At 42.8% G+C, this 121896-nt stretch overlaps 2 protein-coding genes across 9 annotated transcripts; both read right to left on the reverse strand.

The window, feature by feature from the left end:
• Positions 1-2413: 2413 nt before the first annotated feature.
• Positions 2414-96844, reverse strand: USP54 (ubiquitin specific peptidase 54). Of its 8 annotated transcripts, none has more exons than XM_062000906.1 (23): positions 96786-96844; positions 50060-50908; positions 47441-47533; positions 38109-38243; positions 36371-36484; positions 36125-36207; positions 34020-34125; positions 31689-31835; positions 30472-30621; positions 29082-29250; positions 26049-26219; positions 22043-22174; positions 21373-21753; positions 19767-20001; positions 18853-18992; positions 17646-17819; positions 14710-14829; positions 13384-13561; positions 9505-10955; positions 7137-7255; positions 6162-6302; positions 4513-4699; positions 2414-3809 (listed from the first exon to the last, which is right to left on the reverse strand). In XM_062000906.1, exons 2-23 carry the CDS (start codon positions 50204-50206, stop codon positions 3160-3162), a joined length of 5223 nt encoding a protein of 1740 aa, XP_061856890.1. In that variant the 5' UTR covers positions 50207-50908; positions 96786-96844; the 3' UTR covers positions 2414-3159. The 8 variants fall into 8 exon arrangements, with proteins under 8 accessions (XP_061856890.1, XP_061856889.1, XP_061856893.1 ...); XM_062000905.1 differs by lacking the exon at positions 96786-96844 and adding an exon at positions 96160-96736; XM_062000909.1 differs by lacking the exon at positions 96786-96844 and adding an exon at positions 72765-72850.
• Positions 96845-104161: 7317 nt separating this feature from the next.
• MYOZ1 (myozenin 1) lies at positions 104162-115466 on the reverse strand. The gene is made up of 5 exons (XM_010205874.2): positions 115391-115466; positions 114370-114551; positions 107521-107749; positions 105204-105363; positions 104162-104393 (listed from the first exon to the last, which is right to left on the reverse strand). Exons 1-5 carry the CDS (start codon positions 115464-115466, stop codon positions 104162-104164), a joined length of 879 nt encoding a protein of 292 aa, XP_010204176.1.
• Between the last annotated feature and the right edge of the window lie 6430 nt (positions 115467-121896).

Below are 121896 nucleotides of genomic sequence, written 5' to 3' on the forward strand. Positions count from 1 at the left end.
CAATTCCCGTGTGTCCTTTGGAAAGATGACACATGCGAGTAGAGATGTAATGCACATTTTCTTTCACTTTGTTGCCTTCATCCTTCCATCTGTCTGTTCCTTCCTACTTCAATCCACCCTCTTGTTCTTGCTTTCTGCTTTCCCCTCTGCTTCTCCCCACCCCACCACCCTGGTCCTCTCCCTAAATGACATTAGATGAAAACCCTCCATGACCACCAGTTATCTGGAATCCTGCCTACACTGTGTAAGTCCTACCCAACCATCACAGCTCCAGCTGTGTTAGCAATTGTGGAAGAGACCAGTAAGACAATTTCTGTTGCCAAATTTCTCCCATTTGAACGTGGGTGCAGCAGCCTTTGATCAGGAAGGACCAGGCACTTACCTGGCACTTGTGTAGCACACTCGAAGAAGAAAAACTCTTCCAGAACAGCTGCTGGATTCCTCATGGAAGCTCCATCCTCACCATTCTTACAGGCAGTGAACTTTAACGAGCTATTAAATCAATACATAACTGATTTTTTTCTTGGGTTTATATGATCAGGGACTTACAAGTTCACAGTTACTCGAATGACAAGGTAACCATTAGCTTACCAACTTCAACAGGACTTGCAGGCACAAGCTACAGATGAAGTAAAGGTGTTTTTCCAGCTTCACATTTTCTCACATGTCAAATACACTGAACATACTTCAGCTTGCTTCTATTCTGATACACCAACATACTGCTTTAGTACAGAGACACTTCAGAGGTTCTGTACCGACTTCTCAGGCCTCCAGTTGAGTTCATCTCTCAGTAACTGATATACACAGGCCATTTACAAAAACAGTTTTGAAACCTGGTAGCTAGAACTATGATGATGGAATAAAGGCATCAGATCCCTTTAAAAGAAAAGCAGGATACCACTAGTGATTGAGTTGCACCAGCTGAGGACTGCTCTGCAGAGCCTCCTGGCAGTGTACCTCCCCCTTCCCAGTAGCTAGGAATTAAACCAACCTAAACATTCCCTGTGTTTGCAAATGTTTGACACTCCAGATCGATTCTTGACCAGGGCAGTTTGTGCTTCATTTTGGCAGGTGGGTTTGGTTTTTTTAGATAACTGAGTTCAAGACTACTTAAGCCTCACTCTGCAACCTGAATGTTTTACAACTGTAGTCAAAAGCAAATGGTCAAACACTTACCCACGTCCTCATCTGCAACCTGGGGCTACTGGAACCTTCTCAATGGCTGAAAACAAACAGGGTCTGCTTCTGTCCAGATTCCTTTTACTCCAATAGCATTGTTCTAACAAGTCAGAGACCTGCAACAGGAATGCTTCTATCCAAATATCCACCTCTGCACTACAGCCACTTCCTAAAACTGTAGTTTGCTAGTCCATGTGTAGCCAGAGAGTACCAATTCTGCACCTATGGGGAAACCTTAATCACATGATTGTTCCAAGTAAAAGAGTTTGGTTTGTACTTAAACCCATCTTCCATTACAGTCCATATACTTGTTCTATATAAAGCAACATCCCTTGGTTTACATGTAGGAAATAAGTAAAAGAAAAATCACACAGTTGCAAATGTCATTACATGGCAAAACCTTTCCCTGAAAGAGTCACAAGTCATTTTTGTCTGTGGAATGGAAGGGTGGAAGCAGACAGCACCTGGTTCTGATAACCACTGCTACCAGAGGCAGTTCAGTACAACAAAATCCCAAAGGCAAAGCACAATTGAGCAGGAGGTAGTTATGTGCTGGTGTAACCATAACAGGGGCGAGAGCAATTCTTTAGGAAGCTGAGAAATGACCTTTACTCAGATGAACGAGACTCAACTCTCAGACTAAACAGCAAAAGCTGATGAAATTCCACCGAGCACTGAGGTGGCAAACATGAAAGGAAGATGAAGCCCCTCACCTCCAGGGGCAGAGGGAGCCACGGAGAACCAGCAGTAGAGGGCAGTCCAGTCCTTCCACTGGCACAGACACCTCACAGGAGCCACCACTTCCACACAGCTCCTCACCACTCCAACCCCAGACATCTGCAGGAGTGCAACCCACATTAAAATGACACTTCTCACTCTGCCAAGCACCTCCAATGACTTCTAGGAACCCCATCTGCACACGCTACCCTCTCGTGTGGATTCTTGAGTTCCCCTTCAACTAAGACATCTCAAAATACCTTTCCAAGGACACTGTTACTTACTGTCCATTATGAGGGAAAGTTAAGCACAGAGTAGTGATGAAAGACATCAAATCCAGGGTCAAAATCAGACGTGTCCTCCAGTCTAACTGAACCTTTGCTACCTAAGCTTTGGCAATGAACCAGAACATACGTTTTACTCATGTTTGTCAGTGTGTAAGAAGAATAAACCAGCAGTTTCAGGCCAACTGATGAGTAAAGCCAAAGAGCAAAGAAAGCTCACACACACACACAGGTAAATAGAACTATTTTCATAGATTTATTTGAAAAATACTTACAAAAGCAAGTATGTTTGACACTAAAATAGTTCAACTCGCTCTGTGTTTACATTGGTGTGGTTAAGCGTGCGGCATTAACAGTCTGTTCTGCTTGGAGCATTGTTAGTTTGCCTTCAGGAAGTGGGGAAATTCTGATGTACTGATGAATGGTGTCTCCCAGTGACTACAGCTGGGAGCTCTCCCAAGGATCTCAGCGCACTGAACGCTGGGTTTGCTTTACCAACTGCCAGCCTGCCAAGTGCAGATTCACTGCAACCCGCCAGGTGGGTCAGGTTTTGTTTCCCCCCTAGGAAGGAACAGGAGAGAGGAACAGGAGAAGGAAACGAAAGGTCCTGGGCTTTTATGTGAAGGATTTACCAAAGCTACATTTCATGAAAAAAGAGTCTTTAAAAACATCCTCTTGTTAGTGGCTGTCTTCCCTCGAGACACTGCACGCTCCTGAACTTACCCGTAAGCCGGCGCCCCTGGAGCATCACCGGCCCTGGAGCACTTCTTTGCTCGGAGGGGCCAGGACCAGAGAGCTAAGATTCCCCATCCAGACAGCAGTTCAGTAGTGTCAGAAACGAAATACAGTGCAATTAGTTTCCACGTACTGTAGAGCTACATTTTAAGACAGAAGTGGCACAGAAGCCGATGGAAAGAGTTTGCTGCCTGCACGTCAGCTGTGCTCCAGCAGAGATCCAGTGTGCACACGGAGCAGGATCTCACCAGCCACTGTTGTGCACGCTGCCCGCAGCCGCTCGAGCCAGCGGGTTTCTGTGTGCCTCCGAGGCAGCAGGACAGGTCCCGTCCGTCACGTGCACCGGCAGCATCGGCCTCCTGCCAGGCTGAGGGGTGTAGCTGCTCTGTCGCCAGTCTTCCTCCGGGGGCATGTCGACCCTCCTGGGGCCCGGGGCCTTCGCGCAAGAAGGGGGCACAGGACAACCCTGCGAGGCCCCGGGACCCCACGAAGGCTCCCGTGGTGTGGGTAAAGTGCTGTAGGCTGCGCCGGCTGGCGGCCTGCCCCCCAGGGAGGAAGACCCACGCGCTGCACGGGAAGGCTGCTGGAGGAAGCTTTCCTGGGGGAGGCCCTCCCGGGAGCTCTGGCCGGCGTGCTTCCCCCAGAGCGCCGGGCGCTGCTCTGGCAGCGTGGCTGTCGGCCTGGCAGGGCAGCTGGTCTGCAGCCAGCGCCCACAGGCACCCGGTGCTCCAGAATGAGGAGGAACGGGAGGCTTCTGCCCCTGGGGGAGGGTGCCTTTGGGTGCACAAGGGAGACTCCCGTAGCTCAGTGCCACACCTGGGTAGTCTTCACCTTGGAAAGCTTCACCCCCGTCAGGCACAACCAGAAGTTTCTGGATGCTGTTCTTCTGATCTCCTGCAGGGGGAAAAAACCCAAAGGGTTTGCTTAGTTGTTTGGTTTTTTAAATTGCATCACCTCAGAACTTTCAGCTGTGGCCAACAGGTAACAGAAGAGAAATGAAATCACTGGTACCTCCAGCTACTGGTTGACATGTAACTCTGAATGGAATTATTCCCTCTCCTCACTGCATTTCCTCCTCATCCTACCACAGCTGCTGTCCCAGACTTCACACTTCCTTAACAGCCCTCGTGTCATCATGGAGGACACAACAAAACACTCCAAGGCTGCTAGATCCAATTGATTTTGATAGCTGTCACAGGGAAAAGAGTTCCCATACAGGCTGTGAGAACAGTTGCACGTGAGACTTGCTGGAATGAGCAGCTCGTGGAAGTACTCTCATACCCAACAACAAGATGGTGGAGTCTTGCTGCTGCTTTTACACTACAGCAAATACCTCACAGAAACGTGAGTATGATTTTATATAAACCCACCATCATGTTTCCATAAAGATTACTCCCTTTTGTTATGCCCACTTAGCACAGAACCACAGAACAATCCAAAATGGGCAGAGAAGAAGAAAAAGAACGTGCTTTGTCCTTCCAGGTTTCTGGAGGAGCTCAGGCAGGTAGTGAAATACCGTTATGAAAGACAAGATCTGACGAGCTGTATGACAGCAATACTGCTGATGGGGAAGGAGGGTGAAAAGTCCCGTGATTACCTGAGGGTTTACGTGCCTTGCCCACCATGCTGGGCATCAGTACATCACGGGGGACGTGCTGCACCTGGCTGGGGTTGTGCTGGGGATCAAAGGGAAACACAGGAGGATCATGGGGGAAAGGAAGGGAAGTGGAGCTGGAAGAACGGTGGCTGGTGTCCACTGGCATTTTCCTTGTATTTGGTGCTTCCTTTTACAAAATGAGAAAGCAGAAGAAAAGAACATAAAATGATGAGTAAACACAGAGTTGGGCTGAATCAAGCAAAGATGTTGCTGATCCAAGGAAAGGGATGAGTCACTGGAACAAAAACATGCATCTGTATGGAAAAACGGCATCAATCCACTAAGGCTCTGATGGGGGATCATTGACTGGAAACGTACCAAGGGGCAAAAAGGCACTACAAACGCAAACCAGTCGTGAAGGTTTGGTTCACAAACTGAATCCAGAGAACGATGGCAGCCCAGTGAGCATCAGAACTGCCATGCTACATGGAACAGCCATGAAATGAAGAAGAGTCTTGCTACTCTTTCCTTCCTGTTTACTAGCAGGCTTTACTGAAAGCTCTCATTCCAGACTATCAACAGATTTACCTGTTGCAGCTGAAGTGTTTACTCGTGCTGTACCATTTCCCTCTCTGAGGGGGTCCCTATCCCAAAGGAGGGATGGCTGAATGGCACGAGAACTCACCGCAGACCTGAGCCTGGTGAGAGATCACAGCCATCCCATTGGGCTGCTTCTGCTGTGGAGGTAAAACCCTCCAGCAGAGAGGGAGGGCTTCTGGACAGCTGGAGGTTTTTAATTGCTTCTGCCAGCACCTCCGGGTTTGCATTAAAGCCCTCAACTGAAGCACACTGAGGAGTAAACAGTCAGGAGCTGACATATTCTTATCTTAGGGTACACAGCAGACAGAATCAGGCCAAGCAGCCTAAGTAAGCGATTTCACAACTGAGACTTTCCCACACTTAGGCAGTTGGTTTCAAATCACATCTTAAGCACAGCCTGCAGAGAGCTCAGTCCAAGACAAACCCTGACATTGTATCTATGTTGCTAAACACCTATGACAATCTGTTTGTGTTTTCCTCACTAGCAGTTTTAACTTGCACCTAAAACTACTTACCAGAGACAACCAAGGGAGAAAACCCACCCAAACAATCTCCCTGTTTTCAGTCACTTCCTGGATGTGACCCTCTGTATGTTATGCACCAAGTCTTGATCTGCCTCCCCTTTTACTCTCCAAAAACGCTGCTTGCTGAGTACACCCACAAGAGAGCAAAAGCCTTCCCATGGCTGTGGTTTCTTTTTCTAATTACAGGTGCACCAGCAGCTTTCCTCAAAGCACTCCTGAAAAGTCAACCGAAATAAAAACGTTTCTACTGGATGTCTTTGTACACTGGCAAGTCACACACTCACGTGCCTACCAGCTGCAGCAGGTACTACTCTGCAATGACTCCTGAAGAAGATGGCTTTGTTACTGAAAAGCTCATTCTTCTTCCAAAAACAGACCAAAAAAGTCACAAAGAGAAGCTTCCACTGTGGCTTATTATCCAGTTGTCTCCTGCCTTGTTGGTTAGTTACTACATGCAGATGGAGAAAACAGCAAGCCTACACACAGATGATGGCTCTTGGGAAAGCTGCACATCATTCTACTCACAAAACTGTGAGAAGAGACCAAGGTCTCTTCTCTGTTTGAGATGACTGTCCCACTGAGGCTGCGAGCAATGCGACGGAAGTTCTCTGCACTGTACATTTCCTCCTCTTCTGGCTCCCTGCTACGTCCTCTGGTATATGTGACCTGCAGACAATACCACACGTCTCAGAAAAGGCTCTCCAATTGTGGGTAGTAATTCTAGGAAAGAGATGAATATCAGACCACCACAATTCAATGAAACCCCATCACCTCTTCTTTTTTGAAACCCTTCACTCAGTGCTACCTTGAAAAATTAAAGCAAATGGGTCTGGTTGGAGCTGGTGATGAAAAACACTGCTCCTTCTAGTCTTTCTTTAGTAAATACACACTGACTGGTTTGTCTAAGTGAGACTCATTCTGAATTTCATAAACATCTAAGGCCAGGACAAAAAGCCTCTTCTGGGATGAATGTACCCAAAGGGCACACTGTTGCTACAGGCATGGCTGTCCCTGCAGAGACAACCGTGGCTGCAGCCGACAGCCGTCCTATAACCACAGTTACACTACAGTGTTCTCACCACTGAAAAGCCCACTCGGATTATTTGGTGAGTGCTGGGAGCTCATTAATCTTATTCCTTCTTTCTTTTCCTTCTCTTCAAGCTCCCTTTAGCGAGCATGAAACTAGTGGTAATCACAAGCAGCAGCTGTTTCAAGTTGCGACGCAAGGCATGTGTCCAAAGAGACTAGACCTTTGTGTTGTCTGTGTGTGTTCCTCTAAGGCAGGACGCAGACAATCGGACAGCACACAAGCTGCACGTAACACGAGACACTCATTTCTCTGCTACCTAATCCTGAGCCAGACCACACTTAAAATCCTCTCGAACATCGACGACTCTGGTACCTTTTTCATAACACATTGCACTTCTTGCATTGTGAATCCTTCCCCGTGCACAGGCCCAACCCTCCCCCTCTGGCACATCTTAGGAAGGAACACGTCACCTTGCAGACAGAAGAGGCAGCGGATCCACACAGACTGCGCTCGATCTCGGCCGTCGGGGTCCTGGAGCCGCCCGTGCCAGCCGTGCCAGGCAGCTTCCTCGCGCTCGGCTCCGCAGAGGCTGGGGGAAAAGGCTACAGTGAAACTCAACGCTTGAGTGCACGTTACAGCACGTGTCTGACTCCAGCAAACACACATAGGCCAGACACTCAGACCCAGAATTCATCAGAGACCCTTTGGACATTAACCCATAAGCTAACTCCCGTCATTTCAGGGGGAGACGGTCTACTGGGACACTCACACCTGCCTCACTTGCCCTCTGGCAGGCTTCTGGGGAGCAGGAACTGAACTGTTTGAGTTCAATGATTTAACTGCACACCAGCACTGGTTTGATATGGAGGTGTGGCAGTTTAAGGGGCCTAAAGGGACAGAAAATCAGGTACTGAGAGCAAGTTTCCTGAAGTTACTTAGGATAAACAAAACTCATCAGCATCAAGTTCCCCAAACATTCACCTGCTTCTTCCCACTCGGTTTGTCAGCCATTTGTTGTGCTGGTTAAATAACTGAAGGTGTTACATTTAACTAGGATTACTACAGGTACTTCAGTCCCCACCCAGCAGTTACAACCCTTTTTCACGGACTAGACAGGAAGATCAATGGCCTAATAACAACTGTCCCAGGGAATATGCCTCTGAAGGAAGAAAGGTGATGTGCTGGGAACCACACATTTTCTGCACTGAGGTGGCATTTGGAGTATCTGGTTTTTGCTGGTGGTGTAAAGATCCTGAGCACAAAGGTCTGATAAAACCAGTTGATAAGGGGCAGAAAGCTTAAACAGCATTTGCAAAGGAATAGGTAATGAGCCCTCTCAGACCCACTCAGGTGGCTTCCATTCAGCTCAACACAGCAGGTGCACTGGTTCAAACTTTTTGCTTTCATACAGAATTTGCAGAACTTAGGAAGAACATCTGAAAAAATCAATCACAGCACACCAGAAGTAAAGATCTCAAACACACACTTCACTTTAGAAGGACAGCTGTACCTCACTGCCCTCACCTGTGTGACGGGGAAACAGGCCAGAAGAGCCTTGGCCCAAGAAAGGGGGCATTTGATGACAGAACTCTGAAGCTCCAGCTGACACTAAAGCAACTGGGCACTGTCCTGGGAAGACTTCCAAAGAGAGCTTCCAAAAAAATCAGTAAGCAGGAACACGTAAGACCTGATTCAAGCCCATGCAAGAGAGTGTCTGCAAGGTTGTGTGGTCAGACCTTGCCTAACCCTGAAAGAAAACCAGAAGGGCAACAAATGGGACATGTCCACCTGTGGATGTGTCACCTGCTTTGCCACTGGACTGCAAGACAAGATTGTTTCACAGAAAGCTTCAGCTGTTGAACGAACACCTGTAGTTTACTGCAGTATTCACTCTGGCCACAGCCAGGTTTGATGTGTCAGGAACAATGGAGGCCTCACCTCCACAGGTGCAGGGCAGGGGAAAACCTTTCTCTTGTATGTATTATCATATATATCACATCTAGATAGACATCTGTCTGTACCAGACACGTGTATCTATCACCTCCATACATCTCACTTCGGTACCCGCCAAGTTTCAGGCTGTTGTGCATTTAACCAGAAAATTTGCAGCTCTAATGCTCTGACATAGGTTATAAAGAAACTGGCTTCACTTGTGCTAAGCAGAGAACCCAGGTTGCCCTGTCTCAGGCAGGAGACTAGACCAGCTGAAGTGCAACCTGAGTGCTGTCATCAGACTGTAACTGAACGTTCATCTCCAGCAACATTCTCACCAACAGCAACAGAACTGGTTCATTTCCTCTCAGCACCAACTAACCCACAAGGCCTCGAGGCTCTGGGTGCAGCCTGTACACCCCCAGTGCTGCTTTCACGTGGCATTTCCCAGGACCCAAACCAAGTACTCCTTAGCAAAACAGCAGTTCAACTGTCATAGATCTGGAAGCACTTTTAGAGGTTATTCCCCTAACCCAGGTACAGACTAAGTGCTCAAATACAAGACAAGCAGTTAAAAATAGAGTTTAACAAATTCAAGGCTGCCACAGGACTCTACACCAGCAACATTCAGCAGCCTGACCTGAGCAGTTAGCTCCCTACTTGGAAAGAGCATCGGTCATTTCTCTGTTACTCTGGACAGATGTTGCTCTGTTTGCCAAGATCCACACCTCCTCTGCAGCCTCCCCAGGCAGTGCCTCTCTGTGTAGTTACAAGGTTTTCACAGAGTCCACAACCTGAATCCTTGTGCATCTGTGCACAAATTCACGCTCATTTAACTCAACTGACTTCACCTACATTGGAGTACACAGGGAGGTCAACCAAGGAAAACAGCTGTGTCATTCTTACCTGGTTGGTCAAATGGATACCTAGCACTGTCCTGTCTTCCCAAGAAAGGCCTAGTGGCCCAAGATGCCTGCAGACTAGTCTGATAGAGGGATTCCAGTTCTGAGAGCTCCTGCTCTGTGTCTTGATTCCACTGTGGATGCAGATGTACTGGGATCCTGCTCAAGTCATCTCCAACTGCTCTCTGATCAGAAAGGGATGGACTCCTCCCAGGTACAGGCAGCCAGTCAGTATTGTTATTAGCCTTCTGAGAACTGTAATACCTAGTAACATTGTCCACCCAACAGTCCACAGGCACAGAGGCAACCACGCTACCAGCAGCTCCATCATCCACCTGTTTCATTCCTCCATCATGACAGTGCCTCTCCAGGTAGAATGCAGGGTCTGCTACATTCTGTCCACCTCTTCTACACAGCTCTTCACTGTGAGAACAAACACTCTTAGAAGCAACGTGTTGGGCACTAAAACCCTCCAAAGAAACTACCCCGTCCCTAATATCCACAGTTGAGGGGAATTTTTCAGAAGATTGGTTTTTGTTCTCCTGGTTTTGATGGATTGGCTGTCTGTAACCAGAGCATGAAGGGTTGTTGGAAGATTTTTGTGTTAACTTTGGAGACTTCTCATCCTGACACACTGCAGCAATCCAGCCTTTTTCATGGGTACCTTTCCTCTGGGAGACTGCATGCATTTGCTGAAACTGCTCTGCCAAAGAGCGAACGTGGCCCTTTGTACTAAGCCCCTCAGGTTTGCAACCTTCTGCTGTGCCACATTCATCCTGTGAGGGTAATAAAAGCCCATGGCTGTTTGCTCTGTAGTACTTATCTGTTTTCTGCAAAGGATCCAAGGAGCACTGCCGGGTAGGGGATGAGGCTGCAGGGCTCACTGCATGATAGGCCCCTAAATGATCAATGCTGGGCCGCGCCGGAGAGCTTGCAAGTTTGGAACAAGGACTGTGCTGGCTGTCCTTTTCAGGAGATGCTGCTTGTGGTGGATGTGGACAGGGAAATAGTGTAGGCAAAGACCCAGAGTTTATTGTGTTAGCCTTGGATTTGCACTGAGATGTGAGAACAGGCGCTGTGTTATGAACCTCTTCTAACCTGCTGCCGCTGCAGCATTCCCTATAGTCTTTTGACCCTGTGGCATCAGCAAATTCCACACTATGGTGGGCATCATTCTCAGTTCTTGAAGACCTCTCTGCCAACCCCTGCCTATAGGGAAAAGAGGGAACCCGGTCATGAAAATCAGCAGAAGCAGACTGGAAGTTTGGAGAGATCCTGTTGGATGGATTGCTTTCAGAAGGGGGCAAGGAGGAAGACTCTGGATATAATGATGAGTGCAATTCATGGCTGGAAGCAGGTGGGTGGAAGAAAGAACTGGACCCAAATTCCACTTCTTTGTTGGGTTCCAGTGGTACCTCCTGGCTCAGCAGTACTTGGAGCGGGCCAGTCTGTTCACTAAAACACACAGAAGGGTAAATGATTAGCAGTAGTCATTGCTCACCTTTATCCCTAGGGTACAGAGCTTGCACAAGGTGACATCCACCTCCACACGCTTTCCCTTGCTGACTGCATTCTCATGACTTTGCATTAAATCAGTAGATATATACATGGCAGTCCTTGGCTTCTAACCCTCGTTTCCTACTCCTACTGACTTACTGAATCCATTTCATACTTTTAAGAGTGTTTTGCTCCAGTTAAGCTCTAGACAAAGAATCCTTGCAGAGCACCCTGGGCACGTGAACCACGGGCCAGAGCGTGTGGGGAGGGGCAAAAGGAAGAACAGCAAAAGCAGCATTTATGCAAAATAAACCAACTGCTCCCAACATCAACATCTTTGCTATTTTAAACATACTTCAGGCATGTTCATGGCCTGAGCATGAATTGACACTATTTCCATAAGGTCCCTTCTCTCCAGGCAACTCCATGAAGAATGACTTGACAAATGGAAGGAACAGGTTGAAATTTCTCTCGTGTCACCTTTGCCATCTTGACCTTTGAGATATTTATCCAACACATTAAAGCTAAAGCTAATGACACAGCTAATTTTTCTGGTAATAACCTGTATTCTAGGTATAGTTCTAAAACATTAATCTGTATTCTCTCCTGCACCGATGCAAGACAATTCTATCTGTGGGTCACCCGTATCCTTGGCGTTTTTCTGTCATTAGTTAGCACTTTCATTTGCAGGCAGAAAAACTGGCACCAAGTCCACGTGTCTGCGAGAAAATGACAGGCTACAACAAGCTCCAACAGAGAACTTAAGGGAGCTGCTAAGCCATTGCTTTGTTTCCTCCTTGAGATGCACATAATGAAAGTCATCGTGAAGGCCTAGCTGATTATGTGTAGCAGAACGACCCTGTCTGAGTGATGGCCAACTCTGACCTGCCTACAATGTTATTTACATCACAGCACAAGTGCAGAGCTCTGCCTATGAACACTCTCTTCACTGGCTGCAATACCAACATCTGGTCTTGTAAAAGTAATGTTCTTTTCACAGAGCAGCAGTGAGCAAGTTCAGCATTGACAAAACCAGTTTAGAAAGTTCCTTTCTTTCCTTTTCTCAGGAGCTGACAAAATGCATTATTGGAATTCTGCATTTCTCCTGTAAAGAGGATATAATGGACCCCTGATTGACAAAAAGATCAGCCCTCGTTACATAGAATTCAGCTACTGCAGGAAAAGAAAAGAAAACATTCTGAAGCACAGCCTGGGAGGTGTGCAAAGTCACTGGGCTTCAGTGCAGAGCTGCACGTGGCACTTAGAAAAGGAAAAGAAAGGATTCTCATCTGAGATCTCATCTAAGCTTCTGATCATCCAACATCTAAGAAAATGAGGGGTGGGAGGGAAGAAAAAGTAACAGTTGAAAAAACAGCCTAGAAATTGGGCAGGAATGGTCTAATGCTAGGAGGAAATGGCATGGGAAGAAAGAAGGATCAAGCTGCATGCTAAGGAGGGTAGGAAGAAAGGATCAGTTAGAGCAGAGAGTTAATTATGCTATAGTTAAAGTCAGTATGGAAGAAGAGAGTCATGAAGAGACAAGGAGGAAGCTGTTAAGCCGAGCTAAAGGATGCTGGGAAGCACAGAAAGGAAATGAAGAATGATGTGGTGCCAGGGAGAGCAGTCAAGGTGAGGGCTGGGGATCTGGGTCCAGGAGTTGTACCAGGGCACCACCAGAAGTGGCCTAGAAAGAAGAGATCCAGGTACTCAGCCCTTTCAAACTACAGAGCAGTAAAACACAGTGGTTGCTTATAAAAGCAGTTATAGTCAGATTTTTACTCCAGTATGCTCTTTCCTCCAGTCCTGAAACTGCTCCTGATTATAAACAACTGCACATTTCATGCTAACACCAGCCCCCCCTCCGGTTTTAGCCTGGTTACTGTCTGTTGTATTCTTCCCTTTGGTGCATAATCCATCAATGCTGCCAGGCACCGCCTGCTACCGTTGTCTGTCATGGATCCTACTCTGAACACGTGCACCTGGGACTGTTCACAGAACCTTATGGGTTGGAAGGGATGTGGAAAGCTCATCCAGTCCAAATCTCTGCCAGAGCAGCACCATCTAGAGCAGGGCACACAGGGACTCACCCAGCTGGGTTGGAATGTCCCCAGAGAAGGAGCCTCCAGAGTCCACCTGGGCAGCCCCTGCCAGTGCTCCCTCACCTCGACAGGGAACAAGTTTTTCCTTGTGTTTCTTTGGAACCTCTCATGTTCCAGTTCGTATTCCACAGAGATGAGGGGTAAAGAGAAAAAAGGGGCAGCTGACCATCTTATAACGGGAATTAGCCCAACGGGGAAAGAACAGGGAGTAGCAGAGCAGGATGTGGAGCCTGCAGGGCCGTGTGTGTTCCGTCCCTGGGGCTGCTGTGCGCAGGGGCTGTGACTACCTTGCGGAGCGGGCGCCGGAGCCGGCCTGCGCCGGGCGTGCGTGCGGCGGCGGCTGCTGGTGCTGCGCGCGGTCCTGGAGGCTCCGGGCCTTGCGGATACTGATCTGCAACTTCTTATCGACTAGGGCTCTGCTGTGAGTGCTAGCGCTGGCGTCATGCATGGCAAGTCTTAGTTTAGCTAAAATGCAAAAGAAAACATAGCAGGAAAAAAAAAAACCACACCCACACAAACAGAAAAAAAGGAAAAGGAAACCAAACAACACACGATGCAGCAGGAACGTAAAACATGGACCATGCAAGTACTGCCACGGGGGGTCACAAGGGCGCTACTGTTTCCATCGATGCACATTCAGCTTAGCCAGGTGTCCAAACACCTTAATCCAAACTAAACCAAAGTAAAAGAAGAATTACCCATGTTTTAGCCCAACTCCTCATCCCCTACACACAGCTCTTTCCGACCCTACCACACGAGGATGCTTCATTCTCCCATCCACCCTGCTCCTCCTGTGTTCCCCATACCTGGGACTCCCTTGATGTGCAGGAACACCCAGCTGGGATTTGAGTTTCAGCACAGCCCTTGCTGAAATGGAAGCCAATAGAGCTACCACAACAGCTCCATGCTGAACCTTTTACTCTGCAGTCCATGGGAGCCAGATTCTAAATGCAAATGCTAGGAGCCACCCCACTCTGTCTGCAGCCATTCTATACAGACAGAGGGGAGCATGGGGTGAGACAGCCAGCCAGTCAGAATGCAAAAAGAAAATGAAACCACATAGCATACATTCTCAGAGGGCACAAGGCATTCAAGCACTTCCATGGCCTAATGCTTTTTTTTTTTCTTCAGGAAAGCCATGTTTTCAACACAGGTCATCTCTGTTAGTCCAGAGGGCTCAAAGAGTGGGCTACTGTTTTCTTCCTGTGCTACACTTCATGAGAAACAGAGGAGCTTAATGCCCTCTGTGATTCAGGCTTAGCAGGGGGGAAAAAAATGGAGGACCAAGTGGCAGGGGACATTAACTACTAGGTGCTCGCTGAAACGCACCATTTGGCACCAGGAAGGGCAGAGCAGCACCCCAGTGCTGTTCCTGCCACACAGCTGGGGAAAACAACAAAAAGGGATGCAACCACGAAAAAAGAAACCACCAGAGATGAAGAGCAATAGGATTAACACCCCCAAAAAGGAATGCTTGTAAAGAGGAAAGGCTCCACCTCCCTGCACACTCCTACCGCCCAGCTGGATCCCCGCCTCGGCACCGGCCCCGACTGTGCTGTGTGGTGTTAGTGCAGTGTCAGAGCGCCATAGCCCAGGCAGTTAGAGTTACTTACAGATAGCTTCGTTACAGAGAGCCAAAGCTGCAGCACAATCTCCCTTCTGCTCCTGATTCAGCGACTCTTCAAAGATCGAGTCTGCCTCCTGCATCGACTTCTCAAAGCCATCACTCCTCCCTGCAACGGGCAGCACCCTTCATTTTGGTTTCATTCATTGCAGACCCCTCACTTACCCTCATCCCACTCGTCACTGCCACATCCTTCCACACGTGGCATTTCACGGGGGCTGCACGTGTCCCAGACTGCACCACCTCACCTCCCCTAAGCACGAGCGCGACCTCAGCACCCTGCTGTGCTTGCCAGCCACACGCTCAAACACTCTCACCCATATTTGCTTTGCACTCAAAGTTTGGATGCTTGAGAAAGCTGTACTGGCTTACATCATTTTCAGGGGTCTAAACCAGTACAAGAGATGGTGTAGACACATCAAAGAGTCGGTTCAGTGGCAGTTAATCTACATTTTAAATCTAAACCAAAAACACATCAGCAAAATAAACACAGCAGGTCAGGCTTGCCCTGTGGGTTCAGTCACCTGCCAAAAGTCATTTGTCTGTTCTTCAGATACTCAATTACTTCCACACAAAATGGAAGAAGCCCTGAAACACCTGAGATGTCTGGGGAACAACACTCAGTCTCGAGCGTGAGGGTAAATGCCTGCACGAGACACCTCTGCAGACACGTGTTCAGTGCAGACACTCCACTGCTGAGACACACGAGATAGGAAATCCCAACAGCCTCACAGCTTCAAGAGGAAAAACACAGGTGTAGGAAGTCGAGAAGAAAGAGACAATTGTCAAGAACAGGAACTCTTTTTGCAACGGTTTATAAACCAGTGTTGGAGAATGGAAGGAAAAATCACCCTTGGACACAAAAAGGAAAGATGAAACCTTATGCTCTGGTATCAGAACATCCAGTTCTGAGAGGAAATGTCCAAACAACCTGGTGCCACCTGTTAGGCAAATGCACCAAAACATACACGTTCAGCTGAGGCAGGGGAAACTGAAAATACAACTTAACTCCTTGTTCCTTTTAGGGGTGGGTTTTTGAAGAACAGAATGTGTCTGTCATGGTGGTAGAGAACAAACACCAGTATCCTCATCAGCCAACAACAGGTTTTCTTAACCTGCACAACATATGCTGTAGGCTGGTGTGCTCCCTGACACCCTCATGCACGCATGCAAACACAAACCCTTTATACCACAAGCCCCAGAGAACTCACATGGAAAGCAAGTACTGCAGAGAGAAGTGAGAGCTGTTAGAGCAGCGAGTTAATCAAGCAGCACATTCAGTTTCAAAATCAAGGCTTGTAATCAAGGCCAGTGTACTAAAGTTAGCTTTCTTTGCATGGATTTAGCAGCTTACTTGAGGGGAAAGCGAGTCACAAGTGCTCTGGAGTTGTGTGTACGAGCAAGCCTTCCAGGCAGTCAGGCAGTCTGTTCAGCTGTTACATCTCTGACTGGGGAGGGGAAAGGCTTAAAAGGGATAAACAAAAGCTCTCCCACATCCCAAGTCAGTATCTGTCAACTCCTCAAACTTTCTACTGACGTCTTTTTTCGTTAAGCTTACTTTCTTTTTAACAATGACAAAGGTAAATCCCAGGTTTGCCTTTACCACCTAACATGGCAGGACATAACATCTTGGGACAGCATGCTGTTATTTTCTGTTGGGCAGCTGAAGCTGAGAAGACAACATCCTCACACCCAACGAGAGAGATTTACCTTTCAAGTTTTACATCATTGGCATTTATGTTACAAAACTGAACAGTAACACCAACAAGAAAGGATTTTTCTCGCCTGGGGTGCATCAGAATTTTTCAGCTGGTCGCTGGCAGGTCACAGAAGGACTGCAAAGGGTAACTAAGTGGCTCACTGATGGTGGGCAAACACTGTAAAAACATTCCCCCAGTCAGACACCCTCAGAGAGACCCTATTTTTCAGCTGTTGGCACGGTGACACTCTGGCTGGTGAGCAGTGGGCATGGCTGTAGGCAGCAGAGCACTGGCTGTGTTGTGGCTGGAGCTGTGGGGTGTCACTCTCCTTCCTCTCTGCCCTGCAGCAGCAAATGAGCACCTCAGCTCTTACCTAGAGCAGGTCTGAGCAAGCAGCAGAGGGATGCCAGGAGGCCTGGCAGCACAGGAGGCACAGTGGCTTAGCCCCAGTCACACGTGCCATTTGTGGGAGCCAAGCCCAGGCGGTCACTATATCTTCCTTTGCTCTGCTGACCCACCAACAATCCTCCAGTTAAAAGCCCTACCAGGCTTCACTCTCAAGTGGGTCAGTGCACTTCATCCCACTCCTCTCTCTGACTCCCCTTACTGGCTGATGGAGGCTTCAGGCTGAAATAAAGGCACTACATAGGAAACTTGCCACCAAGTTTCCTCTGCTGCAGCTCCAGCCTCTCAATGTAACCTCTTCTGCTGTCATCTCCTGCCAGAAAAATGAGGGGGCACAGAAAAGACAAGCAAACTTAGTGGTTGTCTTTTTGGGGTTGTTTTTTCCCCATAATGATTTTGCCTTAGAAAAGATACATGAGCTAAACCCAGCTCAGCCTTGTAATCAGATCCAGCTTAAGCCTGCCACAGTACTTGTTCCCACGTCTGTGCTGTGGCTGCACAGCTGGACAAGGAGATGGGTGTAAAGGTAGGAACAAACAGAACTGTTTAAGGCAGTAGTGCCATCAGACACAAAACAATAGCCTAAATAAAGAAGCTATGCAAATGTATTATAAACACCTCTGCATTACTGTGTTGTCTCATTTAAGAAAACATTTGGTCCAAGGAGCAAACAGCATTTTGCACCCCAGGAGTTTGGAATCCAAGGTACGGAATTGTAACGGAGGGGAAGAGAAAAGAGAGAGAGACTTACAATAAGAAATGAAGCTCAAAAGACTTCAGCACTACAGTCTTGCAAAATATAGTACATTCGAAAAGTTACCCTGATTCTGCAGTTCATCTAGATCCATGAACCTGCTGGGACGGGGGTTAAAGCCCATTGCTGCCTCCATTTCCTTCTCCCTTTTTCTGCGTAGCTCTTGCTCACGTGCTCTCCTGGCCACCTCCTCTTGCAATTCATCCAGCTCACTCTTCAAAGGGACAAACATCTCCCCACCTTCGATTAAGAAAATCATTTTAAAATCCAACCAACCAAAGAACTCCTTTTTTGGCAGTAAAATCTCTTAAACTATTCCTTACAAGACAGAGAACCATTGCTGGCCCACAGCACTTCAGATCACAAATCCTGCTTGGTAGAATTCTACCTTCAAATCCCTGGGCAAACTGTTTGGTTTCCAGCTGCTTTCTCTGTGTCAGTGGCTGGCAGAAATGCTGCAGTATTGCTTCAAGCTCCCCTGCAGCACAACTCATCCCTGGTTTCACTGACCCAAGAGACACAAAATGGCATAGAGGGAAGAGATAATCCTAAGCTGATGCTGATATCTCAATGCTTCTTATTGCACTTCTAATTTGTAAATAATGCTGTGGCAAATGAGACAGATCATGGAAAATGGTTTCCAACCGAGGTGCTTTTCATCTAACTGCATAAGCAGACGAAAACGGGAGGAAAATAAAGCACATCAGTATCCTGTTCAACACAGCAGAAATCAATCAGGCATCAATTCCCACTTCAACTAGGACCTGTAATCAAAAAGCATCTCCCCTCCTCCCTTTCTCTTCCTCAGACGTTCTCTGGAATAAAGTATTTGCTCAGAACGGTACATCATCAGAATGCAGAAGGTCAGCCCTAGCCCAAACCCCTTGCATGTGTCCACTCTCACTTCTCATGACTTGGAATGGCATTTTGAGCTTGTTCTCCAGACTCATCAATCCTACTAAGTTACCAGGAGTTATGCTTGGGAAGGTCTTTTCCACTGGTGGCTGAACACTGAGTTATAGAAAAGAACAGGAAAAATATCTTGATGAGGTAAGTCAATACTGAAACAAAAACATCAGCTCACAGGAACACTCTGAGGCTGTTTGCAGCTCCCTTCGTTACACCCTACGGCTTGTGAAACTCCCTTGTGTTCCTCAACGTTTCTTCTCCCTTTCCTCAGAACTTTGCTGGCAAGATTAAACACTCAGAAAGCAGTGGCCAACCAACAGAACTCACCTTGCAGAACCAGTGCTAGTGAGGAAGTGCAGCTTACCGTTTCCAATGGCGTGTGGGCTGTTTGCCCAGCTCCCAAATGATGAAGCAGACTCCACTTCCAAGATGCTGCTACTGTGAGACTTTGGGATGTTACGCCAGGCAGGAACCAATCCACCTGCTCGCTTCAGATGGGCATCCCTCCAAGAAAAGGTAATTACAGCTTACCATTTTACTCATCTCTCCAGGCAAAATGACATCTACTGGCTTTTTTAACCATCACAGCCATTTACTTCCATTTTAGTTTCATTAAAAACAAGGAAAGAGAAGGACAATAATTCTCTACTCTTCCTAAGAGGATGCAATGCACATTAAAGTCGTGCTCTGATAGCTGTTCTCAACAGGTTCTTACAGCTGAAAATCTACTCTTCTGGTCATAAACACTCTCATTTTGTGATTGCCTGAGGCTTCCTAAGCCAAGAAGAGAAACACATTGTGCTGCCTATTTATTTTTCTATCTAAACGTTGCAAGTGTCTCACGACTTCAATGGATGTCTCAAACAGAAAATGCCAACGGTTTCTACTGGTTTCTCATTTTGTACAAGGTTTCTGTCAAGCAGTGGTGAACTGTAACAGATCCATGAGCTGTTCAGAGCACAAAGGCTGATATCTCAGCTGAGTTTTGAAATCCTAGACTAAGGGAATGGTTATTTCAGATGCATCATTTTAGGCAACAATTCCCGTCTGACTGAACCTCGTTTCTCTTCCCTCTCACTAGCAGTGAGCTATCAATATACTGACAGGACAAGGAACCAAACTCACCCAGATTGCTACTTCCCTGCCAGCTCTCCCCTGCCCCAATAAACCTGTATGACAAGCTGGGAGTGCTGCTTTTACAGCAAGTGTTCTACATCATTATGTGACTACCAAACCAGGATTTCAATCACTCTGACAGTTCAGTTAGTTGAACTCTACCTGTGGGTGCCTGAGCTTTCAGACAAGGGCATGTCCAGACTGACTGGGCTGTTGCTGTTGCGTTCGCTGCTCTCGTAGCCGGATTCCATCCTCTGTATTAGCTGAGGGTGCTGATCCACCACGTGATGCTGGGTGCCCCTGCCCAGCACACCACGTTTGTACTTGACATTTGCCTGGCTTGACCTAGTTTCTTGAACAGCATGTTCCTTCACCTCATTCTCAATGAGCTCTTTACCTGTCACGACAGAGGAATATAGCTTGGCAGAAGATCCAAGCTTCAACACCAGCGAATCATTTATGCCTATGTGAGCTGCTCAACCAAGCTCAAAGCCAGAAGCATTGCCTTTAATTTAGTGTAAAGCCAACAACACTAAGCAGAAAAAACCCCAATGCTGTCAAGGCATTCCTAGTAATACTAACCAGTAAACTATTCAGCAAATCTAATTTTTAATGTCTCCCCTTTAGTGCAATTCACCACATTCCCCCCTCCCCACAACAAGCGAGTCTAGAAAGGTAATTCCCCTCCTCCCCACAACAATTTGTGTTTGTACAAGATCATTTTACCCAACTGTATTTCCAGCTTCTTTTTCTTATTGTACTGTCTTATCTACTTCAGATGCTGCACTTCTAGTTCACAAGCACAACAAAACTTCCTTCATTTTTATTCTTCCATACTGATTTCACTGTGTCTTCCCACTTGACTTGGCTGCTCCCCCACTTCCTTCTCTGAAGCTGTGTTCCTTACTTTATGCTTACCAAGTCTTTTCAGCCTTTATCTCCTAACTGGTATCATCTGTCCCTCTCTCTCACCAGGCCCCTGAATTTCTGCCACAGCATCCTCACTAACCACAACTCTGCTGCTAGTTGCACAAATCTCTTCCTTCTTACCCACGTGCTGTCCTTCAAGCACTGTGACATGGGACTGCAGCAGCTCCAGAAACATAGCAGCATAAAAACCAGGAACTGGCAAACATCTACTCTCCACACCCTCTACAGTTTCAGGAATTATCCTCCTGAGCAAAACAACTGTTACATTCATTTTCAGACTGGAGAAAGGGAAGTGGAGGGCTTGTGTAACACAGGAGATACCTGAAACTGTCTAACAGATTTTATTACCTTCCAAACCAGCAAAGCTGGTACAAGTTGCACAGCTGGTACGGTGTAAAATGGTCCCACACAAATCATCACTGCCTGCCAGGCTCTCATGCTCACCACAAAACCTCAGCACTGATACACAAGGCACTCACACCACAGTCTGAGCCACCTTTCAAAAATACCTTGTGAGCCAGAGAAAGAAACAGAGCAATACAAAAGGCCATTCCAGGGAAAGAACTTCCAGATGCCTTTGCAGTTGAGCCCCAAGTCCATTTTAAGCAACACAGATGGCAATGTTTCCCCTATTTCCTTACACGTGGAATTCAGTACACAAAAGGCAAACAGAAGCATCATACATGGAACATGAATACTAACAGAAGTAACTGTCCTTCCAGGACACAACTCACCTACACACCATGTTCAAAACTGCACTTTCCTACCTAAACAAAACCAAACTTAGTGCTGCACTAAGTTCCACGCTTTCCAGAATAAACAGCTTTCACACTCTTACCTGCTTCTTCAGAGAAGGGGCTAAGCTGAGTGTAGCCACAGTGCTTCCTCTTGTCTTTACTGAAGATGCTGTCTATATTCAGAGACTCTCTTTTGGGTCTCCAGGTTGGCCGGTACCTGCTGGACGAGCTGGACTTGGACTCGCTGCTGGTACTCTCCGCTTCCCAGTCTCGAGAGTGCGCAGACAGGCTTTTTGAGGGTCGTGTTTCTGCCTGATCCACACTGCTCCCTCCCCGAGGGGAATTCTGGATGGTCTGAGAAAGCTGCTGTGGTCTGCTGTGGATCATATTGCTCACTGTCTCTTTAAATTCCCTCAGCCTGCTGGTGCTGCTGGATGGTTTCGGGGCAGTTCTCGGGGCTTGTTTCTCCTTCAAGGTTTCTCCTGCAGTTTATGGAGACAGCAAAAGCCACAAAACCAACTTCAGATTCAACTAGGAGCACCTTCTTGCAACATCTTCATGCAGACCTTGAAAAGTAGGAACAAAAGCCCCCAACAAAAAAACAAAACCCCACCCCAAGTCAACCAACATCACTCAAACCAAAAAAAGAGCAAAGACAGGACAAAATACAGACAAAGGTGTAGGAAACAGGGCAAATGCAGGTGTACACTGAGGATCTTAAAAACATGCAGGAGGAGGTATCGCTCCCTGCAGTGAAGTAACAGGCCTTGCCTTCACTGTGGTAGCCTGAGCACTGAGCCTCCTCTCCTTTCCGCCGCGACCGGCTACAACTCCTCTTGCGGTCTGCCAGAGAAGCCTTTTTGGAAACGTGCTTCTGATTGCACTCACTGTCAGTCAGGTGCCCTGGAAGGACAGAAAAACACAGCAGAGATGACAAGAGCCTTTGGACTGGGTGTTCTGTGTGCTAAGAGCAGAGGGCCTCCCCTGCTCCTCGGCAGCTGCAGAGGCTCCAATGCTAACCGGCACGTTTGGGTAAGTTTTTTGTACCCAAAAGCTTTTGGTTTTGGCTTGGGGCCAGAAGGGTGCTCTGCTTATAAGGTCATAAGTGTAATACAGCCCCTCTGAGGACACTGGTGAATGAGAGCTCATCCACAGAGGAAGGCAAAAGCTGACTCTGCCTTGTATTCTGCTAGTCTAAGGACACCACTTTCTTTCTGAATCCTTTTTCAGTTTTAAGGGCCACCAATATGAAACTCCTGGGGGTGCTCTGCCTGGCATTACTCTGTTGAATGAAGACTCAAACACATGAATGAGTTACCATGTATTAACAACTCACTGCACATCATCAGCTGTTCTGCACTAACTACCCCTCTGCACTTTCCTTGCCTGTAGCAAACCCTAAGTAATGTGAGTTAGCTTAGTCTACAGCGAAGAAGCCTCTCAAGGGCTAGGCCAGCTAATTCACATCTGCCACAAGCTAAGAGCGTACACACAAGCCACCAACATGGATCAGCTGACGCATGACAACCTTCCCTTACTACGGCTCATGTGCCTGAGTGCTCATATTTTGTCTTGTACACAATTTGCTCTCCATTTCCTCCCATCAGATGTCAATTAAGAATACCACAAGTTTCCTGTAGTGCCTTATCCTGGCCTCACAGTTCTCACACCCCCCAGTCCTAAACTTGCAAGCACAAGCACAGGCGTGGCTTTACCCACCTGAGTTGTCCCAGGTAGAGATGCAGGATAAAAGGGAATTTATGAATAAGCTAAAAGACTTTCCTCTAACCCTCAAACCACCAAGTTCCACATTGCACAGGATGATAGGAAACAAAAACACCTCCTACCCCATAGTGGGTGAACAGTCCCCACGCTACACACTTGGCTGTTAGGAGCCTCCCCCCTCCTCTAGAAACTAACACAGAAATCAGCAATGGAAGCAGATTTTATGCATAAAACTGTACCTTCAGCAGCTGGAACAAATCATTCACTTCAGCTACAACTGCTACAGAGATACTACAATAAATGAGTGCAAAGGGATCCAAACAACAAATAGCAAGCTACACACAACTGGCATTTCTATTTGTTAGCAAAGTGCAGAGGAGTTGTGTAGAGGAATCCTTTAGAAGCAGATTACAGAGCTGAAAATAGGTAAGGAAGTAAAAGAGAAACGCTGGCAGTGAAGACAGGAGATGTGCAGCATTCAAGTGACTGAGCAGGAATCAGTGCTTTGGGAGAATGGTTTTTTCTCCTTCACAGCACGGTCTGTCACACATCTTTTAGGGACTGAAATAACAGTACTGTGCCTTACAGTGGATCTCTTCAAGACAGAAGAGGTTTATGTTTCACTTCAGGATGTGCAACTTTGCTAGTTAAACATATTCCCCAGAGCTCTTTCACCCTCCTGAGGAGTACTTGGTTAGCATCCTTCAAGTCGTGTGAAGGAATCTAAAGTTATTTAGTGGTACTGGACCTAGCTTAGGGTCTGCATAAACTAATTAGAGCCCACCTTTGCCCTGCAGAATGAAGGCTGCTTCCTTTGCATAAACACTTTCTCCCCCTTTCATAAATTGCAAATTTTGTCCTATTGTCACTGGAAATTCAACAGTCATGGAGGAGCTGCCAAGAATCAAAAGGCTGCAGGACACAGCCTTTGCTGTCGGTACTTGGAGTCTCTGGAGCAAAGACTGAACCCAGTATAATGCATGAATGTAAGAATTACAACCCCAACAATAGTAACTCTTTACACTCTTTTCTTTTTGTTAAGAATTCACTAAAACAACAAGCCAGGATTTCTCAGTGCCCAATCCTATGTGTAAAAGGTGTTCCAGGCTGAACACATCACTTCAATACCTCATCCTCCAGAGCTGGGATGGCTTCATAAGCAAACAGTGACATTCAAGGGGAAAGTCTGGGTTTTGCAGGGGTTCTTAAGTGTATTTAAGAACATATTAGAGAAGAGAATGAAACAGGTTAAGACAGAACATCCCCTACTCCCTCCCACTGAAATCCCTGTGGTATGAGTAAGGCAGGCAGAATACACACATTTTTCTCAGCAGCACAGGTTGGTAGGAGGGAGAGGGGACTTATGCAGCCCCTCTTCATGCCCCCATTCTGAAGTACCTGGATGCCTGAGGTCATACGACCCAATGGTGGTCCTTCCCTGGAGGACGAGGTGCGATAGGGTCCGTGACTTTCTGGGCTGGAGTAGTGGGTAAATGAACATTAAATGGAGAGTCCTGCTCTTGCCCAGAACGATTCAGCTGGCAGGTCAGTGTGGATGGCTTCTTTATAGCCCCACGGGTCAGCGTTTGGTGACTGAGCAGTTGTGTAAGTTGGCAGATGGACATTTTGGAAAGGCTTTGGGTAGGGTAACAGAAGGGGAAGTGCCAGGCAGGTGGCTAGCTAAGGGGACAGACTGACTATAGCTAAGGCTGAATCAGCTAACATGAGGACAACTGAATTTAGGTGGAGAGATGAGCTAAGCTCAAGGGAATAACACAGGATAGAATCAGTAGGAAAAAGAAAGAAAAAGAAAAGGATACAAATCACTGAAAAATGACAGAACAAAAGGTTACATGCTGAACTCCATGCTTACATGTTTGCCACCATCCCCCTACCCTCCCTTTTCTGCTGACACGTTTGCATGGCAGGTTTTGCAGGGAGGAAGCTAATCCAGTGAACTGTGACACTTGTGCAGACTGTATAAACAGTATTCAACCAGCACTTTCAATTTTGTCTCCTCTGTACTCTGAAGATCAACATACATTTTGTTTCCTCATCGTTCAAATTCTGCCCCAGCTTTCCCTCCTTCTCACACTTCCCCAGGACTGTGACTGCAGCCTACAGCACTAACCTCAGAAGTACTGTTGGGCTATCTAAACCCGTGTATTACAGTTACTTGGGCCTCTGATGAAGAAATAAGGGATACTGAAGAAAAACAACTTGAAATATCATTTTCTGGATGTTGATGTGAGAAGTATTTGTACCAGAGGTGGTTTCAAATGAACCACTCACACGTGTATCATCACAGTACACAACAGCAACTATTTGCAACTGCAAGGACAAAGTGGCACGATGGCTGCTGACACTCTGCTGCAACAAACAGTTGCTGATTCAGCTCCTCTGTCCTCTTCAGAGGTCTATTTGAGGCACAATAAAGTAACTTTTCAAACAGACTTAGCAGATGGTATTTCTGATGCTCGAGAACTTTGACCTTAACTCATACACTGCTCTTCCAGAGGCACTCTTAGTGTATGCAGTAACAGGCTGACTAGGTTACCTGGGCACGAGTAATAACAGAGAGCTAAGCCTTCAGACCTACAGTTAAGTTCTTTTTGGCTAGAGAGTGTTCAGGCAGGCTGTTCAGCTGCCTGAAGAAACATGCATACAGTCTGTCTTGTCACTGCAGATTCTCACTTCACTTGCTTCCATAGCACAGGCAGGAAACCTTACGCTCCTCCCTGGTGCAGTAAATACCACCAACACCCGCTTACATGGCAAGTCCCTAGTGCCCAAGTATCATTGATTCTGTTGATGAGAGCACCTTTCCCAGACAGCTGCAACTCCTAAAATGAGCTGCCCAGTGAGGAATAAACCAGCATACACAACACTGCCCAAACCACACAATGGCACTCTACAGCCCCCAACTCCCAGAATTTACAACCAAGAGAGCAGATGGGATTGTGGACAACAGAAAACACGTCCCTAAGTGTCTTTCACTGGAATCCACTGCAGTCATCATACTTAATCACACAGATATCATGGTATCTTCTACCTGTGTCCCTGCTGCTTTGTGAAGCTGCATCGTTCTCCACATTGTAGATGACTGTTCCCTGTGAGTCAGAGGAGAAGTGACTGACCACAGACTCGTGGTGTGCCTGTTTGTAAGGAAAGCTGTCCGTGGAGGAATCCGTCCTGGTATCACTGGAGATGGAAGGTTCTCTCCCTAGGGGAGGAAGCAATGTCAAATTTTAATCTCTTGGAGACTATTATAAAAGTCAGGAGAGACTAAAAATAGAGAAGAGAGGAAGCTACACAGAAGTTAATCAAACATACAAACTCGGATTCAAGGATGGCAGAGCTTATGGGAAAGGGCCTCTCCTTTGGAAGGGGGGACAGAATGTCATTCTTTCTACAAACACTTCTTCCCCTCTTTGATATCTTCCAATCTATTAAATCCTTTTCTTATGCAGAATTAAACCACATCAATTGGAAAGCACACACTAGCACCAGACTGAAGTTTCATTAGTCTTTGACACTGTCAAGTGTAATTAAAACATGAAATACACTGCTTCAGGGGCAGTAAGAATCAAAAACTTAGTCAAGTACGAAACATTAATAAGAGTAAGAGGAACATCACAAGTTAACTAACACATTTCACCTGGTATGAATCAAAAGCTTATCTAGTATAACTTCCTACCAAAACTGTATTGTTTACAGCACAGTAACCTGCTCCTTCCCAAGAAACTAGCATTGACCCCTGCCACAAGCGGGATACTGAAAAGGATGAAGCAACACAATTCATCTTCAGCACAGTAATTCCTAAACTCATTGAAAGAGGAGAAAGACACAACCTCCTCCCACCACCTTCAGTACATAGAAGTAAAAATCTGAACAGTCTGAAGTCTGTTGGTCACTTTACAATTCACATATATACACTCCTGAATGTACAGGACACTCATTTCACATGTTTCTTAGTGGAGAAATCAAAGGAGGAAGTAATCCTTATCTTTCATTGCAAACACTCAGCCTGAGGGCACTTCATGTTTTCAGTGAAAGCAAGCCCTGTAGTTGATGTCCTATTTAAAGATGCCTAACAACTCCCGAAGTCAGAACTTCCCCCACTTCCTTACTGGTGAAAAACCTTATTGGTCTAAAGAGATTGAGACCACAGCTGCTCAGAGAGATGCCAGGCACAGGAAAAGGTGAATGTAGCCAACAGGGATCACTGCTGTGGAACTGAATACTAGGAAACAATTTACAAACTTAAGTTTCATTTGACAGAAAATCAAACCCAATTGATTTGTGTGCACTCAGCTTCACAAGATTTCACTCCAGCATCTTTAACAATCTTTCCTCCAAAGCCTTTATTACCAGACTTTGATGTGATTAGATGCATTTATCAGATTTGCACTGACAAATGTTCAGGTACAATACTGGGATATAAACAACTGAAGAACAAGCAATCTCCCTTAATTTCTGAATGATGGGCTGTGGATATCTGGTAACACTGAGGAATCCAGAAGAAGCCCTAGTTACACTTAAGGCACAAAAAGGCCATTCAGAAAAAAGGGGTATCAAGGCTAGAAAAGGATTCATTTCTACGTGTCAGGAAGATTTCTATGGTATGGCTTCTCCTGGCACGTCAACCTACAGCATCTCTCGTTCCCTCAAGTGCTTGATATCAACATGGGACACTGCAGAACACAGGACTAAGCCTTAAGGACTCACCAAGTGGCTTTGAAACACAAAAGCAGGTTGCTCACTACAGCCTTCTGAATTTTATCTGAAAGGAAGCACTTCTCAATATTTCTTTTCATAATTCAGCTTCCTGAAGTCACTTCAGAACACAATGCTACCAGATACTGCAGAGACAAGGAGCAGGAGGGCTATCTCTGCAAATTTACAGAGCAGAGCTTGTAGAGGTGCTCACAACTGATACACAGCACTGGAGGCCCTCCTCTCCTCCCCCACATCTCCCCCTTTTTTTGGAACAGGAGGACAAGTTCCCAGACTGCTCAGTGTTCTGTCAGGTGAGAAGAGGTGCTCATCTTAGCAGGGGCTTTATTTGCATTCATTTTTAACAAGAGATGGAGATTTATTTTATTACTGGTAGATTGTCAACAAATAAAGAAAGGAGACAGCTGATGTTCTCTACAGGTTCACTGAGCAGGAAACGTAAAGTTAGCTACTGGCCAGGAAAGCCATAAAACAATCTTGGCCTTAGAGTCACAGAAATAGCCCAACATCCTGGAAGAAAGGTTGTATTTCTGCTTTTAGTCTCATCTCGCTATTCTTGGCAACTCAAACCCATCTCTAATTCGGGATATTCTTTGCTAACATCCAGAAATAGAAACAATCTTCTCTTGCAAAGCTGTTGCAATATAAACTTGGACCTAGTTTTGATTTTCACCCTGTCTGTACTGCAGCTGTGTATCCTTCTCAGAATCCATCCCTGTTCAAACGAGCCCTTGATCCCCAACAGGGTGACTAAATGAAAAATGAGGAAGTGAACATCACCTCTTGGCATAAGCCTTTGCCAATCCCTTCTCCTTCAGTTCCCACAAATGAGTTGACACCTTTTACACTCCTTTACCTGAGCAAAAGAAGCCAAAGGCTGAAGATAAGCTGCACTGATTCTGGCTCCCTCTTGTTTTCTTTCTAGTAGAACTCTATTTCTTCCCCTTCCCCCACATCCCCTCACCATGTCAGCAGAGGACTCACCTGGGATGCTTCTTAATATTTTCTCCCTAACTTCTCTCTTAATTCTGTGGCTGCCTTTAATTTTCATGTGCTTGTACATCTCTGGTCTTGCTTCTTTCCTGTTAAAACCACTGACGGATTTAACAACTCAGGCACTGAAGCCATCTCTCATCACAATGGGTCCTTCACTCCTTTTTTCACCCCCAGTTTTCAAAGAGACTACTATCCAAACAATCAGAGTCATGGACTGAGAGACCTCTTAGGAATTCTACATCAGTTTTGGCAAGCAACAAGGACCTAACAAAAGCGCACCCAAACAGAAGGAAAACTCGTCCCATGCAGCACGGCAGCATAAAGGTACCAGGCTGTAGTGCAGGCTGCTTACCTGAGTCTTCGCTATCGTAGCAAGTCCTGCTATACGGCTGTAAATCCACTTGAGGGGGCAAGTCTTGTGTCGACACTGGAGTCCCTCTTGGATCTGCATACAGCAGCAGCAAAGGCTGATAGTGACCCTTAATGCACTTTGTCACAACATCTTTCCACTTTGGACCAATCTGAATTAACGACAACAATTTTAAAAACGCACAAGAAGGGTTGCTGTCACGTCCTACAAGCACCTCTCTTTCCTTTCCTCCCTCTTGTACTTCTTTCAGAGTTTGACTTTCCACTGACATACTTTAACTCGTTCCATACCCAGCTTGGAAATGGACTTACCAAGAAAGATCAGGAACGAACCCAATTAAACCCAAGGTGTTCACCATCTGTTGGCTGCACAAATCACATTTCCTGATGAAAATACCACTGCAAAAGTAATCTCTCCCTTCCATTTTTTTTTCCATGAGAAGCTCATCACCCTCTGAAATGTTCTAATTTAGCATCAGTCAAACAAGAAAGAATTTGTTGCCATTTCTTCATCCATGCACCACCAAAGCCAGCCACTGGTGTGTGTGAATATTCTGCTGTTACAGAACCTCTGCAAGCACTCTGAAAGGCCAGACAACAATTCCTGTAGTTGTGTGCCTCTCAAAAACCTTCTCCATGTACTAATACAAGCCTCACACAATACACTGAACGTCTATTCCAACACATTTGCTCCACACATGAGTATTCTACTAAAGCACTGCAGTACCCATCCTTGGCAAAGTTCTGCTGCAGAGAAACGTGACTGTGAACAAAGGCAAGGATTAGAGATTTCCCTTGGAGACTGACTACAGCAGAAACATTTCCTCTCATCTTTACGCTTCCATGACTGGAAGGAACAAAAGGAGAGTGGTGTGAAACACCACCAAATAAACTAATGGGATGCAGTAACACTGTGCCAAGATCCCAGCACTCACATCTTTAACGTCACGGGCCTCACACTTGGTGAAAAGGCAAAATAAAAGCACTGACAACAGCAGGGAACTTGCTGTTGGCAGCAATCACTGGGGGAGACAGGTATGCAGACACTGCAACAGAGAACCCCAAAAGCAGGTACACAATAGCTACACTGCTTGTCAGCAAGGGAGAGAGATGTATGCTAGCTGTGTGCACAAACTGTAGGTTTTCAAACAGCAGCATAAAAGCAGGACTAGCAGGCAACAGAAGAGGAATAAGAACAAGGCTTCTGAGATTTCTGGTATGCTTTTTTGAGCATGACTTGATTTGCTCAGAAAAGGAGCAACAACAGTTATGGATCTTGAGTGGAAAAACAGCCAAAACGTCTCAAAATCTGTATATGTATGGCTCTAAACAGCAGCAGCTAACAGTTTCCTAACAGATGATCGTTTCCTCACCTCTTTGACATGAGCATCGTCGAAGTACATCCACTTGCGGATCTTAGTTTGGAAGAAGAAGGTAGAATAGTGCTTTCCATAGTAACAGATCATTCCCACCAAATACAGCTCTGACTGTTTTGCTCTGTCATCAGTTACCCTGAAGAACAGCTTCAAGAAGAAAGAAAAGGAGAAATTAATAAAATGCCCAGTTTCACATACTGCCTTATATGTTTGAAGACTTTAAAGTACCACAGAGAGCTGTCAGTTTTACTTGGAAAGACAAAGAAAACAAGGCAATAAGTACTTAATTAAGCAATGTTTAAGCAAACCCAGTGACACAGCTCGGGAACATACTCCCATGAACTCATGGGATGCTCAAGAATCAAGGCAGTCTTGGAGTGTGGCTGTACTTTAAGAGAGGCACTTACAGCAATACTATCACATCTGCTCAGAATCCGAGTTGCCTTTCTACACTGAAAGTTGTGTTCTCTGTGTCATGCTTGCTGACTGTACCAAACCCCATTTCAAACATTCCTTTCTCTCTGCTTTGTAGCAACAAAGGAGTTCTGACAGTGAACAGCTGGCATTTGTTCTCACTTAAGCAGAGACAAATTTATGACAACATCACAAAGATGAATGAAGATATCAGTAGGTCAGATGAATTTAGCCTACAGAAAAATATTTTCTATTTAATTGACCACATTTTGTTTGCATCTGCAGAGAACTCATTCTTCAGTGCATTACTGCTTTCCTATGCAAGGACCATCCCGTTTCATTAGCTCACACTGATTTTGGTTCAGTGCCCAATGCATTTTCTTTGCATTTGTGTGGATATATATGTGTATTTTCATTATTTGAACATAATACCTCAATGCTACAGTAAGACACAGATACAATCTGGTACACTGATAATTCAGCTCTAAAGCATCAGCTAATGTAGAATAAGTGAATCCTATAGAGGAGAAACCTCTGGATTCAGGCAAGTTTCGTTTTCCAGAGTAATTCTTAATTCTCAGACATTTCAGAAGTTTGAGAATGTGTGATGACACTGGAACTTTCTCAGGTTTTGTGAAGCATCCAGAAACAGGTCAGATCCTTGGAGCTGCCCTCCATTCCTCTATTTAGGGGCACCAAAAAGCTAAAAGGGATGACTATTTCTTTTTCTCAATCTGCTATTAGAGACTACTGTGAGAAGCACTGTGCTTGTAGGCAGCACCAAAACATAAAACACTCACATCTCCCAGTTTAAGGCAAGTGCCCAGACTGTGAATCACATCCTCAGCCAGGTCAGAGTGGTCCGAATCCCAGACCAAGCCGATGGTGATGATCTGTGGGGAGTTCATCAGCACACGACGAATACGGATCTTTTCCCCACAGTTACTCTGAGGAGTTAAAGGAAACAGAGCATTGAACATAATCCTTAGGGCAAGGCACTAACAAGTCTAAGTTTCAAAAATAACAGCTTCTGCGAGGTGGTGGTGAAACACAGCACATGTACCACGCTCAGTGTCAAGCTATAAGCTTCTGATGTCACAAATGAGGAGCGTTCTCAAGACTATCTGGCATTCACAAGCTTAAAGTGAACACTGCTGATTCTTCCTCATGCTAAAGATACTAAGGATCAAAATGATTAAAAGGTATAGTGCAAAAGTAGGCTTATTTATAATATAAGCAAGCACACATGAAAGAGCCAGAATACATTCTTTGGAATAGGAGGGAAGGCTCACTGTCTTCTCATCAGCATCTCACATCAAAAATTACAGGTGCAGAGACTGATGCTTTATGACAGCATCAGAAAAAGCTTCAAGGTGATGCTCTGCTCTTAAAACCAGGTGCTAGTTCTTCAAGGTATACCTCAAGCAGCTCAGACAGGATAGTTAGTCCAGTATTTATATATGACAGAGCTGAAAGATCAGGAGAACCAGAGTTACTGCAGTAACTCTTCAATCCTGATTGCAGAAAACAGAAAAATCATACTGAGAATAGATTGTTATCTCTACAGAGAGCAGCTTCACAACTGGATATAATCATTTCTGACACTGGAACCAGGGAAGCATTTCTTCCCCACAGCCATCTAGAATGAACCAGCATTTCTGTCCCAATTACCACTAAGAGACAAAAACTTAAAATCTCCAAACCAGAAAGCAATGAGATTATCACCAGCACAATGAAGAGAGACTGTTTTCACAGACACAAGACTGTTTACATGTAGATATGAGGTTTTAATATTAAGATGACTTTATTCACATGTACTTTGCAAGGGTCACTGGAAGTACAAGCATTCCTGTGGATTACCTCACAAGCCTATCTTACTCTCAAATTATCTGCTAGCTAGCTACCATAAGCATTTTTCTGCAAGACAGGAAGAATATGGCATCCTGATAAAAAGCTTCCCTTGCATGACTTACAGGCCATCCTTAGATACGCCTCAGAGAAAAAGAAATGGGCAGCAGCCACTGGTAAGCAATTTCATCCAGTTGATTAATTCACAGTAGAACAGCAGTTCATCCTGACAAATAATGTCTTTCTACTGAACTACCCATGCTTAGGTTTGAATGTTTCAAACAACAATAAAGAATCCTTAATTTCAGTTTCTCAGGTAAATGAGCCACCATTTGCCAAGGTTCCAAAGAAAAATGAACATTTCAGAGTCCTCAGTTACAGAAGGAGGTGGAGGGGAGGGGCTGTGGTGTAACAGTGGAAATAGTTACACTGCCCCCAGGAAACAAGCACACAATCCATTGCTGTTAGAGCCTGCATTGCATCAGTGAGGACAAGTGAGGTGTAGAGCGGTGACTGGTACAGCAGTTCTGCCATCTCTGCCATAGCAAAGAACTGCTGAAAAGCCTTCACAAGAAAGAAGTACTTCTTTTCTCATGCCACTATTACATATGAAGCACATTGCCTTCATCAGACAATTACCAGAGAAACAGGATGAACTATGGAATCACTGTTGTGAGAAGCCTAGCTAATCAAACCCACCAACATATAGTCATCTATAGAGATATGTAACAGAACAGCAACGACCAGAATGTGGAGCCTCTAAGATCCCAGAACTTCCATCACAAGGTGAAAGCAGCATTCATGTGATGTGAGTGCTGGAGACCTCCCCAACACTCAGTGAAGCTCAACAGCAAACATATGATAGGTACTTCTAGCAGCAGCACAGGTTTGAACAGGAACAGATTGTGTGGCCTCTCCCTGGGAGTAAGCATTTGTAAGCATTTCCAATTTATTCCTCCTCATTGTATTTTTTCATGTTTTTTTAACTAAAACATTCATTTTTAGTTTCCATCCAAACACTGTATGCCTATTCCTGTTCTCACTGCTTGTATCTAGTCAAAGAAGCATTCAATGTCAGTGGGGTTTCTCCTTCCTTCATTGAATGACCGAGGGCTACCACATTCAAACCCAGAGAAAACTCTTCCCCGTCTTTTTTATCATTACGATGAGGCAAGACTTTGAAAATGCCCACGAGTTAAAGGTACACAACCTCTTCTGTCCCATCCTGTCCATCTCAGCCTCCTGCCCTGCCAGAAGGAAAGCTAAGGGCCAAGGATACTAACCGGGCAGTTCCGCAGGTCTCCCATAGTGCTGGCGTTCTGCAGGAGCTCTCCAAACATATCTGGAGTGGGTTTCTCTCGTCTCTCCAACATACAAATAGCTTGATTGCTTCAGGATAGAGAAAGCAAGGAAAACAAAAGTTTATTATTACAATAGAAGCACAATCCCCCATTAAGAGGTATCTGTTTCACTTCAATTTTATGAAAAGAACTTGAAAACACACATCAATGTTCAGACTGAATATGGTAGTACAGAACCATCATCAAATCAAGTGTGAATTACTACACCTTCCATGATAATACTGAACAAAGGAACATGGCAAACTTGGAACAGAAACAGTTTGTAGTCTGGCTTAAAATTTACACAAATGCTTCAAAATGAAATACTTGCTTCAGAATGCTTCCCTTCACAACCACAGCCCCAATAAGCAGCACAGCAAAGCACATCCTCAGTAATGAAACTATAGGCAAAAAACAGCACAGTAGCCAACTGACTTCACTGGCCAAATTGAAAGAAAGATAACAAGTATACAAGAATATCAGTGCTCAAAGGATGTTCAAGCCTAAAAGAGTTAAAGAGGTAAATACATCACTGTTTAGTGGGGGTTTAAAATAAAGTATTACCTAAGATGTCTTGAGAGCTATTTATTCATACAAAATACTGAATCTCATTTACACAACTCCCATTTTTCTAAGAAATAATAGTCTGCTGGTAACCTATAGAAAAGCCACAGCTTGAGGGAGCAGCAGGTAGCAGCCACAAGAGGGAATGCCTGACAACACTCCTGATCAGGTTGCTGAAGTAGCTTGTAACACTCATCTATCTGCCTGAGAAGAGTAACTCCCAGTTCAAGGAGAACTTTTTCAGGCTCTGTAACAATTTGTTTCACAGTCAGGACAAGAAACAAAGAAGTTCCCATTCCAATCAAAATTTCAAGACAGAAGTGGATAACAGACTCCTCCTCAGATCAGATTCAAGCAGCTTTTAACTGAGCAGCCATCTACTGAAAGCAAAGTCTTCTCTCCAGCACTCATTCAAATGAGCTACTGCACAGAGAGAGAGAGCAAGTGAGCTCTTGCTCCTTTAATGAAAGCCCATGGTGACCAGGGGAGTTCCCCAATGACTAGAAAAAGAGCTATATATCCAAGAAAGAGGAACTACAGGAACTACAGGCTGGTCAGTCTCACTCCTGTACCTGGGTTGATGACAGAACAAGTCTCCTTGGAAGCCATCTGCAGGCATATGAAGCTGAAGGAGGTGAAGCAGAGCAGCCAGCTCACATTTATCAAGGGTAGGCTATGCCTGACCTATTTGATTATCTCCTACTGCAAAATGACAGGTTCTGCTGAGGAGGTGAGGTCAGCCAATGCCATTTGCTCTCTAGCAAGGTTTCCAAGTCACCTACAGCATTCTTGTGGCCATTGCAAACAAAAACCTCAGGCTTAGAGGATCAAAGACAGTTAAGAGTTGTGTTGTTCAGGGGTTAATACTGCTGTTTAACATTTTCATTAACAACCTGGACAATGAAACAGAATACACCCACATCAAGCTTACAGCTGACACCAAACTGGATGAAGCAGTGACTATACAGAGAGTGATGCCACTCAGAAGGATCTCAACAAGTTGGAGGAACAAGCTCAGAAGAACCTCATGAAACTCAGTGAAGGGAAATACAAAGTCTTGCAAGTAGAACAGAGCACACTCAGTGCAGCAGTGCTGGCTGAGCACTGAATGGCTGAGCACGAACATCACAGAAAGCTGGCAGACAAACTCAACATAAGCCAGACTCTTTGAAGAAGTGAAGAAGAGAGAGAACAAGAAGAAAAAGATGTACAAAGGGAAACTATTTCTTCTTCTTAACTCATTTGCTCGTATCTTAAGGTCTTTCAAAATGTATGAGAGTTCTTGCCACTACAGCTGCCAGATTGATGAACAAGTAGACACACTGATCAGTGCCCAGATTAAATCCTCGTGTTTATTGTAGTTAGCAAAGTTCCACCAAATTTGAACAAACCATGTCCTGGACATTGAATCTTGTGAGGGTAAAGATCAAACTGCAATACCAGTATAACAACTACCACTACCCCCAAAAAAAGTCTCAACTCACCAGAGTGAGGTTGTGGAAATATAATGTACCATCTGGATGAAAGGTAACGGGTCAGAGGTGGCACCACAGCTGGTACAAACACACTAAAGAGAAAGAAAACACCACATATGGACAAGATGAAACAGCCATTTCCACAGCAACACTTGTGCTTGTTATTTGTTTTTACCACAGCAAAGCATGTCTTAGGAATGCAAACTTGAAACTTGAGAACTGGTGATTTGTACAAAGCATGTATCATTACCTCACCTGTTCAAACAAAGTCATGGCAAACTTCTGGTGGGAAACACAATGTGGTGCAGTGCAAATATCTTCCTTTGTCTCATCTGCAATGTGGAAGTGAATCCTCATGAGCAGGTTTTCCTAGCCAGAGAAAAGAACAGCAGAAAAAAAGCATGAGATCATTTCCAACGTAGACAAAAGTTAGAATATACCTCACAAAAGTAGGCCAGATGCAATAACATGATGAGCATTGCTTACAGACACAATGTAAGACAAGGCTCCTGTAAATGTTTGAAAGAATTTGGCACTTCTACATCAAAGAAAACAGCTGCCACTTCTGATATGAAATGCTGTGTCAGGTAGCCACAGCTGAAGACTCCGTCACTGATTATTCTGTCCTCAAGCACCAGTGGATTTGACCAAATGTAAAAGAGCCCTGCAGTTCTAAACCCACTGGATTGCCACTACCTTCTCCTGACCACTAAGTCAGCCAAATGAAGGTTTGTATTCCACAGAGCTTTGAAATAGGGCAAATCATCTACATTGTCAAACAAGGGATTAACTAATAAACGAAGGAGGAGGGTGAATTCTGCATGAAATAAAAGCACTGAACATTTTCTAGATTGTTTCAGACAAATCCATCACTTTTCATGTTCCCAAGAGCTCTTGTCTTAAGACCTCCCTCCCTCCTCATTGTTGCCAATGTTAATCTGGGGTGACAAAACGCTGGCGTTTCTTCCAGCAGCACACTTTTCCCTCTCACTGGGAGCTGCCTAGATGGTTTACAGGCTTACAACAAGCAGGTCAAGAATAATTATTAGGCAAAATAGCTCTGACCCCATACAATTTCCCTTGAACTTTAGAATCTAAGCTCTTCTGCCATTTAAATTAAATCTCTTCCTCTAGGGCTGAAAAGGTTAACTAAGTGAAAAGCCATGGAATTATCTCTGCCTCAAAGCTTAACCTCAAAAAGTAAATTGTGCCCATTTTAACTGTCCTGGTGCCAGCTTGGTTAACCTATCAAACCTGCCTGCAGGGACTCCCACAGCAGTATGAGACGGGCTAGCTGGCTTTCTCAGGGAAGAAACTGAATCAAAAGTTCCCATGTTCTTATTACATACAGAAGTCAAGTGGGTAAGTATAGGGATCTAAGTCTTGTGTAAAGCCATCTCCCAGCCACACTGGTGAGATGATCAGCCCCACAAAACCTGTCAGATGGGTTATAAATACAGCAACAGAAATATTTGGAGGTGATGCATTTTACTGGTGCTTACCTCAAATTACAAGCACACACCATGTGTTTGGTTGTGCTTGGGTTTTTTTATACTTTCCTTAAGCTAGAGTTTGTGAAAACACCATTTCAGAGTAACTGGCAAACAAGACACCCTTTCACCCTTTTGAGGTGATCCTTAAAGTTAGAATCCTGGATGGTTCTTGCTGTACAACTCATTTGCAATTTGTGTCCAAGCCAGATGTTGGAGTGCAAGTAGCACAAATGCAAAAGCACCTGTAGAAATGGCTATCATCTATGCTTCGTTAGCAAGCACTCTCAAACCAAACACTGCTTCCCCACTACATCACTTCAAACTTGGGGATCTCTCTGTGGACTTTTCCAGGCCACACATGCAAAGACTGTTGGAATTTGGGGAGGGGAGAGATGAAAGGGAGAAAAACAAAAGAAAATGAATAAAACAAATGAACAGACAAGATAGTGTAGTGAGGGTTCACATCTATGCCTGTCAAAGCATCTTCCAGTTATACTCACGAAACACTCAGCAGCATCATCCATGATGCCCAGCTGGAAGCGTTGCTCATCCTGAAATGTCTTGGCGAGCGCCGTGCGCAGGGCATCGGAAGGCAGCACTTTCTCACTGCTGCACTGAAACTGGTTGAAGATACCCTAGTAAGAACACAAAGGGACAGCTGAGTTGCTGTGTTTTTGAAAGATAGCTCAGTAACTGAAAAACGAACAACAAAGCATTAACTCACTTGGATCAAGCAAAACACAGATATTTGTACAGTAAAGGGACTTATATGAGAAAAATCCTAAAAGCTCCTCCTTTGACATCAGATGCACCTTTGTTCATTCCTTCTTCCTTCCCTTTCATGTGTCCCTCAGGTAAACTCCCCTCAGTGTCAATTCCCCATGGATCTTTCTCCAAAATTGATTCCTGGAGCAAACACTGTTGGACACCAGAACTTTCTCAGTTTTTATTCCTATTTCTCTCTCTGCAGGTCACGTCTTCACTCCCACCTTGGTAGCTTTCTTCTTACACACTGCCACCTTCTCACTTTTCAATCAACTCTTTCCTAATGTCTTAACTCTTAAACAGCCACAACCTGCTGCTTGCACTCGAAGGGATTTATGCAGATGATTTACACCAGGTGTTTTTGGGTCAGGATGCAGGAGGGAAAAGGCACGACATGAACAGCAGGTTTTGTGTAGCCCACTGCTCAATTGTTGCTGTAAATCAACACTTCCATAATTAACTCGGGAGTCATCTGGGTGACCATTTGCAAAGACAAGGAGTTCTATGAAGACACGTTATCTCCAGTGTGGGTTACGTGCATGAAAGTTCAGTACGCACTCCTGACTCGTGCACGTGTATAGGTGCAAGACAGCCCAGTCACCTTCTGAACAGTTCTTTAACTTTCAGTGTGTCCTCTACAAAAACCTATATACAAGACCATCCTGTCTGCAGCATCACTCTGCTCTACTTTCTACTTCATTTCATATGACAAGAAACCATCATCATCAGTGTCAATCTCAGAACTGTGCTTGTCCTCTCCTGGAAGCCTTTCCTCACAGTTTTCCTAAAGCTCCATTCTTAATGCAAGAGAAAAAAACAGAAAGGATCATCTTCAATCATGCACCACTTGGGCTTTCTGCCTTGTAAACTTAGTCAGACAAGGAGAAAGCCAGCCTCAAACTGGTTTGCCTGTTTGGTTTTCTTTCAAATCTATACTGATAATCTGTAGCAATCTTGACTCACGTATCACATCCTTAATTAGAGAAAGCTTCTCCCCAGCTTATTTAGGATCTATATTAATTGGAAACAAATAATCTATTTCTTACTAGGAAATGAAAAGCTGAACTAGAAGAAGGCTCAAACTGCAATTTCAGCTGCTCTCAGGAAGCTGAAAAAGCACAGAAGGCAGCAGTCACTGCACAGCCAGCAACCCAACCTCTGTGTCCGTGTCATGACTGTCTGCAAGAATGCTGCCATTGGTAGTGTTGACATGTCACCTAATACAGCTGTAAAATGCCTATCTCTCTTCACTGCTGTTTTTATTTTGGTAGTCTTTATGGTGCTCATTCATGGGTGAGGACTCACTGTGCTGAAGCCCACAGCTCTTCTAATGTTGTCTTTATTAGAGTATGAAATAATGATGAGAAAAGGCTGAAAGGCTGTGAGACACCAAGTCTCACATTCCATGAATTACAGACAGTACCTCTCCTCAGTTACCTTTTACATACACAGAGTGGAAAGAATGACCAAATCTCTGTACTTAGTGACCCTGATCCCCATTTCTGTCACTCTGATAACTGTCACACTTCATTTGTAAGTTTTCTCATTTCAGTGGACCTCCAAAAAAAGACAAAAGAAAAAAAAGAGCAGTACCACACAATTCCATCCTGCTTCAGCACTTTGCATTAAATAATTTAAGAGCACTTGAAAATATTCATGACTGTACTTCAGAGATGTGTTTTTTCTGGTGATCAACAATCTCACTTCACAGATCTGGAAGCTGAGAGACTTGACTATCGACTACCCACAATCTCTCGCAGGGAACTGATGGATGGGACCCAGTTTGCTTCCGTGACAGTTCTGAAACGGCTCTGCACTCTTGGGGGTGTGGGAGGGGGTGTGCAGAAGTTAACGCAGGCTCCAAACTAGGTAAAAGGAGAAGCAAGGAAGCAAAACAACACTCATTTTAAATTTCCACCTGTAAGGAAATAGTATGCTTCACTTTACCCGTGATGTAACCACTAGTTAACACACAGAGATTCAGTAAGGAAAAAGTCAACCTGATTCTTATAGGCAACTGTTTTCCAACAGATGCTGCACTTTAATCATTTTTGTACTACAAAATAAACACAGCCTTCACAGTTAAAACTGAAACACTTTCATCAAACACAAACAGCAAAAGATTGGGATCTGTTACCACAACCACAGAACAATTCCTTAACGTCAAAGAACTCTTTGAGGAATCTGAATGTGTGATATCAGGAAGTAAAAGAGCCCCATATTATACACAAGAATGCTTCCTAAAATTTGTCATGACATAGCACATCATGGCACAGTCTTATCTAGATTACAAGGGGAAAAAAAAGGTCTTCAAACCAGTGAGTAACTGTGCATTCTAATCTAATGAAGATCAAACCTTATCATGTTATCACAGTTCAGAGCAGGCTGGGACAAAGTGCTTGAGAAATCTCAAAGGCTCCTCAAATTCAGTCAATGCATTTTGAATACAGGAGGTGTTTGGTTTTCTTTGAGGTTTGGGGGGGTTCCCTTTCCCTTATTTTTCAAGATAAGCTCTTAGCTCACCTTCAGAACAGGTCTTTCTTGTCTCTCAGCCTCAGATGGGCAGGTGTGGCATTTCCTGCTGTTTCATCACTAAGTTATCTAACTCAGATCTCTCTCCTTAATTTCAAGTCTTGCCCTTAAGTGATACTGTTAATCACTAAACACATTTGTTCCATACACAGGCCTGAAAGCCAGCTGGGCAGAGACCAGGAAAGCACTGATGATTCTGTCTCAGGAGTTTTCATGACATCTTTTCTCCAACCTTGCTTGAGCAAGGGGTTTTTCAGATAGGAAGTACACCTTCTGGTCACACTGCATTCCTGAGGTCTACAAAAAAAGCCCATCTACCTCTATATCCCTTTCCCTACAGATCTTCAGAGATCTGGAAAGAGTAGCAGAGACAGCAGAACTAAGAAATATAATAATTCTTTAAGAGGAACAGAATGTCCAAGTCCATCTAGTTGCATCTAGTCCTTCTCCAGGCACGAAGTCAAGATCAATTACAAGCAGCATTTACTCTTTGAGGTAATCCATGGGGTTAGCATTTGAGAGTTCCTTTACATTTTTAAGATTTAGAAACTGAAATATCTGTGAATGCCCCCATAGCTTTTGTGCTTGAAATCCATTTCCTCCCTAGGAAAGAAGCATTCCATTTTCCTGGGGTAAATTGACATCTGCAATGTGTATCTAACCACAGCAAGGAAACTCCAGGCTTGATACACATGCACATAGCACACTTTATCAAGCATGTAGAAGCAGGCTGGCATAACAATAAATTGATGACTGAAGAAAACAGGCAACTGCTACTGAATCAGATCAGTGTCCATGCACTGTAAATTTGAGTTCTGTCCTTGGGAACTGAGAACTCACTGCTCTCCTGTGGCACTGTGCAGAAGTTCCCTCTGCATGGGGACACCACATCACTAGAGCTGCAGTGGTATTTCTTTCCAAGAACAAAACATGCTCCCCTCAAACGCTTTACTATTCCCCACATTAACACTTTCTGCCTTTTATCACCAGCTACCAATATGAACATGGCCAATCTTCATCCTTCTCTCACCACTCAACATCCCAATGTAATTCCTGCTGTCACTCCATTGTGACAGCATTTGGTTGTTTTTTTAAAGCAAGAGCCTGCCCTCTTACTCCATTCCATTCACTGGACTCCCATTTTCCTTGTCTCCAGTACCTAATCTCTCAAGCAGAGCATCACACTCTTCTCCTGATGCCGTCTCTTACTTAGCACAACAACTCCCTTCAAGAAAAGCTGTCTGCTAGAATCACTTTTCTCCCATTCAAACACATCAGTCTCAATCCACAGTATTTCCACCAGCTCACACTTCCTCATTTTATATTCGCCTTCAAGGGTGCAAGTAGTTTTATCTCTATTTGGCTTTTGTCTTTGGATCTCTTACCAAACCTTCAAGCCTAGTAACACTCAACCTAGATTCATCATTTTTCCTTTCTTTCACAGTCCCTTCTATTTTCTCTTGCACTGCACCCTAAACACTAACACAGGGTCCCCACTATGGATTCTAAAGCCAGGCACTACCAGTTACTACCACTTTCAGATAAAAACCTATTTTCTGGGAGTTTTGTTTCAGAGGATGTAAGGAAGAGTGTATAAGTCAGCTAGGTGACAATTTACTAACTGTTTGATCAAGATGAAAAGGGGCAGTCATTATTCAGAGGCTTCTATGACCAGCTTATTAACTTGGCTTATAACCAGCTTATTAAGCTCTAGTGGCTGCTAGTTTGTCAGGCAGTTAACTGTGTCAACTGGGAAAAAAAGAGTTTACATCAGAAAAGTAATTATTTTGTATATATTTGACTACAGCTTTGCCTTGCAATACTATACTGATTTGGAAGAAAAGCACAAGGTAGGAGGATGAAACCTTTGCAACCAACCTATTACTATCTCAATCATGCAATGAACTTGTCAGAATAAATCCCTCCATTTCAATCAAGTGGCGAATCAAAACCACGACCTGTAGTCACTCCAGCTCCTTAAAGCACTCTGATACCCTATTGTTCTCATTTTTACCTTAGAAATGATGTTGTTTTCTACATAGAAAACCCACATTCTTCCTGCTTTTGTTGCCCAGGACTAAGTTACAGAAAAGACCAGCCCTGCTGGAATTTATCAATCAATAGAGCATTCTTCTCCGCTAACTACAAAAAACACTCTTGTCCTATATCCTGGCACTATGGAGCTCCCAGTACAATCCCTGGAAGGAGAACAAGCTCTCTGTGGCATGTTCAGTACGGTGGACGGATTTCCCCCTTCCTGCCCTCTTCCAGCTGTGATAAACAAACACCAAAGCAAAGTCATGCACTAGAAAAAGGAAAATAAAACAGAACACAGTAGACTTCCACATTAATAATAAATCAAAAAGCTGTTCCAGTGTTGTGGCAGGCAAACCACACAGTGGCAAGGACAGCTTGTGTACTGAGAAAGCAAATCATGCCACGTCTTAAGACACAGTGTTTAGGATTGCAACAGTCTGCAGTTGCCCCTTGTCTTTTTACAGCTGATGCAAGGTTCCTTCAAAATCACTGCTGAATGGAAGTCTGAAATGATTTCAAGGTTCATTCTGAAGCCACATAAACACATCCAGGTAGCACAGCAAGATTTAAAAGCGTTTCAAGAACTTGAGCAATGGATGGTCTTCAGTGCAGTACCAAAATAAAGTGTGATTTGATCTCAGGTATGACATCAGTGTCCTGTGAGCCCTCATCTCATAAAAAGTAAACGAAGATGACAAATGCTATTTATAGAGCTGCTGGCTGAGCATTTACAGTGAACACTGTGCATGACATCAGAATCCCTAGAAACAGTTACTGTAAGCCAAGAAAGTGTGGAAAAAATATGACTTCTTTGGTGTTATTCAGAGGCTAAATTTAGCTTAGTGAAAATGATCTTCCTCTGAAGTCAATGGGAACAGAATGTTGCCTTCAGAGCAATGGTCCAAATGAACCCTCTGTGCACAACGCTGAAGGTACCGGGTACCCTGGGAAGTGAATCTGGAGTGGAAGGGGGAGACAGGACATAGACTCTTCCCCCAAGTATTGTCCTTTTCCCAGGCCAAGCTGGAATTTGAACATGACAGTATGCTTTGGAGAAGAGTAAACATGTCCTGCCTCCAGCTTGCTTGGTCTGGACGGGTCTTTCAGGCAGATCCACCTGAGAGCATGCAAGGCTAGTTACCTCTCCCCAGACCCTAGTGGGAGATTTGTGCATGGTATAGAGCTCCAAATTCTTGTGTTCCCACTGGATCCAGCCATATCTTCTCCCTCATCTTAGCAAAGCCTAAGATAAGATTCAAGAGAAAGGATGTCAAAGACCTGGAGGCTAAGCTGGCATCATCCTGACAGGACAGAGTTAAAGGCTTCCGCAGCAGATTGGAGGGCTGGGGCAGGGGAAGAGATGAGCACTGAAGGGATGATCCTGCTGTGCTGGGACACAAAACACGCTCTTGGTGATGCTTGTGGTGTTAGATGCATATTAAGCATATGATCTGACTTGTCTTATATAAGTTTACACATAGCATGTGCCAGACAGCCAAACTTTTACAGGAGGAAAAAAAGAGCAGTTTGAGAGCACTAATCCAGAGGGCAGCAGAGAACAACTTAATACCTTCAACAGCCTTTCTTTTGCCCCTTTACTGCCTGCTCAATGAGTTCAGGAAGATGAGTGTGACCATCTCCACAGTCTGAGGCCATCCCTTGTGCCTACCTTTATCCCTACATTTTCAGTTGCATGCCAGGAAAAGAATCCGTTTCTGATGTTTGTGGGATTTTTTAGGGTGAGGGGAGGTTTGCAGCCCCGATTTCACTTGGAGCTAAGCAACACCCTTTATTAGTCACCTTTACAGCATTATTTGAGCTGACAGCAACATAAAAATGAGGGGAGATTTTCCAATATTTATGTACACACATCAACACGTTACACAAGTTAATAAAGGTGGAAACTTGTCACGACAGTACAAAGAGAATAACTGCAGTTGCTTTAAGAACAGAAGGGAACCAGGAGTAAGACACTTCTGTAACTTCCAACAGATTGCTTAGGTTTTTTTTTTTCCTCTTGTTGAGTTTTACAGAGTTAAAGTCTGTACATTTTCTGAACATTGTAGGATAGGCTTGGGTAGAACAAGCTATAGAGAAAACACTAACCTTTCATTTTGGATTACAGCCAGTCAGAATTCTGTCATTTACTCTGTCAGGTATTGCTTTCCACTCATGTTCAGAAATATGTGTCCACATAGCTATTCACGAATTTCTTCAGAGTTTTTCATTGTACATTGAGTTTTGTGAGCTATATAAATCCTGCACACAACCAGAGGCAAGTTTTCTAAAATGTACACAAGTACTGGAGTATTTGGTGCAACGTTACAGCTTTGTTGGAAACTAAAGGTTGTAACACCTTCTGGCTGAGCACGGCACTGCTAAGAACTTCAGACTGGAAACACACCAAAAGAATCCTTGCACATCTCTGGGAACAAGAAGAGAAAGCAGCAATTTTTATTTTCAAAAGCTGTTTAATTTAAAAAACAAGCATATGGCTGCAGGCATAGCACTTGTGACCTCTGCCACTCTACCTGGCACTTCCGAGTTTGTAACAGCACAGTGCACACTTCAGCAAGACATCAAACGCCAGGATTTTATCAACGAAACTAGGTACTCTTCAACCCAATGTCTGCTTTTAATACATGTATTTCAGATATTCTGTCCTCTGCCAGCCTTACTGTAGTACTTTCCCCTCTCATACTGGTAATGCTAATCCAGATGCATCTTTGTGCACAGATCACCTTTCAATATTCCACAAAAGTTGCTCCTCTCCTTTTCCCTGCAACTTCCCCCTGCCCTGCCCTTGCTCTTTTTCAGTACTTTCATTCAGAAAAAGACTTTTAACCATTCTCTCTATATTAGAACTCCTCAACTCTGCCTCAGAGGCCAGTCTACTTTCACTGAAATGGCAGAACCTGTCTGATCTCCTGGTATTTCCTCGACATAACTTGCTGTTAGGTTAAACCTCACTACAGTAAAAGCTTACATTCATGGTCATTTCCTAAGTCTTTTTCTTCCTGTCCTCATCTCAGCTACCAAAGAATGTCAACAGTTACTTGGCGATACTCGAGGGCAGGATCCAAGAATTAGCTTCAAATTATGCATCCCACTGAACTCAACGAACTCCAATGAGATCATGCCTAAGTCTTGCCACTTCCCTATAAGGAAGGAAAGACACTTAATACTCCATCTTTCCTTTGCCTGGATAGCTATTTCTCACTTTGGACGTGCTATCTTGCTTCTAACTTACTGTTATCTCCTCTTTTGATGATACAACTGTAAATACCATCCTGTCACCATTTCAAGAGGTGAGAGAGATTTCCTTTCAGAAGGAAATTAATGATCTTCTCTCATGCCTTAAATATTCTCCTCTTTGCTGTACTTCTGCAAGGGAAAAATCCCCCAGTAACAGTCCAAAAACTCACTACATTACTCATTTCAAGCACATCTCTTCCAGAGCACCTGGAAAGTCACTTAACAGTAGCAAGACAGGTATTATACTAGAAATACACTGTCTGTGAACTTCAGTTTTAATTTAAACCCTGCACTCTTGTCTGTCCTTTTCATTACTGCACATGGAACTCATGACACAATAAATTCTCCCACAATAAGTTTATATATTTAGTTGGATTTTACAGCCCATTTGTGATCAAAGAAAATGTCTCGGTCCCAATTTCAGAGAGAAAAATCACTGCTCGGGAAGATGAAAGCTGGTATTTTCATTGTGTGTGCACCATATCCAATACTCCCACAAGGTTAGAGGGAGTGGTGGATTTGAAAGAGCAAAACATGGAAAGAAGGGGACAAAAAAACCCAGAAGTGCTAAAAATTAACGGGTAGAGACAAATGGAGACATAGGATTGCAGTTTACTCAGGTACATAACAGCATTTGGAACCACAGCAAACATGCAGATCTGACTGGCCAGGCAACAGCTATGACAGTCAGTTGTTGTATCTCCACCTACAAACGGAATTGATGTTTGTAAGAGACCACAGAGAGATGAGCCATTTAACACAGACATCAATATTTACAGTAGAAAATACCTCTTAGTCTTACATAATCAACAGTTTTGAACAAAAGAGCTTGAAGCTAAATGGCCTTCTCCATGCTGACATTCAAAGTAGCTCTGGAGGAAAGGTACCTTCAGAAGAACACACTAACTCTACACAGTGTGACATTTACAAACCAAAGGATAAATAAGAACAAATAAAGCAAACTGATGCTTTACAGTTCAACCAATCTTTCCAGCAAAAGGGAGGCTCACAATGATCTGCACTCTGTTGATGAGATTCCTCATACCTGGCACTTTCCCTACAGTACTTTCACAATTTATTGCCTTGAATACATTTTGAAACAGTACTCTGAGTGCCTTGGGCCACTACCTATCAGGTTTACCCTTGCTTTCACAAATAGCCAGATGCATGCTTGACTACAAATATTAACCAGATCCCTGAAAGATTTCTGTTCAGGTTTTTGCTGTGTATTTCCAACTCTTACCTTCAGAGCACAGAAGATGCAAGAGTCGCCCATACATTTGTGCGATGTGATTTGCCGGAAACTGCGGCGAAAAATGTCCAGGTGCCAGAGAACCTGCAACACAAAAGGGGAACAGCCAGTGTTATCAATGTAAAACACTGCATAAAGCTCTGACTAAAACTGCACACACTGAATAATCCCAGAAGTACACTCCTGTCAGCAAATACCACTTTTAAAACAAGATGCTTGTATCTAACCACAAGTTGACATCTTCACCTTTCTTCCTCAGCTGTACCATTTACATTCCTTAATTTACAGCAGGGCATCCCTCTGAATTTCTTGCCATGTGCCTTGAGATTTAAAAATGTGTTTCTTGATGTGTGTAGCAGTGCCAGCTTAAACAGCACTTGCCCTGACTGCTCCCCCACACTGATGCCACGCGTTACAGCTGCACCGTTAGGCTGGGCAGAGCTGCTAAGGACATGTCACTTCCCAAACCACTGTTATGGTCACTATTATGATAGTGACTGTATTTACATGCCATGATCACAGGCAGGTTTCCAACTCTAACCTTTGTGGGCACTTCTGCTTTCCTCTCAGGACAGCTATGGTGGTAATAACAGGTATGTGACCAGGTATGGTCACAGCATATAACAGCAAGAAAGCATTTATTTGTTCTGCTAGCATCAGCAAGAGGCAGCGTTTGCTGGAACAGCACTAAGTTCGTGCCATCTCAGACAGGTATCTAGACTCGTACCTGTAAAATGGTGACAACAACAATCTCTGAGGTGTTTCATGGTCAGCTCTTTATATACAAACGGGGTTGGTGCTGGTCATTTTCCACTTCAACTAACAATAACTGGACTTTCCTGTAAGCCTCAGTGCCACCAGCCTTTCAGGAGGCAGAAGCTTGCTCTGAAAGAAGCCCTGACCTAAATCGCGTCCTGCCAGGTTCCGGACAGAACAGCAAGGTCCAGGCTGACATTTCACAGGCTAAATGCTTCCTTAGCATCTACAGCAGAACAAAACAGCTGATTTCTGATGAATTTGTCCACCAGAGTAACTGGACAGGGAAAAAGAAACAGCACTCTGAATAAAGTTGTGCTGCTTTCAAGAAGCATTTCCAGCTGGAACGACACTTGTTCAGGAAGGCATAGTACACAAATACTACCCAAAATCATTTTTCAAAACATATTTATTGACTATTTGATCTGCAAAGCTTCCCAAACCTTCACAATTGTCATGGCTATGTTTATACTTGAATTCTCCCTATACTTAAGGGCCTGGGAGGCAACATAAGCCTTGGAACCATCTGATTACACACCACATTCCTGAAGAACTACTGTAGACTTCACAAAAGGACAAAAAAAATACATTTAGGAACAAGTCCAATTTTTCAGTGTAATTGCCTTTGGAGTTTATCTCGAATGTTTATAGAAATACTGAAGAGGAAGGAGCAACAAACGTTCAAGAGCATCCCAGACTAACACTGAATGCTAAAACACTTAACAGAAACCCCACAGAAGTAGATATCCTATGAGATGATTACCGTGAGCACTTTAAAAATTCAGCTTTGACTGTACATATTTTTTTCTCTCCTATTTCTCTCAAGCTTCAAAAGAAAACAGCTTATGTAGAAGGCTAAAGGCCAGGTCATATACTTTCATCTTCGTGTACGGCGCACAGTGTTAGGCTCTACTCAGTTCTGATCTAGGTTCAGTAACTCAATGTTAGGAGGCAGATGGTGATTGCACTTTACAACCTAACAGAAGTAACTCATACAGTACAACCCTTGGAAACTCCACTCTTCTTATAACAAGTTCTCTTTGTATCTAGTCCTGTATTTCATGGCGTATTAAGCCCATTGAGGATCACTTGTGTTTCTATTTGTATTGTTTGCATCAGGGGTGCATCTTAAAGCCTGAAGTTAGTAGAGAACCTAATTGTGGACATGGGGAAAAAAACCCTACAAGGACACAGTCTGTGCTGCATACAAAAGTCATAGGAAGGAATGGAAACTGAACTGGAGAAAGTATTTTTAACTCTGCAGTCAGAAGGACTGGATCTCAAATGTTTGACATTTAAAACACCTAAATAATGACCATACCACTATAGCAGTCACATCACTCCACTGAATTTTGATGTAGGAAAAGGTTTTTCTTCTAAATCAAAAGGCAAAGACTCAATCATCTAAACTAAGCTACAAATCAGAAATTAGAAGGAGAACTGGACTATATTAAAAGGATCTTGTACTAGCGCTATCAAACCTTGACTAGTTCACCAAAGAAAGTGAAATTTACTTCTAAGGAGTAGACATACTGCAAGCTATGCAATGTTGTATTCCTTTATTTCCTACAGACATATTCATCCTTGGTTGACATGCTACGAGGTTAGAGAAAAGGTTCAAGTACACTAAGTGATGATTATGTGAATGCTGTTGATTTCACCAGGAAAACCTCAAAATGAAAACAGCTGGTTTATAACCCAACTAATCTACATTTCCAAATGTGGCTTGATCCTCTCTAGACCCACAAATAACTACGTAGTGAAGCCTGGCAATATTTGTTGCACAGTTGAGCCCAAGAAAACACTGCAATAGAGAAGGGACAGAGAGAAACATCTTTGATTCTGTGTTCTTACCTGTAGTGCACTATTCAGGAAGCAACTGTTCTGTCCCGGTTCATTGCTGAGACCTTTACTGGGTGCTATCGAGGTTGTATTTCGTGGAGTAAACATGCCCTGTACATTCCCCCGACCCACAGAAAAGTAGTTTCTCTTCCAAGACATCTTCCAGTTTCAGCTGCACAATCTGCAGGTCTCGGCTGGCAGAGTATTTGACTCAATCAGATCTTTCCTTTCGCCAGAATTCAACACTGTAACAACATCCAATTTTCTTTTAACTATAAACAGAATGATCCTTTCCTCTGGACACCAGCAGTTTGCTCCCTTTAAATCCAGCCCAGGCTGCTATTCTTCATTGCATGTTCATAGATGCAAAAACCTCTTTTACAAGCAGCCGTATACAGAGTTTGCAAAGGGAAGGAATCCATGGTCATGCAAGTTCATCTGTTATGCTGCTTCTCTCTTTTCCAAACAGGCAGTGACTTCAGGGAACAAATGGCAAATCAAGGAGGTCCCAGAATTGAGGGGAGAAAAACAGCTACCTCCCACACTGCAAAACCCGCAGCTTCTCTAATCCTTTTATAATCCTCCTGAAGAAGATGGGAAAAGTCCAATTAATGAGAGAGTAGAGAAACCAGAACCAAAATAAAACCCTGGCAGCTCCCTTCAGTTACATCTATCTTGAGTGATGAAAGAGACATTATATCCTCACGTGGGAAAAGGAAGCAACTCCAGGACTTGAGAAGGGAGAGCTTTCAAGTAGCAAAAAGTCTGCGATACAGTTGTTCTAATTCTGTGCGCGGTCTTCGCAAGTTTCTTCTCCTGATCCTCCTTTTGCAATCAGAGTGCCCAGCTGTACCAGAAAGCCTGAGAGAGAGAAATAATCAAAGGCTTGCGTCATTTAATTACTCTTGGTTTTGTGGTGTCCTGCCAAGACCAGCGTTGCCTCACCTCCCACAATACACTGAATCTTCTGAGACAAAGCAAAAAACCGAAACTTCCTCCACCCAGAAAACAAAATAACAAGGAAAGGAGCAGAGAAGTCTGAGAGAAGTATGTAAGAGCAAAAGGGCTGGAGTGTTTTTGGAAAAGTTCAGAAGGAAGTTAGATAAAAAAACCCAAACCACAACATTCACGTGAACTGCATGGCAGCCTTCATATGGATCCTTTATACCCTGCCATCTCTCAGTCATTCACACAACAGCATGAGGCTTTGTGATTTTGGGAATACATGCTAGCACGCTGTCTGCCCTGGAATTGGGATTTTGCACTGCATTTGAAAGCCCAAGAAGGCAAAGACACAAGGCTCTCCCCTGACTCAGCAACCCACAGCTCTCTCCAGACCAAAACAGTCTCCAAATTCTCTTTATCAGAAACTATCTGGTATGTATCTCTACAGAATGTTACTTTACCTCCACAGGACTGTGATTCTTCTGAAGACGACAGAAGAATCCTTCAATAGAAGCTCATCTTCCCACCCCAAGTTCATTTTCCCCTCATCTCACATGAAATGTAAACAAAATAATTGTATCTAAGAAATTCCTCGAGACAGGAACTACAAGATTCATGGTAAAATGTGTTTTTGAAGTTGTCACACATGTAGCCCACCTGTGCTTACTTTACAGACACTTGTATAATAATTTCCAGGGACATTCCCAATGTCACTTAATACTATCCCACTTCTGATATGCACCATGACAACTGAACGCAACTATTTTGGCTGGTATAAGCAAGATGACTCTATCCCATATACACTGAAGTAGTAATTGCAACATGAAGCCAACTACAATACAGATACTTAGAGTTTGTGCATCAGCAAAAATTAACCAAGATAATAATTCCTTATAATGACACCCTGGGTATCTGTGAAGGCACGTTTTTCACCTTCCACACAATTATAAATGTATCTCTTGTCAAGACACAGAAAGAACTTCCTCAATATCTGCAAATGTGTTACAGCAGCCTAACCCATTCCCCTCTAGTAATAGTTTATCTGTACTTTCATTAAACTCATTCTACAAATACTAATGAAGTCCCAGCATTGCTGTAAGGCAGGTAAATACCCACGTACAGATGTATATTCTTCTTGGTTGCCACTGTGCCATGCAGATGCAAGTCTGCAGACACAGACCATTACCACGCCTGTCACACGGCATTCCAGAGCACTGAACAGAACTCCTCTCAAAGCAATTTCAGCCTCAGCCGCCTTCCTTTGCTCAATCCCTTAATGAATCATGAGCCAATCACACTGTCAGGTAATTCAGTTTCAAGACACAATTCAACAACCTCCATAAACCAACACCACTTGCAATAGGTGCAGTGGTGACCTGCACAGCAGAGATGGAGCAGAATGCTGTGTGGAATGAGCTGAACCAAGCAGGCTCTGTGCTAACTCACAGAAACCATGGAGCCAAGCACTCCATCTTCTCCTTTCCACAGCACCTATTAAAAGATGGAAAAGACAATCCAAACCACGGCAAAGATGCACAGCTGTGAGCAGCATTTATTCAGTGGACTCAAAGCTCAAAACAGGCTATAAAACTTGAGGTACTTTAAGCCAAGCTGCCTCAGTTATGACAACACAAATACATTTTTTCTACTGACTTTTATTGCTTTGGAACCAGAAGCAGATTGAAGGCTGTGTAGTTCACCTGTAGTTGCAGCAGGACTACTGCAAACTGGCCAGGACTCACACAGTAACCACACACTGTGTTTGCACAGGCTTAGCAGAGCTCATTCCTTACTACATGTTCGCTACGACTGCACACAGGAACGAGTTCAGTTTGCTCACTGGGCTGTGTGTCCTTCACAGAGCTAAGAACAAGAGGAAACACTTAAGCTGGTAACCACCCAGTGATGACAAACCAGGTTCTCTGGAGATAAAGGGCTGCTTCACACTGTCAACTTCTAAAAAACCCCCTAACTTCCCAGTGTTAGATAATACCTACAAAATGGGGTTCTCAATCTCAGGTCTCTGGAAGATGTTATTAGGATGGGTTACTCAGACCAACTTTGCTTCTGCTCTGTGGTGAAAAGGGCAACAAAAAGCAAGCAGGAATAAAGATTTTTTGTCAAAACCAACCATCATTACTGAAATATCCTGTTTTGTCTGCAGCACCGCTGATGAACCATCAGTAGAAAAAAGCTACTCCTCCCATACTTCAAACACCCAACATCCAATTGCTAAGAAAACAGCAGTGACCTGTAAAGGGAAGAGGAAGGCTACTGCTGCGCAAGCCTGTCACCACATGTAGGTGTTCCCCAAACTTGCTCCTTCTCCCAGATACTGTGTTAGCTTGGAAATGATCCCAATCATGGAACTCAAGAAAAAGGTCAACATTTACTCTCTGAAATGAAGTAATAACATTTTGATGATATATCCTACAGGCTTTGGAGAGTTACATAGTTAAAACTCTTTCATACTTTGCTTATTTTTTCAGAAAGACTGCGCCTCGATTAAAGACACAAACAAAGGCAACAGCTTTTTAACAGGACAAGGAAAACTCCTACAACTCAACTGCCAATGTAGTTTCCCAGCCTTCTGTAGCACTGTAATGTTAGGAGACAACTGCAGCTCCACATAACAATTGTACTAAAGAAAATCACCTTAAGACAAAAACCCCTAAAAAATTACCAAGAAAAAAACTCCATCAAAACCTCACCAAAAAACTCCCAGATGACAGATTCAAAAGCTGTAGTTAATGCCTGTCCCAGTGGCATCTTGGCATGACTCCAGAAATGCAGTCTGACCTAAAAGCAAAAGGTATTGGCCAAAAACACAGGACTCATTTCTCCATGCATCGAGATGCTCCAGTGTAACTACAAAAAGGTACAATTCATCTCTATCTCCAAGATCTATTTGTACCATCAAAAATGACAGAGAAAAAACCCACCTTTCTGCTTTATGCATGCATTTTCTCAGACCTGACTGATGCCCTGGGAGAAACGGAGGGGGCAAAAAAGCCTGTGATGCTTTTGCTGCCAACCTTAGACCCACTTGTCAGGCTTCCTCCTAAAGGAACAACTTAATTACCCAGCTCTCTGCTCCCTGTGCCTACTGGGTGGAACTGGGAACTGACAGTATCTGACAGCACCACCAATGACTGACAGACTCATTCTGATTTTCCCTATTTTTCATTCTGCTATTGCACAATTCCTAGTCTCTGAAATAGCGTAAAGTTACAACTAAACTGTGAGTATCAAGGACTTTAGGCTAACTTCCCAGAACCACGTTAGAAAATGTACTCAGAGTTTGAGTAAGGTCATGAGAAATACTCTTTCAGACACCAGGGAAATGTTTCCATTTACCTGATGAAAAGGTAATAATCTAAATGTTAGGCTAAAAGTTTCTAGTGAAGACCATCAAAATGAGCTTGGAGTGATGATCAAAAATGAAAGTTTCCCCAAATCCACAGATGTGCTTCTTCAGAGAATAAGGTGACACCAAGCTTGTGACAAATGCGACAGGTTTCCCAGAAGACACAACGAAGCCCATTTCATGATAGATGCCATCAAGATGATGGAAACCAAACTGAAGGGACTAGACAGAGCAGTGAGCAAGCTGGGATAACACACACATCCTCAACTAAAATTGCAGTAGTTTTGGTTGCTAACATTGGATTTGTACAGCCTATCAACCACTAGAAGAAAATGTAGGCTCCATACTGATGGGCTAAATTGCCTCTTGGGAATATAGCCTCCAGAAGTGGCAACACTGCCATTTCTCAACTAGTAGACAGCTTACCGCTTCTGTAGTGATTTGAGGGGAAAAACTGTACAAGTTTTTTAATGAAAAAAAGATTAAGTTCTTGTATCAACTTTGGAAATCAACAAACAATTTGTGAAAAACAGAAACAAACCCACTCTATGATCCTGTTAACTGCTCAGGCCAACAAGGGCCATGGAGAGACCGTATTCTGCAGGAACATCTCACAGTGACACTGCAAGCTGCTGGGGTCAACTATGGTTTTATGCTGCAGGAAGATATTCCTCACGGTACACCATTCAGCTTCCTAATCCAAAAGCTTGTGGGTTTTATAAAACTATAGTGAACTGTCTCTTAGAACAGGGTAATGAAATCTTGCAAACACTTACCTAATCTGAATCATTTGATTTTAAGCCTGACAGTCAGCCAAATCTATTTCAAGAATATCTCTCAGTAAAAATGCACCAGAAAGCCATTGGCTTTGAACTGCAGATGGTTCAATGATGGTGAGGGCTAGAAATTTCTACCTACTGAAGTTCAAGGGGAAGCTCTTTGCATCTTCCTAACTGCCTGCAGGTGCTTCTCAGGGGTTATGAAGTCTTAGCAGTCACTTCTGTAGCCCTTCCAGAAAGGGCATCAGCTGATAAATATCTGTCTTCTGTACAAACTTGGGACACGTAGACTTTTGTTCAAAATGGTGCAAAAATATGCCACTCATCCCACAGAGGTACCAAGAAAGAATAGCGTAGCTGTGTTCAGAATTTCATAAAGTAGTTAAGTCAAAGTACTCAGTTGTCTAATTAGAAAAGCTATTAAAATCCATGCAGTAAAGAGCTCTAATACAACTGCACAATCAAAGGCAAAGCTACGATTAAAAAAAGCCAAACACACAGCTCTACCTAAAGCCAGCATTACAGTATTTTCTGATAAAAGAATAACAACCTGCAAGATGCTCTAGAAGTTCCTGGAGGAAAGCTTCTCGCAAATTGCAGCCTCCAAGGCGAGAGCACAATGTGGGATAACCGAGTAATAAAGGGCTTCTGTAGAAGGCAAACAATGAGAGAGATGAGGTCAGAACTAGAGAGGCAAAGGCCACATTATTTACTTTGTGTGGAGCTTATTGCCAAAACACACTTCACTCCCCAGATAAAACTTTTACTCGTATCAAAAACCACAGTATTAATAACCACTGATCTCATGCATCACGGTACTCTGAGCACATGCATTTGCTGTGGAGGTTACAGCAAACAGAGGCAGAGGAGCCCACAGCTTCGTGTCCTACTTCCAAAATCCTTTGGAAGCAGCTGCCTCCCTTTCTGTTACAGAGCCCAAAGAACCTGTTCTCTCAACAAGGGAAGGAAAACATACGAAATCATGAAAGTCTGCTCAGCCTGAAGTAAATTCAAACCATGTCAAAACAATCTGCACTCCGTTCAGATCTCCCGTTGGCAGTTGCCCAGTTCTGTAGGCCTGCTCCATGTGATAATAAAAGTCAGCATCTTGATACTCCTGGATTTCCAAAGCTTATCCTAAAGTTTTGCATTACCTTCTACATGGAATCTAAGTTTACCCTGCCAAGCCTGTATCTAAAAAACACTCCACCTACCACAAAGGCTTAGTGCTGGACATTTCACAAGGAGGAAGGGTGGGGTGAACCCAGCTTTTCATCCCACTGCATATGGAACTTGCGGAGTTCAGATAAATGAGGAAAACACAGCAGCCTCAAATGTTATGAAAGCGCTTAAAAGCAGTTAAACATCACCAATCAATCCTGTCTAACACTGAAAACCATGACAAACAGGAACAGGGCAGCTGTCAAACATGGTGAAATGGAAGGTTCTGGTTTGATTCTAGCCAACCCTCAGCCAGCCTCCTGCTGCCAGTTACTCCCTTTCCAAATCTTCACCTTGGCTTTCAATAGGGGAGCTTCAAGACGAATTCGGTACTTGATCCAATCTTAAGGTATAAACACACGTTTTAATTGCAGACTTCTGTATTTTGCAGCCATCAGCTACTGCATCAGGATTTCAAGCCCTCTTTTCTGTGGCATTGTAACAATCCTATTTCTCTTCCAATAATACCACTGACCCAAGGAAACAAATGTTTTCTACTTTGACTTGCAAATTCAAGCCCAAAAACGTCTAAAGAGTTCCTCGAGGCTTTCAGAAGTAGCCAGTAGTATTCAGCAACATAAGGCTTCATGTAACTGATAACTTCTTAAATCCTAAACTCCTGTTGCCATTCTTCTCTTGACCTTGCAGTCTTCCACTGCAAAACAATCTTCCTCTTCTGTAACTATCTTGTTATAACTGTGAGTTCTCCTGTCAATTTTCACAACCTCTTCCTTCCTTGAAACAAGTCAGCAGCAATCAACTCCCAGATCATTGGCTGTTCACATTACATCACCACAAATACCTGTTTCATGAAACTGTTTCATTATATCTTCATTTCAAGCTCAGTTTGAAAGAACTGAGTGTGTTAATACATACACATCCACACAGGATAAAAGGCACATGTAAGCAAGGAGCAGATTTTGCAGAAAAACAAGCAAACAGAAGAACTCCAGCACCATTACTACTTCAATTTCAAAGGAAAGACAACACAGACTAAGCAGTGGCAGCAACATATTAAGGCAGCAATAGTCTTTGACCAAACAGATGGGCAGCCTTTAGGTGGAAAAATAGGTCTTTTCAGTGGTGTTTTAGGGAGCTAGTCAAACACTGCAACATACTGTTCTCTCCAGACAGTGCTCAGGGGGAAGATGACACCCAGCACAGAAACCAGCTTCTTCAACACAGGTACCTAATAGGCTTTCTGATACCCCTGGCTGATGGGCGGCCAGACAGAATTCCCATCTCCCTCACGATCAACAGCTCAGGCTAGACAACATATTTGACAGTACCATAACAGCATTTATTCTCACCTTCCTTTCTCCTAGCTCAGCATAGTATTTGGTATTACAATAATAGCTAGAGCTTCTTCTCCAACTACTAATTCACTGTATTTTGTGTTTTATCTAACACACCATTACCATGTATCCAGATGGCTTATGACACTCACGTCCTTCCCAGAATAATAACATACCAAGGCACAAAGCAGCATAGAGGAACTCATGCAAACAAAGCGTGAGAGAGTAAAGACAAGTGAGCTGCACCTGAAGGTGTCTGTGTTGGGTCCTAGTATGCTTCCATCATTTCCTACTGCCTTGCTAAAACTGAAAAGCAGGAGTGCTGATGTACCACAGAACTTTATATAGATTAATATTTCTACATAAAAATATAAACCCATGCACCCAGCATCCACAACATGCTGTTTTTCCCTCTTTTTTAAGAAGTCATCTGTGCTCTATAGCTATAAATAACACTTCAGCAGAATCACGAGTGTGCACACATATGCATAAGTGCTTAATAATCTCAACTTGGATTTAAGATCACTACTACTTAGTTTTAGAGAGAACAAAGCATAACTAATAAGAACAGAGAAAACTCATTTTTCCCTCATTTGGCTTTGCACACAGAAGCATTTTACCACAAAACCCACTGAAGGCTTCAGAATCTGAGCAGGAAGAACACTTGCACATACCACAAGAAGAATCAAAGCATCCCATACCCAACAGCAGTTAGCAGCCTATAGTAAACCAACCAACCAACCAAGTTGCCAGAAATACACCATGACACTGCACACCTCACCAGTAACCTGGAACAGACGAGTTGGGAGAGCAGAACTGAAAGTCTGATTTCTTGCTTTCCGTACAACTAGGAACCTGACCAGTATTGAGGGAACTCACAGAGGAGAAGACGCTCTGTACAAGCTGATGAGGTTGAGTGGTTTTTCCCTTGTTAAACAGGAAGCAGACATGAAACCTCAAAACTTTACATCCTAAACTTGAAAATGGTGCTCTTGTCTCCTCTACTAGCAAAATAAAGCATTTGTCAGATGTTGGCATGGCTTCCCTTTGGTTCCTGCATGCCAAGACTAGACCTGGCTGAATGGGCTGCGGCTGGCTGAGCCAACAGCCACAGACACACTGTGCCTCTCCTCACCTGCAGCCCCCATCTCATGAAGTGGCCACTTCGCAGGGCTCTGTGTGTTTTAAAGAGGATAATGACAACTGAATGTACAACGGTCCTGAACTCAGAGCTAAACCTCAAATATAGGCAAGGCCACAGAGGGATCCCTGCAAAACAGGAAAGAAGCCCTTGGTAACAGCACCTGTAGCTATCTCTGTTACCTGAAATTCTACTTTCATTGTCTCCAACAGACAACTGCCTCTGTTTAAATTCTTCTGGTGTAAGACATTCTACAAGATGTACTAGAATAAGTATTTTGGCTAATAAATCCCTCCTGATACCTTTTCATCAACTAGTTGTAAAAAAGCCTTCAAATCCAAGCCAACCTATTTCACTGTGTGAAATCTGGAGTAGATAGCTACAACAGGCAAAAGGTACACTCCCTGATTTTCACATACAGCACATTTGTCAGAAATACATTTCAGAAACTAAAACATTACAGAATATACACATAGTATACACAGATGGAAGTTTCTTGTGTGCAAAGCAGATTGCATCCTATACACAAGTTTTCTGAAATACAGATTTTTCATTTCATGTCAGAACTAAAAATAAGGTGCAGCTGTTAAGAGTTGCAGCTGAACTTTAACAAAACTCTGGCCTCTGAATTCAAAATCTGAATTAAAATTTCTAACTTATGATTCAAAAAGACTATTTATGTAAAGCCTTATCAGACCCTACCATAAGGAACAACTTCCATACTGACTTAAAAATGTATACAACTCTTTCCTTACAGATTTTAGTATCTTAAAATCTTGGGATCTGGTAGAAAAAAACCCCGTTGTTCATTCTGTAAACCGCAGAAACAATAACACAATAACCTTGTATCAAAACCAGGCTTATGGAGACGATGTTACTGTTTTCATTTAGAAAGGTTATTTCGTCTTCACCAGAAAAGTACTGTGAAACTACCAAGTGCAAAAGGGATTATTTTGTATCCCGCTGTGACCTGGAGAGATCCGAAAAGCATGAAAGAGACTCTTGTTAAGTACAAGCAGGCTCTGTCCTACTGGGTCACAGAAGCAGAAGCTGTGCAAATGCAGTATAATACAAGTTGAACAGACCAGTTGGGTGTTGGGGTAAGAAAAAGAAGAATGATGTCAACAGTGTTATTTTTTCTGCCTGGAGATGAAATGACACTACTGATTGGCACCAGAAGCTCCTCATAACAAAAAAAACCCCAAGAAGTGCTCAAGAAATATACACCACGAAGGGAGTTTCCCCACACTGTTTGCAGGTTGCCCATTGGCAGAAAAAGATTATGAAGAGGCAATTCACAAGAGTTCCTCTCTTGCAACTTGAAGCAGTTCATTAAATATGAAATTAATTAAAGCCTAAGATGGTTTCTGAGGCTTCCTTCTTCCCAAAGCCCCCAGCCCAGATTCCATGGCCACCCCCACACCAGCATCTCCTGGAGCTGGTCACAGGACAGAGCCTTTACCTTCCAGTTGCACAGCAGAGCCACACATTGCCCACTCCTCCTCTTGCCCAGTTCTGTTAGGACAAGGTCTGTCCATACTGCTCCAGGCTGGCACCTCCCATCATTGTAACACTGTACGCTGTAATTTTGTTTCCTGAGAACTCCCTAGACAACATGATGGCAACACAAAAAGCTGAAAGGGACTTAACTCTTGTATTTGACAGAAGAGAGTCTGAGGAAGATGACCAACTTAGCACAGTAGCGGATGCAGATCCACAACACCAGCAAAGCAATAAAAGGACAGAAATCAAACACTACCCTGTCTAGAAGTCCTCTCCCTCAGAACAACCAGCCTTCAAGGAATGCTCACCTGACATCTGGGAAAGCAACATCTGTCAAAGATATCCTTATCAAGAAGGGTTACCACATCACAATGGTATTTTTAGTCACCTCATTACACCACAATAAATGCTTTGTTGAGAAATCCATTGCAAAAATTTTCCTTCCATGTTATAAGAAAGCATTCAGACACACTGGTACTATTATTATCCATTGCTTAAGCAGCATTACAACACATAACATTTCCTTATACACACCTGTGAGAGACAGGAAAAAATAGCAATATTCTATCCAAATTGAGAGTCTATGCATCCTTCCTCTGTGATTAACAAAATCAAATAAATCACACACGTGTGTGTGTGTGTCTGTGTACACGTGCATTCCCATTTCTCTCCCAGTGCCCCCAGATTCTCCCATTTCAACATCCTCTGGTGACCCAGGTACTCCCCATTAGGATATCAACAGTAACACACATCCTCTTGAGATATTGAGCACATGAGAAACGTGGAGAAAACTTGTGGAACCTCACACATACTACCACATCAGTTAAAAAGACTATTATTATGATCCAAAGCATCAGAATCTTAAAAGAGGCAACTGGAAAACGGATAAAGTTACAAGGCTGTGACACACTATTCTTCCAAGAAGTAATCTTGTGTTTCAGCTTGTGTTCGCAACAACTCCCAGAAGAAACAGCAAGTGATTAACATCACTTGGCTCTTGGTGGAGTCAGAACTGTGTCATTCTGTAAAACCTTCCCACAAATGCATTTGTTCCAGATCTCTTTACTTTTAGTCAAGAAATAGAGTTTTTCTAGTACTCAAAAAGCATACAGATATGTTTATACCTGTTCAGAAGGGTAGAATGAGCATAATTTTGACAAACACACTGCCTTGGCTATATCCCACTACTGCCCCTTCCCATGGCACATCCATCTCCCTGCATTCCCTCCCAAAGGCCCTCGGGTCTAGCACAATATTGACTTTCCCATTTGTAAGTGCATTATTTAAATCCTGCCCCAGAAGCTGACGCTGCCAACCTTCACCAGCCATTTGTTACATTATAAAGCAAGTGCTTCTGTTTTCTCTCCCTCTGAGAAGATGGAAACGTACCAAAAAACATCTACAAAACTATCTGGTTGTCCTCCAAATCAGTCCTTTCCTGCCAAGCATGGAGAAGCTCAGCGGCCAGGCAGCAGGTGTGCCAAAACCATTGTTCATCGTGACAGCCACCACAGTCTGCTTCCTTCACTGCTCTGGCTGTTTATTACGCTTCTCTGGCCTTTGACAGGGAGCCCTTCAACCCAGAATCTGTCTCTTTGGGTTTTTAAGACACCTAAAACTCTAAGATAATGCAGTAAGCTACAGGCATTAAAACTACATTATAAACAAACAACTTGGAAAACACATAAACCGCCCCCCAAAACGTCCAGCACAAGTCTCTCTGTCAGGGAAAAGCTGGAGGTTACCTCGCCAGATTTAATTAAAACAATTAAAAATAAATCCCAAAACAAACAAAGAAAAAACCCCAAAATCTTAAAACTCAAAACAGCCTAAAGCTTCTAACTCCCATCAAGAAGGTACTAGAGGAAGAAGCAATGTCAGGCAGTGACCTTTTCACACAAACAAACTCAAATGCTCACAGCGACCAGAGTGGGGAAGAGAGCACTCCCCTCTCTCAACCTCAGTGCAAGGCTCATAAAATCAGCACTTTTAGGGGGATGGGAAAAGGGGAGGAGAGGCAGTTTGATGTATTTTCTACTGGTTTAGTGCCTTGAATTAACTCATCAAGTTAAAGCCAGGGCAAGGAAAGCAGGACTTCCTCTTCCAGGTGTGCAACAGCTGAGCTCAGCCTCAGAGCAGGTTACAATCAACCTCCCAGGTAGCCTAAAACACACTAAGATTACAAAGAAGTTATTCCCTCAAAAAAACTGGAATGCATTTAAACAGGCAGAATGTGTTTATTATACTGAATGATGTGCAGTGGAAAGGATAGATTATTTTTTCCATCCCTTCTGGTGACAAACTCTAGAACCAGATTTATCATTCAGTGGAATTAAATCCTCTGCTTAGTACCACCAAATGTATAGAAACAGCTTGTGGCTTTCTTCAAATTACAAATTTAAACTAATATGTACTTCACACGAAGCTGAAGCAGTGAGAAGTATGGAATAGTGGTGGTAAACTTCCAAAATTCACAGAATAATTACTATTTATTTTGGAAACAAGACCATTTACAGAAGGCAGAGGAATCAGAAAACCAGCCAAAGCAATTTGACTTTCTCAAATCAACAAATTAAAGCAATAAAAAAGCTCTACAAATTTAATATCTCATTTCATGATCAACTTTGTAACAAAGAATGCCACAAGTAGAAGGAAGCAAAACCACATCTCAATTACCAAAAGAGCAGCCCTGACAGTTTCTAAGTAGGTAATAGTTTTACATAAAGTAGCAACTATGGAAGATGAACTGCTAACATCCTTTCCAGCTGTGATGTGCATTAAGGTTAAAAGAGATTCTGACTGGTTCCATCTTCAAATTGATCACAGATACTATTAGTCAAAAGCAGCTGTGGTGTGATGGACCAGAGGCATCTTATAGTGCATAAAGTGCCTCTCACACAGGTAACAGAACATAAATAAAATGTACACACATGGAATATCATTAGACAGCAGGACTAGGATATTCGATAGTAATCTCTCAGCAAACTGAAGCAATGGTCTTTCTTCACATCTTAGAAGAAAGACAAATGGTGCTGAAAAGCAGTATTTTCTACCTTTCAGTACCGTACATAGGAGAGAATTCCTGTGACGACTTGGATTCAACAAAGCCAGTCATGTCATAGCAGCAGTGACACTGAAGTAAAACAACAGATTTAAAAATCAGAAAACCTACCCTTGAGAAGACACTTTCTACTGCATGGACCTGGTATTGCAACAAAAGCTGGAGATCCAAGCAGGTTGGGAAAACTCTCAGAGGACTCACTGCCAGAGTAAATGCTGTAACACTTGCATGGAAAAAATATTTAAGGGAGGAGGAAAGAGCTAGAATAGAGTGGGAGGGGACAACCTGCTGTTTCAAACAATAGGAAGCAGTTAAAACAAAAAAAAACCAAGGGCCTCCCTCAGCACAGGAAAGTCTCCTTTGAAAAGCCTTGTCCCCGCTGCCACCTACCAGGCAGGCAGCTCTGACAACAGAGATAAGGTCAGAGGCCTGGCCAGGCAAAAGGGAGGAAGGTTTTCCAAATCCTTATATAAAAGAGACCAGATTAGGGGCAGAGGAGGGGGAGATCGGGCTGAAAGGGATGACTTCATCTTACTGCAGTGGCCTGTCTGTGCAAGGCAAGACTCCCCTCTGCACAAGTGAACTGGTGAGGTTCCTGCAATCCGTGTAGTTAAAACATGAAGGATATTTTCTCCCAGGAGGTGTTGATAACCAGGAGCGACATGGAGCCATGTAACAGACAAAAAGGCAAAGGACTCAAAAGCTGGCTTCAGGTCTGATCCCTTAGTTCTGAGTCTTCCAGTTGCAATGCAAATTTAAAAGGAGGGGTTTTTTTCAAAGAGCAATTATTGCAGGACAATTCCTGGAACCATCCTCTGTGGTTCAAAGCCAGTGATACAGATCAAGGGAAAAAACAGCTTGTTCAGAAAAACAGCTTCCTAACCCCCAAACCTCCCATAAGCTCAGTTATTCAAGCTCAGGAGCAACATTACTACATGATTATTCCCAGACTCTCTTACAGTACAGCTCCAGGACACTGGCCCCAACCGCACTCAGCATCTATTTGTTCCTCTAACATAGGCACATTCATAGCACACAGGGGCGTACTGTATATCCAAGACAAAAATAACTTTAAAGAAAACTTTGGTTATGTTACAAAAAACAAAGCACAGCATTATATTGTACTAGGACTGAGAGACAATGTTAACAAGCAGAATCAGACTGAAATATAATAATGCTTTGGACTGCACAAGATACTGAAGGCACTATCCCCACCAGGGCCATTTACCCAACAGAAACAAGGCAAAAAGGAAGCAGCTGGAATACAATTAAATAGGTTTGCCTTCAGAACAATTCAACCTTGCAGGATAGAAGGGGCTGAGCCAAGTTTTAACTATGTCTTTCCATAATGATGGAGTTTTGATGAGATAAAAATAGCAGTCAGGACAAGAAAAGAAAAAAATACAGCAAGGGCATACATAATAAGCACTGTTTTACCTCATGATGCTTTTATGTAATTCTTAAGAAAACCATTTAGATTTATGTGTGCAAGTTTCAATAAAACAATTTTCAAAAGTGTACTAATACTAGCATAATTATAACCCAAAACAGTACTGTGTTCAGTAACCACACTGGGCTTAGAACCTGCTCCACAGCTGTGTGTGGTTAAAACAGTATGTTAGCTCTGTAGCACTCTCTCCTCAAACAGCTTGCTTCAAGGAAACCAAACTACTCAAAAGCACAGTTTGCAACACCAACACAGACCTGTTCCAGGCAAAAGCAATATGCTAATCCTCCTTTTTATCTAACAGAAAGGACTACCTAGTCTTCCAGGTGTCTCACACCATTACTTGGATCAGCAGGTTTCCTGCCAAATATCCATACAGGTCTTACCAACATTTAGCACCTCATTAGTTCCAGTGGCATTATGTCCAGGGCTCAATGACCTGAGTTTGGCAAGCACTCTTGCACAGAAAACACTTGTCTCTAAGCTCCCTTCCCTCACATCCCAAGACATGAAGCATGAAGCATTCGCCTTTCTTCCTCAGACACAAAGACCACATGGATATTGCCGTGACTCCACTGATTTCCTTGCTGAGGTGGTACAGGCCAGGACTCATGAAATGTCAGGAGTAGGTAAATCAGTAATACCAAGGGGTTTATAGTACCAATATTTACAAATTCCTGTTTGCTTCAGCTTTGGTATCCATCATTTCTGAATTCTCTCTCAGCCAAAAAGCTGAGAAATGCTAAATGCTGAAGCGCTTCAGGTGACCACACATACTTGAGTAACTGCCACAAGTACAGATCAAATTGTGGACGTTTTCAAATAGCTGCTTTGACATCATTTTACAGTCCCACAGCAGGTGGATAGAGACTAGCAGTTACTTGTCTAAACAACATCCAGTTCTTCAGCACTTCAGTGTGTAAAGCAAGCATGAAAACTATTCCTAGAAGCTCCCTTCAAAGCGAGATCATTTCTGCTTCCACTACATTTAAAATTAAAACTTTTTTAACAAACCCATAGAGCAACAAAAGACATGTTTTCCTACCAAAACAAATCCCCTGCACCCGACAGAAAATAAGATTTCACTCCCGCTGCTGACAGTCAAACAGTTCAGACAGCAAGCAGGGCTCCATGCCCCGAATAGAAGCAAGGTGACACATTCCCAGCTGAAGCACAACAGCACTGCTGTGCTAACAAAAGAGAGCTTTGCCAAACACACCAGCTAAGCATCTGACTCACTGACATCAAACTAAGAAAGAATTCAGAGCAATTACCACATTTCTGCACAGAACAGGAAGAAAGGAGGAGGACAAGAGTTTCCACTCTTCCAACGTTTCACCTAAATTAGGACAGCACAACCACCCCCAAACAGCTCTGGTCAAGTACTGCATCCCTTAGGGCTACCAGGATCTGACAGCAATACTAGCAATTACACTGCCATCCACATAGCTGCCCCTGCCTTAAATGAGGCAGGCAAACCAAGCAAGATAAAGCAACACAAACAAGCTTGGAATTTCTCTCTCCTTTCCTTGCTTGCTCTTCTGCTTTGGTTCAGAGATCAGCAATCTGTGAAGCAAATGCATTTGCAGATAACCCTATCTATTAGCAGCATGTATGCCTACAGCATACGTTCACGGCTGGCAAGATAGAGAGAGATTGTCTGAGAAAATGACAAAAGCATAAGTTACAAAAAATGGAGAAACAAAGTATAGATGACAGAGAGCTGCAATAACCATTCTTTCAATACTGAAAATAGTTCTTTTCCCAATGTCTGCAGTCATATGATTTCAGCTTCCTTCTGCTGTTGCAGATCATGTAGCTTCCCACCCAGCAAAGGCTATGCTAGCCCTTCCCTTCACCTTCGAATAATTTTGCACCACAGCACTCCTACTCACAGAGCTGTAAATGTCAGCACATTTGGTACAGTTAAATACCATAAGTTTGTCTATGTGGAGAAGTTTGTCAGGAATAAGTGTGACATGGTTAAGATGTAGTTTCTTGACTGCCTTCAGTAAAGAAGTTCCTGCCCACCTTGCACAGATCATTCATTCCTTTCCTCATCCGACGCTCTGTTCTGCAGATGGCAGCTTCTGTAGGACCACATTACAAATTGCATCATGAAAACAATCTCAGTTAAAAATAACCAGAAAATAAAAGTATTAAGTGAGCTAGTTTTATCATGTCAGTTATTCAGAACACAAAACAGTCCTGCAGTAAGCAGTTTTAACTGGCACACCACCAGCAAACAACAAGGGGTACAGAAGCAGAGAAATAGCAGTTACAGCAGCTTTTTCTGTGAGCTTTGCCACCAAAGCCACGATACCATGCAGATGTACTAATTCCTTGCACAGGTAACTCAGCATGTTTTATGATGCAGCTATGTCAACCTGTAGCTGCTACCAGGATGGATCCATCCACCGCCACATGCACCTTCTTCTGCTCACCTTATGCTAACCCTGGGCAGTCTGCAAAAGGAGTTAGTGTAGGGCAGTAAGTCAGCAAAAAACAACTCTATCAACAGAAATAAAAATGACAGGGTTTTTTTGATCAGCTAAGCTCCTTTGGGATTCAGAAAAGCAGGCCTGGTGAGCAATGCCTCTTGACAGTGTGCTGAAGGTAGATTCTCTTAGCCAGAAAACAACCCTGCCCTGCCATCTGTAGTCAGATACCTGTGTGGCAATCGGGAACACCGACTCAAGGTGTGGTTTTCTTGAGCTGTGGGAAACACCAGCCTGTGCCAGTCTGTTTACTCTCTCCAGCCTCGCTCTCCCATTGCTTTTGAGAATTGCACTGAACCAGAGCCAGTTGCGTGAGCCACCTGAAGCAAGAGCAGACACACCACACAACTAAGCAAGGAGAGAGCAGGAGCACCCAGCTGTGACCCAGCAACCCACCCAGCCCTTTAGTGAAGCACTGCCACAGTGAAACTGCCTTACATTAACATCACACTGCACTCCAGGAAAGATCAGTTTAAAACAACTGCTGCAAATTAAAACCCCTGGTTAATCTTTTCTACTTTTTTTTTTTAACTAAGTGCATTCTTCTAGGACAGTGGTGCTTAATTTACAGTATGCAACCCCTGGAGTTTTAAGTTTTAAACCAGATGTTTGCCCCCTTCATTGAAAACTTTTGAGGTCAAAGAAGTTATTTCTGTGAAGTAGATACAGAGCAGTGGCCAATAATGTGGGGATTTTTTGGAGTGTGGGAAGGGTGGAGCAGAAACAAGAGGAGCTCGTGTTTCCACATCATCAGTGTATTTTTTCAAGAGGAGGGGAAAAAAGCCAACAAAAAACATAATCTAACAACAACCTAACAAACTTAAGGGCAACATGTTCAAACATATTAGGCAAACACATATGCTGTACTCAGCTGACCTTCTCCACATGGCAAGACAACTGTTTAAATACTGTCAGAGGGCTGGGGGGGAAAGTACAGCAAAAATCTTGATTTTCCTTTGTCAACACAGCTTGCTTTGGTTAAGCAGACACAGCCTTAAAGTTGAATGGACCCATATAAGGAAAACTGGTAAAAAAGCCACAGTGCATTCTCCCTTACCATCTGAGCTACTCTTTTATCAAAATCCAGTGCTTTCCTACTAGCCTGTAGATTACAACATGAGCAAAAAGGTTTTTTGCCATTTCTCTGTATTTCTCAAGAATACCCAAACATACTATTGCTTCAGTAGTTACCAACTGAGAATCAGAAATACTCTTCAAGACTGCAGAGACTGGCTAACTCAGAGTTTTTATGCCCTCCACCCTTCTTCAGCCTCTCAGCTGCTCACACTCATCCTTGCACAACCCTTTCCAACATGGCAACACAAGCACATTTGTGTGGCCTCAGAGACAACCTGGTTGAGGTAAATAGCGACCAGGTGGAGAGACAGGCCAGGGTAGTCTGAAATCAGATCTGTTCCTGCATCTTCTCTACATCACCCCACAAGTATTTTTTGTGTGGAGATGCCATGGGCCTATAGTCTACACTAAAATCTACAGCAGCTTTAAAATAAGCTTAGGAGCAGTGAAATGGAAAGGATTCCTCTGTATATAAAGCCTAGTCTCCAGCTATCAAAAACTCCATTTCCAGATCTCACTGTTTGACAAATGAATCTGCCCATTTACAAATTATAGAGTTAAAAGAGTTTGTGTATACAAATAGTTTGCATATGTACTCAGTATTTTCTAGTTCACTAGAAAAAGCTGTCTGACTTTTCCTACGTGTACGTAGTACAAGGCAGAGTGCTCCTCATTGAAACCAGCGCTGCTTTTGGCAGATGACTCAAAACCAAAAAAGAAACACAGGGAGAAAAGCAAAGCATTAGTAACATGAACACATCATTATGAACACATCCTGCAGGAGTTGGACATTTTACATCTAGGAACTTCAAGTCAGCACTTCAAACTAGTTTTACCTGTAGTGCTGGGAGGTCTGGGTGTCTACAAGAGCCAGGGTTTAAAGGTTACCAAACACACAGAGAAACCAAAATACCACTATTTACCAAAGAGGTACTCCTCCAAATACCACAAATAACTGCATTTCTTCTTGCTACTACACTCCTAGAACAAAAAACAAACCCAGAAAACAAAGACAAGTAGTTCTACTGCATCCATGTTCTCAGTTACTATGAAACACAGTGCACAGCCTTTAATTAATCTTTCTTTTTGTAACTTCCACCTCAGTATGCAGACCAAAGCCAAAAGAATGTTTTATAACTATCATATCAAAAAGAGATGGCAAAAGGTCTTACTGACTACAAGTAAGGTTAGACATGCACAAAATTAGATTTCTTGGTCAAAGCATGAGCACATTCTTTGAATGAGTGTGATGGCATGCAGTGCCCAAAGCCACAGACAAGTCTCCTGCCACTTGTGCAGGTGGGGCAGACACACACACTGGTTTATGCCCTAAAAGGCACAGCAAAAAATTTGTTTACCTGTGGGAAATGGGATTTCCTGTGTTTTAAATATGACTCCAAGGCATTCAGGATTTAATCTACCATTTGACTAAGTTGATAACCAGAAAATAACTTTAGCTATGTGCAGCACACACATGGCCCTGGATCAGCATGACTGGAGTGATAAATCCATATCCACTTCTCGCAGTGTCATCGACAACTTACGTAATTTTGTGGCCCTAGATTACAGCAACCAACCTGTAAACCTCGACACATCAGGACCTTACAAACGAAAGGCTTGCAAGAAAGTCTTGAGGAAGATTATGCAAGATTCCTTTATCTGCCTGCATCAAAATCAATTTTTTTTCAGACTCTTATCTAACATTAAAAAAAAAGCAGATGACAGGTCGGAGCTGGAAGATTGACTTTGGAAATTAACTTACATCAGTATGAAACTAAAATGAAAGTAAGCTCACAAGAAAGTTTTCCCTACCTATATCCATTTGCCCCTGCTGATATCCTAGTTCTTCAGCTTTATTAGTTCACTTTTGTATCACTTAATTTAACAACAGAAAAAAACCAGATCACAAAGCCACAGTTAAACGAAGGTAATGAGATTCATATATTTTTAATCTTACACCACTTAAAATTTCCTGCACTAATTATTTTCCATGGCATCCTATTTTTAGTGTCTGTCCTATGACTGAACCTTGGCAGACTGGCAGGCAGTCAGGATGTTTAACACAGAACTCCCAAGAGCATTTAATAAATCCATACCACGACACTGAAGAGCTGAAAACAAAAGTCAACAACACAGGTGATTCCAGGAATCACCCCAGTCACTGGGGGCAAGGGCAGGATAAGGAATCAGTATTTTAATACACATTTTATTTCACAATTCATGAAAACCCGCCATTACAGAGAGGGGATGTAACAGCACTTCTTATGTTATCTTTCTTTCCACCTTGCAATGTTTTCTAATCATTTCATTATAACAGCCACTATTTCTTAATACTCCAAGTACCTACAAAAGTTGTTGCAGATGCTTAAAATCCAGTGACTTATTCAATAGTATAAACAATTACACATTATGAAGGTTACTGTTTCACAGTCAAAGAGATGAGACTGGCTTAAGATGTTAAAACGTTAACAAGGATGGTAACAAACAGTTAATGACTTCCAGAGGAAACAATGAGCCACTGGCCAAAAACCTATTGAAAGTCACATCCATCACAGTAATAGGTGCTGTAATGAAAAAATGTACTTAGCAGTTAAAGAGATTTGCAGGTAGAAAAGTAATTGACCAGATTTCACCTTATAGTCTAATCCTACTATGTCCTGGATTATTTACTTGTTCACCTTCGCCCACTGTCCTAAGGCTGCACTCCCCTTTCGGACTACAAATCTGCTTCTCAGAACACTGGTGACTCTCTGCGTAAGTATGTGAAAGAATTGTATGAATTCAGCACTATAGTAATGTGACATTCACTCAGATGCTCTTCTCCCCCAGGTGTGAGGCACACACAAAGCACAAGTATACATCGATATACCTAAATATAAGGACTCCATTGGTCTTAAACCATGCTACACAAACATACTTCACCTTTTTAAAAAGTCCACTTTTAATATCACTCAACTAGGATGATGCATACTTAAAGACAAAGGCCATTGCAGCCCATCTATCCATGCAGGATGCCCACTATGAAGAGCAATACAGAATACCAAGTAGTGTATGAACATCAGCAGCTAAATTTAGAGAGCAAAAACATCATCCACTGCATACAGATTAGATCGAAGCACTATCAAGGCAATACATAAAATAAAACTGCAGAAAGATGGATTCATAGGTGTGCATTCCACACCAAAAAACAGCAGTAACAAATGCATATGGCCATCAGTATTTTTCATTTTAATGAGGAGTTGCTCCTGCTCTGTAAATTTAGAGACTATATCTACTTTGGAATCTAATGAAGAAGTGGGAGAGATGGACCTCTACAATTCAAGACTTCAAAAGGAAGTCAGCCTACATTACTAGCGCAAGCATACCAAAGAAACCTTCCTCTATTAAAGAGTCTAGCCTGATAAAGCTTTATGTTACTTGGCCACATCCTTCTGCTACCCAGAAAATGTCAGAGGCTGTCCTGGCAACTTTATCTTCATGTGGCAATTCCTTTGAGCAGGTATTTTTTTGCCTCCATTATTTATTTCTGCCAATTTTAACTTAGTTGGTGAAATCAGAACACATTAGGTCAGAAATTAGAACTGCAAATATAAGTCTATTTATCATGGAGATTCAATGAATGTTCAGAGGAAGGTTTCAACATCCTCTCTAAACTCTAGTTAAAAAAAGAACCACCAGCAAACAAATTAAAAAAACCCCAAAACCCACAACCAAAGCCATAACCAACGCTTTGCCTTTCTTCATCAGAACTATCAAATGGAATTCCTGTGCATATGAAGATTTAAGTGGTGTAAATTCTATATGGGCTTGCACATTCCTACCCAGCTGGCAAAGGGCATAGTCATTACTCTTCTCCATCTAAGTGTGCTAGAATCACTGGTAAGGGAGGGAGAGCAGCTGTAAGACACTTTACATTCCTCCTGTACTCTGGTGTTTTGAACCGCCTTGATTTACCCAACTATCACGAGTTAAATTTAACAGATCATCTTCCATCAAGGACAGTAGGTACGCAGCACAATTCATCACCATGAGAAAACAGAACAACTAAGGCAGTATCTGGTGTTGCTTTACTATCTCAGCAACAGCTTAAACAACTGAAATGTAAAACGTTAGGTATACCTACACAAAAAACAACCCCGACACCTCAAATCTACGTTTGCAAATAATTAACCTGCATCCAGCACATTTTCCTACTCTAGAATGCCGAAGGAGAAATCCTTTCATTGGCTCACACAGCAGCCAGCACACCACCAAATATACCGACACCTGCTGCAGCGGACCCGCATTGAGAAGCAGCCCCCGCCCCCCGCTCCCGCCACCGGGAACCAGCTGCATTCCACACGCCGCTCCCGCCCCACGCCCCCCGCACCCGCACTCACTGACCCGCGGGTCGCGCCGGGCCGGGCCCGCCCGGGGAGCGCCGCCGCCCGCGCAGACACCCGCACACCCGCACACGTGCGCAGCCGCCGCCGCCCGGCCCGCGGCGCGGGAGCAGCAGCCAGCGCCCCGCCTCCGGCACCGTGACGTCACCGCTCCGGCCGCGCACCTCATCCCCGGCCAGGTCCGGCCTTAAAGGGGCGGCGGCGGGACCGGGGCGGGGAGGTCGCTGCCTCCCGTGCCTGGCACCGAAAACGGTTCGGAAGAGGCTCTCTAGCCCTCAAATGTAGTACTGGAAAAGCTGCATTCCTGAATTCGGCGCCGGGTGCATGGAGGATCGCTCCTCCTAACACACACACCCCGAGAGACAAAAGCACACCCCTTATGCACAGCTGAGAAAAGCTCCTCGCCTGTTACCCCTATCCAATACATACGCGATTTAGGGGGACGTTTAGCATGGTTTGAGGGGAAAGCTGAGGAACAGTCACACATGTTTAGCATGTACTCCTTTCAGCTCATTATCATACTTAGGGATGTCAAAGGGAGGGTAACTGTAATATTAATTTCTCAATTAATGAAGCAAAGGCTCAGTCTGGACATCGTGGCCTTGCTGAAATTGATTTGAAGTTGTTTATCTGCTCTGTCCCACGATTTATAACCAGAATGTAACAGTCTTGCCACCATCAGGCTCCTTCCCTTGGCTGCTGCTCATGCTGATTTTGCAGCCTCCCACTCGAGGGTGTCTGCACAACAGATTAAGCAGCACTGGCACTCTGCATACTTTAAACCCTTCCCTTGCAATTCTCTCACCCTTCACCACAACTCAAAGTCCAAATCTTGCTTGTAAATGAGGAGGGGGCTACAAGAGTCTTAAATCTGGTATCATATAAGCAACGAAGAATAATATACACATGTTGTCTATCCTGGTAACAAGCCACCAAGGGGAAGGTTGCCACTCGGGAGCAGGCAGCTGCGCTCAGGTAACACCCAGGGCCTCCAAGCCTCCTTGGCCACCTCCAAAGGTGGAGGCTGGAAGCAGACAGGCCACTTGCATGCTGCCTGAGGCCCTTCAACACCTGCTGGGAACCTGAGGAGAGCCACACTTGGCCCTCAGCACCACGGCCTCTTACTCCAGTGCTGCCCTCCTCTCTCCATAGAAAGTTATCTCAGGGCTGCTGCTTATGTAAAGGAGAAATCAATCAACTTACCATGGCACAAAACTGATAATGGTACCATCAACATCTGGCAAAGCAGACACACTCAAATGCAACTGGGAGAGATGAAACCATTATCACTATCCTCTTCCCTAATCCAAATAAGTTGTCTCCTTACCCTGCTCAGTGATGCTCTCTCCCTAAGGAAATGTGCTGTAGGACAAGAGACCTTTAAATCACTAACTGCATCACTTCCATGCAGCTGGGAGAATAGCATGAAATGTGGAAAAGAATTAAACAGAGGATACAAACACTAACGTTTCCTGCTCAAGAAGCAAATTTGAACAGAAACACAGTAGTTCCTATAGTGTGTCACCCTCCCTATTTATATCTAATCCATACAGAAAACATCGCATTGCCATATTCCCAGTCATGCAGACACGTCAGCCTCACTTCAGCCTCGAGGAGGTTGCTGGGAATTCTAAAGCTGCTGCCATGCAGGCACTTTATCTCTTTCACCACAGTTAGCATAAAGCTACCAGTCTAGACCGACTACTGGGATTAATTGCCATGTCCTCCTACTTTCAGGGCCACTTCACACAAATCAATTAATCTCTGTCTGTTCCAATTCCTCATCTATAAAACACTGGCAAATGAGACTTACTTTCCTGATTCTCATCTATGCTTTCAGTCATAGCTCTTGCTTTTAGATATCAAAGATGAAATCATAATGAGAAAAGTGTCATTTTTGTCCAACTACTATCACAGAGGTTTTACATAACCTTCTGCAGATATTTCCAAACAGTGATTTGAATCTACAAAAGTCCTCCTTTTTGTTTGTTTCCATGCATTAGTCCTGCCATCAATTATACCAGCACTCATAAACAGCATCTGCCCTTTGGAAGTGCAGCATTCAGACACAGCATTGTGGTTTGCACTCAGAAACAAGCTGAGTTATGCTATAACACAACCTATTTTAACTTCATACACACAACATTTTGCATCTTGCTTTAGTAATAAGATACCACAGAAGATATATTTATTGAAACACCCAAATTACATCAAACTCTTATTTTTCCCTACAGAGATCATTCCTTTTCCCTCTCCCCGGTATTTTTAGATATTCATATATCTAAAACCATTTTCTTCATGTTTAGACCCCCTTTTTTTCACCTTAATTTCTGAGTATTTGTAAAATCTGTGTTTCCGCTTTACTGAGGTTACGTAAAATTCCCATACTAAATAATCAGGCCTATCTTTTAGAAAGTGGTGAATTCCATATGTTTCCTAAAATGGAATTTCACATTCATACTGCTCTCAAAAGGCACGTGGGCAGAAGTTATGTTATTTTATTTAACTACTTTAAAACAATTGGTTTAGAGTATTCTGAATTAAATTGATATTGATGGTTCTGTGATATTGATGGTTCTCTGATTCCATAAACACCAGTGCTAAACACTTTTAGAACTAGGGTTTCATGCTGTCAGCTCTCTAGGCTATTACTAAAACATTAAAAGATAAAGTTTTTGGCTTTTTCATCTTTCATTCTAAGGCGAGAGACAGCACAGAAGAATCAAAACAAATATATCTACACTATAATTAAAAAAGATACTGTCAAAAGCGAGGTTGGCAGTTCATTGGTGCCAATTTCAATTCAGCATCTCATTTGCTAAAATGTTAGTGGCAAACAAGCAGTGGGATTTTATTTGACAGCATCTTTAGAACAGATTACCTTAATTATTGATATTTAAATGCCACATTTAATACTCAATTCAAATATCCTTTTCCCTCCATAAAAACAATTTTAATCACTTTAAAATGTCACATTTAAAAAAAAAAAATCCCCTGAGTTGATTGTTGTCCATCCTGTTTGGTGCCCTTTTGATCACCGAGCTCCCACCCTTACAGAGACGGCTGCACAACTTCAGTTGGAGCCTGGAAGTCAGCTCTTCACAGCTGACAGATCGACTATTGTCTGCAGCATGTTTGCAGTGCTATTGCTTATCCAGACTATTGTGTTGCCTTCCTGTTGCCTTTCCCTAGAACCAGCTATTAAATTAAACCAACACATTTACACATATTACCATCCAACACACTGCATATGCAAGACAATTAAAATTACAGCTCAGTTCTGTTTTGCACAGTGAAATCACAACAAAAACACTTTTAAACTTCATTTCATGTAACAACCACTGGATTTTTTTTCCAGATCTCAGTAGCCTAAATAAGTTCAGTGTCCTTTTAGCAGCCTACACAAATTTGATGTTATTTAAGATCATTTAGCTACCAAGTTTCTAACATAAGACAAACTGCATTTACTTCCACTGCAACGAGACTGACAGTTCAAACTCCACAGTCAAAGTGGGTGTATTCATCTCATAGTTCATGTTCAGGCATATAAAAAAACCTTGCACTGAAATACAGGAACAGAGTAGCAGAGTTTAGCGTGGTACTCTGTGCTCAAGAAAGTAGAAAGACTAGGAGCCTTCATTTTCCACACCAATCACCTACAGTATTTTCAAACAACAATGATCTTACAATAAACATGAGCCACATCCCATGTTGTAAGCACACCAGCACCCAGTGCTGTGTTAAGCCTGGATGGAATGTCCTCCACTTCTCTCAGAACTGAAATCTTCTACTCACAGTTCAGACTCTGAAACATCAATAAATTGCAAATTTGGATTGCAATTCTGTCTTCGTAACACCACACCTTAATTTGCACTTGTCAATAAAGCTTCCATTATGTATATTAATGTTGCAATTCTACAAAGAGACAAATATTAGGTACTTTAAAAGGACATCCATAGCCTAATCCAGCACTGCATGGTGAAAGGCATCTTTACCAAATGAAGCAAGGCAAAAGTAACTTGTTGGTCAAGAGCAAGTTAATGTCTTTGTTAAGTACAAAAAGTGCAACATGATGTAGCATAAACAATAAGACAAGTACTCTGTGCTTCCTCAATAGATTTACAAGAGCAGCTAAGCAAGGTAAAAGTCCAATTCCATGAAAAACTAAATTATTTAAGGCATCTGTATTCCAGCTCTTTAAGAAAAAAATAAAGCCACGAGTTTTCCAATCTACCTATGGCTTCCAACAGCAGCAAGATACAACATGAAATTATCCACTGACCAACAGCCCTCTGCTGCTGTAGAGTTCGTTGCTACTCAGCCAACATAGGGGAAAAGCAGCACTCTTGACCTAACCTGGAGGGCTGGCATGAGCTCAGCATTCAGCTTAGCAGCATCTCAGCACTCCCAAACCCCAGGCGCTCTGAACTAGCTCATTTGAATCACACCAAATGTTGGTTTTGCCTTGTATACCCAGAAGCATCAGTACCACTTAGAGCTGGCTGATGAGGCTGCAACATCTTGCAACTTCTGTACCATAGTATGTCTTTATTATACATTCCTCCTACACAGTAGTCTCATCCTTCCAATTCCAGTGCTACGTGCTATTGGCATTCTCTCAGAGACTTAACATTTTTGGCATGTTTTTGAAAGATTATTTTATCACCAGGTGTTCATCAGCAATGAACCATGTTACTTTGCATTCTACTACAGTGCTTCTCCTGTTTATTCTAAATGCCTATATCACCTGCTAGATTCATAAGGCTAGCCCTAAATTTTCAATTTAAAAGCAAGAATTTCTGTGTCTGGTGGTTAAAAAAAAGTACCAAATATGACCAGGAGAAACCTGAGAGTTCTCCCATATGATTTTGTCTGGAGATCTGAAAGGTAATAAGCAACATTTAAATAACCAATGTCAGTAATAACTTCCCTTGGAGATAACATGAACATGACCACCCAGCTAGGAAAGCAAGCTACATCATGAAGGAAAAACAAGAGAGAATACAGCATTTAACACAAATTCTCTGTCAGATGGAGAAGTAAAATAGTAAGATGAGAGGAAGCAGTGATCTAGCAGAAGAGAGAGCAATTCAGATCATCCCCTCACATCCAAACGAATAACAAACATAACTTTCAAATAACCCTGATCCTTTCTGTGATATGCAAAACAAGTCTCATCTCTTAAAAGCTCCAGAATGTTTCCCTGCAGGCTGCTGAACCCCTAGAGTTTCCACATCAGATATCTGTCTCGCATTTAAAGGCTGCTCACCATCTATCATCCAGTCATCAGCACTTCCAGGTTCCCTCACATAAACATCTCAAAAGGGCAAAGTAAGTAATAAATAAATAAATGGGAAAAAAGAAGGCAAAAATGTAAAGTGGAAGCAGCACACAAGAAGTTATTAGAAAAAAATACTACAGCGACAGAATTTCCTTCACAGTTATCTAAACAAACGTCCCATTAGTAAGTGGTTGAAGCTGTTACCAACTCCACTCTCAGACACAGAATTCAGGTTTGGCTGGCTACGCTGTACACAGACTGATGGCTTTGACTCATTAAATAAGTGATTTCTCTTTGAGCAAATAAAAACTAAAATTGCCAAGCAAGGTAATTTCCAAGTGCCATGATTTAAGACGGATTTTCCAGGGTATAGCAAAGCAAAGAGACTCCAAGTATGCTAACAACACATGGCACAGCCTCAGGTAACTGAGGCCTGCATGCCTTTCTCTGTGGAGAAACACACACTGGAAATTGGGAAAGATTCTATAAACAAAACAATTACCAACAGTACACTCCTTGTTTTCTTATGATAATAATATGTTGAGTCCCCAAAGTGCTGGACTGACAACTGAAGTCATTAGGAAAATGAGAAAGAAATAAAAGTCAACTACTGACAGGCCTGTCAAGGCAATAGGAAAAGTGAGATGGAAATCCCATGTAGTATACCTAGTACTTATGTTCTGAGGTACCAACAAAAGCAAGATGAAAGCTACCGAGTTACAGGATATTAAAGTGGTAGAACTGGCCATATGGAAGCTGCCTGCATCATCATTTTGTCTAGTGAATACAGTCTCAGGGTAAATTGCCTCCATGTACAAACTGTTCATTTTTTAAGCAGCAACGTTCCAAAAAGTCTATACATACTGTTCATCAGCCTTAAAATATTCTTGTCATTCAAAATGCAGTTAAATAAAGGAAATGCCTTACGAGGAACAACAGTTAGTTATCTCAGGAACTGCTCCTTTGTTCCTGGTCCAAAACCTAATCTGCATTTTTTGTAACAACTTAAAATCATTTGTCTTGCCCTGCCTTTAATGGATGGGCCTTACTTCCTTGACAACTTCCTACCATCTTGAAATAGCCTACTACATACACATGCAGAGAAAAAATTATGACTTCCAGTTCTCTCTTGAGGGCTTGCATGCTCCCCCCTCTCCCCCGTTCAAATTATTCCAGTCTTCACTAATAGAGCCCACACTCTAGACCACAAGCTATTTGATTACTCTTCTCTCACCCTCCGTTCAGCTGAGCTGTATTTTCTCAGGGCAATTGCCCTAACCAGACAAAACACTTAACTGAGGACTTACCTGTAGATTAGAAAAGATTCTCCTGTATGTTTTACAGCCTATACTCATATTTTTATTCCTCCTGATATAATGTTTGTCCATTTACAACATAGGGAATTCTGGAGAATTATCACCTAATTAATTGTTCCCTACCTTGTATGTTTGTATTTTATGATTTCTTTAAGTGCAGAACTTCAATCTGTTCCTATTTTTAGCTCCTAAGATTTTCTCCTTTATGTCAAAATAATTTTGTGGTCTTAAACCTGTGTCCTATACACACAGGTTTCCTATATTCCCTCCAGGTTTGGGGGGCATTTTTGATGAATCAATTTTGTAATCACATTCTATTCTCTCATGAAGGTCATTAACAAAAAGATTGAAGTGAAGCAGAATGAGTACAGACCAAACAGCCCGTGGCAGATCCACATTCAATATAACCATTTCATTTTGACAGATAATCATTAATAAGCACCCACTAGGCACAGTCATACAACGAGTCTTGCTCCTACTCTACCAGAGTTTCTTTCAGGCCATGTTTCTTCGCTTGTTTGTAAGATTATTGCATGAAACAGTGCCAAAGAACTCACTAACATGAAAATACTAACATTCACACTTTTCTCCTCAATTCACACACCTTATTGTCATGTTACAGAAGAAAATTAAACAGGAGTGACTATTTATTCTTCCTAAATTCATGGTGGTTGTCTCAAAGAGGCTCATACTTTGTGCAAGAACTTGTTCAAAGCGTGGAAGATACGAGGAATGTTCTGTAATTTCCTAGCTCCTTTTCCCCAACTTCTCCTTTTCATTTTCAAGTCTTCCAGCATTTCAAACAGCATCCAACAGTACTGAGATGGCTTCCCTCACTTCTTTTAACATGTCAAACGATGAATTTCATCAGGTAGAGCCTAATAACCTACCCAAGTGCTAAGACGTATGCCAAAGGCCTGTTGCAAGATGAGCTATCCATCTTTATACATCCTCTGTGCTATTTCCTTCTTCTGCTAATTGCTGCTCCCTTATAGTCCTCTTCTGCTAATGTTTTGAGGGTATTTTCTTAGTAATTATTTCAAGTACATCTTACAAAATCATGCTGCCTATCAAAAGCTGCATGTCACAAAGCCATGGGTGTACTGGCAGCTGGAAGCACACTGTGGTGAGGGCACCGGTGCTCCAGTGCTGCCTCTGGGAAAGCTCAACACCAGGCCCCACGAGAAGGAAGGGGTCCTTACTTCTAAAAAGGGTGACCATTTGTAGTTCAATGGCAATAGGGAGGAGACAATAACTCAAACAGAACTTGAGCTCTGCAATCCAGACTTGCAATCACAGCAGCTCAGGCAGATCAATTAGCAGATCGTTTGCAGCATATTAGCGTCGCTTCTGTGTCAATTATAAACCCTGTCTCTGTACAGCCAGCTAGGCAGATAGAGCTAGGTTGGACTGGGTGCTCACACTTGGTTCACATACTCACATTTACTGAATGAGGGATTGCAGATAAAAACCGGGATTAAGCCTGACACAGATGATCCTGCAGATACTGTCTCTCCACGTGCATCAGCTCTGATCACAGCGAGCACCACCACCAACCCTCTGTACATTCCTATGTTGTTGCACCATTACATTTAGAAATGTTACTTGCTGTCATTGCCCAAAATTAAACCACATAATAACAGACTCTGATTATAGTACATATATATGTGACGGTTTAAGATGTAAATGTTTGATTTTATTATTTTAAAATAGCAACAAAGAACAGGAAGAAAAAAGTTTAAAGACGTCAGCAGCTGTAGTGCAGGTCTGCTGATTTTTTGCCAGATAACTGATATCTAATTTTCTTAAGAGCATTGTAGGGTATTCACCGTGCTCCCAAATTGTTTATTTCCTTTCCACAAGAATTATACAATGATTACATAGAACTGAAAGCTGATCATTATCTTCTGCATACACTAAGCATACCCACAGCCTTCTGGCCCTTCCCTTGATTGAAAACATTAATCTTGTTATAAATATTGGACCAAAAGAAGTAAGATAATGTAATACAATTGTAAGTTAATAAAAAAGAAATAGTAGGATGCATAAGTGTCTCTAAAATTAATTAGTTCTGCTAAGATTACCCAAAGTTCATCTGACAATTGGTATCATTTTATGGCAATACTTCATAAATACCAGAGCAAAATGTAACAAATTTAACATTAGAAGAATGAAAATATTACTTGTGTAGGTTACGATGGCAAAGTTATACTTAGCTTTTGGGGATTATCTGACTTTTATCTAGTTAACAGCACAAATACTAATGTTTCTGAAGAAAAATAAAGTACCATTCTGGACATACTCTGCTTTGTCCACCACCGAAGGAGGTTAAAATACTGATTTATTATGACTTCACAAGATAGTCACCATCAGCTCAGCTACATAAACTGCTAATGCACTTCTAGCCCAATTACCCTGGAAGCAAAACATATTAGTATAAACCACCAGCAAATTAACTATATATACTCAAAGGAAATCACTGGCAATATAGTAACAAAAAGAAGTTTATATTGCAACTGCTCAGTCACTAATTTACACCTTACCATGTTTTTCCCAAGGAGGCAAAGCAATTTGCAAGGACAAATATTCAGGCTTCAACCAGTGGGATTTGGTTGGTTGGGTTTTTCTGTTGCCTTTTGCTCTAGGCACACTTGAAAAAAGATGAACGTTTTGGAAACTAGTAAGAATGTTACAAACGTTACTGTTCTTTTTATTGATCCTCCCAGCAATATTAAACACTAATACTAATCCCTATTAGATAGTATTTTGCTATCCGATTTCAAGCAGGCAGGCATCCAGTATATTGTGAAATAGACATTAAACAACAACTGTGTGTGATTAATTACTACAGCTCCCACAACATAATCATAATTCCAACTCAGAGATAAAGAACTTAACGTGTTTGGGAAAATTAACGTGGTAAGAACCACATCACCTTGCAGACGTGATCTGCACAGCTATTGCCAAAATTACGTTGATGCAGGTTCCTAATATTACCTTTAAACTTGGAAAGAAGCAAGAGCTCTCACATATCTAGTTCACTATCTGCTACATAATTAGTTCCTGTGCTGTCTTCACAACCACATGGGAATTCAATCCAAATACATATTTAGTTTAATAATCCTCTAACAGAATTGGAATAGTTAGTACAGTCTGTATTCACAATGCTTGTTTATGCTTAACTGCAAGCTCAGTTGCATCCTGTCTACATAGTCAGGACCCATAACAAAAATTATTACTGCTAATTAATCCATGCAAAGAGAAAGTCCAAACTATACAGGTGAGCTTGTGACTTAAGTCTGGTGTCTCTCTCTTGTGTATAGTATGCACACAAGTTACATTGGCAAAATCATCTGCTAACTCACAAGAACTCATTGAAGTTTCAGTACATTACATTGCATATTTTCCAAGAGCTCATGAGCACCACCACCAAGGGGAAGTTAACACATTTTACAACTATTTCTGTGAGAAGACAGACCATGTAAGATCTGGCTCCTCTTCTCACCAAACTCGGGATGTGACAGCACTGGAACAGCCAGAACACCCAAATTCCATTCCCAGTTCTACACTAACACCCTGTGACAAACCAAGCCTCTGTGCCCCTGTGTTCTGGTGACTTACAGTAACATGCCAAAGTCAATTTGTTGAAATATCTGGGCTGAAAGACTCAAAACAGAATTCTGGTTAAAAAAATCCCAAAAGAAAAAAAAACATGCTGGTTTCACCTAGGTTAGTCTGAAATGACAAACAGAAAAAGAATACTGCCTGCTTACATAGCAAAGACAAGAAACAAATCTTCATTTCTTTGCTGTCAGAGGAAACCTTATTCCTGTTCATCCATCGTGACAAGCAAGGGAATGGTGCCATATAAAGCAGCTGACCCTGACTCCAACACATTTAAGTCTGGGTAAAAACTACCTAAAATTTGACAGGGAAGGCTGGAATGAAGGCTGACATCATAAATACCCAGTGGAAACTAATGCCATAGGGGCATAATTTCATAGTATCAACCCACCAATCAGAAGGGATAATCTAAACCTAAAGATATTATTAAAGCAAAAATGTTGTGCCTATTCCTTTAAGTATTTACCAGTATACAGAACCCATCAGCTTGCTCTCCTTATTTTCTTCACCTTTAGCTTTGTCAATAGGCCAATAGGTTTGCAACTCAAAATTGCCTACTTTGAAACTGTAAAGCTTAAACTGATTATGAAATAAGAAGGTAGATCATATCCATAGCTCCATTTAAAAACATGCTTTTGCTTTACTGAGTACATTCAGCTTTTGCCAAAGTTTTTACTTCTGCAGACGCAGGTGTTTGTTATCCCTGCCTAATTTGGCACAGCAAGAATTAATCTAGAGTCCGGGCAAAGAGAGAAGTAGCTAAACAACATAGTGTCTCACTAAAAACACCTTCCAGAAGCAACCTAGAAAGCTATGTGATTGCATAGAACACAATGGGATCATTAAACACAAATACACTCCCAGCAAGGGCTAACCTCCCCCACAAAGAGCAAAGCTGCAGACACACACACTTCGGGTAAAAGTGCTATAAAGATGTGTGTGTATCGAGGACTGTAGACCATATGGTTCTGTACACAGACTTCACCGAGATCTTCCTGAGGCACATCAAATTAACAGGTATTACATGCATGGATTGTGCTTCTAAAGCTTGACTCTTCTACATAATTCCTGCCACCATATCCCAGACACATGAAGGCTGAACCAGAAAAGATACAGCAGAAGAAAACAAGATGAGTAGATAGTTAGGAAGGGAACAAGGATGTTGCAATAGAGGTCTTTATATCACCCCTTACCAATTACCACCAGAGTAAGAACTACACTAAGCAGATTCTCAGCCTAACTCAGCATGGTAGCTCATGATTTTCACTGAGATGGCCAGGAAGACCAAATTAAATGAGCAAACACAATATTAAGGCTCACAAATATTTGAAACAAACACACCAGAGTCAAGTTTTTATATCTTCCTTTGTAGTTTTCTTCTACTTAGTGCAAAGAATGTGAAAAAGATGAGTAAGCAAGCAAAGTCATTTGGCTTTATAAACACAGCAAATCTTGCAAAATTGTACACATGCAAGGCATATCGACTTATTCCACGGTCATTTAGATAATAGATACTGCTGCTTTCATTAGCATCCCTTGGAAACTTACATCAATTAAAAAATGCACCCTAATGTTTCACTTAGCAGTTCTACCTGATTTTCTTTTCTACTAGGCAGAGTTATACTTCTGATCAAAACATAACTAAATAGGCAGTTAAGTGACATATGGAACCTGGCATCCAGGTTCCATCCAGAAATCTGAAGGTATCAGTAAACGTTTTCCCATTACTTTGTTTAATGGGAATAAAAGACTCACAGGGCTAAAATTTAAACAATGCAAGAAAACAGGATTCCAGCTGTAAAAGCAAGTATTTCTAATCCTAGGCTGCTGCTTCAGACAGCAACATCCACTGAAGTCACAGAAATTCTCTCCTGGGAGAAATTTCTGTCTGCAAGAGAGGTTACTGTGGTTGTGGAAGCACGAGAACAGACATCATTGAAAAGAAGAGAAATTATAAAAATCCTAATGCAATAGAGGAAAAATTTCCCTAATGACTAAACAATCTCCAAAGCAATTTTGCCTTGAAAGTACACAAAGATGCCAGTATTTCCTCCAGGACATTAGGTTCCTTTCTAAAAACGTCAAATAGATGTTGGAAGTGATATAGTTTTCTTAATCCAACTCTCAATTTTCAGCACCACGATTTCACCGGGATTTCAAAGATCTCAGTACGCCAACGGTGCAAGAAGATAAACAATTAGAGGCGTTAAGTCCAAGTAAGCTTAGAGGAAGGCACTGGATTTGGCATTGCATTTCCCAAGGAACGTGCAGATGGCAGGCAAACACATGCACATGCGTCCCCTCTGCCACCAAATTCATAAATCAAGACATTTAAGTGAATGCTATCGAGGCAGAAGAATATAATTTTCCCTCTCTAAAGTAATTTGGATAATTATAGCCTGCAAATAGTACTGAACACTTGAAGGAACTATTAAGTAATTAGATGCTGCAGGTGTGCAATGTATTTCATAAAGACCAGACAGGAGAAAAAAAATGGACACATACATGTTTGACCATTAGCCCTTGCAGGAAGTTCCTGCTAACACAGAAAGTTGCAGGTGTCTGCGTTTCAAAAGCCAGGATTCAAGTGATTAGCTTTGTCTGCACTGATACGTGCAGTGCTCCATTAGTAGTGTTAAGTTTTTGCAAGATCAATAATCAAATCCTCTGTGAAATCTGACTGGAAAATAAAAAAGAATGGTTTTCCACAAGTGCATGGACAGAAGATAAATCCTCTATAGAGCAGTGGGAGTCCTACATATCAGCTACTTGCAAGCATACTTTTTCTTCAAGAGCACACTGTGCTACTATACCTTTTTCTTGTATAAGATGAAGGATTAAGGACAGCACTATTCAAGAACTAGTAAGAAAGAGCCTTCAGCTGGGTCACCTTTAGATGATAGGCTAAAAATCCTGGCTTTCATTAAAAGCGACTGAGGGTTTATTACTCTCCTGAAGATCAAGAGGTTTTCCACAACCTATTTAGAACAGTCCAAAGCTGGCCTTCACCAGTCCTTCACAGACTCAAGTAGTTGTTGGGGGTTTTGCCTATTTTTTTTTTCAAGAACAAAGAACGTTGGCAGAATTAAAAATGCATGACTACACACCTAATAGGAATGGGCAGAGGAAGCAAGATTCAAACACTATGTGCTAAAATTCTATTTATTGCCTGCAGTCATCGTGGGGGAAGGATAGATTTAATATCATTGCGGGGGGCAAGCTATTTCTTGAGCTGCTTTTCAGTTGTTATCAACTGTGTGCAGTCCAAAACAAGCAGCTGGATCTCACTTCAGCATTCACACTAGAAAGTATCACCAGCACCTACCTCATACCTAAGGAATTTGGCAAACTGGAGCAGCCATGCAGAACAGCACTACGCAGCACCAGCAGCTCTGCAGCAGTCAGGCCCTGAAGCTCGCCTTGAAAATTCATAAATGAAACCCAACTATCTGATCTTCCTCCAACACCAAAGGATCACACTGAAATGAAAAACAGGTATTTAAAAACAAACTGACCTCAGTTAAATCTAGGACCAGTTTCATCAAGAAAATATCACTACTAGACAAAGAATAAGATTTCATCCTCTCCACTGTAACTTTAAGTAGCTATTGAACTCTTCATAAAACTCTACTAACTAGACTACACAGAGGCAGAAATGATGTCAGTTTCTATGACTTTTCCTCTGACTCTGAAGACAAAAGGTTTTTTACAGAGTTTGAAATAAAATTACCCTGAAAAGATTTTCTTTTCCTTAATCTAAATGTATCTTTCCTTTCATCAAAAGGACTGAAAAGTAACTGACACTGCACATCTTTGAAAAACATTTATGCAGTTCAGTCTGCTTAACAGCTGACTGCAATTACACACAATTTATTTTTGGCCTCTTTCTGTCTTTGTTTATACCAGTTACCAAAAAAAACAAATGAAAAGAAATTCCCAAATCCAACAAGTTTAGTTGAAGCACCCAGCTCAGCAATAGGCACACTGTAACAGTGCCTTGGTGACCTCCTACTTAAAAGCCATGTCAAACTTTTCTGGTAGGTCTTAAGTTAGAGTCTCGGCTTTATCACAAGAAAAAGTACACTGGTCCCTTGCTCAGACTCTTCTTATGTGCATTATATCTAAGTTATGCTATGTCATACCAACTGCTAGATTTTTCTCTGGCTGTTTTGTAATACATGGCCAAATCCTCTCTTTCTTGCACAAAAATGATGTTTGCTTAGTCAAGTTCCTCCACAAATTTCTATTAAAATTTAGAATACAGAATTTCATATTTTGGTACAGTCCTCTGAGGAAAACGGCATCATCTATACTAAATCTTCCCCAAAGCAGGAGTTAAACTGTCCATGGCCTCAGCCACTTCTAAAGACAACTGGACAGCAACTTCTCTGCACTTCTTTTCTTCCCAAGCTTGTGCCTCTAATTCTCCAGTTTCATGTGATGACATTCTTACTGGAGGAATTTTCTGAGCACTTCAATTGTTCAGCTCATGTAGCTTAGAACAAAGAATGCTGAAGAAGATGAATGTGATCAACAAGCAAATCTGAATTACAGAATAACTGAGGCTAGAAAGGTCCCCAGAGGAGGTCTCTAATCTAACCTCCTGCTCAATGCATGACCAAGAGGTCAGGTCAGGTTGCTTAGGGCTTTATCCAATTGGGTCTACAATCCTTTAAGGATGTAGACTGGACAGCTTCTCATTCAAATGCATGACTGGCCTAATGGAGAAAAAAAACAGTTCCTTATAACTAGTTGGATCCTTTCTTGGTTTAATTTATGCCCATAAATTCATAACATACTTCACATGCTTTCTGATGAAAGTTCCTTCTGCGTAGTAATGAGTGATTTTCCCAAACCAAATGAGGACATTAGCATAACTGGACAAATGAAGATGTGACTGTGTCCTGTACGTAACAGAGGTCTGTTGGCACTGCCAGATCAGCTCAACAGGCCAGCATCACACTGAAGTAGTGAAAATTCACTGTGTAGGAAACAAAGAATTGCCATTGAAAATTCCCAGAATTTACCTCAAGAACAGTATTTCCATTGGTTTATTGCAGTAATTATCAAATCTTGAGTGTCATTAATCCTAAGGGCCATTTGCAATTGCAGACAAGATGAATATCATCATTAATTCACATTTTTGGATAGCAAAATAAGCCCTGGCATTTAGTGTTCATGTCATCATTCAAATGAATTCCAGACAAGCTAGAATGAGTAAGGGGGAGCCTAGGAAAAACCTGGAATATTGTTCCTTTTTTTATTAGTACCATCTAATTAAAGTGGGAGGGTAGAAAAATGAGGAAAAAAGAGTGCACTAGAGCTAGCAAAAACATTTTCAGACCTGCCAGAGATATGGATTTGAAGTAAAGCAATACTAAACCAACTCAGTACTTAATGATGTCCTCTGCTGGGAAAATCCAAACTTAAAAAAAAAAAAATTACACACGTTTAAAGACTTTAAGATTAATTAGAAACCTTATCTTTGGCTTTGGATTCTTGTTTAAAGACTTTCACTCAAAAAAAATCTTTACTGTGCATAAATGAAATAAAATACCTCAAAGGTTAACATTTGTTTGTAAATAACGTATCAATCCTAACTCCTGTACAAACAGTACATACATTCCTTACCAGAGGAAATCAGCTAAATAACTGTGTAATTGATACTTGAAGCAGTATTTTTCACAGGAGAATTAAGCAAGTCAGTTAGGCATGACAATGCTACAGCCATACATTTTCCACATTTTCTCTCCCAAAACATCATTTCTTTGCAGAATAATCCTAAAAATTCAGGTCTTGCTTGTACTGCTGCTTCTGCCTAGAAATGTTCCTGTTGCTAGAGTCAGAAAAAGCAACTTCTACTGGAAAATGTCACTTTTAATCCTTAAACCTGGGAAGATCTCTGTTCTAGTAGAGATGACAAGACTGCCATCTTCTATCTTTGAACACCACTGGCTCCTACCAGAGCGAGAACATAATACAGTGGAATTGCCCAGGTACCTTTTGAGGCTGCAGCTGCAATACCAGATAAATGGGCAGAGGAAAATCCATCACAAGCAACAAGTGAACAGAGCAAAACACAATGGAGAAGTGGAAAACAGACTAATATATGGGATAATTACACAGCTGAATGTGACTGCTGTCATTGTTGACAGTAAAAGGACTGATGGAAGAAATACATTACCAAATGAACTACCTTTCCCTCTCTCTCAAAAAGGAGGAGCCCTTTAAGAAATACATTTGCACAACAGAAGTCATTTCTTCTCAAAAGATGGCTATTTCCACATCAAATCTACAGTCTTAGGCCCAACTATCTAAAAGAGGAAAACACAAATACCTCTTTGCTAACAGTAAGGTTACATTCTCTCCTTGCCCACTATCACCTGAAACAATTTTAAAAGAAATGTCTAAAATGATGTTTTAAAAAGCTTCCCTGAAAAATTTGTGTAAGTTGCCTGGCTTTGAGAATTTAACAAACTGGGAGCACCTTAAAAACAGCACTTACAAGGACAACTGTTGTGCATCCTGCAGCATTGCCAAGCTCACACTGCAGCATTCTTTCCTGGTTCTCTTTGAGAAAATAAATAAATCTGTATTACATAAAAATAACCTATCCAGCATCCATAATCAAAGGATCCTGAAGCTTTTGTTAGTAATACCTTTTTTACCAAACTTCAAAAGTGTTTACACAAACACTCCTGATACCATCTATCACAATTCAAGTACTGCACAGATCTGTTGTGCATAACAATGTCCATAATAGACATCAAAGAGATTACTGGAGTTTACCAACCACAAGCATTGTGAAGCTTTACTGTCTATTAGCATGCCTCAGGTATAATGGAAAACTTTTAGGGAACAGGCAGAGTATAGAACCCACACTTCTCTTTCCCCCACCATGACCTACTTTCTTGGATAACATGCCAACCTCACGGGGACATTAACCTGTTTCCATGTCACACTACTGCTCACGTACCGATGTGCTGAGATGCATTAGCTGTGGTTTATTGATCCATTTATAAGCCTATTCTACTGGGAATACCAGCTGGAGGATCAGAAAGTCTTTTTCTATCCTCTGCTTTGTGACACACTTTGCTGATTAACTATTGCCCAGAATACATTTATTTTGTGGAAACAATTATAGAAGGTTCCTCCTCTTCAAACAGTCTCCCACGTCTGAATCACTCTGACATATTTTTAGTCCATTCATTATTTTCAAAAGTCAAAATGGAATGCATCACGTACCTTTTTTTAAATAAAAACATAAGAATCACACACACACACACACAGACTTACATATTACCAAGTACTAGAAATGGATCAACCAGCTCATCTTTACTCAAAAGTGTCAAACGTCAAAGAAGCTTCATGCAGATAGAAGGGGAAAAAAAATGAACAAAAATACCCCAAGCCCAGAACAAACTAGTTTCCTAGTTCCCCCTTGATTCACTACAGGCTTCTTACATGCACTCACTCAGACTCACAGTGTATACTTCTGTATAAGTTTTGGTGTAATAAGTAACAATTCATCCTGCTTGCTTCTGCCTTAAGCACTATTAACCTTTGAACCTGTAATTACTTACAGCTTATTTGCAATGTATATACACATAGAAGCCTACCTTTGTGCCAAGAAGAGTTCATACCATTTTGTAAGCTTGACTACATTTTAAAAATAGGTATCTACAATAAACCCACATTCACTGTTCAGATTTAAACAGGATGGGAAAACAACTGAGCTTTACCTGGCTTTATTTTTGGAGCTGTTAAAGATGACAGTGGAAAGCAATTTCAAAATCCAGGCCCCTAGCCTTCAAATACAAGGACTGAAAGCTTGACCAAATCCATGCATCAGGTAATTTATGGGAGAATGTAACAAGCCAGGAACTCTTGCAAAAATAATTAAGCAAGAGATCAGAGTCCATGTCCTGTCACACTTTTACAGCCAACCACATTTCAGTGAAGTCTTATCTGCAACATAAAATGGCATCGTTTCAGGCTTGAAGAGACGTACAGGAGGAGGAACAGTCACAATTCATGTCTACAAGTTTTACAAAAAAAAATAACAGCTCCTTCAATCCTCAAAAAAATCCCAAGAAATCAGACATTTTGCTTTTAATGACAAAAGCCCCAGGAAGTGTGTGCAGTGTAATCAAAGGAGAGGGGAAAGAAAATGACAAACCAGATAAAGATCACATTCTGTATACCAGAAACGCTACCAACAGAAATGAAGATGCTGCTCTAAGTGCGATGTTCTAATTGAAAAAGGACGGGGGAAACAAATGGGATGAAGGATCTATCAGACAGCACGATCATAAGCCTCATTTCAATAGTAACTAGGCAGCAAATTATTCTGATTGCCCCCAGAAGCATCTGACCAAAATGAGTTTTCTTCCAACACCTTTTGAATCAGTTGGCCCATTTCCACCATTCGAAATAAAAACCCCCAGAGATCAAAAAAATAATTATGTGCCTGTAGACTACATGAAAACTGATGGTCAGCTACAGGAAAAAGATCCAATTTGTACTTCTAGTGAGAGAGAAGTAGGACAACTCACCCCATATATTTGACTTGGCAGCAGGTCAATCAAGCCAGACTATCCATAGCACTCTCTGTTGTTATGGAGGAGAATGGGATTGAGGATTGTAGGAGAAAGGATAAGGGGATAAAAAGACAATCCAAATACATACAAATGTAAATTTTATTGTTTCTGTACCTCATAGGAACTTGGACCTGCAGACAGTAACTTGTTTCAATAGCCTTACAAACTGAGAATAACTTGGACAAGTATTTACATTTCTTGACATCCTCCTGTTAAGCAAGTTGCTGAGAAACATCTTACCTCAGAATGAGGGGAAATGGATTGTGCGCTCCTCTCTGGATTTCAAATATTTTGTCGAGCCTATTTTATGAAATTCATGGAAATAGTTTTCCATTATGCTTTTTACATCATTGAACACAATGAAGATGCTCACTGAAGAGGTAGACATGTAATAATGATGACATTCTCTGAAAAAGCTTTCATAGATAAACACAAACCTGGATGTAACATCCACAAAGTGTTACTGGGATGACTCAGCTCCTAATGGTATTTCATTTCAGTTCATTTTCTTAGCAGCAGCCTAAAGTTATTAATAACTCTCCGTATGTTACGTAGAGCTGTGGATTCATTTTTTTTCCCGTTAATGGTAGCAATAGGTTCTTCGGTAATGGTTTTAAGATAATGCTGGGTTTTGCCATCTGGTTTGATTTGTATGAGGGTTCCTCGTGAAAAGCCAGAGAGTGTAAGAAATGCTTGCTATGTTTAACTTCAGTTTCCTCACAGCAGACAATTGGAATGGACACTGTTCTAGTATTTACAAGTGCAAACGATGCTCAATATTTACTGCATGTTCTGTTTAAGAGGACTGCTGGGACCTTAAACAAGAGAACATATGGATAGATCAGAGGACTGGTAATGCAATACTAAGCTTTTCACCTCTAGGTCATCAGTTCAAATTTAAACTGGTTGGTAATGAAGGCAAGCTATTATCATCTGACAGCTCTGGCCTTGGCAAATTGATTTGTCAGGCTCAGTCCAGTTCCCATCAAACTGAAAATTCACCATTGCAATTTGCATTCCTGAAAACAACTTCATCCCAGCAAAGTAACAAGAAATTAAACAGACACAGAAGTAATCTCTTCTCCCTCAGGCATCATCTCCAGGACCTAAGGCAAGTGTCAGAGGAACAGTGAAAACTACCCTACTAGTGGCACAGAACGTCATTCTGTGGATAAAGATTACTCCTGCCTCCGAGATACTCAATCATAATTACCTGTGTACCAGTTTCAGAGTTTTATTACTAAAAAAAGACGATAAAGAAATGAGAGACACCAATATGCAGGTTTTAGAAGTGAAATTTTATAGTGCTGCTTTGGATTTATTTGGATATCTTGTTCAAAGACGCATTTCATAAAGCTGAAGGTTTTGAAGAAAATGGTCATGGTGCTCTATAAAAGGAATATCAAATTTAATATCCATTTTGTTATGATGTATTTATAGCCAACATGTTTAAACCACACTTGTGGTAGCACCTCTTAAGAATTGTATCTGCTGCAGATGGGTTTCATTCAGAAATACCTTTATTTCCAAGTTACTATGAATGATACCAGAGAAGTAACATTATTACAGTATTTCTTCATAAATATGTTAGAAAACACACAATTAGTCTGTTACAGCACATAACTGTCCGCATGCTTTTGTAATTTGAACAAAAATGGTTTTAAACCTCAAAACCTAAGTCTAGCCTCTTCCTTTGCCTCTTAATTTGGCAACAACCACAGCAAACACTCTACAGCTACCACAGTTCTCCATCTTACCAAGTGGTAACTGTTACAGGAGTGAACAGACATACTCAGTTTTGCTATAGCACTTTTAAGATCATCTTTACTTCACAAACTTCAGGCACTAGAGCACAAAATCTACTGGAAGTTTTGTACTTGATGGACACAAAACATTACCTCTAACATTTAAGACCACAACAGAATACATACAGCTCACAAATCTTGGAAAATGTGGGAAAAAAAACTTAAGCAAGAGCCTTCACCTTCCTTGTTTTTCACTGAGATGCTGGTAACATACTGAACTTTCTTCTTCCAATAACTCCAGAAATAGAACACTTACTGTAACTTCAGGAAAGCCACAACAGATTAACTTCCCAATGGAATGTCTGTGCATGAAGTTCAGCACGCTGAACGACTCAGTTGGCATGTGGTCTACTGCTATAAAATCAGAGTAGCAAAGCCAAATGATACCCTAGTTTGGCCAAACACTAGTCCCATAGACAATGGCTGACAAGATCCACTAAACCTTCTGACTTTCTCACATCACAGAACGGGAAATCCCATGCATCAAGTGACATAACGGAGATAAAACAAGGAATAAACTACATGTTAAACTTGCACGCCAAGAAACATGGTAAGAGACGTATATGTTGCATCATTTGTCTTAGAGAGTGTCCAGGCTAGAGGAGACAGTTCCTCCTGGCAGTCTCACACACAGGGCACAAGTCCAGGAAAGTGGGCTGGCTACAAATGAAGGCAAAAATCTTACTAAAGACTGCCTATTACCTGATTTGCAATTAACAGGAACAATAGAGAGATTCACGCAAGATGATCAAAATTCCCCAACAGTCATAGCAAGATTTCCTGCTGCTCCTATCTGTGCCACCAAACACTTCAAAACCTTCTGTAAGAGAGACGTACAGTAACTTTGAAATGGTGACTGCAGCCACTAGTGATGGATAAGAAAGAAATTTAAAGGCAAAGTCTAGACAAATTAATTCCAGAGAACAAATGAAACTGAATAAATGTGGTTTGAACATAGGTAAGGAAACTGAAAGATGTGTAAGGGATTTAAATTTCAGAAGGCTACATGAGAAAAATGAAAAGTCCAGCAAGTTCTACACATGTCAACGGGCACATTTATTGTAAGACACACTTTTCTTGCTTCTGAACAGGAAGGCGATAAAAAGTTACACATATTCTTTTTTTATTCTTTCATCCTCCTACCTCAGTTTCCTCTTTTTATCACCTGCTGCATTTTGCATAGCTGCACCAAAAGTTATTCTCGATAGTCCCAATTGTTCTTTATAAAGAAATGTTTATAGATCACTCAAACCCAATGGAGGCTAAACCGATTAGTGTGGATAGAACCCACTAGATCTGCAATAATGTAATACCTAAGAGCTCTGCCACTACTCTTCCGTGTCTAGGAAACAAGGTTTTTGAAGCTGCACAAAGTAGGAAATAAACACACTTTCTCTTCTATGTACTGTCCATGAAAACTCGCTCTTCTAAGAAGGCTTAACGCCTAATAACATCACCAGGACTGGATAAAGAAGGATTTAAATTCCCATTATTCTTTATAATGAACTCATGACTACAGTCTCAAAATAGATGGTTAACCCAGAATAGAGAGAGCTGACATAATTTTTTACCTGCAATGACTGGAAGAAATCAACTGAAATGCTTTTATAGATGTCACTAGCATAAAGAAACCAACATTTCTAAATTCTCTGAGGTAATTTAAGCACGTTTGTCTGGACTGGACAAACCAAGCACATCCTTACCCTTCGCTCCACACCAAGAAAACTGTGGCAAAAGGCTTCGTGGTCCATCATCCAGGTGAGAGGGGAAAAAAGAAAGGAAACAAAAAGGCTTATATCTAATTCAGTCTGAAAGATATGCAGCAGGCTTGATATATTCTTGATTAGGAACTGAAATAAAATTTAAATAGTATCCTTTCTAGAAAAATCATCACTCCCTAAGTGAAAACAGCTTTCAACAGACTAATGCAGATTTTTTTAGCCCATAATGCACTTTTGGTAATTATTTTTAAAAGCTGTCATGTTCAAGTCATGTATTACCTCACCAATTTAATTCTCAGCTCAGCAGCACTTTCTTTCCCTCTGCACACAAACACAAAACTATCTATGTTGGTATTGTTGCAACTGCTGTTGTTTTTCCAGAATTGCTGTTCAATGTCAAGTATGTTGCAGCAAAAATCTTTCAGTCCTAGATTTTCAAGTCTGAAGAGACCTACGAGCATAGAGAGGTTTGTTTCCAGTACCTGCTTTCTTTCAAACTGCATCAGAGGTCACCCAACTATTTTTCCTTCAATTTCATATGCATATTCTGTGTAAGGTTATAACACTCAAAAATTGTTCTGGCATCCAAAAAGTTCTTTGAATTCTTTCCATATACACGATCAGATACTACAAATATCACAACAACTTCACTCAGCTGAAAGACCAGAAAGCCATTGTGTTTGCAACTTTTGGAAAGCAGAAGGTGTGCATTGTTAGGGTTTCTATTCAAGGCTGTAATCCTCAGGAATCCTCGAGGATAATCCTCCCACTGAATGAAGGGTTTCAGGCAAAATCTGATCTTGGAAAAGCAAACAGCTTCTGTTTGGTGGGGTTTTTTTAAGGAAAAAAAAAAAGCACAAGTTTTTGCCTACCTTGGACCAACACTGTAACTATGCAGCTTCTTCTAATCAACAGTGTCTGCACATGATTAATTTTTAATAGCAGTCAATCACGTCGGAGTTATCAAACAACATAATACAGTGTCTGTGATATTCATTTCAAAAATCTCTGCTACTTAAAAGATCTTTTTTTGCCTTTTTAACCCGTACCTGTTACTGCTTTCCTCTTCTAAAGCCGACCAGCTCCAGGCGTGCAGAAGGTTCCCTTCACTTACAGTTGCGCCAGAGGTCAGGCCCCCGCGGGCCAGGGCTGAGCCTCAGCACACAGCACCCGTTGCCTGCCTATGCCTGGGGGGCTGCCCCACCACCAGCTGAGGCCAGGCCGTGTGGGCATACGGGGCTGCACCGCTTTACAGTACGGGGACAGTCACCGGTAAGTCTCCAGGAATGAGCGACCAGCTAACGGTTAGCTGGGGGATTTTTGTTTCCTGAGGGGACGGGACAGGAGGAAAGAAACTCAAAGTATTCCCCAGAGCGGTGGATGCGGAGTCCCCGCCGTCGCCCCGCAGGGACCCGGCCGCTGCCGGCACCGCCGTACACATCGCCCTTGTCCCTCAGCCAGCCCGCCCGGCGCCGCTGAGGGGAGGGAGACCGCTCTGGTCCCTCAGCCGGCCCGCCCGGCGCCGCTGAGGGGAGCGACCCTTCCCGTCCCGCCGCCGGAGCCACGGCCCCGCTGCCGTGAGGGCGCAACAGCTCCGGAGCGTCGCTGTGGGACACGGAGAAGAGGAAAGGGGACGGGACAGTGGCAGCGGCGAGCCCCAGCAGTGAGTCCCTACCTGCCGACGCCGTGTCCCGCCGCGGCGCGCAGCATCCCCTCCTCGCGGGCGCCCTCATCCACCGCTGCTATAGCTACGGGGAGCCGCGCCACCCGCCTCTCGCGAGACGCGCCATCTTCCCGCGAGAGCCGCGGGCCGCGCCGCCGGCGGGGAGTGCCGCCTCTCGCGAGAGGCCTCACAGAGGCCAGGCCAGTGCGGCTCGGCTCGTCCGGCGCCATTTATAATTCCCCCAGCCCAAGGCAGCCCCTCCCGCGTTCAGCCGCATCGCGGAGCAGAGGGCCTAAGCTGCTGTCCCGGCCCAGAAGGGGCCAGAGGCCTCTGCTGTGTTTAACCCCTTCATTGAGAGCAGCCCGTAGAGCCCATCCCACACTCGGCCCGAAGCCTGAGCGTAGCTAGGAATAACTTCAGGTGTGTGAGGGGCTGAGTCCCGGTGAACGGCCGCATCTGGGGTTGGCGGCTGCCCTCAGGGGTCGGCCAATGGCCTCTGGGATCCACCGTTGCCCTCAGGGGTCGGCCAATGGCCTCTGGGATCCACCGTCGCCCTGAGGGGTCGGCCGCTGCCCTCTGAGATTGACAGTTCCCCTGAGGGGTCGGTCGTTGCCCTCTGGGATCCACCGTTGCCCTGAGGGGTCGGCCGTTGGCCTCTGTGATTGGCGGTTTCCCTGAGGGGTCGGCCGTTGGCCTCTGTGATTGGCGGTTGCCCTGAGGGGTCGGCAGTTGGCTTCTGTGATTGGCGATTGCCCTGAGGGGTCGGCCGTTGGCCCCTGTGATTGGCGGTTGCCCTGAGGGGTCGGCCGTTGGCCCCTGTGATTGGCGGTTTCCCTGAGGGGTCGGCCATTGGCCTCTGTGATTGGCGGTTTCCCTGAGGGGTCGGCAGTTGGCTTCTGTGATTGGCGGTTGCCCTGAGGGGTCGGCCGTTGGCCCCTGTGATTGGCGGTTTCCCTGAGGGGTCGGCCGTTGGCCCCTGTGATTGGCGGTTGCCCTGAGGGGTCGGCCGTTGGCCCCTGTGATTGGCGGTTGCCCTGAGGGGTCGGCAGTTGGCTTCTGTGATTGGCGGTTGCCCTGAGGGGTCGGCAGTTGGCTTCTGTGATTGGCGGTTGCGCTGAGGGGTCGGCCGCTGCCCCCTGTGATTGGCGGTTACCCTCAGGAGTCGGCCGTTGCCCCCTGAGATCGGCGGTTCCCCTCAGGAGTCGGCTGTTGCCGGGGCAGGAGCAGGGCGGGCTGTTTCACTTCACCTGGAGCCGCTTACCTCAGGTTCAGCACCTTCAGCCGTTGCACCAGAGCTCCCTCAATAGAACTGCCTGAATAGAAATACATTTTTGTTAATAGAAAAGAAATAGGTGTGCTCACAGAGTGTATGTGGTTTCTGACAGTTACAATGTCTTGCGGTTGGGCTGTGACAGCTCTGGGATATGATTGGAGCCAAAGGTGATAGGCCAACACCTTCATGTCTGTCAAAAGTTTACTTGTACTTGGTGTAGGAGCTGGGTTTCCTCACAGGTTAGCACCAGAACATTCTAAGTTCAACTGTTTAAGTAGTTCAGGCGTGAATTAGACTCATGATCTGGGGAAAATTGAATAAGAGTTTTTATAACTTTGTGTTTTGATTTTTCTGAATACTAGATAATATGTAAAACCAATATTAAGATTGTGTTCCCTGAACTGCATCAGCTGCACATCACTGCGTGTGATTTTCCTGTCAGCACTGCAGGGTGCTGGTAACATATATTAACTCTGGAGCAGTACTATTTGAAATGTATTCCTTGGGTATCATCAAAAACTCAGTGAAATAAATGCACCCTTTCCTACAAATTCGGAATCATGCATGTAAAGAGAGTCAAGATGACTTGGTGGGCTGCTATTTAATCCATGAGCAGCTGGTATCTCGGTGCTAGCACTCTGGGTAAACAGTGTAATTAGCTACTCAAAACTGGAAGATGTGGGCTAATATACATTCTCTGGTTTAATTTCAGTGTTCCTGACATCTGAGAGAGATGTCTGTTGTAACAGTCCTTAGAGGAGTAGCACCAGCTTGGTAAGTTGTGGAGGAATTTCTTTTTATGCTATTGTTGAGCGCTGTTGTTACATATGAGAAGTGAATGATTCATTATGTTCTGTATCTAAAAGATGTGTTTCTGCATGGAAGAATTACCAGCTTCTGATAATTCAGGTATACCGTCAGTGGTATACCAGATGCATGGAGTGTGTCTGGAGGACTGGGACTGCCTTTTCTTCTGCCCAGAGCAAACCCTTAAAAGAATACCGTTTGTACATAGGGGTGTCTGCAATACAGTGTGTGCAGCTGTTGTTAATATGGCATTTCTAATGCCACTAAAATAATCTTTAAAATAAAAGCTTGTGCATTTGGAAGAACAGTTGTTTACTTGGTGTGAGTCCCCATCCCATTTCAGTCTTTTGCTTCGGGAATCAAGCAAATCATACAGGGAGAAAAAGCAAATGAGGAAGGCCTCAAGCCTCTCTTAGGGACCAAAGATAATTAAGGGAAACATTTAGAGAAAGTAGATATAATGAAGCCCTGAACCCATGCTAGCTTCAGGCCGATTAAAGTATGGATGTTTTTATAATGGAATATGGAGATAATTATTTATCTGAGTCAGGCATGCTGGAGTTTGACTAGAGCACTCTTCAGTGTAATTGAATTTGTATAGCATCTGTGAGCAGGGGAGGTCCTGTGTGAAGAGGCCTGTAGGTCTTCCTCAGGCTGGCCAGCAGAAAGTTTCTCATTTATTTGGTTGTTCTTCCAGGGGCCACTTTGTTTTCCCTGCAGTGAAATGATGTATAATGAGATTGATGCTTAAGGCAGGAACTTCCCTATGTAAGAAGGGGGAGTTTGCAGAGTCCTTATTTACCCTTTTGTGTAGAGGGATATTTTGGAGCACAAATAAAGCATTGTTTAGTGGGTAGCCTTTTTCACTGCTGTTAGTGTTCTCCTTGTATGGTTTTTTTCTCACCAGCTGCAAAGGCAGGGACTGGAGTGGAACAGTGGCACTGCCCTTGACTTGTGTCTGAGCCTGGGAAGAGTAGAGAAGTTTGTCAGCCTTTTGTAATACAATTGCGCCTTCTCTGTCTGAATTTCCCCCAAATGTGGTTTATTTATGCATTTATTTGTTAACTAAGAATTTGTGAAAGATGAGCTTTCATTATAACTCTGGCTAGAGGTGTACCAATAATTTCTTCCTATTTTTTAAGGGGTGGTGGTCCCTGTGTGCAATTTTTGTGTGTGTTGGTTCTCTCTGAAAGTACATGAGATGTATTTTCTTTACACGAAAAACAGGCTTTTAAAATGAACAATCTTTGCACAAAAAAGTTGGAAAATGTGCAGTAAAAATTGTGACATAGATCATGTTTTTAAAATGTAATTGAAAAGTAAAGGAAGAGTTTGTGTTTGAGAATTTGTTTATGAAGCTGACTGGAGTTGAGGTTGCATTTAAGCGCATTGCGTCAGAGTGGTTTATGCAGCTCTCTTTACTGCATGTGTTAATTAATACAACATAGATCTGAGCAAGTACTTGCACTCATTAAAGCATCCTGTAAGCTGTACTGTAGATAATCATCGCAGAGAAGATGACACTTACTGTGTGTTAAATGCACAGGAAGAGGTACGGCAAAAGAGCACTGCTAATTAATTACATTAGCTGAAGAGACTTTTACTGGGAGGTATATGATGCCATGGATATAATTAACTGTCTCAAATCCCACGTACTCAGCAGTTCAGAAAAGTCGTAGAGTTCCACAAAATGTGCACAATCTTATTTCTGCCTGTGTATGCAAATTCTGCTTGATTATCTGTGGTCCTGGACAGGCACATCTCCAAGACAGAACAGGCAACTTGTCTAAACTACTTTGGAACCTGCAGTTTGAGGATTTGGGCATAGATGAGATTGCATATGTATTAATGTGCTGTGAGCCAGCAGACTTTTTTGCAAACTTTTCCAATATTCATTCAGGAGAAAATAGCATGTGTGCTGCTGATGGGCAGTGGTGGACCCTGTAAGTTGCCAGAGAGGTGCTGACAGCAGCTTGTTGTGCCAAGGGGCAGTCCTTTGAAAGTGGGCATTGCCAGATAGTTGCACCTGTGGCAGTTCTGCAGAAGACAACGTAGACTTGCAGACAAGCTAGGCAGGAACAAAATCTCAGTCAATATTCAAGCTGCTTCCTGTGGAGAGATGGCCATGTGCAGACCTCTTTGCACCACAGCAGAGCAATTGTCTGCAGGCTGTCTGGTGCCTACCATCTTGTGTCAGAGAAAGGAATACATATGATTAAAACAAACAAGAAGGTGAAACAAGACACAGCCCATATTCTCCTAACAGCCTGAAACTGTTGCAAATTTTATTTCAGAGAGTCACTAAGCCTACTGACAACTCACCTCCTCTAAGTGCTCTGTCAGTAACAACATCAAATGTGATTCCCAGATGTTAGTTGTGTGAATTACATCATCATTGTCACTAATGGCAAGCTGCCTGCATGACACAGTTAGTTATGAGATGCAAACTCATACATTGACATCAAATGGAAGATTTTCTGCACAAAACAGAAGCATACCAACTGTGCTATGACTTGCTGAATATGTGTGCCATCAGCTATAGCTTCAGGCAAAATTTTAAAGCATGTGAGTCTATATTTATGGATAGCATTGCTGAGCTGTGTTAAATACCTTTCTTTTACATTAAAATATGAGCACTATTTTTGATGCATTTCCCATGCGTTTTTGATTCTTGATCATAAAAGTTGCTTTGTATGAGATAAACATAAAAAATAACACTGGAAATTATTTTTTGTTCTCAAAGAGAAATCTGAATGTCACTAAATTCTACCTGATCTGTTTCCCATGGGCCAGCCGCTCTCTATTTAAATGCATTTTTGGTTGCTGTTCCATGCAGCTTACTATCCTGTACATCTTCTACGAGGGAACTGTAACCTGCCTTTACAAGAGGATGGTCTTGATAATTTGTTAGTTCTTGTTTATCTGTAACTACAATTATCCTGCTTCAAAGCAGATGACTGAGTTTCCATTCTGTAGCTCCTAGTATGTGGGGGAAAGTCACCATAATTAAATCTTATAAAATCCTCTTATTCCCAGTATAAATAATTCTCTGGCATAGGCGATTCCCCCGAGTCTACATCATAGCCCAAGGGAAACAAAGAGCAGGAGCACTTACTTATTTCCTCTTAAATATTTTATTGTTTTGGACAAACTTCTGCCCTGATTACAGCAGCTGCAAGCCTCGCTGACATTAATTATTTTTGAGATAGAATTTGCATTACTGTTTTTTCTCGGTTTTAACATCACTTTGAACAGTGACTTTAACTAGCATGTATCTTAAGCTATGTAAACAGCAAGATAATAGTTGTCTGAATTGTTGTAGAGCATGTAGTGTTTTATTTGTCTTTTTGGTCTAGAAACAAAAGCACATAAATCCTGCTTGACAGGATTTGAGATTGAAAGTGTACTGGCAGAAGAAGAGCTCTATGCCTCATTAAGCAAATTTACCAAAACTGAAGGATCCTCTTAGCTTACATGCATGACTTATAGCAATATTTTAAAGAATGTGCAGTGAAACAATAGAAATGCCAAGCAAACTGCAACTTTTTATCACGATTTAGGGTTGAAGGTAATGGAGTCCACAGACAAAAACTCTTGTCTAACAGTACACTGAGAACCAGAGAGAGCTTTGGATATGTACCCAGTCCTTTGACCTACTTGCTGGATGATGCTTGCCTTCCTTGTACACAAGAACTTTGAAACTGCACCACCAGAGAGCACTGTGTTATATCTGCACAGTATTTCTTACCTTTCCCTGCATGTTTTAAGGACCTATTTTATTTAGTCTTTTTTTCTATGTTCCAGTAGAACTCAAATGATTCTTGTGATTATAATGGAATTCCCAAACATTTTTGTATCATTCCCATGTGTGCACCCACAGCCCTTAGTTTCCCTGACCAGCCTCACCTTAGTGTTTTTAGTCACAGAATTGAGTTATAGGTACTTCTTAATCATGAAATGGAGTGTACATTAAGTGTTCTTTAGCTATTTCAGCAGAAAGTTTAGGAAACTACTCATTCATTACTTCTGCAGCTTGTTATTATTTGCACAATTTTTAAGAGATCTGACGGTCACCCTGTCAGTAGGCATTTAGAGGAGTGTAATAAAGCTAACATGGCTATCCAAACAGAATAAAAATCAAATATATGGTTGCTGGGATTTCTAGACAAGAAGGGATACCTTCTAAATTACAAGTCCTTCAATGGAAGCTATCCTTGTAAATAAGCTGTTTAGCCCTGTCTGTAAGAGGAAATGTTGATCTAAAGAAGGCACAAAACCAGAGAATTCCAAACCAGTCTCCATGTAGGCTGAGCTAGGGGATGGTAGTGGAACAGCAGCATATGTTATGTGTCAGAGTACAAATATTCATGAAACAGAAGGTATTTCATGTAGAAGAATAAAGTTCTGTTTTGGTTTTCCACAGTGCCAGACTTTCTTCTTCTATGTGGCATTGATAAAACTTATAAGATATGGAATAGACTTCGATGCTGTATATTTGATTGAATAATGCACAGTGGCAGGTGTGAAATTATTTCTGCTGTAACTAAAGCTTTTTCTTCTGTGTAAAGAAAAAGTCATCTCACTTGGGTGTGTTTCTGTTCCTTCCTGACCTGCGGCCTTCTTGCTTTGTCTGTGTGAAAAAGACTCCCTAAGTTATCACCTGTGTTATACTCTGGAGAACTGAGGTGCCAGTGAAGTACTTTTATCTGTCTGTTATGCTGGGAGGCTGACTTGGTGTTTCATGTGTGATACTATTGTGATTGCCTGTATTGTTTCCTCTCAAAGTCATCATTTTTCACCATCAGTTTTGCAGTATTTATCCAAAGTACCCTGATGTGTCCCTACCTTATGGCCATCCCCATTCAGTCCCCTAGCTTTCTTCCCATGCAAACCATCGTGAGATTAAGACTTTTGTTATTGCTAATCCCCAAATTGATTCAGCAGCATTTTTTAAAAGAGAAAACACAAAGGCTTTTTTTCCTCCTGGTGTTTTATTACGTGTTAATATATGACAAAACAGATTTATTATGGAGCGGTCAGGCAGCATTTAGCTTTGCTAAACAGGAAAGCGCTTCCTAGTTTTGCCCTTTTCTGCCCTGGTGAATAAAAAGCTATTTTCCCTCAAACTGTTTCTGACATAGATTAACACCACTGCAAAGGTAAGTTTAGAACCTGGTAGGAACTTGTCTGGGCAAAGGGCAAAAGAAAGGAAGGGCTGACAGAACTAGAGTTGCACTTTTCAGCTCCTTACTATCAAGTTGCAAATAGAAAGGGCTGGGAAATAAAAGAAGGCCTTCGTGGTGGGGATTCACAGCTCTTCTGTTTCACCACTCCTTGGCACATTGACATCAATATGGTACTCAGAGGAGTCTCCTGAAGGCATCCAAGGTATTGGGGTTCTGTTAAAGGAGGGTCTGTTGCTGAAATTTTGATTATAGATCATGAGAGATTCTGGAAGCACGGGGCAAATATCAAACTGAGGCACTTTGAAGGTCATCCGTTTGGCTGCTTTCTCATAACCCCCGTAAGGCATGGCAGTCCTGACATAGGGGAATACACAGAGTTAGCAAACAGACCACAGGTGAACAATGGGATTTAGAAAATAAACAATCAGAGTTATTGAGATTGTAAATTTTACCACTGTTGCAGCTGACTGACAAACAGATCCTTTCCAAGAACATGTGTGTGTCCATTGCCTATGTACTAAAAAGGATTTTTAAAACCCACACCCCTCCTGTGTACTTCCCTCACCCCTGTTGCAGCAATTTCCATCTAACCATACACCTTTCACACCTTTTGGTACCCCGTACCTGTAAGAGGCAGAGGCTGCATTATTGCAGAAACGAGTGGGATTTGGGTTTGTCGTGGGTACTGATGTCCTGAGGTTCTGGCTGGCAAAATTATATTGAGAGGTAAACAGAAAATTGCTGCGGCCCTAGAAATACTTGTATAACTTTCAGTTCTTATCAGAAACAGCAGGAAGATCCTGATTCTTATCTGAAGTACTGTGAAATATATGGCTTCTACTCCTAAGTATTTTTCCTGAACTCTTGAACTTTAAATGGCTGCAGTAATAAATCGTGGCAAGCTAAATCTCCCTGGTCAGATGGGGTGAGAAAGAAAGGGAAATAGGATTAAAGTCCTCTTATCTAGCTGCGTAGGGTTTTTGCTCATAAGCTCTTAGTGTATCTTCCCTTTGTAGGCCTCCAAATGTTTCATCCACAAGAGACTGTACTAAGCAAAATGACATGCAAATAAACCTTGTATTTCCCAAGGCAGGAGGGCCATGGCCAGGGTTATTGTGTGTTCTCATGCTAAGTAATCTGAATTGAATATCCAAGAAGACTTACCGGTTAAAAGACTTGTAATGGGGGAAATCAGCTTTGGGACTATATGACAGTAAGTCAATGGTGAACTGACTTTTGTCCTCAGGGCTGATACCCATTGCTCGTTCCCAGGGCGAGATGTAAGTTTTAAATATAGTGACTTTTTTGCCTCCAGACTTTCCATCTGTAAACAGAAGAAGGTAAAACGTTAGATGACATACTAAATACATTGCCTTTCTGTATTCTGCTACTGAAGTTGAGACACCAGCTTTGTTTCCAGATACTGTAAGTCCTAGATCAAGTTTGAGATTTTATGGTTAGATTTCTCTTTTAAATGACTGTCATACACCACTTCTGCCTTTATCTGTAAAAGCAAGTGCACCACAGTCTGAGGCATTCACCCAGGAATTTGCATTAGAGCATGTCTTTGAAAGCTAATTTTAAACTCTTCTCTCTCATTGCTCAGATAGAAACCTCTTACCCTGAGAACCAATCTCCATATTCCATCATCTCTTTCATAACTCGGGGAAACCTTTATACAAGGCAAAATGCTATGTGATTCCATGATTTACTTCTCTTTTCCTTGCCCTTCCACATAAACCTATCATTGTCAGATGCAAAAACCAAAGCTCTGGCTGTATACTCCAGAACTAGGCTCAGACTTTGAAGTTGGCTCTAACTGACCGAAAACCTTTAACCATCATATTTCAGGGTCTTGACAATCCACAACCATCTTTACTAATGTCTTTCTCAGTAGTCTATTTCTGGGTGTTCTGAAATTGCCATCTCTCTTGTCTCAGTATTTTTGTAAGTTGCGTTTTCATTGTGATTACATGAACAGACATTCATATTTTCCCCCTCCTGAATGTTAGAGGCAAGGCTGGCTCAGACACCTCAGGATGGCTAACAGCAGTTTGAAAATATGATAGGGTGTTTCTCTGGAAGTTAAAATCCTGACAATGACAGAACTGCACTTTGCTGTTAAGTCAGATACTTGATTGCCAGAAATTTTAGGTTAGCTTCCGGCTGCTGTGTTAAACAAATGAGCTTGGACAAGTGGTTTCATTCCATGTGCCTCTTCTTTTCCTTTTTATTTCCTTTCTTTTTTTTTTCCCCTTCCAGTTGTGTGTGCAATGACCTTACTGATAAGAGCATCGTTATGTATTGATATGTAGCACACTTTAAAGATTTTTATCCTTTGTAAACCTTAAAACTCCTGAGTAATGGCTTGTGCTTAGCTTGATTAGGGCAGATAGAGATAACAGGTTATTTGAGTTAGACATTCTGATGTTTTCATGGTGCTACAGTTTGTGTAGAAAACATAAATCCATATGAAGTAAGCGGCAAAGAATGAACACTATTATCTGAAATGTTCTTCTTTATCACACCTTTCTTTGTCTTGCTTATTTTCTTCAAACCTTGAAAAATCCTGGGTCTGTCCTGGTTACAGAGAGCAGCAGACGTGCAAGAATCTAATTTTAATTAAAAAAATGAAAGCAACAAGCTCTCCCTGTTTGAAGGACTTAAACTAAGTAGTTTAGAAGTAAATTGATTGGGTGGAAACATAAAAGCAGTTGGGATCCATCTCTGCAGTAAAAGCTGTGAGATGATTTTAATCCTCCTTTTCCCTGCACACAAAGCCTACACAGATTTCCTTTTCACTTACAACAGCAGTTCTTGTTTCCCAAGCAAATAGAGACTGTTAAAATAACAGTTTTACCTGCTGAATCTCATACAAGAGATTTGGTTCTAGGGGTTTGCAGCCAAACTAGACAGAGGATAGAATTAAGCAAAGACTAAATGAAATGAAAAATACTCTTATTCATAAAGGTTCTGCTTCAATAGACCAGTGGTGGTTGCCAGATAACTTCAAAAATATTGCTGTTCCTTTGTGGAAAGTTATGCAAAAGTTCTGTTAATTTAGGTATAAGGTTTGATTTGAAATTAGGGCTGATAGATTCGGCACTGATGTGTCAGGTCAGACTGCTGAGCTAAAGAGGTAATATTATTCTCTCCAGTAGTGATCAGTGTGACACCCCTGAAATGGAAGGTATGCCATATGGGCATACTGCTGTACCAACCTTAGGAGCTCAGTAGTTAAGTTTCCCATCATTTCTTTGGTCCAGCCAAGGAAGGTATTTCTGCTTCTTGCCTATGATTGAGCAACACAGAAGCGTGCAAACAAAACTATCAAGCTACAAGCAGTTTAACTTTTCTAGACTTTGCAATGGAACTTTGTTTGGAAGAATTGGGTTTTAGTCAAATTAATTTACTTAAGAGAAAGCTTGGCACCAGCTCTGATAATTTTACCAATTTCTTGTTCTTGCAGAGAGATACTTGCCTTTGTCAGTACCACCACCACCTCCTTCTCCACCACTTCCAGCAAACTCCCCCCCATGCTCCCCTTCGCCATCCCTAGGGCCTCCTTTGCTTCCAGGCCGAGCGGGATGCTGCTGCTTACTGGAGCCGTGCTGCCCAGCTGTCACTCCTCCTACCATCCGCCCATGGCCGTAGCCATGACCATCTTCCCCGTAGTGCCCTCCTGGTGGGATGAACTTCTGAAAGTGATCCTAGGGGAGGAGAAAAGAGAGTAGGAATCCCTGTTACAGGGCATTATCCAGTCGCATTTGCCAGCTTGGGTCCCAGAACATGGGCTCACGAGTCTCCGTGACGTGACCAGTTTTATGTCTCAATCCAAAAACTGACAAAACTTGTGAGTTATTCTCTATATTCAGTATAGGAGCAGTTATAGAAGAGCAGAAAGGGCAATGGAAGCACACCTTCTAATGGACACTTCCTAATTACTTTCTATGATCAGGGTAAGAAGAGAGGGATCTGTGTACTGTCCCAAACAGTGATCAATGAGTATGAAATACAGGAGGAAGGGAAATACCAAAGCAGGTAAAAGTCCAGAGAGCAATACGTTGGCTAAGCTGTGGGAAAGCAAGCTGGAAAAGAAATGGGAAGTGTAACATATATTTACACATTGAGATAGCATCCTGGAAAAACATGAAAAACCTCCTGTAGACCAGAAGAAGAAAATGACAAAAAGGAATAGTTTTGTTTGTATCAATATGTGCATCAATGAAAGGAATCTAACCAGCAACAAAGGAAGCAAGAAAGCTGTATCCATTAGTAAAATCAAGCTGGTCTTATTTTCCAGGCTATCCACTCTCCCCAGTCCAGGTTAGAAGGCACAATCCCTGCAGTACATAGTGAAAGAGCAAACAATCTGGGCAGGATTAATAGACCCTATGGTGCCAGCACATAAATTTTGTTGTCACACAGAAATATTCAGAAATACTTGTGTGGAACAGAAACTGATATAACAGGTACGGAAACAATGCTTTATGTGTTGGTCATAAGTGGGATTGAAGCTTGATTTCTATCAGATGTAAAAAAGTGACCCTTGTGTATTAGAGCTCACACAGCTGTATAATGCAAATAACTTGGGTTATTTATCACATACAATCTTTCCTATTGGACTAGGGTATTGACTATAGATGCACAAAGATGTAACCAATACAGCTAAGGTGAGTGAATCTGATTCCTTATATTGCAGTTCTATTTGTATATATCTGTGTTCATCAGTTAATCTCAGGCAGTCAATGGAAGACAAGGATGCCAACCACAGGGCTGGGTCTCAAAGGGTTAAGGATTTCTCAGGGCTTGCACCTAGTACAGTTTAGCAAAAAGAAGCTTTCCAGGCTGTAAACAGGCTTCCAAGGCCAGCTGTTCGGTCAGCTAAAATTAGATGAGAAGTGAAAACCCCACAAGGCTCAAGGCGGAATTATCCAACCCTCTGCTCTCTGTCTCCAGCAACAGTGTCCAGGGTTTCACAGCAAGTCACCAGGCTGCAACCCAGGCAGGCAGCCAGCTGCAGGATGAAGTGGTGCCCTGGGGGCCTTTAGGGACTGTCTGTCCTTCTCCTGGCTGTAGGGAATTCCCTTTTTAAGGACAGAGGGGATATCTTTCCCCTGAATTTTAGGAAGCACTGAGAGGAGAGGATTGTGAGCATTAAGCTGCACACAGGAGCTCGCAGGGCAATCTGTGCAGTTATGCGTGGGAGCTATGTAGCTGCAAAAAGGCAAACTGAAGGGTGTTTTGAGGGCTGGGGGTCAGAATGAGGTTATTCTCAAAATGTTACTGTATCTGCAAGGTAAATGCTTCTACTGGTTTGCTCCATAATTTCAAAACAGGATTTGCATTTGTTTTCCTTCACATTTCACGTTTCACTCATTCTTGTGCCCTTCCTGAGAATTAAATGCTTATTTCTCTTTTCCTCTGATAACTCACATGCACTGTCCTGCACACAAAAGAAAAAGGTCACAAAATATCAACGTAATATGAGCTATGGTAAAAAGGGCTGGTTTGGTTTTGTGCACACCAGTGTTTGATGGGACCAGGAAGGGACATCATTGTCATCTGGTGTTATTTTAAATAGCAGTATTATGACTAAGCAGGAGTGAAGTTTCTCTGAAACAAAAGGTCTGCCTTAGGAAAGCCACAATTAAATCTTACTTAGCTGCAAATAAAATGAATTTGATTAGTCTCAGACTAGTTGATGATTCTTCGTGGAGCCACTGAGTGAACATCCTGTGTTCAGCAGACGTCTCCATTCAGACAGGAAAAACCCATTTTCCATGCAAAATCACAGTCTACTTACCTGCTAGAATAAAAATATAGTTTTCTTTAGTTTTGGCCACCACGATACATTATCTTAGCTCAAACTAACAGAAGACAAAGGCAAATTCCTCTTTTTGGAATCTTGAACATGACAGATTCAAATTCCAAGAGAGAGGAACTCAGGAAGAGCAGCAGCAAGTAGGAGTCTCAGCGCAGTCAGAGCTGGGCAGGTGCAGCTTTGTCTCTGGTACTCAGAGCATGCCTCTGGTCTGGGCGTTGGGAGGGAAACACGGCACGCACTTGAGGGCAATGCATGTCCTAGGCCATTGCTAACAACATTTGGAGCTTTTACATATATGCATATTCACAGCATAAAAATGACCTCTCAGTTAGGGCCGATTGACCCTATTGGTGGAAGTCCCCAGAGGGAAGCCCAGGAGTGTCAACTGAGAAGGCTGATGAACTTCTCTTGGCTCTGGGGATAGGTCACGTAATTCCTCTATGGTATGTTCTGCCCTGTCTCCGTGTTGCTGGAGGTAGTGGATGTTAACAGTCCCTAAATCCACTCTAACAAGAGAACAAGTGTGGCGAGTTCATGTGATATGTAGTCCCTGGGTTGGTTGTCTTTGGAGTCCTTAGTGCTAGCAAGAGCCTGATCCTGCAGGCTGAGTGCCTAAATGGATGAATTCTGAATTCTCTAGAGCATATGTCTCATGAAAAATAGATAATGAAAGCTGATCCAACGAATAGAGCTGAGATCTCTAAGTATCTCAAGGCCCTGACGTCACTGCAGGCAGTCCCCAGGAGGAGACACTGTGTGCTCCCCGTCAGCTCCTTGCTGTGTGCTCTGAAGAGAATGATTGAGGCCACCAAATGTGTTTCTATTTCCACCTCACTGATAAAGAGCTTCCCAAAGGTTTGATGCCTATGTGGTTACTAACACTTCTGAAGTTACTGTGACTGCGTCCTCTCAGTGACAGCCACTCAAATGCTCCTTAATGGTGGGATGGGAGATGTAAAATTCAGACACTTGGAAAGTCTTGCAGACTGCCTGCTGTTTTGATCCCAGTGTGTGCCTTGGTCCTTTATTTTGGAGTTGCATAGTCTCAGACTTGTGATTCACTTTTAAAAAAGGATAAAAATAAAAAGGAACCTCAGCTGGTAAAGTATCTGAAGCTAATTTTTTTTAAAACATGATCCCCAAAGAGGCACAGCAGGTTGAGCTCCTGCTTTCTATTTCCAGGTTTACTTCTGACTTGCTGTTTAATCTTAGGCAAATTATTTTTCCCCTCTATGTCTGAATCTGTCCATCTAAATAAGGAGAATTTTTATGTAATACTACCTAAAGTTATTTATATCTTATTTGTATCTTTTATATCATCCTTGATACATTTTCTTTGTGGTGAAAGAAACTGAGTTTCAGAATTTTGTTCCAAAGTTTTCTCACAGTGCAGCAACAAACTGGTGTGGAAAATAAAAAGCTTTTCCTTTCTGTCATTCTGCTGGTTCCATACCAGTCACTTCTTCAGTAAAAAGGCATAAGACTTCATGTTCACTGTTGTACAGCTTTGGGTATAGTTGGGACCTCTAGGTCTTCTGAACCAATCCAACTCCGGCATGGCAAAGTTCATTTTGTTGGAAAAGTTCCATCTCAGCTGGCTTAATCCACTTTGATCATGACTTGAGACTCTCTTGCATCTCAGCTTGTGGTTATCCTGCAACATTTATTCAAGAGGTTTACCATCTCTAAGGCAGGTTTTTTGTGTGCTTCTGTCTGCTATGAAGCACCACTTTTGGCATTGTATCATAACCACTTCAGTTTTCTTCCTGCCACCCTCTTTCTTACTCCTCTCAGTTCTTTTTCAGCAGCAAAAGGAATACAGGGTAATTCCTGCCATTATCCAGAAGAACAGTGATCCAGTTCTTTAATTCTTCATCACGTCTTATGTTTTGTTTCACAGTCAGTGTCTCAGCTTTTCAGAGGAGACCTCTTGTCCTGAAGTCCAGCAGAATTTACTTTGCCAATGCATGTTCAGTTTGCTTTCATGCAAAGATGTGGAAGCTGCATTTGTTGTAACTTGTGAGTGAGTCTGAGAAAGTATCAAGGTGGGGTTTTTGCTTCTGGGTCTGGGGTTTTTTGATGTACTACTGCTGATAATTGTCTACTCTGATGTTGGTTATTCCACCTTGCTGATGGTTTTAATTTAAGATCTGGTAGGTAAAGCAGAAAGAGGGGACAAAGAAAAAAGAGACACAAAGCCTTCCTAGAAACATTCCCCTGCATGTAACCCAAATCAGGCCACAGGCTTTGACTAGCAGAAAGACTGGTTTTAAGGATCCTCACTGGAAGAAAAACAGCATAACAGCAACACCCAAAAGCTGACCATGGTTTTGTTTCCAGTTTCTGCTCGATGATAGCAAGGAGGTCATACAGAGTCAGGACAAAGTGGAGTCAGGACAATAATGAATGGGGCTGCAAGGTTAGGAAGCATAGTTTCATGTGATCTTGATGTGTTTGAGGCACGGAGAGAATACAGTTCCTGTGACAGAGTTGAGGATAAGAAGTCCTTCTTCTGATTTACTAGACAGAGCTCAGCACAGCACTGGACAAGGAGCATGTCACATGAGCTCTCCCTGTCTGACAGGTATCCATCGTGCTAAAAGTGTCAAACTCAGCCCTCCCTAAAAACATCCCCTTGTACTATGTATTTGCAAGAGAAGAGGGTCACAGTGTTGAAAACAGCTCTACAGTAGGCAGTGTTTCATTTTGCACATGTTGGGTATGGTCAGTCCTTCTGACTGAGTTTAGCTAGCTTTTGTATTTTGGGTGGAGCTGCAGCAGTGACACAGAGTGGCAGGTTTTCACTTTTGCATGGAGCTGTCTGAGGTTCATGCACACACAATAGAGATGTTTCCTCCACTAAAAGTAAGGAGAGTGATCTGATTGTCCAGTGTCGTTGTTTGGCTGGAGGAGGAGAGGAGCAGGAGGGTGGATCGATGACACGACTGCTGAGATCTTCTCCCTTGTGTGGAAGGTTTATGGCTACAGCACAGGCTGTTCTGGGACCCCTTATATGGTTTGGATTTATTTTTAATAACCCTGCTCTTTATGGGTTTTTATATTACATTACCTTGCTCGTAAACGGGTTTTTTGGGGGAAAGAAACAATCTGTATGCCATCCCAGACCTTTCTTGCTCTGCTTTGCTAAGTGTATCCTGAGAATATTCTAAGACAGGTAAGAAACCTGTGATATAAAAGCAGGAAACACACCAGCAGCTTTAAATCCCTTCACTGTCCCAGAGCCTAAAGGCACAAGGACTTCTTCGGAATGGGGATCAAAGGACATGAAAATTAACTAAGAGGGAGAAGTAACTGGAAGTGGCAGTAGGAATTCCTTGCCATTATTGTCCTCACACAGTTCCCTTTTCTTTAAGCCTTCTGTTCTGCATCCGTCTTTGAGCAGAGCCAGGAGCAAGAAAGAAAAGGACCGGAAAGCAAATCAAGTATTGCAGCCAAAATGGCCTTTTGGTGAAAGTTATTTGCTGCTGTGGTCAGGCACTGTCCTGATGGTTTGGAAGATAACAGTAAGGCCACAGATCTGTTGCTTTTACCTGCTCAAGAGCAACCAGCTCTCTGAGAGGATGGCTCAGTTGCTGCAGTCACTCAGCTTTTCTTCTCACTGCTCTGACTGCCATCAAAGGTGCTAACTCGTGCTGGCTGTGGGGATGAGAACAGTTGCCATGGAGGCAGTGGATGCAGCCTGGCAGAGTCCTTGCACAGAGCAGCCACCAAATGATAGCAATTCTGTTTGTGATCCTGCGAAGCTGCCCCGAGTGAGGGCTTTAGGGCCAGCCAAAGTCTTCCTACACTGACAAATCAAGATTTGTTATCTGTATCATAAATATGTAGGAAAAATAACCCCTAAAAATGAATCATGAAGGATTTTAAAGCAGAGTAGTCAGGTGCTGTTTGGAGACCAGGCCATTGTTCCCGTGTAGCAAAGCCATAAAGAAAATCCAAACCAAAAAGGTCTGAATTTATACACCGTATGCGATAGGGAAGTAGAAGAAAACAAGTGTAACTTCTAGCAAATAAACTGAGGATATTGCAACATCAGGTTAGACGTTTCTGTCTGAATTTTCATTTATGGAAGTTCCTGCAGGAATGAGCAGAGGACTCTGTCCAGCAGGAAGCATAAAAGTCTACCCTAGGCTAAAAATAGAACCACACCTACTGGAGTTGAAGTCCAACTTGTATGGATCATTTCCATCTTGCCAAGAAGAAATGGAATAGGTACAAGAAGAATTAGTCCTGCCTCAAGCAGCTCTGAACACCTGCCAAGCATGCAGTCCTCCTTCTCCCTCAGTACTGATTTTTCTCATGCTTCTGCATGTATGATACCAAATGTTTGCCATGATGCTGCCAAAAACGTATAAAACTTTTATATGTTTATATAATTTTGGCTATTTCTTGCACTTCCTTGCCATGAGAACCCCCACACCAGCCCATGCACATTGTTCTTTCCCCTGGATGTATGAAGCAGCTTTTTAATCTCCAACCTACCACAGAATTGTCGGTGAAGGCATCAGGGTTATTCTCATAAATGAACTTCTCCACCCTCAGCTGACGTAATTTGAACATCTTGGATCCTTTGTTAGTGAGGAGAGAAAGCTCTTCTAGCATCACATCTCTGGGGATGCTGATCTTCTTCCCCAGGTTCAGCTTGGACACCTCCTGTGGCATGGCTACAAAACATGTGAAATAGAATGCTTTAGGAAATGCTCTGGTCCAAGTTCTTGTCCATTGCTTCCTAGCATCAAATGTTTGCAGTTTGACGCTTTGGGTAGTGGTGGGTGGAATTAACTCTGGATTGCAATGAAGGTAAATGCACACAGAGGAGATTAAGGACAAACAGAAAAATATTTACCTGTACCCTAGCAAAGAAGTTTCTACAGCCTTTTTGGGGGGCTGAAGTGAAGGATAACACAGAATTACTACTTTTCAGAACCTCTAAAAACCTTCCCCATGCTGTCAAAAGTGAAGAGAAGATGAGGATATCACAGTTAATTAAAAGTCACCCTACCCAATACACTGGTATTCTGTGGAAAGAAAAGTGTCCCAAGTTATAGTCTTCCTGCTGACTATGACTCCCTTTAAGACACTTTGACTTGTTCAGTTAATGATGCTGGAATCAAAGGAATTCTCTCACAGGAAAAACAAATTAGAGATAAAAGTTATGCGTGAACAACATAGAATGTAACTGGACACTGCAATATGGATACCCATAAAAGGTCATGTTCTCTCTCCTTTCACATTGCTGTGCATCCAAATTAATGCTGCAGGAGAAAATGGGTTTACAAAGTGTAATCTAGGGCAACCTTTGACCTGAGTGGGTGTGGTTTTTAACAGTAAACTAGAAAATGTGATGTGGTTGAAGGCTGAGCTTTAGTAGTATTTGTGCTCTGCCTCCTGGTATGTGCACTGTTTGCCTTGCTCTGGGAGGTCAAGCAGTGTGAAATTTTAAAGGCTGAAATTCTGGTTGAAAGCCAAACCATTCTCACATGTGTGGTTTTGTATATCTTACCTTCGTGTGTCAGCTTCCCAATGAGTTTAGTGGATTTTTTCCTTTTAACAGGAGCAGGAGTCCCTGCAAGGGGCATTCCCACACAAGGTTCTCTGCTTTGCTCTAAACACACAAGGAAATGGAGAATGAAACACTGGAAAGGTATTTCTTGCCTCTCTTTTAGTTGCCATCTATACTTAAAAGATATACAGCCTTCATTTCACACACAGGTTCTTTTCTATCCCTTCCACGTGAAGTAGCTAGTGAATGGTATCATCCCATACAGAGTATCATCAGCAGGCCTGAGACTTAGCACTGAGACACAAAATATGGCAGCAGATCACAGCAGAAGCATTGTGAAGGTACCATATAGCATTGTTGTCCAAACCAAGCATTTCAGCTGCGACATGGCCATCTCCTAGCACCCATGGGTGCCAGGGTTGGACTCCCTTCCCATCTTGTGCCGTTACTTTGACAGTTTATCATACCACAGTATAATACCATGCAGTTATCATTAGATAGTAATGTGTATTTTTGTATCAAGATTTCGGGCGAGTCCATGAGGTATCTGGAAGCATTTTGAAGTGTGCAAGTTTGGTTTGGATATTTAGATAGTCCTGTTAGAATAGGTATTCAGAAAATCACTAGGCTATAAGCTTGGGGGGGAACTCCAAACAAACCAAAAACCCAACCCAAAACCCTAAGTAATTCTGTGCTTTGTGGTTGCTACTGGTACAGAAGGGCTGGAGGAAGAAGGCACGGGTAAAGTTGTTGAAGGAAAACTTGTTCACCCTGTTTGTTTGAAGTCACATGCACCTGTATCATATGCATTGATTTTATTGCATGTCATTTTGCTGGGAGAAGGAGGGGGAGACTTGTTTTGGTACGGCGTTTCCCATCTCTGTCCCCAGATAGGATAAGAGCCTTGTACTCAGTCAGGTAAAACTGGGAGAAATCTCAGCAGTTCCACATCAGCCAGCTTCTCAGACCCCTTGGGGTTATCACACATGATGTATTGCCAACACCTCAACACAGTCCATGCCCAAACAACAGCTTATAGGGGGACAGATCTTCACCTAATACAATACAAAGAAAAATGAAGACCAGTTGGCTTCAGCAATAGCAATAACTGACCATCTCTGTCCTTGTGCTTCTTTGCACTTCAGTTGCTTAAAATTTTGGAACTGGAGACATTGAACTGTGAGTTATAATTTCAACCTGGCAAGCAAACAGCGGATTCTAGGAGTTTGTGCACTGCCCTTGTTGTGATTAAGACATTTTTATCTCATATGAATTTTGCAGTTATATTCCACTGTTCCTTTTGCAACCTGATTTTCATGTGCTGAGGTGATGATAAGCGCTAAAAGAAGCCCAACTGCAGCAAACCATCTCCAATCACGCTGGCAGATATTCTCGTGGATTAGTTTTTCTTTCAGATTTCCAAGCTTTTCTTTTTCCTGAGGTGCTGCTTATGTAGTTCACATCATAAAAGAGCCCATGCTGGTGTGTTCCCAAAGCAAGCGTGAGCAGGTGCAGCTATAAAGCACGCGCGGCACATTCTCCTCGAGCAGCTGGACATCTGCTTGGGTATATTAAAGAAGCAGCTCCTGCTTGACAGGAAAGGGGCAGTGCTGCCAGGAGGGAGGGTGGGAGGTTATGGCCCATCTGATGGGTCATAAGACTGGCAAAACAGAGGGAATTCATCTGTATGCCCCAAACGTGGACTCTGTGGGGCAAGGCAGAGAGGGCTGGCCCTGGTGGGGAGCAATGTTCCAATAGTACCCCCCATTCCCAAGGAGCAGTGAGGGCAAGTCTGTCCTGTGCTCCTTTACTAATCCAGCAGGATTGGGGAGTGGAAAACCTTCTGCATGCAATTGGCCTAGCGTAAGGAAAGGAGCAGCAGTCTTTCACTATGAATAAAGTCCAGGGCTGCAGTGGGACTACTGCTTTCCCATCCACCTCACCGCAGGCAGGCTGCTGGAGCCTCTGTCTCCATCCTCCCCACGTTTCTGTGAATCAAGCAAGGGCCACAGTTATCCTTTTCTCCCCTGAGCTCTGTCACTTCATTCAGTTCCTCTATCTGGTCTTTGCAGCAGTCATTTCCTTGGTTTTGCTGCAAACCAAACCAGTCTTTACCCTCTCCAGCACCTGCTCTAAACTATTTTACTGCCCAGTCAACTCACCTCAGGCTTGCAGTGCCAGGCTCAGACCAGCTCATACACCTGCCCCACAACTCAGCGGTGGGCTGCTTCCTCGCAGCCTGTCTCTGGGTGCTGCTGGGGAGCCTTGTGCAGCAGCCCCACTCACCCAGGGTGCCTGGGTGCGGGCAAGCTCTGCCCAGCACAAAGTGCTGATGCGAAGTGCTGTGAATTTGACTCCTGAAAGCTGCTCACACAGGCATCCTATAGTTATTAATAGCCAAGGGCCTAAGGGCAGAGGCTCAGATAGCACTGCTTGCAGCCTTGAGGAGACAGGAAAGGAAAAGGTTGCTCCTCAGACCTCCTGCAGTCACTGCTTCGGTTCCCAGGAAGACCAGGCGCTTTACAGTTGCCTGACTTCTTCCTCCTCTCTGTTCAAATCAACATGCCATTCCCCTTCCTATTGCATTTTAATGCAATTCATAAAACCTTCTAAACATCCTAATGCCTCAAAAGCTCTCTTGGGTCTTGCTCTGTTCTACACCCTCCTTCTGCCCCTTCCTCACTCTGTCTTTCAACCCAGTGTCCTAGACTCTCATACATCATTCCTAAAATGTCAAGCATTCATATAATACATCAGAAAGCACAGAAGAAAAATTAATTGTATGCATGAAGCAAGAAGCAGTAGGAAAAGCAACAGTCTCTACAATGCTATTGACAGAGTTCTAGGAAATAACTGGGCAATGTGTGTGGGAAACCAGCAGAATCAAATAGCAAGGAAACTGATTTCCTGATTCATGACAGAAATAGGGTTGGTTGGCCGAATTTGGTGCAGCTTTGTACATAAATGATTCCTTTAGCTCATGCTCATTATAAGGTGACTCCCTGTTTTTTCCCTCATAGCCAGTTGGGTTCTGATTCTAGGATGAGGGAAGTGTATCTCATTTGACTGGATTTCTCAAAGATGCACATACCTTTCAGCTTCTATGCAAAGCTGAAATCCTACAGAAAACATTGTCTTCCTATTTCACACTCAATCAAAATCAAGTCATCCACTGAATAAACCTAGAGTCTAGTGGGGGAAAAAACACCCCAAAACACAGCTGTGGTTGTAGTAGAAAATCATCCACCCAGAGAATTGCAAGCAAAGTCAATAAAAAGGAACATCAAGAGGCAGTCACTTTCCCTTCTTCCTAGATTTTTCAGTTGGTTTTGCCTGCCCCAAACACATGTAAAACTTCCCGGCAGTTTGAAAGCACAAAGCATTAACCCCCAGTACTGTTTGCAAGATGCTATACATGAGTGCTGTAATGTACCTATCTCTAGCCTTTCTGTCCTGCTTGGAGTCAGGGCGTGTATGGCAATCTCCTGGCCTAAAGTTTCCTGTTTTCCTCTCTCTTGCATCTGTACAGCAACTATGTATATCTCACATTTTGCCTAGGGCACAGCTCTCTCATTCATATCTACTGTAGTTATGCTGTAAGCTTTCCACGAGCCAAGAGAGCGCTGCATCCTTCGCTGATTCCAGCAGATACACCAGAATGACTTGTGGGGGCTAGGCAGCCCAGATCCTGCCCCAACACTCCCATGCCGATGTGCTGTGGCAGTTAAAGCAGGTGTAGGGCATTGCACACCCACCGCCTGCTCTGGGCACCATCACAGAGCTCCACAACTGATGAAGACATTTACATCTGCAGGAGGGTGTCACATCCTATAAAAAGCAAGTGGTACAGTTACCTCTTAACTTTACAAAGTTCCTCACTCCATTCTGATAACAATCTGAGAAATTATTACGATCTATATGGGTTAAGGAGCTGAGAAATGCAGCTACCAGTATATGGCACCTTCTTTCCATCACTATAGTGATGCTAAGCTCTGCCTCCTCTCTGCTTGCTTCCAGCAGCTGTTTTCAGAACAATTTATAGCTGCTGTATTATTTCTCCTGTGCCTGCCTGAGCACAAATTACACCTTAGGGGAACAGTTTGTGCCAGATGGATATCATGTGCAGACCTGCTGGATTCTGAAGCATAGCACAGCTCCAAAAGACGATGTAGCAGGGTAGTACGTGTTTGCCTTTTCCTGTCAGAAGCGACCTGCTGCTGCTCCTCTGCTTCCTCCCACCCCAGGGGTTCACAGCTGCTCCAGAAGGCAGATGCAGGGAGAGAGAAGCTGAGCAGGCTAGGAGGGAGAAGGATGCCCCATGACTAGCTGGTAATTGGAGGTAAGAAGGAAACAGATGTGAGCCCTCTTATGAAAATAAGAGAGACCAGGAAAAAGCAATAGCAAGGAGATGAAGAGAATGCGTGTCTAGCTTGGTGTGTGAGGATCTCAGTCAGGATATGAGCAGGCTTGCCAAGCAATTAGGTCCAGGAACAAGGCACTAACAGCAATTCTGAGTAAGCCAACCCTAGGAGACGAGACTCCTCTGTAGAATCCTAGTCCAAAGGACAAGAGACAAACAGAGTTAGGGGCAAGGCCAAGGACCTTGAAGTCCACCTTTGAGGACTGACGGGTACTGTGTTCTGATGGGAGCAAAGCATTTGTATGCCAGGTCAAGGTCTTGTGTGAGAAGAAGGCAGGATAGTGAGGAACTGTAAATGAGATCAGTAGAGTAGGCATATGAAGGAAACCGCTAAAATTAGAGGATACAGGGTGGGATCTTTATCCAGGGCTCAGAAAATGTGTCTGGAAACTGAAATGATCAAACAGGGAGATTCCTTTATTCCCTAGACGCTGATGGGTAGTATTTAGGTTCCTAGAGCAACCAGGGGCCTCCTCAGAAGCTCTAGTACCAAAACCTCCTGTCCAGGTTTTAGGGCTGTTGTGCCTGTGGCTGTCATCAGGCTCAAATTCCAAAGAGACCTTGGCCACCTCCACTTTGAAAGATGATCCACAGCCCTCGTTCAGTGCTGTGTGAAGTCCCATTCTTTCCTTACAACCCTCATCTCCAGAGGTTATTTTCATCTGCATGTGCATATGTACATACACCAGGTGAAACACAGGAGCTAAGAGTGCAGCTGGTGTGTACTGCACAGAGCCTGAGCTTTGAACCCAGAAGCAATGTAAGAAAGGTTTATCCTATTAGTACTGCACCAGGATTTACAGGGTGATTTGGATAAGGCAGTCTTGCATCTAACACTTACACACCAAGGCACATCTTTAACTGAGATTCTCACCTCCTACTCTACCTTCAGATAAAATGATGTCTCCATTTTCAGTTAGCAGGCCGAGAACTAAATTCTGCTCCTTTCTGCTGTCTATGCACAGTTTTTCCTGAGACACAGAAATGTCTAGTCCACTAGGAATGTCAATGGCAGGTCAAGCAGAGCTTTCACTTGTGCCCTACCATGTTGCCAGGTTCAGCAGCTCAGTGGCATTTTATGCTGGGAATATTGTCCCATCTTATGTCGCTGTCATAAGTAATACGATGAACTCAGCATAGATAAGAAGTTATGGAGGGATCTTACCCACTCATGCTACTCAATGCTTGAGGTTTAAATTACAAGCATTGCTTGATGAGCTGTTTTAGTTCTAGTTTGGGTGGTGAAGTTTGGTGTCTAAATTCAATCTTTGCTTGAGTACATGAGGTTTCCACTTGATCAGTAGGGTACGTGTATTGACTGTAGGACACTTCAGCACTGCAGGGAGGAGTTTGTGATCCTCCACAGAACTGTGACCACCTCCCTCTTTCCAAATACACTGGTTTTTACTTAGTGGCTTCAGGAACAGCCTGCACAAAGCTTTGCCTTCTCTAACTTGTATCTTCAAAATTAATGTCATTAATTTTCATGCCAGGCTTCCTCTTGCCTCTAAGTGGGCTTAATGCACAGTGAGACATAAGGCTGAGACAGAAACATGTAGGATTTGATCACAGAGCTGGCGTGCCCACGGTGTGTTACTTGCCTGGGCAGCGTGTTTGCCTGCATGCCCCACATGCTGCCACCCAGGAATCCCCTTCAACCTGCAGCAAGCCTCTCTGCCAAAACTCTGCGGTATGAGGCTGCCTTCTCCTCTGGTATGTAGGACTGAGCAACACCATATGTGCATAATGCCAAAAGAGGATAGATTAGGAATAAAGGATTTCCGAAGGTTTTAAACCCACCAGACTTAACACCACATCAGACCAATGCCAAACCCTCAGGTAACTCAGAGAAGAACAGTGGCAACATCTAGTGGCCGTTGAAGCAATAGGTCTGTACTGCCTGGGGATACTTTTGTTCTTCCTATTGAGCGCCACATACTTGCCCTGCTGTGTTTCTTTGATGGACGCGTCTCCTCTGTCAGGAATGGTTGGAGGGTATCACCACTGGCACCTTACTATTTGCTGGTTTTAAACTACTCTCTTGAGTATCACGCTGAAGTCCATGTTCATCCCCTACCCTGCTGTG

The sequence above is a fragment of the Colius striatus genome, chromosome 8, assembly GCF_028858725.1.
Source record: "Colius striatus isolate bColStr4 chromosome 8, bColStr4.1.hap1, whole genome shotgun sequence".
Lineage (NCBI taxonomy): Eukaryota > Metazoa > Chordata > Aves > Coliiformes > Coliidae > Colius > Colius striatus.

Excerpts from the sequence above, each read along its gene's own strand:
- USP54 (XM_062000906.1), bottom strand. The coding sequence starts at position 50,206 with ATGTCTTGGAAGAGAAACTACTTTTCTGTGGGTCGGGGGAATGTACAG. Across the intron at positions 6,303-7,136 it reads CTGCCTCTTCTGTCTGCAAG|GTCACATATACCAGAGGACG; the intron begins GTGACGTGTTCC and ends TATTGTCTGCAG. Across the intron at positions 4,700-6,161 it reads TGGTCTCTTCTCACAGTTTT|GAAGCACCAAATACAAGGAA; the intron begins GTGAGTAGAATG and ends ATTTTGTAAAAG.
- MYOZ1 (XM_010205874.2), bottom strand. The coding sequence starts at position 115,466 with ATGCCCCTTGCAGGGACTCCTGCTCCTGTTAAAAGGAAAAAATCCACT. Across the intron at positions 114,552-115,390 it reads TGGGAAGCTGACACACGAAG|CCATGCCACAGGAGGTGTCC; the intron begins GTAAGATATACA and ends CATGTTTTGTAG. Across the intron at positions 105,364-107,520 it reads TGGTGGTGGTACTGACAAAG|ATGGAAAGTCTGGAGGCAAA; the intron begins GCAAGTATCTCT and ends TTCTGTTTACAG.